The sequence below is a fragment of the Pyrgilauda ruficollis genome, unplaced genomic scaffold (genome assembly GCF_017590135.1).
Source record: "Pyrgilauda ruficollis isolate IOZ18807 unplaced genomic scaffold, ASM1759013v1 scaffold23, whole genome shotgun sequence".
Classification (NCBI taxonomy): domain Eukaryota; kingdom Metazoa; phylum Chordata; class Aves; order Passeriformes; family Passeridae; genus Pyrgilauda; species Pyrgilauda ruficollis.
In genome coordinates, this window is record NW_024522539.1 from 9988517 (window position 1) to 10131571 (window position 143055).

Below are 143055 nucleotides of genomic sequence, written 5' to 3' on the forward strand. Positions count from 1 at the left end.
TTTCATTACAATGCAATCCTTAAGTAGTCTGCATTCCACTTAAAGAAATGGAGGAAGAGAGAGCAAGAATAGAGTGAATATGAAAGATAGGAAAAATGTTGCTGTTCATTACAATTTTCCATTTTTGTTGAAACGCAGCAGGAGAGAAAAGCCACAGGCTTCTCTACTGCTCTTGCATGCCAGGAGGGATTATGCAAACACGGCAACCACCCAAATCTTATTTAAATTATTGTCATTGTTCCCCTTTTAATGGTTATACTTTTGCCTGCTTTCACTCAAATATTGCTGCATCTTTCTTTCCACCAACATAGTCCCAGTGGGAGTCATCAACTCTTAATTATAGATGAACAGATCTTTGAAAAATACCTCTGAAAAAGAAGTGGAAAAGAAAGCAAACTTTAAGTGCCATCTAGTGGCTGATCTAGAAAACATTAAATAGATTAAAAAAATTCCTACCATGTCATAGAGTAATATAACAGCTGAGGAAGCTGTGCCTAAATTCTCAACTACTAAACACCAGGTTAACACTCTGGGGGAAAGAAAGAACTAAAGATCAATGGTAGCAGTGGTGTTACTGCCAGAATTTTTGTTACAAGATTTTTGTCCAAAAGTGGAGAGTTCAAGTGGTAGGAATTGTATAGGAATCCCATGTTCCTTCAAAACCCTCATCAGCTTATGATCCTCTGCCTTTTTAAGGACATAGAGTTTACCGTAAATATTGCAGCTGAAATAAAAAAATAGAACCCTTTCAAATATCATAATATAACTCAAACCATGGAGGTGAATGTGGGGCTAAGCATCTCAACTTTCTTCCAAATTCACCTGGGGTGAAAGGCCAGATTTCCTCTATCCCTGTAACAAGTCATATCCATTTCTAAAAAAAAAAAAGGAAGTAGATTGTTAGTCAGCAATGTCCTCCTCCTTTCCTTGCAGGAAGATGTTCTTTTCTGCTGTAGATAAGAATTCCCAACAAATTTCTTTTAATTTATAATCTTCATGTTTCATTTACACAGAAGATGTTCCACAAGATTGTTCTTCAGGCTTTAGGTAACTCCTCTCACAAATGTGAGTAGTTGAATTAAAGAGTAGCTTTGCCTGGAACTGGTCAGTGATAGTGGAGAACAGCCCAATGTAATTTTTACTTGAAGTGATTATCATTTTGTTACTTTGCAAATAGCTTTACATCTCTTCAGTTTCATACCTGCAGTGAGCCCTGAGGATCACACCCCAGTGGCAGGCTCTGGAGACATGAATCTGTCTACACAGAAGTGAGCCCTGTGCACACTGCTGGGTAACTTCTGAAGGTACTGGCTGAGCTGAAGCATGTGCACTCAATGACACACTTAGGCAGTTTGTCACTGAATTACAAAACTGATTTACAACTAGGTAATGGAGGTAGGACAAGTCTCAGACAAAGTAAAGAAAGAAATTGTTTCCCAGTCCTCTCTCTCTTGCCAGATACCAAGATAATATACTTTTCTAACATAGATATTATAGGGAACATGAAAATAATTGGGGGGGTATTATTTTTCATATTAACCAAATTGTGGGACTATAAATAAAAGATGTAGATAGCTTGGTTTGAACCATAGAGTAGCAAATGCTGTTTCAAGAAGCCTCTACTCAGTCCCAGTACAAAGTTTCTACAAGTTTTAAATGCAGGCCTTGATGCACAGTAGCAATATCAACTTTAGAACTTTCAGTACAGTGGTAACTCTTGTTGCCTGGGTAGAAATATTTGTCTTTCACAGATTTGCTACTTCTATTGAAGAAAAACAAACCCCAACACCCTAACAGGAATCACCAGGATTCCTTACCCATATGCAATGGCTTGATGCACACGGGAGAGCTCAGTGTAGAGGTAAGCTTGAAAGCATTTCTCATTTCAGATAAACATTCTCAAGGTCCTTACTGGGAAGCGCCTTGCAGCAATCTCAAACTCGTGACGCACTTCTCTAGAGAAATACTGAGAAACAATGGAAAGGAACTCCCCCATACCGATTTTCAAAACAAGTGAGCCTTTTCTGGTAATGACAGATAATGGCTTTAATTTTGACAAGTTACTGCCGGCATGCATATGTAAATCTGTTTCTTCTTCATATATCTGAGATAGCTCCTGAGATTGTGCGTTTTTAAGCAAATACTTATCTCAGAATCTGTAGTATTAGCATTATTTTCAAAAATGGAAATCAGATCAGTTTCCATCAGGTACAACGAATAATGAGTATCACCTGAACTCCAACTTCTTCCTTGTAGGTTGCTGTTCCAAGTGAGGCCTTTTGTAGCATCTGTTTTAAAAAAGGACTTGCATCAGTGGAACCCCTGCTGGGTGTTTGCTTTGGGAGGTGGAAACTAAAAATTGCAGTAAAACTGTCTCTTGTCTTCCAGTCCCGGAAGAGGAAACAGCTTTTCACAAAAGGATCATAGATTTTAAGACCTTTAAATAGCCTTTAAGTTCCTTTTTGGCAGGTTACTGAATAAAAGTAGTGTCAAGCTCAGCTTTCCCAGTTCATTTAGACTGCACTGGTATGATGTGCTCCTTGCTTCCAGTGGTCTGTTGCAGGGTGTGCCTGCTCCTGATGGTCTGTCTGGGTGTACAGATCCAAGCGCAGGGCTCTGAGGAGGGGTAAGGACCAACAGCAAAATGGCTGATCAACATATAAAGCACTTGGAGGAAAAGGCTTCTACCCTAGACAAAGATGAATCTACTTCTTGTTTCAGCACTGCCAAGCCAGTATCCCATGGCTGAAGGGATCTAAATGCAGTCACACTGCTCTTTATTTTCCAGCTCCTTGCAGGAGTGGGCAGGATAAAATGTATAAAATGTGCAGTATTTTGGGCCTACTACACTAAAAATAGTCCTAGACAAGAATATGAAACTAATACTGACAGGACTATCCTGAGCTGAAACTACCCAGCAGAAGAGCAGTATGAACATCAGCCTACAAAGAGCACACCTTTCCACTGCTAAAACTTAAAGTATTTCCTACCTGTGATCTTTCCGGTAAGAAAATCTTAAAGTACAGACAGCTGCAGGAAGAAAGTGAGAGCTTCAGAGCCTTTTCTAATTCTTTTACAGAAAGTGGGAAAATAGTCACTTTTCTTTCCTTTTTTGTTTCTTCTCTTCACGTTCTTTTACCTAAAAGTTAGACAGTCATTTAAGAAATTCCACACACTTATTGGATCAGGTTTAGGACAGATTCAAAAAAAATTCTGTTAACTGGACAAAAGTGAACTTAAAAAATCAAACTCTGCACTGCTTCAATAATTACCAGAATTTTTCTTCCATACAGTAACATATTGATAAATTTGTAACAAATATCCCAAAAGTGTAATTCATAGCTCTTATTTACTACACAGAAGTTATTTCCAGATGAGTTGTGTTATTTAACTCAAACACTGTATTGCTTTTTCTTTTAATAGAGCTGAAAAATTGGCCACTTGAAGATCAGCTAAGGATCAAAGTCAGAACTTTAGCTTTGAACAGAAACACAAGTATTTGGATAGATTGTAGAGGATGCAATATTGAATATCTTTGTCTTATTCTGATTTTGCTATCAGAGTGGGAAGTCCTATCAATACTGTCACTGATGCTGCATGAAATAGGCTCTCAGTATGAAAACCTGAGCCATGTGGAAGACAGCAAAAACTGGCAAGGGAACAATTGGCTGTTGTAGTTTAGGTGAGTAAAATAAAATATATCATTAAGTTATTGTTTCATTTATTATAGTATAATTGCCACATAAACAATGTGTTCTCATTGCTGAGGACCAAACATCTTGAAAGAAAAAATAATACATCAACTAGTAAGTCAAGCCAGTCCTGCACATTTCCTCATTATGCAAACAAATTCACTGGAGGATAGATACAGAGAAGTCTCAATAAAACTTGAAATATTTTTATGTACTCCAAAAATCCTATTTCTAATTCAGATGAAAATTTAGAAATAGTATAGCAAAAAACAAAAATAGTAAGCGTATTCAAGTAATTTTCAGTTCTTTCCAGTAGAGCCAAAGCCACCTTCACCACGTTCTGTATCATCCAGAGCCTGAAAGACATCAATTATGATAACCTGGTTTAGTGCCTTAACTTGCCTTTTGCTTCTCTACAAGAAATATTGTCTATCATTTACTTGTAACAAGACTTATAATTAAGAAACAGAAAAATGTATGCAAGACACTTCAGAATATCTTTTGTACAAGCTTAAACAAATGCTTATGAGACAACCATTTCTAGTATATACTGAACTGTTCTTCAAAAACTGAAAACTTACAAAAAAGAAAAAAAAGTCTATGCAAGTATGTACAAAGAATCAAGACTTTCATTCAGGTAGTACTGCTGCTATGCAGTTTTACCACTGAAAGTAATTTTAGTAAATTTAGTAATTTTAGTAATTAAATTTATAATAAATTTCCTTTTATATACAAGTATCTTATACTAATCATCATTGAAAAAGCAGAAATATTTTCTTTTGTCAACTTACTTCAACTTCTTCTAGCTCTGGATAATAAATGCGTTCACAGATGAGCTGGGCAATTCTATCCCCTTTTTTAACTGCAGAGAAGTTAAAACATTATTAGTTCCTTCAAAAAAGTGAACAATGAATATAGACTTTAGACAATCTCCTTTCAAGAATATCAGAATATACTAAAAGTGAAAACACTTATTTGAAACTTATCTAAATAGACGTTAACAGACCCAGAAAAATACAGGTCAAGATAAACTTTTGTTTGGTGAATGTCAGCAGCTGTACCAGCTCAAGGCCTTTCCATTCATTCCTGCTGCCACACTCTGGCATCTTAAATTCATTATGTACAAGTACTGCAGAGGTGGAGGAACGGCTGTATGGATAATGCAGCTCCTTTTATGAACTAGACACAGGAATCTGGGGGGGAAAAAGGCAAACTGATAAAAGGAAAACCGAGTTTCTCACTAATAACCAACCTGGCTCAAAGAACTTCCATAAGCAGCTTGTGATGTGAAGATGCAGAAGAGGCCACAAAAGCACATCTCTTGCAATTGGGCTCTGAAACTTAAAACTGACTTTTTGCAGAAAGATAGTGTAATGACTGGATAACGCTGTCTTTGTTACTCATGTTTCCCAGGATTCTGGAGAAGGTTTTTCTCAAATAATGCTCAGCTAATTTTGTTTTTCAGAGAAAGGTAGTAACTTAATTAAATTTGCATGTCAGAGCAGCTTGTGAATCTAAAGCTTAGCTAAGTAGAGATATTTTGGTTTGCTTTTGCAGTGGTGTGGTGGTTTGGGGAGCAGTTTTTTTGCTTTCTGTTTAATTTGCTATGAGTAGAATCTTTACATGTTCCCTTGACAGGACATTAAGTATCTATGTTTTTGTTAACTGAGAGAGGAAAGATGTTCCCAGCTAGTTCTACCTCTGCATAAACTTGAAAAACCCCCTTAGTTTCTTGTTCCCAGTCAGATGGCTGAAAATAGGCTTGGCAGGCTTAACACTTACCTTCAAATGACTCCTTGCCAAAGTTGAACAGTACCACACCAACATTTCCCCTGTAATCCTCGTCAATAACACCAGCTGTCATGAGAAATTTTGAGAGATACCCAGTTAGTAAATGTCAGTGTATGAGATAACTAAGATTAGATTAAGGTTTAGATTAATAAATGATTACAGTATCTCATAATGACATCCTTTATACTTCTGATGCACAACTAACAATATATATGCAGATACTGAGATCCAAAAATGCTAATCAGTCTTGCAAAAGGAACTGTAAAACACCATCACATGTCAAGAAATGCTTTACCACTGTACTACTAATTTTACTAGCAAACCTATCTGAAATCAAGACAGCTGACTAAATTCAGGGCCCATTTGTTCTGCTAACTTCAGCTCGTTCTGTGTCAAGCAGAAATCTGTTCTTAACTCTAACATTTCATTTGAGAGCTATAGATTTGCACAGATCCAAATCCTCTACCTCTGGCAAAGTAACAGAATCAGAGCTGTAAGGAAATGACTGTCATACAGCTATATTCTAGCACCAAGACTAAAACTAGCTTACTCTTGTATTTTGTATGACTGTATTAACCACATAGTTCAGAAGATTTGCTACCAGTGCACATTAAAATAATTATGTTCTCCTTCTTTAGAGTTTTTCTCTCAGGTAGAAGAAACGTATTTCCAGTAGAAAACATGAGTTTGGGCCTCCCTGTGGTCCCAAGTATGTATTTTGAAGTCTACTTGCAGAAATAATTTAAATACTAAAATTAAATGCCATTGCAAGACAGTCCCCAGCTTATACAAAGTACTGCCATTGGAGATTACTAACACCAGGGAAACTGCAGTATGAGTGTACATTGAAGTTTTAATGTTGAACCACAAAATGCACATTTAAGAATAAAACCCCATTTTTTAAAGTAGCTCCTTCAGCTTTTGAAAAAATTGTAGTGCATATGATCCATAGTTACCATGCAATCTCTGCACTAGTTCCAGTGTGGAAAAGGTATTTACACAGCCCTCTTATGTAATGTTTTGGGTTAATCCAATGGCATTTCTGAACAGCTTCCTAATTAAGGTGCTAGTAACACTGGGAGTATTCCCTGAGTTTTGAAAATTTAGAAAAACATGTAATTCTCAAATTAACTTGCTTGTTAAAAAAATGGAGAAACCAGCATGTAAGAAGTCATCTTTAATGCCTAAGCCAAAAAGTAACTTCTATGGCAGGCACTGCCTACAGAAGTATGATACAGTTATTTTTTAAAAATAAAAAATCAGTAATCTTTTTTATAATTTAGAAATTGTTAACATAATTATGATGACCTGTCTCTCTCAGGTGTTACCCAGGTACCTCCTTTTGCCAGACTCCCCAAGAAGCCTTCATTTATTTGCACATTACAGTGTGAAACTAAGGCACTTCTGTGATCAAGAAGTCTTACCAAGTCTTAATAAAAAGAACAAAAAGCTTACCTCCAACATCTATGAAGTGCTTTGCAGCTAAACCAGAACGTGGTGCTAGAAAAGAATATTTTTTAAAGTATTACAATTTATTTCTTTAAAAAGACACTATTTATAGGTTATACAGTGTGTTTGCACAGAGTCTTGGGAATGACAATTGTTTCCACAGTCTTTTTAAAATAAACATATAACAGGAATTACTGTTAAGACTTTACAGTAAAATATATATTAACCAGAGTAACAGCTGCAACAGGCTACAATAAAATTGCAATCTTTAAGTAATGGAAATGTGTCTTTATTTGACCTGCAACTGCAGGGTAGTTTTCTCTGAGAAGGCAACTGGAGCAGACAGCCTGTCTAATCTTGGTTTATTCTTGGTGACTACCACTGGTTCAGCATCATCTCAGAAGAGTATTATGTCAATCCATTTAAGTTATGAAGGAAAACAATACCTGGCAAGGAATTTCCTAAGCAGTGTTATACACAGATAAATTATGTGTGGGGATTTGGGTTTTTACTTACCTTAGGCTACTGGGATGTGGAAATAAAAATGGTATGATCTTTAAAATTTTCTTTGGGATAAGAGAAATGCATGTGTTCTTTTACACAAAAGAACGTGACAAACTCTGATCACGTTCTTCCGCTGGAGTGGCTATTGCTTTTTTACTTTAAGAATTTATACATAATTCAGATAAAGAATGCACAAAATAAACAAAATATCTTGTACAGGTTCTCTCAACTATTCTATCACAATATGTCATCAAATTCCACTACACTGGTACTCTGGGGTTAATTTTTAAAAAACCAGGGATGCATTTTCTGTATGTCCATAACCTATTAGTCTTTGTGATTTGAATTCTGAAACTGCATACAAATAATGAACTACTGTGGGGCCTATGAAGTTGCATGTGAAGTACAGGCATGTCTGCTGATCATCCTTTGGCCACCCGACATACACCAAACCTCAAATGTATCTGACAACAGGCAACAGGAAAATACCACAAGATCAAGTAAATCACACAGCCACGTGGCATCCCTTTTTTGTGCTGACTAATTCTGAAAGCTTTAGGAAGAATCTGAATGTGAAGATGCTGTCCAACCTGCTCTAGAATGACTCTGCAGCCTTTTGACAGCTGTGTACTCACCTACTCGGCCATAGCATCCAGAAGGAAGTGCTATTTGAATGTCTGTTTTCACCACAGCCTTTTCCATGGGTGGTATCACACAGTCATAGGCACTACATTAAAGAAAGAAACACTGGTTTATATAGAATATTTTTTAAAGTTTCTTTACTGTAACTTAAGGTACAAAATTACACAGAATTAAACTGCCAGGGAATTTATACAATGAAATTTAACACAAATATTTACAGATTTGCAAATTTTAATGCAGATCCTGAACACAATATGTTGCTATTCTGATGGTGCTAGTTTAAGATTCCAGAAGTGTGATTTGAACAGCATACTCCTGCAATTGCCAGTTTCAAATGTTTTTTTTTTTAATTAATAAGAAAAAAAAATACAAGTTTAAAGTAACCATTAAGTAAATGTGGTTGTGCATTTTTTGTGCAATAGCAGAAACTTTATGAATGATACAGTCTGACTAAACTTTCTACAGCAGATGAACTAGTTGTAATCAAAATTAATAATGTATTAAGTTAACTTTTAGGCAACAATGTTTTTTTTCTGAGCAGTCCGATAGATCATGATTCACATGATTCTCCTGGAAACTCTTAACTACAGAGATTTTAAGAGCTTGCTGAAGCTACCCAACTGGAGGCCTAATGAAAAGCAGTGGTGACAATACTTGTCATGTCTTGACCTTGAGAAAGAACTGTTTTTTAAATGCTGGGAAGCAATGAAAGGTCTTCTATAAAATAGACTTTTTCCAGGTCTACAGTGCAACACTGGAACAAGAACAAAAACAAACCTGGTGAGATGAAAGGGATAAAAAGAAAAAAGGGTAAGGTGTGGTGCAGTAAATCTTCAGCAAAGAAGTCAGAGAGGTGAAGGAAGAAAAAGGCTGGTTATTCTATGTAATACTAAAAGGGGTAAGTTAGAAGTGGCATCAGCAGAGTTCACTTGTTCAAAACTAGTGACTTGATCACAGAAGCACTATGCAAACAACCACAGGTCTAGCTACAGGTATTCCTGACCATAGTGAAAGCCATTGAATAAGGGCCGTTATTAATTCAAACCAAAACCTAAGTCTGTACATGAAGCCACGTGGTTTCCAGCTAGGAGCACTATCAGACTGCTACAGGGCCCTTCGGCATGCAGCAACCCCGGAGCAAAGAGGAAGGCAGAGAAGCACAAGTGCTGGAAAGGAGGGCCCACGTGCGCTACCATTTTTTCCTTTCAAGAGGAAGGCAACCTGGCCAATGTGAGCACCAACAGCAATTCTGGATGCCCTGTCAAGCCTGACTTTCAGTCAATGACTGCATCTGTGCCTGATGAAATCAATGCTGTAACATGGCTGGACCACAAATACCCGAAAATGGTCAAGGATGGAGGAGCAAGGGAGCTACGACTAGATCAGCTCTGGCCTCCTCTCCTGCATGGCCAGCGGGACTCGGCTCGGCAAGAGGCCACGAGGGCTCTCTCAGCCGCCGGAGCCCCGTGCCCAGGGCTCGCCGAGCGGGGCGGCACGAGCGCGGGCTCCGCCGCGGCTGCCGTGCCCGCACCCTCCCTCACCTGTACAGATCGTAGCCCGCAGCGCGCGCGGAGCCCCTGGAGGGGGCGAAGGCGTTCTCGGACAGCTTGGTGAAGCGCAGCCGTGCGGAGGCTTCTCCAGGCCCCGAGCCCTTCTGCCTCTTGCTGGGGGACGGCTGCGGCACGGCCTCGGAGGCGGGCATGGCTGAGGGAGCGGGAGAGACGCCGTGAGGGATGGCCACCCGCACGCCAAAAACCCGCCAAAACGCGGCGCGGCCCATGGGGGCGGGAGCAGGGGGAGAAGCCGGCCCGTCCGCGGCCTCTCCGCGCGCGGCGCAACCCCATTCCCCCCTCGGTGAGAATGGCCTCGCCCAGCTCCTCCCGGGCACCCCGCGCCCGCACTGAGGGTCCCGCCCCGTGTGTCAGGCAGGGCTCGCCCATCACCCCAAACCGCGGCCAGCGCGGCACAGCCGGGCGGCCCCTGAGGGGCACCGAGCGGGCCGCCGGTGCGGCTGGGGAGCGTGTATACCCCAAAGCCCCCGAGGGCTGCGGGCTGGGCAGTGTATGCTGCCCCGCAACTCCCCCACCCCCTCCTTACAGCGCCCGTAGGGGTGCCGGAGCCACCGGAGGCACCGGGCCAACATAGCGCCGCCGCCGTGTGGGAAGCGCGCCATGGACCGCTCGCCAGGCGCTCCCCGCCGCGGTCTGCACGGCTCATGGGGCGCGGGCGGAGTGCCGGCGCCCTTTTCTTCCCCTGTCCGGGCTCTACCTGCCGGCGCAGCCCCTCGGGCAGCAGCCCGGCCCGGGACGCCCCTCGGGACGCGGCGGCGGCGCTGCCGCAGGCTGGCGGGCGGACCCCGCGGGCCGCGCGGCGTTGCCGGGGGACGTGATTGCGGCTGCACGGGCGGGCGGGGCCGGGGCTGGCTCGGGCGGTCGCCGCGCCCTCAGAGGAGCCCCGGGGCCGTCCTGGTTCCCGCGCTGCACAGCCGGCGTGGCCGAGCACAGGGCTGCCCCGCGGCCGGCAAACAGCCACAGGCACGGCGTGCTTGGGGCTGAGAGGGAGCTCTGGAGAGCATCCAGTCTGATCTTGCTGTTAAAGCAGATCTGAGAGCCCGTTGCACACAGTAGAGGCAGAAGGAGACTCCTTCAGAAATGGTCAGGCCGCGTCAGAAGCGTTTGCCTTACGAGAGGAGAACAGTTCTTGACAATGAGGTGGATGGGAAAACCTGTCAATGCTAGGCCTGCCCTGTTCTGTCTCACAGCAGAAGACTTACTTCATTGTCTTTAATACGCTCTGCCATCTTGCCATTCGATTTATGATGTAATTTCCCCCTTATTTTTCCTATATCTCCATCTTTCTATCTACATATCTATCTATATATGGATATATTCCACAGGACATATCTATATCCCTAGGAATAGGGAATTTCCTCAATTCCCCCATGGCTCTGCTGTGGGCTGAAAATCCACATCTATGAATCCATTGGATTCATAGTTTGAAAATTGTCCCTGGTGAGGCTAATAGAGGTATTTGGCTCTGCATAATAGCTACAGACTTTGGGATTCTTTTTGCTGGTCTAGATTTTGTCAAACAACACGTCTTTGTGATTTTTGTTTTAAATGCTTAAGTGTATGTGATGGTCTCCTTGCTGTATTTTCTAAACGCAGCCAGATGGCAGTGAAACCTTTACTACACATTGCAGTTCAGTTGTGAAAGGTATTTTTAAGGATGTCCTAATTTGGGCTTTCTTTTTTTCCTGTTCAGTATTTTCAGTCTAATAGTATGAACTGTTTGAAGGACAATATATATGTAACACAGACTCATGTGAAAAAACTACTGAAAATATTTTATGGCTTCTGATGTAAGCTATCCAAAAATTGAAGTTTATGGGAATTGAAGTTGTATCAAACTAATATCTAATTGTAAATGTTTATTTATACAAGCAGGACTTTATGGAGTTTATGACTGCATCCTGCATTATAGTATAGAAAAGGACCAGTTTTATGAGTGGCCAGACTTGGGGAAGCAGGCTGGGTTCTAAACTCCGCTTGAGGTAGCCTGGAAGTCCATGAATAAAATAGAGGAGGACTCATCCAAAAATACTATTAAAGAGAAAGGACTCAGCTGAGTGACACTTGTTTTTTTCCAGATCTTTACAAGGGGAACCCCCCAGCCTTATGCCTGAAGTCTAAAAGCAAGTTTACCTTGGTTCTGGGAATATGTTGCTTGCTCTGTAGAGTCAGGAAATCTTCCTGCATTCCTGATCGCTGATAACTGCTGCTCTCCACTGGGCATTTCCTCCTGGCTTTGAAAAACAATACTGAGATAAACTGAAATCATCTGCGTTTTTGCCTGGACTGAGAGCATGAGTGGAGGCTGCTTTGTTGTACACAGAAACAAACAGAGCCTCTATTGGGGTAGTAGCCACAAAATTCTCCGCATTGAAGTTTTGGTCTTAAAATGAGGATTTTTATTAGAAGAAAACCCTGGCTTTACAACAGTGACTTCCCACCCCATTCTTACTTAGCACAGCTTTCTCTTCCATAATGATGAAGGTTTGTAATTAAAAAAGGCTGTAATGATGTTGTCTGTTTATAATGAAACTTTATTTTTGATTGCATGTTTGCAGCACAGCATGGGAGTTGTGGAATTTTGCCATTGCTTTTTTACTCTGTTCCTGACAACCTTAGTGTGTTTGATTTTGTTTGAAACTTAATTTCCTCTGATGAAATTCCAGCCAATGGCATGATTGTGGGTTATTGCACTTGTTTGTGGAGAGCTGCAACTCGCTGTATTTGTTTGTTTCCATTTTTCCTTGCAGAGTCAAGGCCAGTGTGAGCTGTTCCCTCAGCAGTGCTGGCCACAGGGTCTCGATGGCCTGCACAGCTGCCAGGGGGCTGTGCCCTGGGTACCGGCATGAACAGATGTTTGAACAGTGGCCTGACCTCTGCTGAAGCACAACACTTGCAAAACCTTGACTTTCCTCATCTGTAACTTGAGTGATGAGTCACTCATGAAGCAAAGAGCTGCAGCACTGAAGGTTTTTGTTCTGCTGCCAAGAGCTGGAGAGGTAAGGAGGGAGGCAGAGCAGGATCTTGGAGTGATCCACACTCACTTCCTTGAAGTCCAATGACACCAAACCACCAGAGGAAGAAGTTTGAGGGAGACCCCTGAAATTCAAGCTGAAAATACTGAGGGTTACTCACACTGTGTTCCCCCAGCTTTGCTGACAGGTCAGGGACCTCTGCCTGAGGGGAGGTGACAAACAGCTAAGGGGAGTTAAATGAGTCAGTAGTAACTAAGACTGCTTGTAGCTGTTTGCCCCATATGTACAACTGCAGTGCAGATTCCTGTTACCTGTTGATGTGTCTGGTTTGTAAACTACTGATCAGGTGCTGAAACTGCTTTTGCTGAAAAGATCTTGAAATCCCACATGGAATTAGAGAAAAAGAGAGAAAAAATGAGAAATGTCTAGGTTTTCTGCGGATTAGTATTGCTCAGTCAGGAAAGCTTTTGGTAGGACTTTTCAAAGATGTAATGAAAATTGCTGAGGTTTAAGACTGATGAAATTTCCTATGCTGGTGGCTGGAGCTTTGTACTTTGTGATGATGAAGATTGAGTGGAAACTCCTTCAAGTGTGAAGTAGGATAACAACATGCTTTTTGCAGTGTAGTTACAGTTGTTAATCCTCACAATGCAGTGCCTTTTTGGTTAGGTAGCTTTTCTACTTGCTCTGTTGGGTAGCTGATTTAAAAATAAAGAAACAATCCCCTCAAAAAGAATCGCTGTTGTGATCTAGTGAAATCAGTATTGGAAGAATACTGTTCTGGACAGCATAATCTGGACTGTGCTTTAGGGGTATGTGATCAAGATGGGCAACATGCCAGTGGCTGTAAAAAGATTTAAGGAAAGTGTAGTCTCTGAACTATGATGAAATGCCTTCTGCGATACCTGTTGGAGCTCCACTAACATTAGGAGGGAAAGGTAAGAGTCACTGATGAGAGGAACAATAGTGGATCATTTTAACAGGCCCTTAGGCACAAGCTTAGCTGTGCAGGATGCCTAGGCTTTTGAACAAAATTCAAAATGTTCTTTGTCCTTGCTTCATAGCAATGGTATTTTCACACTTAAATGTCCCTGGTCACTTTACCCATGCTTGCTTTTGTCATGACTGGCCAAATCCAGCCTAAATTATATAAACTTGTGGAACCGGTAGTGCAATAAGCTAAAAATGTGCTAGACAGTGTTAGAGCTGTCTTTTCTCCTAAAGATTGCAAACATGTAATTAGTGTAGTTACTAACTTGGTGATTAAAATTCAGCAGTTGTTTTATGCATAACATAAAGAGCTGTATAGGCACACAGTTTTGGTGATTGGCAGTGGGGCTGGCCCAGCCTCATCCCCAGTGGCACAGCTGTGAGCAGCAGGTGAGCAGCACTGACAGCAATGAGCCATGGAGTGCCCAGGGGCACTGACCAACCACAAAGGGAGCAGAGGGCACACAGGGGCAGTGCATCAACATGAGCGGGTAAAAGGCTGGGCTAAAGAACAAGAAGGGCTGAGGCTTGAAGCCTTCTGCAGTGGTAAGGTGTTACTCTGTGTGTTGTGGCTGTCTCAACTGCAACAGAACTGTCTTACGGAGTTGGAAATGAGGTAGGTAGACTAACAAAATTTTGTTATCTAAGTTGCAATTTAAGATAGTTCATAATTACTATACTCTTCAAATTGGTCCACAAACATTCAGAAATCATGGTGAGGGAGAGTAGAAGCTGCTAGGAAAATACTGTGTTTCAATTACTTGGGAATTTGTGGAAATAACACCTTCAGGTAGTTTAGTGCTGTTGCATCCTGAGTTTTTTCCATTACACTGTTGTGTGGGTACAACTTCTAATTAGTCACTGTAGTGCAAGCAAGAAATTTTATAGAAATGTCTATGTTAATACTTAGTTTTTGATGACTATTTATTTAGAAAGGTATCTATTGGGATTTATTTTTGCAATGCCCATAGCAATGTGTTTGTGAGAGAGAAGTGTGAGTAGTATTGAAATTGCCATTGCTGGTTCATTTTGTGCTCCTTCTCTTGTTGGACCTGCTTGGGGTCCCCCAGAACGGTTTGGGTCAATGTTCCCTACAGGTTGAGAATTACAGTACTTGGGAATATTTAAGTAACAATCCCCAGTCATATGCATCATTAAAAGGCTTAACAGAGGTGTAGAATTCCTCCAGGTCCTTGTGTAGGTTGTGATAAGAAGCCCACAAAGCCTAAGTGGAGCCTTAAAAAGCTTGGCTTTGGCTGGGTGCCATTCAGGTTGTATCTGTGTGAGGTGGAGAGGATGATGACCATCACAATTCTACAAGGAGCTTCAAGGACCTGGCAGCATGCAGCAAGCTCCAGTATCACTGCTGTGATCTGTGAAGGATGAGAATGATCTCCTTGTTTTGCAGGTGCAGAATGTGAGCTTTGGTTTGCTCAGAGTTGTGCAGGAAGTCTGGTGTATGGAGGAAACTTCTGTGTAATGCAGTTAGATTGTAAAATGAGCCTTCAGCCTGATTGTAAATGTGTGAGAAGTCAAGGAAGAACATTATGAGAAAATATCAATATTTCATATCCTGCCTTTAATAGAGAAAATAAAGCATGGCTTACTGGGCTACATTACCATGTTCTGCCGAATTGCTGCTGTTGAACTCAGAAAAAATATGAATATTAAATATTTGTCATTTTTGGAGATGGAGTGCTAAATCCACTACAAGTTAAATTCTAATAATGCAAGCAAGATGGAAGCTGAGGCCTGCTTTAAAGTACACATTTAGTGAAATTCAGGGTTCCCTGGCTTTCTTGTTGGTTGGTCGGTCTCTTTTAGAGTTGCAGGACTTCTGAAAATAAATAAATGTTCCTTGATGGTTTAATTTAAATAGTGCTAACACATAGGATATAGCTTTATCCATTAAAAAGAGAAGCTGCTTTTCTTGACAGCTGAAATTATAAAGTACCATAACATTGCAGAGTAGAAAATAGAAAAATTGCACAACATAATGAATTGCCTTTATTTTAAGTTAGTGTATAATTAATATTATTTAGAAAGTCAAAAAAGAGAGAAATCTTTTATATAAATCAGAAGTAAGGCATTCAACTCAGCTAATGAGTTTTTGTTTTCTAATTATATAAATCACTGTACGTATTATCCCAATGTATAATGTCAGATTGTATTAACCCTAACATTCATAGCAAAAATTGTCAGAATATTTAGTGTTTTACTAATTTTTTGGTGAAATTTACTTAAAATATTTAATTATTTCAATCACATATTCCATTGCATGTCAGAGCTTGAAAATGCATTATAAAGTCTTGTAATAAAGTCCATATTTTTATATATCTAATTTTTTGTGACTGAATTAGAAGTGTTTGAATTAATTTAAATTAGCACAACATTTTAGGTAAAAGCATCTGCTGTAGGCATAGGTTCTAATTTGGCAATATTACAATCAAAAATCATTGCATGTATTCTATCAGTTCATGAGTTACACCTGATGGATGCCATGCAGGTTTTTGTCTCACATTTAATTTGAATCCTACTGTGTGCTCATTAGCAACTATGGTAGTGCAGTTTGGAAAAATTTAGAGATTTAATCCTTTCTGTTTTATCACAGTTAATTTGTGCTTTCTAGGATAAATAACAAAAACTTTTTCAATACTTTATGAAATCAGAAGAATTTCTTCTTTGTGTGCTCAAAATATTTGCTGTCTCATATGACATATAGGTAGATTTTCCTTCTTTTGCCTGTACTGGAGTGTAACACCAGCAGGGACCATTTACATTTCTTTTTTCTAATTCTTTGCTTTGGGTTTTTGAAAAAAAAAAAAATCTGTTAATTATGAAAATTTTAGATTCGTATTAAATGAGTGTGTCTTTGATGACACATTGCCATTAAAAACATAGCTGTTGGAATCAAGCAAGGCATATTCCAGGCACTGATGTTTTTCTAAGAGTAGAAAGTCAGTACATTTTTGTGGTTGCCTCTGACCATTAAGACTGGAGGAAGGTTCTTGGAGAGAATTTCTAGCCAAGCCATGTACAGGTAATCAGACACTGCTCCTTTTCTTGCCACAGGGAGGCTCCTGTTCAGGCAGAGGGAAAAACAAAATTACCATTTTGAAGGCGGGGGCAACCTAGGCTTCTCATTAAATACTAAGCAGAAAACATCACTGTTCATATACAACTGATATCGTTACTCTACAAGATTGTTTTCATATCATAAGGTGTTAATTTGCAAACCCTTGCTCACCTGATTGTACTGGACATGAACTGCTTGTGATTGTAGCCTTAAACTGGTAAAAAATATTTTTGGGGTCATAAAACTCACACATAGTATGATTTTTATAAAAAGGCAATGCATGCACAGTTTTGCGGTCCTTCGGTCTATTTTCTGATCTGCAGTTACTGTGAGATGGGAGTTTTAAAATATGGGTCAATTTGTGGTAAGCACTATATGACCACCCCTTTTTTTGAGACTGAATTAATAGAACTGGAGAGGTTTATCTGTGCATCACAAGTGCAAGCTAATTTATTGAAGCTGTGTATAAAAAATGTCTGTAAATAAAAATCGCTTCTGGAAAGGGCCTTTTTTGGTAATTTTATTGGTGGCCTCCTTTCCTTTATACAATTTCTTCATCACCAGGAAAGATTCATACTCGGTGCAGTCTCAGAGAAGCATCAGTCCAGATGCAAGTCCTCCAGAAGGTACTTAAAAGATTACTTTTGTGCTCAGTGAATTAACACAAGGGTTTCTGTAGCTCCAGCCCAGAATCCCAATACACATTATTCTTAAAATCAAAAATGTTGCAACTCACAGGACAATGAGGTTGGCTGCTCTCGAGTGCTCTTGTAAGAGTTCATTCAGACGGACTTGGCGGTAACTCTGATTAAAACACAACAGGAAAAAGAAAAATATCAGTTGGGTCAGTGATCCTCACCTCTGGTGTCTTATGGACTTCTACTCTTCCCCTTGCCTGCAAGATTTTCTGCTGTTGTGTTGCCAGCACTGGAAGCCAGGTCTGCTCTGGGGTCCAGAGTCTCAGCCACGGCAAAAGATGAGGCTAAGCCACACTTTTTGATTGGTGTAGCTATATTGGGGCCACTCTAATGGTTCACCCCTCTGTAAGGTTTCCTGGGGATAGGAATTATTTTTGTACTGAACTTACTTTATAATCGAGCTCAAGCCCTCAATATTTTTATGGCTTAATCACAAGTCACAGGGAACAAGAGACCAGGGCAGATTTATGTAAGATAGAAGTATCTTAACTGATTTTGTAAATTATTTTTCCCTGGGGAAAGTAAAAAGCAGATTTTTCTTCATTCAGATCTTAAATTTTTCCTTCTTTACAGAAGGAAAAATTTTTACAGAAATGTCACTGTTCTTGTACATACTATGTAGGTGAGACCCTCATAATGTATCCAGCTGTTACCTCATGAGAATCATCCTATAACATCACCCTTTATCTGTGCTGCTAGGTTTTTATCTGTTGAATTGTAAATGTGTTCTAATGGCCTCTAAAATTCCCAGAACTGCCCTACTTCTGAAGATAAGGGGCATGTCTTTCCATATGTGTGAACTAAACTTTTTGTTGCTGTTCTTGTTTTACAGAGTAATTTGGCGTTTTCATATTGCTGTCTGTCTTCAACTTTTGAGGAATTTTTCTGGTTCCTGAATTACTGACCTAGACAAAACCAAGCTTAATCATATGGGTTTTTTTTCCTATCGTATTCTCACTAGTTCTGCAGGCAAGTGTCTGTGGTTGTGTTCCTGTTATCTTTTATACTGAGGTGTTTTAAGGGCTCTGACTCTCACTTTTGGTTAATTCAAGGTGAGAATAATTCTGAGGTTTTCTGCCCATAGCTGACTGTATAACCTTATGCTGATTATCAGCTCCATGGCAAGGGTAGTACAGTGAGCAGCCAGTCTGCTTCCCAGCTGCTGCAGTCGATAGTGTAGTGTGTTACCTTAAATCATCATTGATTTCTGCTTATGTTAATATGTCAGGCTGTGACTTCTGGCAGTTCTGAGCTCAGAGTCACAATCCTTGCTCTGTTGAGGAAGTTACCAGCACTATAAAGTGGAGATAACTAAACTCCCACTGTACTCAGGTTAATTCCACAGGAACCATAACTAAGATTGCTCGATTAACTCTAGCCATTGAGTTACAGAACTTAAGGAGTCTCTTAAGGGTGAAAGAGTTTGCTTCCTTTTGTCACTGGCCTGATGAAGCCTGTGGTTCATTGGTAAAAAGGTATTTTTCCAAGAAATGTAAAGAGCAGACTGGGCTGTAATTCACCCAGTGGATCAGCTAGCATCAGCCTTGAAGGTCCTCTGAACTGCCAGAGAGCTTCTGCATGGTAGACTGGTTTAGTCTTCACTCTGCCATTGAGGTAAGAATTCATGCTCAGCCTTGCCTTTGGAGAAATTTCTAGCTTAATTGAAGTGTCTGGATTCAGTTCTAAGTTGCCTAAAGTGGTGAATGTTTGGAACTGCACCCTTGAAGAGATTCAAGCTCCAAAACAGAGGAGCCATTTAATAAACCTCAGCAGACCCAATTAGCTCAGGCTCAGTGCAGTAACTGTGTGGCTTCTGGTTCAGAGGTGGTTTTCATCTGGCTGGCTTTGATGTGGGCAGAGCTTCTCATCAGCCTGGAAAATACTGTGTAAACATGCCAAGGTCTGAGAGAGTTCAATAATGCGATCATAACACACCTCTGCAGTGTTTACAATATAAATCCAATCTGTAAATACCAAATACAGGTTTGTACATGTCATGTTTTTAATGCCTTATCTGGTATTTCACTTTTTCTTACTAATAGCTTCAAACATCTGGAGGGTAAGAAAAGGTACATATGTAAAAAAGTTGGTGGGGCTTTACCTTCTCCTTGAATGCTTCCAGCTCCGCATCTGTAATTTTCCATGGAGTCTCTCGCTTTAATTTCTCAGCGGTTGTCATATCTTTGCAGCTTTCATGGAGGCGATATGGTTCAATCATCTCTTCAAAGAATTTCCAGCTGAAACAGGAATTACAAAGGAGGCCTTGCTGCAGGGTATGAACTCACTAACTTATTTCACAGGCACTGTGTATGACAGGCCTCACTGATAATAATTATAGCTGAAAAACATGCAAAATCTTTAACTATTCTTTGCTACATTGTGCCCCAAGTTATATCTGTGCCACTTCTGTACATTTGGGTTATTTGAGAATAATTAAAAGGTTATTTGAGGATAATTAAATACTGCATTTAGCAGAGAATTTTCTGCATTGTCCTGGTTCTAGCAAAAATACTGAAATGAGTTTTACAGTACCTGCAAACTGCAGTATGTTGGTTACTAATATTAACAATGAATATGGGTCTCCTCACTAATGCTGAACATTTTATTATCGTTTCAGCACTAGCACTTGGACCTGTCACCTCACTGATATGGTCTTAATGCAATGGATAAACAGGTGATACAAATTGCCTGTGACAAGGGGCTGAAGGAAACACTAGGGGGTTTTTTGCTATATGTGGACTCAGAATTGTGTTCAGATTTTTTCTCTAAATTTCAAGTTGTTTCTGGAACTTTTGAATGTTTTCATCTGGAGAACCTTATTGTTCTTCAGTACTTCCTTGCTTGCCCATTGTTGAAAATTCAGAGAGACCTCAGGGAGTTTCTTTTGTATGGATGTGAGTGTATTTCTCTGAGCACTTGGTGCTGACAGCCCTTGTGAAGTGACAGACTGGGCACAGGCTGGCCTTGGCTGTATGGCCAGGAAGCCAAGAGATAGGTTAAAGGCTGTGATATGCAGCATTTAGTTTTGCTGTTGCTAAGCTGTCAGTGTTTGTCAACATCCTTACTGTCTGTTTCAGTATGTAAAATAGTGATAATCCTCTTATTATTCATTAAATAGATGGGGTGCCAGCTGGAAGAGAGATACAGTGGTCTGTCTGGCATAGAACTCACTTTTCAGTTCAGATAGTGCTGATGCACCAAATGTGTGTGGCATTTTATGTTAATGCCAGATATTAATTCTTTTTGATAGCTTTTATTTATGTAAAATCACTGCCTTGTACTGGAGGAAAAACAAGATATGTATTGCACAGTTCTTTATATGATTAAAGATTTTACTTGAGAGATCAAGAGGGCACTGAAAGGGGACTTTAGGTATCTAGTTATAAAACCTTTATATTCTTCAGCTGCATTTCTTCAGTTAAAATCTCCAATGGTCCACAGAAAATGTGGTGAATCCCATACTATTTTTGCAAAGTTTGTGTGTGTGTAGAAATGGGACCCAGAATGATGAAGAGCCTAACCTGGGACTGCACTTGAACCCAGGGGAAAGGCTTTGGCTGGAGTAAGAGATGGGATGGAAGAGAGTATGGCAAGGGGGCACATTTTCAGAGTTTTAAGACTAAGAGCAATACTGTGAATTGAATTTAGGATTCAATTATCCCCTGAACAGCTTGCTATGTACTTTTTTTCTACATAAGCAGAACAAATAGATTCTTTCTGTGGAGTTAGGTTTTAGAAAGCAAAGACTTTAAGGTGTTTTTTTTTTTTTTTTTTTTTTAAATTTAGCTAACACAGTTGGAGGTGCTGCATTTTGAGCATTGTTTTACCAACTTCCTAACCTCTGCTTAAGAGCATTAATTCTGTAGATAAGTCAATTTTTAAAACTATTAAGCCTTCATTGTATCTGAGTGATAGGGGAGCATTATTATATTGACCTAATGGGAGAGAAGTAGTATGCTTGTGTTTGACCAGAAAAATGTTATGAATTTATTGTAAAACCCAGAAGGCTGAGTTGACAGTGATGGCAAATTTACAGGAGAATTGTGACTGACTGGAGTCTATTGTAGCCTAAATAAATGAGAAGTCATCATAAAATATCCGTTAAATTTGAGGCCCATAAGTATGGTGTCTGATTAGTCTTTACAACATAAAGAAAAAGACTACACATGATTTTGACCCTTTAAGCTGTGATTGTTAAAAGGTTCTTTTCTTTTTCCTGCTCTTGGTGCTTAGTAAATGATTACAATGGAGTGACAGTGTTATTTTCTGTGTTGTGCTTTGCTGGTTTTCTTTTTTTTTTTTTTTCTTTTAATTTTCAACATAAAAGAAATAAGCTCTAGATAAAGGCTAGCTGCTAAATAGTGTATTTGGTAATGCTTCTTACCTCTCTTTGTTGGGCTTTATATTGATATCACAAATGATATTAATATCAGCAAATTTTATTCTGAATTTGCTTAGGAGCGAAGCCATCCTGAAAACAAAAGAGAGAGTGTTTTATCACTGTACTTTGGAGTGCCTTATATCAAAGGATACTTGTAAATGAGTTAGATAACTACATTTTATATCTTTAACTATATGACAAATTACTTTAAATCCTTTACTGTTTCAGTTTCTAATTGCAGAACTGGATTAAGGTGACTGCTGTAGCATAATTCATTTAACTGATGATTGATGAAAATCACAAAATAAAAATAAATTAATAGCAGACAGAGGGCAGCGGGTTACATTTTGGGAAGACAATGGTACTTTAAGTATTCCCAAAGGCTTGAGTTATAAAGGAAGAATATTCAATATACAGGAGGTCAAAATTCTCCAATACTTACAGAAGGCTTCTGTTACTCTATTACTGTAAGAATGCTGTGGATGGAGTTTTACAGTACTGGTAGTGCATGTGTTGGTCAAGATTTGGTCCAGAAGGTCCAATACTTAAAGAATCTTCTTCATCTTGTTCATTTATGAATTTATATTGATATACTCACGTGTTGTCTTTACACATGTTCATAAAAAAAAAATTGCCTTTCTGCCCCACTTGGCAGAAGGAATAGTTTATAGTTTTTTGTGTGTTTGTGCTGAGGATAGAGAGGTTTAATTAGGTCAGTTTTGACCTAGTTTGAGCCATGGTTGGGATCTTGTGGTTCTTCCCCACACCTCCTTCTCCCACCTGCTTTTTTGTTTCTATTTTTGGTATGTAAGCTTTGGCTTTTGAAAAGGTCAGAGAGTTCCTAGGAGCAAACCATGGTAGAAATACATATTTGTTTATGACTTGAGAGTTTACTCTTTCTTTTTAAAGTATTTTATATAAAAAGAACCTGCAGCTTGTATAAATCCTGATGTCCCTGGTGGCAGTCCCTGTTTTGAACACGATAAAGAGCAAAATCTCAACTTCTGTGAAAAGGTTTTAATATTTGGGCAATTACATGCTAGTAAAAGTCCAGTTAAATAGACTTCTGAATTCAAAATACATGGCTGAAATTGTACTTGGGTGATTTTGTATTAGATCTACCTAGGGAATGGAGGAATCACCCAACCCATATCTGTCTCTTTGAAGGCTTTTGCATGTGGCAGGTAGGCCAGGTTTTGAGGAATGCTGGTGTTTAGGTAGCAGTGCAGACACATGTTTTCTTGGGGACAAGCTGGGTCTTTGTCAGCTGTCCTGGTCATGCTGTTTACTCTGGCCTTTGTGGGACAAGCAGTGTGTGCAGGTGTCAGAACTGCCTCTGTGGAGGCTGTCATGTTTTGACAAATCCTGTTTGGTGTCAAAACTTCCAGCAAAATCAGGTGCCTGGGGGGTTCAGGTTCAGTAGCCTGTTTGCAGTCCTGAGCAGCCAAGGCTGGATAGGGGGCAGAGAACACTTCCCAGCAGCTCCTTGAGCAGCTCCAGGGCTTTTTTTACCCAATTACAAGGATAGTTTGTACAAACACTTGTGAATCTCTTCTGCAGAGGTACATTAACTTCAGGGTACTGTTTAAAACTGAGGGAGCCACAGAGGAGTAAAGTTTGCTCTATATGTTTCCTTTTGCTTTAAGGGAGCATCCTTTCCAAGGCACTGTGTTGTGATCCTAGTGAAGCTGGTGATACTAACTCCTGTCCTTGCACCCCTCTCACTTGTTTGCCACTGGAGTTTTGGCTGGAGATGTTTTTAACTCTCTACATGGTGCTGCTTCTCTTTGTTAAGCGGTCACTGACTTCCACCCCAGAGCTGCTTCCACTGGTGCTGAAATGGCTGTGCCTGTAACATGTAAAGTGCTTAGGAAGGAAAGGTCCTACATGCAGTGGTGATAAAAATAAATTTGTATTAGTACCTTTCATTTGCTCAAAGGCAAATGATTCTGAAATGATGATTATGAAATCTAGACTTTATTTAAAACACTGAGTAAAATCAACTTGGCCTTAAAGTTGATTAACTTGCTCTTTAACTTCTTTATATTTTACCACAGTTAATCACATTTATGTGAGTTATCTGTCATGCTATTTGCATGTGAGAGCTTCATGTGCAATTTCACTTCCTGTTACCTGGACAATCTCATGCAAATCCCATAAAAGTAATTATAATCTCATTACAGAGTGAAGACTGCTCTTCTCAGAGAAGGGAATATGAGCTATTAGTGGGAAAAAGTGCTGGATGTGAGTTTCCTTTGGTAATCACCATTTGCAGAGTCTTAAGGGCTATGCCATAAGCTTAACACCTTTCAGTCAAGTACATTTTTTTTCATGCTGCCCATAGTACAACAAACCAGTTGTGCTGAGAATTTCCCACCTTCCTGCCGTATATGCATTATATTCAGCATCAATTCTAATTCTTTAAACAAGTGAGACAAAGTTATATTTACACTAGTTTTTCTTCTTCAATCCTATTGACTTTTCCTCCAGTGAAGATCCTTAATTTACAATTCTTCCACTTCTTCCTGATAGTTAGAATGTAAGGAATTAGGATTGTTAGACCTGGAAGAACATAGAAAATTGGAGGAATATCAAATTAGTGCATTGTATGGTAAAAATTCCATCTTTCACTTCAGCAGTATTGGATAGAAGTTAATTTTTAAAACATTTAAGCCTGACAGAAAATTGGTTATGTAAGCTTAATAAAAACCAGTTTTATGCAACTTCCCAAGTCTGTTTTTATATTTGGTAACAGAGGAATTTCTCTCCCTGTGATTCTTACTCAAATTCCTTACCTCCATCATCAAACAGCCACCAAATGTCAATTGTACCTTTTCCTTGCTTCTTTTTAAATTGAGTGCTGGCTTCTAGCAGCCTCTGATTGAATTCACCCACGTGCATTGACTGTACGGTGTTAATGCTGCTCTCTGTAATGAGAAAGAAAAAAATGTGGAAGGAGATCTGATAAGTGAGGCAATAAGTAGCTTTAGGGAGCCAAATGGAGGGAAAGCTTCAGGAAAATGAACTGTTTCTGACATAATTTCTGGCCTTTAAATCTGAAAAAAAGGTACAGAGTAGATGCTTTGGACTTCTAATTTTCTCATATGCAGAAACCAAAGCTTGTGTAACACATTGTCACTAGACGATAACATTTTGAAAAAGGTTACCTGATTATTTGTTCTGTCTCTTTTTAGTTAATGTAAAATTCACTGGGGCCTTAAAAGCAATTGGGAAATATCTGATAGATTTTACAAGTAAATGTGTCATTTTGCATCATTTACAAGCTCAGCTGTCTGGTAAAATACAGAGCTCCCTGAAAGGTAGAGTCAGAGTGGATGAAATGAGCTGATGGGGTGCAGGGGTAGCATAGGTGAAGCTGGAAGTTAGGAAACAAGCACATATGGCTGTTTCCCTATGCTGACATGGTCACTGATAATGGGAAATAAATTTTGGTTCTTGCTGTTTGCTTGGCTGGCTTGAAAAGATGCAGTCTTGACTCTGTACTAACAATACCTTCTCTCATTCCACCTTTTGAGGCCTCTGGCTTTATTACTGCTTCTCTTTCAATGATTTCAAAGAGATGGTGTCAGAGCAGTATTCTAAGTGGAACAAACAGGCTTCTTTAGAGGTTTTACTCTGCTCTGCTAGGTTCTGAAAATGCTTTGCTTGGTTTTCCTGTGTTTCTGAAGTGTGAACAGGATAGTTCCAAAGCAGTTACTGGCTTTCCTTTTCCTCAGTTCTAGCATCTCTCCTGGGAGATGGAACAACTCTGAGTACGAACATCAAAACAAGACAAAGAGGTGCAGCTATTTATTAACATAATTTATCTAATACAGAGAGCCAAAATGTGTAATATGTATTTACTTTATGCATTTCTCAACTAAATCAAAAAGGGAAGTTGAAATGGGGGTATGCACTCTTGGAATTGTCATAAAAATATGTTCTACTGAAACAAAATCAAGTGAAGCCTGCCAGCTGAAGAATAATGGCATTTTATGTTCCCAGTCTGTAGATCTTCCTGGCACCTGCAGGAGTTGCATGCACAGCCAGATGTAATTGTCTCTGCAGGTGAAAACTCTCAAAATACATGTCTGTGTACAAGCATGGCTTCAGGTGGGTCATTATCATTACAGCCTAGCAGTTGTGAAATGAGACCTTAAATTGGGTCTGTATCATTTCACTATATCTGAAATGTAATATTGACTTCATCACCTACATATCAGTGGGCTAGTTATTTGACAGGATGTTGTCTGTGTACTTTCAGTACTTTTACCACCTTGTGCATTTTTATGAAATTGTGCTTAGACTATAGAGCAGTTGTGCTATTTTTACCTGTTTTTTCAGCTGTGTACTGAGTTTGTGTGTATGTTAGTAAAGTATGAATGCTTGTTCCCTCCATATTGTGCATAGTTCCTATTTTCCTTAGGAGGAAAAAGTTTTTTTTCTGTTTAAAAGCTTAAAACACCCTATTGAAAAGACAAAAACAATCCCCAAACCCCCCCAACCAACTTATTCTGAACGCTTCAAACTTTAATAACCATATTGTTTTTGTCAAGTGCCAGTGAATTTAAGCTGAGCTGAGAAGTTTATCTAGCAAACGAGGGGAGATGGTTGTGCCGCAGACAGCGTGTCCAGCGAGCAGAGCGTGTCACTGTGCTGCGTTACAGGGTTGTGGCCACCTCGGTTTGCACAAGGGAGGTTCTGTTCCAGGGGCTTCTGTGTGGCTCAGGAGTTTTTGGCTTGGAGTGAATTCCAGTTTGCATATTGGTAAAAGTGTGATGCATGGAAGGGTTGGGGACAAGTTGTCATTTTGGAACTTACCCTTCTTTGTTTCGTGTTTTGAGATATTCAGTGTGCTGGCTTTTTTGAAGAGTCCACAGATACCCCTTTTTCCTTCTTCAAAATCATTTTCTTTAATGGTGGCTTCGAGTGCTAATCTCTCCTGCTCCAGCTTCTCTAATTCCTCTGTATATTAGAAAAAGTAAAAGAACTGGTAAAACATTGCTGTCTTTTAAATTAAATCCCTTACTGAGCTAATGGCAGTGATGTAATTGGTGTTGTGGTACTTTGTAGACAATGTAAAGCTCCTGGTATGAAAATTCTTTTAAAATGCTTTTTCATTGCAAACCAGTAGGGAGAAGGAAGCTGAATTCACCTCTGGAAGCCCTAGCTTGGGGTGCCTGTGCCTACAGCACTGTGGTGTGCCACATGCTCTGTTTGTCTCTTCCAAATCAAATTCAGTATTATGACATTTTATAGTTACATGAGATATTATTTATTGAGTTATGTTTGTGGGTGTTTGGTTGATTTCTTTAGACAAGAATTTGAAAAGACATTAGGAAAGTTGTTTTCCTACACTGAGGAAGCTGAAGTATTTAGTTCTAGCCTGTGGGTCTCTTTTCTTAGTACAAAGTCTTATGGTTTGTAGTTTGAGATTCTCAGAAATACATAAGGATGCTGAATATACAATCATTCTCCATGCAGACATATTTTTCATGGGCTTTTTTAAGCAATAGTTGCAACGATGTAAGATTTAGCCAATCAATTTTGTAAGCTTAGTAATATAGAAGAAAAATTTAATCTTAGCATTATTATGCTTTTGCTGAGAAAAAGGTACCATGTGTTATTGTGGAATATATTATGGTGAGGCACTAATTAATATGATCCAGGCATTTGCCTGCAGAAAACTTTTTTCATAAGGAAATCTTCTATTTGAGTAATACATTAACTAAATATGAAGTAAGTTCATTTAAGACATTGTGTTGAAAAAGTAGAATAAACTTTCGCTAGCTAGACATTATTAGCTCTGTTAGGACCCTCAGCTGCCAGCAGAAAGATTATACTTTTTTAGGTTTTAATCAATGACAGTCTCATACTTCTGATTATTAGACATGGTGATAACTACAAACTTAATGGTTACGCAAAACTAAAATTTCAGTTTTTCTATTGAGCAGAATGCGGTAAAAAATATGAGAGAACACAATGATCATTCTTTTCCACTACAATGACTCTGTATCTGCTTCAAAATATTTTTGTATTTGAGGCTCCCCCCCTTAAATCTTTGACTCCTTGTGTCATAACACTTGGAGAGCATTTGCTCATTTGTAAGATTGCAGAGTTGTTTTTCACTGTATTTTTAAAGGTGGTTCAAAGATTGTGTATTTTGAGCACTCTGTTTCTGACTTGCGTCAAGCAGAGATATGCAGATACCTCTCAGACATCACTGGGGGTGAAGAAAAAGTTGGTTATTTTGCAATCTTTTCTGAGTCCTTGTACTTTCGCCTCGTGGGTCTCCAAAGCACATCAAGCTGCCGGTGCTGAGGGACTGTTCATCTGCCCTTGTTCCTTAAGGGAATCTCTGGCGCCTTTTCATTCTGCGGGCTGATTTCCTTCGGGGCTTCGCTCCTTCGCCTGATCCCGCAGCGGCATGCTGCGGGGGCGGCGGACGGGCAGCAGGCGGCAGCAGAGAGCCGCGGGAGCGCCGGCCCGGCCCGGCCCGGCTGCTCCGGGGCGAACCGGGCCGGTGGGAGAGCTGGCCTGCTGGAAATCTAGGGAACCGTTCCGCCTTTGCCACCCAAAGGCACCTCTCCCGAAATGGTGGTGGTATGGCAGAAGGGTTGCCCTTTCTCCCTGCGATGTGCACTATTGACCTAAGGAAGAATGAACAGAAAGGGGGGAGAGAGAACTGGTGTTTCCTGGGGATTTCAGATTTTTTTAACGGGTGGGAAGTCTGTAGGACTCAGTTCCACAGAGATGGTACCAAACATGCAGCTTCCCATTTCCTGTCTGTTCCCGAGGTATCAGGTAGGCAGATAGAGGAAGGTGTGCATGACCAGGAAGGAAACATGCAGCAGGGTCACTGGTTGCTGTGGCACAATATGGCTTTGCTGTAGTCTGTGCCTGTGCTGGAACTGCTTTGGGAGTTGAGTTCTCTGATGTGCAGAGCTCCTTCATGTGTCAGGCTTGGACTCCTTCTGTCACTGCCAGTGATCAGCAAGGATTCAGGCAGGATTTAAACTGCACAGGCAAGGATGAACTGTGGAAGTTGTGAGTGTAGGAACTATTCTAGAAAGCAGATGGTGACTCTTATGAGTGTCAGAGGCCTCCTTATGCTGTGCATCTAACCAGCAGAGATATTGAGCTGTTGAGTCACTACATACCTTGAACCTGAAGGACCTGAGATATATCAAATCCTTGGCTAATTCTGATGATAATTACACCAAGCTCAAAATCAAAGGCATCACTGGAAAGAAAAGGAAGGGTAAACATGGTTTTACATTGTGCATGTTGATGAGGAAGGCTATTTTGAAAAGATCAGTGAAAATGTTCACAGAGAGGACAGACTAGGTAAAATTGCAGAAGGAATTGTCACAGATAAATTTGTAGTACTTCTCTTCCCTCATTTGAAATAAAGGTTTGATTGGGCATGGGAACAGATCAGCTATTCCTGAAATGGGTATTTCAGACTGCACTTTTTTAGGAACTAGGTTGCTATAGGGTAATTCTTTTTCTCCCCTCTCTGAGGAAATAAAGTCGAGGTGGGTTTTGTTGCTCTGTAACTTGCTTCAGCCTTACAAGCGAATTTTGATTTTTTCTCCCCTCTCTGAGGAAATAACAAAGTTGAGGTGGGTTTTGTTGCTCTGTAACTTGCTTCAGCCTTACAAGCGAATTTTGAGCAAGTATCTATGAGAAGCCTGTTCTAAAATGACAGTTTCCTAGCTAAATCCCAACCCACAGAGCTGCTGAGCCTTAGGCACACATGAGATTTGAAGCAAAGCTCTTCCTCTGTCTCCTAGGCTTAAAAGAAGAATTCCATGATGTTCTCTTATTCCCTTACTATGTACATCAGAGTTGTTTTTCTCTGAGCTCCTGCCCACCAAAAATGGGAAAATGCAGTTCTGCAAAAGCACTGCTGACAGCAGTGCAGCTTCTTTAGCATTGTCCAGCCATATCAGCTGTGATAGTGCCAGGTGTTTGGTAAGCAGATCCTATGAGGTGTGGGAAGCCAGTGAGCCTTTTTTGATGGGCAATAACTTCAGCCACAGAGCTAGGATGTGTGAGCCCAGGTTTGTACCTATGTCCTTGCTTTGTCTCTACACATCAAAGTCTCTATGGAAATGCTACATTAATTTAGTCTAAGAGGAGTGAAAAAGGAGGTACTGAGGTGACTTACTGTATAATGCCCACATAGTTCTCAACTTGAGCGGCAGGTGCACTTCTCCAGTCCTTCTTAAATCCAATCACCAGGGTGTTTGGTTTCATTCTACCCAAGCCTGAGGCCTGCCAATATTAAAACACTGCTTGAGAGAGGGACACATGCATGCTTTTACTGTAAGTGAAAAGTAATGGCAAAAGATAACTGAAGTAATGTTCTGGAGACACAACTAGATGGCATTTCATAAATGCCCTTCATGCTCATACCCATGCAGAAAGCAGAAAGATTAGCTTTAAATCATTCCAACTATAAATTATTTTAGATGACAGAAGTGTAGTTTTTCTAAATTAGCATTCATTTGCATTTCTTCTGACATGTTCTCATTAAAATGGTTCAATAACTTGGAATCAAGAGGGAGTTCAAGAACTGTTTGTATGTTCATTCTGATATAATGTCATAAAGCTTTTATCAGCTTTGGAATACTCAGATGAAGTGGGTCTGTAGTCTCTTAAAACATCTCAGATACACAGAGAAGGCATAGGCTCCTAAGAATATTTTTTTTCCTTGAATTTGGAAACTGCTGCTGTTTCATTTGCTGTGTTCTTTTCAAAAGATGATCCAAAATCAACTGAGCATGCTTTGTACAGAAAATTATATTTTATAAACAGGAAAAAAATGGTTTGGCAAGATATTAGTTTGCCTTTAAAACTAATTCTGGATTATAAAACCTGGACAAGCAAGGGAAGTCAGATCTAGATTCAGCTAACCTAGTGTTTATAGAAATCTAAATATTCAGTGTATTGGAAACTTTTAGGTGGATACACACAAAACACCATCTTGTATAGTTGTTACACTTGCCAACTTTTTACTACTAGCAAACAGAAAATAGGTAAAAACTCTTGGAACCTTGGTGGGTTTTTTGAGTCATTGAAATTAGCAATTGTTGCTGATGTCTTTAGGTTGCAATAATGATGATATGGTTATCCTTTTGTTTGCTGGAAGAGAATTATTTGGGGTCCAGTAGTTGACTTAGTCAATAGTGCTTATATAGTAATGGAAAGGAAGAGATCCTCAGACTGTAGGAGTTCTCAACAACATCAGAAAGGTCTCCTACTGAGTCAATGTATAAGCCCAAGATGAAGTGTCTTTGTGAGGCTTTTACAGAACAAAGGGATCTTTTTTAATAGCATTTCATCTCGCTCAGTTGTACTGTCCATTCAGCAAGTGTACAAAGAGCCCTGGGACACCAGTGGGTGACTTACCCAGAGTATTTCAGTTGGCTCCCTACTGTCGCAGTTGACACTGATGTTTTTTCAGCAGTGTATTTTGTGAAAACGATGTGAATTTTCTCTATGTTTTGCCTCAGTACTTATATGTTTAAATATTCATATATGTGAGAGAGGAAGTGAGATGGGAAAAACGAAAACAGTGTCTCTGTGTCTTCATTATGGCCGTTTTAAATGGACTGTTGGAAATGATCTCCTGCGTTCTTAGAGTAATAGAAAAAATGTTGCAGACTTTTATTTAAATGGCCTTCTCACTATTTGCAGAAAATGTATATTACACATTTTCAGTTGTCATTTATTGCCAAAACATTCTCAGATATTTAATATGCTGTGTAATACCAAACAATAGAATTGATTTGAAGTGTATCAAGTGTCAGCTGCATAGACATTGATATGTTGCCCTGTAGATGCTTCTCTTTTTTCATGATAGTGTCTCGTTCATTTAGGAGAGAATCAGTATGCTTTGTCTCATAATTCCATAGCCCAGAACTAGATCTTTATGAAATAATCTGTAATATAATATACATGTACCCCCTTTCTGTCTATTATATTACCCATAGATATGTAGAGCTTCTTCACAAGTGAATAGTAATGTCTCACATAAAGGGATGCTTTGATGTACACTCTCCTGTGTGTTCTGTAAACAAAAAGCTTACTTGAAGTAGACTTTTGACTCCATCTCTGAAGCTGTCAGCTGCCACTGCTGCATAAAAGGCTTTTCTTTTGTTCTTTGTGAGCCAGGCCTGCTTTTTTTCCATGCCACTGTTCATCTCCTTAACACACAGCTTGCGTGGTCCCTGAATGATACAGTAAAATATTATTATGAAGGCTTTGTGTTGTACATCACACAGTGATTTTGAAGGAGTTACCTAGTCTGCTGTGGGAGCAAATGGAGAGAGACAGAAAAATACCTTTCCAAAAAGAGTCCACAGAGATTCAGCCCTTTGAAAATATCTGTGCTGCAAACATTAGTCACATGCTGTTTGAGAGGGCTGAGGCTGTTAATGCTACTTAAATGCAGTGATTCTGACAGAAGGAAGGAGTACTATGGATTGTAACATCTTTAAAAAAACATCTAAGGTATGATAAAGGTATTCAGAGTGAATAAAATCCTTCCCTGGCTTGACTATGTAAAAGAGTCTCAGGAGATCTAAATATACATGGTTAAGTTCCTCTCTACTGACATAAGAGAAAAGAGTTGATGCAATGCAATTAAAGATGCAAATGCCTTTATTGCCAGTTTTCTTTCAGTGGTCCTCTGGTAATTTAATGGGAAAAAAATCCATGTGCATATCCAAGTCCCAAGACATCGATATAACTTAAGACGGATTTGATCCTGGATGTATGAAGAGCTGGAAATGACAACTTGAACAATAAGCTTGAAGTTTCATTGTGAGTAAGGAGGGGAAGCAAACAAGTTTTGCCCTTCTTCCCTGTCTCTCAAAGGAAAGCACCTGAAGGTGGTTTTGTAACTGGCTTGCACAATATGTTTCTGCTGGCTGAGGGGCCAGACCCACCCCTCTCCCATGTGCCTGTCTGTGTCCTCCCCTGCTCCTCCTTTGCACCTGTGGAATGTTTGTGCAGGTGTACAAGGAGTCCAGTGAATTTGCAGACTGGGGACTAACCCTGAAAAAGTATGTGACATGAGGGCAGGGAGTAAAAGGAGAAATAGTCCCTTTTACTGGAAGCTCAGACTGTTCAAGCCAACATGCAGCCATAACGTCAGAGACAAGTAATCTTGAAATCATATTTATGCTCTATTGTGATCTTTATTTTGTCCATTTCTAAGCTATGTATCACCATATTCCTGGAAAGTTTCTTGCTGCCTTTTGGAAGAAAGGAATGGAAGATGTTCTCTCTGGCATGGTGTTTCAAAACTTTATGCATCGCTAACAGCATGTCAGCTTTTGAGGCAGAACGTGCTGGGTGTTACATCTATGGCTGAATAGTCTTGCTGCATTTGTTGTGATATTTATTGCAGGCTGCTCTTCAATGTGATTGTTAATTTTATCATCTGTTTTTTACCACAATTTTGCAATCCATAAAGTCTCATTTTGTCACACTTTTATTACCAAGGAAATTAAATTTCACTTAAGTTGCTGAAGAAATAATTAGAAGGCCCCCCTAAACAATTACAAAACCTATACTAAGAGAATAGTCTTTGGGGGTTTTTTGTATAGTCAGGAATGAAATCTTAGTTCTCCATAGAAAGTACTAGAGAAACATACCTAAGAATTCAGAAAACTTGATGAAACTTAACTTTAAGAAGCTGCATGGTCTCAGGATCTTGTTGTGATTTGGTTCTACACTTAGTGAATTCAGTGGGAAATCTAATAATAATTTTAGTAGGGAAGAATTAGGACCATTCATTCTTTATAGATTCATTTGATTTGGGAAGAATCTCATATGTATCTTCCTTACTCTGTTTCTGCAATGTGGCAGCATCAAATGAATTATTCCTTTGCTGCTGTAGAGGAATACATTATCTTGGCTGGCCTGACTCTATTATCTAGATTCTGCAGCCCCATTTAGTGCCATGAGCTGTTTTGGTTTTTTTTTTCCTCTCTCAAAATTAAAAGGGCACTGTAATATTTAAAATACATTTTCTCCCTACACTACAAACCTATCTATTTTTGTTCCATTCTGATGAGAGACTAGATTTTCATCCTCTAAGATACATAATTTGCTGTATATTTGTATCTAGAAATACACTTTGCTCCTCTCTTTAGATCTCAGAAGAGCGTGTTTATCCTCAAAATTAGCATTGTAACAGTTTTGGAGGAACCACTGCAAAGAGAGCTGAATTACTTGCCAAACCCAACTCTGCAAATTGGTGACAAAGCTGAAAATAGAACCTGCGTAATTTGACTCTCACAAATAACCCTTCAAATTTTGCGTTTTGTGTGGTTTGGGGGTTTTCTGTTTTCTAAGCCTAAAGTCTTTCATTGTAATTTTTTTTTTTTTCCCTCCAAACCATTTTTTAGTTCACCTACTGTGAACTTTGAAAAGCATCTCCGTGAGGCATTTACCAGCAGGCTTTGTATTGGCCAATAGCTTCGTGTCAAGAATTATGATGAAGTTAATTCTCAGTGCAAATCTCTTTGGTGGTGTGCGCAGCACCGGTGGGAGCACCGTGTGCTGGGTGAGAGTGGAGTGTGTGACAGAGACCTGCAGCCCCCACTGGTGCTGGGTGTGCAGGCTGGGGGCAGTTCCCTTACCGTGTACACTTCACAGCAGATACACAGCCCGTTGTTCTTCGTGAAGGCATGGGTGATGTCCAGCAGAGCAGGCCTGACCATAGGAGCTCCTGTTAATGCTAGGCACTGGGGTCTGGTGGGGGAAAAAGAGGTTGTATATAATTGGCTGATGTCCAGATTCAGGACAAGCCATTCTGCTGTTCACTAGAAATCTTACCTGAAGTTTTTAACATGGTCTTCCACTGTCGTTAACGCCAGAGCGCTGTCTAAGGCATTAACAAAGTACAGAGCCTGCGTAGAGGAGCCCCAGTTTACCTCTGCATATAATAAAGATAAATAATGCATATTAAACCACAAGCTTTTCCCTACATTGTTGCAAAAATGAGCAATGGTGTTCTCTATGAAGAGCAGAGTATATTCTCCTGTGCTTCGTAGATACAGATCTGTTGTTCTTTGTGCTTCATAATAGAAGGAATTGGTTTTGCTTTTGTGATGCAGAAAACCCCATCCAAGTAAATAGTTTCATTCTTTATTTAAATATTGGGTATGTTCTTCCCCTGCTTAAAACTATTTTCTTATTTGTTACATTAACTTTGTGTCTTCTCCCACTAGAAAATGGGCAGCCCTGAGTCATGTATGTTGTGTGGAATTTCAGGAGGTGCAAATGAAACCAGTAGGAAGGAACATTGCTGGTGCCAGTTTGCTCTGTTCTACTGTATAGGCCAGAAATTAGTCTCCAAACCCTGTTTTGGCATATACATATTTTCTCATTATTGTGCAGCTGTTTGGTCAGTGCAGGCATATAAGAAATGTCTTTCTATGCTTTGAGATCTACATGAATGCAGATCAAGTCCTATTATGCCAAGATACAAAGCCAATATTAAGTGGAGGTTTGTATTAAGTGGAGGTTTGTGTAAAGTCACCTTTTCTCAGGAATGTTAGTTTTTTCTGAGCTCTGCAGTTGTTGGTAAATTACTGCTGAACAAAAGTCACTCTCTTAGCAGTAGACAGAGGGCTTTTGTACAGCAGCTTCAGTGAATTTAACCAAGCTTTACGGTGCTATTTTGCATTAGGGACCCTGGCAATATCCAATGAAAGGGTAGAAATCCTGAAATGTTTTGGACACCTGACTGGAGATAGGTGTGCTTCCCTGCAGCTGATGATACATTTACAGGGAAGGAAGCACAGACCATCCCAGTGGGTGTGAGAGAGCACAGATAGGGAGGACAGACAACAGCAACAGAAACAATAACAGAGTCTCAGACCAGGTGTTGCTGTCCCAAGATAACTCCAATAAAAGTACATCTGTTGCTGGGAACCGTGCCTCTTTTATTTGTTGGTTTTGTTTTATGTTTTCTGCTGCAGAAGTAATTCAGGTGGTTAGCACCTAAATCTGGACCTGGGTTAGTTTTGTCCTGTATATGAATAGCCAGACTGTCTGGCTTGTACAGCACACAGGTTTTTGAGGACAGCTCATGTGATTTGCTGAGCTACTAAGTGGTTTTTTTTCCAGCAGTAAAGTGGGCCCATCTGTCTTGATTTATGCAGGAATTGTAGGGAGGTGCTGGAGGATGATCAGTTCATAAGTAATTCAGCTTGCATTTTTGTTGTATAATGGGCAGCAGGTTTCCATTTTGAGTAAGGACCCTGCATAGTCAGCTTAGGAGCACTGCAAAATTCAGGTAAGGTTTTGTGCGTGGGTGGAAAAAAATTATGAGTGCTACTCAAGTAAAAGCCCAAATGTCATAAAGATGTGGTGGGAATAAACCAGTCTGCTGGAATGTTTACAGAAAACTCTGAACCGCACTTGAGCTGCTTGTTAAACAGGCAGTCACCAGACTATCAGCTTAATCTGTATTATATAAAATGGAGTTTAACGGCATGCTTCAGACTTGCCTCTAAATAAAGATAGCACAGAAAAATAATTTCTAATTCTGTTAGCAGAATTAATTTCTTTAAAATCCAGTCTAGCAGCACAACATATACCTCAATAATAGTTGGGTTTGGCCTTACCTGGCTTCTTATATGTTACATAAATATATAGGAAGAGCTCAATGGCATAAGTGATGAGAGCTGCCCACCAGTTGATGACAAACATCACCCCGCAGCACAGCAGGGCTCCGAAAAGTGACACCCACATGTTATAATATCTAAATGCAGGTCTCCAACCTGTTTAAAGAGAATTGAGGAAATTGGAAGAGCATAAAATGTATAGATAAAATGTTGATCCATTATTTTGTGGATAAAATCCAATGTACAGTTTGTTTCAGGCTCTGTCAGAGTAGCTATTCTGTTTATATGTACTTGTGCAAAATTACAGTTTATTGGTTCAGAATATTTCAGAACGTCAGAAGATTACCTGTAACTCCAGGTAATTGATGACTGTGTACTTTTGATGCATATACACAGAACTTATTCCTGGTAGCAAAACACTTGCTGAGAGGAGTGTTTGTCCCAATACTGTAAGTGCACCTGTCTTAAACTTGGAAATTGCTTGGCCTTGTGGCAGAAAAATAAAATCATCTGCAATTGAATTTAAAAAGATATTATTCCTGCTGCTTTTCAGCTGCAGTACTGATTCCATCCCCTGCTACCAATTAAAATGATGAGGCAAACACTGAGCCTTCATGGTTTGCAGGTCTCTGCCAGGTGTTGTACAGAGCGCACTTTGGAGAGGGAAAAAACACAGAAGATACACAGAAAATGGAAGAGGTTGAGCAACCATATCTTGGATCATCTTTATAATGAGGGAATGGGAAGGACCTGCTGGGAAGAAATTTTCTGTCCTGCAGCCTTGCAATTATTATAATCTATCATTGTGAATTGGCAGAAATTAACTGGAGGAAATGAGAAAAGAAGAATGGCTGCAGTTCTGTCTGAAATGTTAAGTAGTGGCAGAGCAGAGTCAGATGTATGCAGATGAAATCTGTAGAGGTAATTGTCACTCAGTGCCAAGGCCGCATGGAGCAGATCTGCATTTGTTCAGCTGTGCAGGTAATTAGCAGAAGTGCTCATCTTTTCTGCCCTCTAAACAAGTGGCACTGTGCAGATCTATAGGAAGGAAGTTGATGCAGGCATTTATGTCATTACTGCAGTTTCTTCACACTGGAAATCAAAAATGTATTCCGTGCTCCTTGAGTTGAATAATTAATTCATAAAGCAGGAAATTGTCTTTCCTGTGTGCCAAACCAGCTGATTGACTTTATTCCTGAAGGTGTCACCCCTTCATTCATGAGATGGTGAGAATCATTCTGCTGTGGCAATGCACAAGTCTGACAGCCAGAATGTTCCTTTGCTGCAAATGCAGAGGGAGGATCTCAAGTTACCCCTGAACAGGACTTCATTGTGCTTCACAATTGTGCTTTACAACTCTGCTTCTAGGCACTGCAGAGCTGTGGTGGTGCTGTTTGATGGACCTGCTCTTGCTTTGCGTGTTCCCCTCCAGGCAGCATCACTTGTAGCACTGTTACTGTGCTTAGGAATCTCCCTGTACATTTTGCTGTAGGTTTGGAGAAGGGAGTGATGCCTCCCCACTATACTTTGCTTGCTTCATTGGCCAGAGTTGGCATAAGCTTTTACCCACTTGTTTTTTAATAGTGAGGGGAAAAAAATACCACCCTGAAGAGAATTTTTTTCTCCAGTGGGATGCACTAAAGCCTTTCTCATCCTGTACAACTGTAGGCATTGTAAGGACTTAGAGCCATTATTTTTATCTTTTGGAGATAAGTAAAATATAATATTCAATAAGACATCAGATCGCATAACTTAGATACTTTATACATGCTGCAATTTTCTCTGACATACAGTTTAAACCTTCCAGAGATCAGACTATAAAGCTCTATATTTAAACCACTGCTGAATGCAGACTCACCTGGAGATTTTGCATATGAGGCATGAAAGCAGGAGAAATTAATCAAAGCGTATGAAGCCAGGAAGAAATTGGAGATGATGGGTGCAATGGTATTCAGTTCAGCTGCAAGACACATACACAAGTCAGACAGAGGCACCAGTTTCCTGGACTGTTGGCTAGCTGTTTCCTAATGATGCATTAAATCTGAACATTGTCTGCATTTGTCATCCAGGGAGAGCTTGGGTATTTTCCTATCTTGCTAATTTAAGGCCACCTTGATCTACCTTCATTAATTCTGCTAATCCTGACTTTAATAACATTATGTACTATGCAGTGTTATACTTGATATTGGGATTCAGCATACTGTCTCTTAATGATCTGATGTGAAGTTCAGAATTTTAAATACATAATTGACAGGATGTATGCATTAAAAAAATTATTTGTAGTTACAACTTAGTGGGAATATGAATTCTGTACTAGACATTCTATTTACTTAGCATAAGACAGTTTGAATTTCAAATCTTGGAAAAACTGATAACAATCCCTGCACCCCTAAATGTGGTAGCTGGAGTTTTCTTTCACCAGTCCTGGTAAACTGGGATTGCTTTGGAGCTGACTGTGGGAAGGGCTTGGGCAGAACAGGCTTCCTAAGTATCTCGGAATTAGCTCTGAGCTATGTGCAATATAAACTGGAAAAACCATTTTCAAAGATTGTGACTTTGCCATATCTGATAGAATTCTAAGCACTGCCCTCTTCCAGCAGAGTGAACAGGAATTGCAGCTACTCTGCATCTTGGAGAATGAGGCTGTGGTGGTGGTGGTAAGTCACTGGAATCCCTGCTACTTTCTTTTGCTTTCATTAGGAATAGTGGAACTGCTACCAGGACTTGGAGTATGCTTATGTCAGAGCTTACCCGACTGGAAATGTTCCAGACTGCAGCTACTAATTGTATTATAGTATGAGTTTTTGTAATTTCAGAACATGACACTGTAGCAGCTGTGCAACATTATACAAACCAATCAAAATGAAGGCCATGGCGATCACAAAAGTGAGGACATATCCCCTGATAGGCTCGTTGTTTTTTCCATATCCTTTGGCAAAGAATTCTAGCCCTTTGTAGACGTTGTCCTTGCAAAGAGCCTGGTAAGAAAATCAGCACGTAACTCTATTAAGCAGCACTTTCTTGCACCAGAAGTCACTGTTTATGAGTGGCAGCTTTCTCGGTTTTTGCTGAACAAAAGTTAAATCTTAGTGCTTCAAGTACATCAACTGCTGTGGCATGTGAACATTTAAATAAGGTGATAAGACAATGTGCTACTATGTTATTATATCATGGGAAATAGAATCACAGGCATTTAATGCTTATTCAGTGCTTTAAAAGAAAAAGGTAATTAAATAGCTAAATAGAGTCCAAACTGGGAGAAGCTGAAGCATAAATCAGTGGCTTGATGTCATTTGTACAGCTTATCTCTCCCATGCCCTCTGCTCCCAGTCTGTCCACGTTGCTGCTGCCCAGACAGCTTCTGGACAGCCTGTTAAGAGCACACCCGACAGAACCTGAGTCTTATGGAGCTGAGGACTCCTGTTGCTCCTGTGCTTACATTGTAGATTTTTGTAAGAAGACAGAAGTGGTCCTGAAAGTACCCTTGAAGCTATTTATGACAGGCACATGAGTATCCCCTGCTCCTGCAGCAAAGCTGAGCTCTGACCAAAAGAACAGTATCGCCCTTGTATGATGATAAGACTTGTCTTTTTCTGCTGAAAAACATTCTACATATTGGTTTCCCTGCCTCTTCCTGCCACATGTGTCAGTGTTGCTTAAATATACATTACCTTTGGCACACAGAGTTCAACTTTGTGTCTGAAGTAAAACCAAGTATAAGGAAATGGATAGTTGAATTTTACCTGGAAAACTTTGGGTGCGCTGACAAGAGATGCTAGAGCTGATGACAGAGTAGCTGAGAAGATGCCAGCTGTGATGAGAGGACCAAAGCCAGACACCATGCTCATCACCTTTAGGAAAAAAAGAAGGTAGAAAGAATAGGCTTGCATTTGGATGCACTTTCTAATGACAAACCCATTCAAGTGCTCTATGTGTCTCTACTTTTCACAGTTCTAAATTTAATCTGCTACAAACTGTACTATTATTTCTGGTTTAGTTAAAAGCAATGGAGGCAAAGCCAAATTCTTATTCAAATATGCAGCTGTCTGCTGGGGCAGATGAGTACTCTGAGATTTCCTCACTGCATTTACTAACTGATTGCTGTAAGTAACAGCCTCTACTTGATGAGTAAATAGTCAGCTTGTAGCAGACAAGAAAATGGAAATAGCAGGGAAAAGCACCAATGTATGAAATGTGGTTGGAGGTACTTTATTTTGTTTGGGTTTTTTTCCTCTTGATTATTTAATATGGCTAAAAATGAGAGAAAATGTCTGCTGGTGCTGATGTAACTGCAGTGCTGCAAACAGAAATGATGGTCACTGTCAAGCCTCCCTCAGCCCTCCCAGGAGCCTGGGCTGGCCTCAGTGACTACTGCAGTGAAAGGGCTGTTGAGGAGCACCAGACAAGGGAGCTAAAAGATGGATGGATGTGATTGGTGGTGTGTGGGCAGTAATTCAGGAAAGAAACTGGTGCATCCTGAAGGTTTGTCAGATGTAGTCATACTATTTTATGGCTCTAGTCTGGCAGGGGTAAATGCAAGAAGTGAAAGTTTGTCTGGCTGTAGGGAGGTCACTGATTTTAAGGGGTGCCCTGAGTGTGGGCAGCTGAACTGAGGTGGGAGTAAGGATGGTAAATGATCAAGGAAGGAAGGGAAAGTAGTCTATGAAAGGGACAGCCTATCCCTTTCAAGGTGGTTACCCAGCCTTGTCATTTAGCAGAGCCAGCTAGGAAAAAAGCAAGTGACTTTAAAAGCTACAAATGACTTGTTGAAAAGCATGTGCAGGTGGGTGGTGAATTCCTCTTGCTGGCCATGAAGCACAGGGGCTGCACAGAGATCTGGGACCTGTGGTTGTCAGGCTGCAGAGCTGCTTTACTTTGATGCTTACCCTAAGCTTTATTTTGAAGAATAAAAATGGCAGACAGTCTCTGGCCTAGGAGAAAGACTCCATAACTTCTCACTTGATTTTTTGCTCTATTTTTGGATACTTTTTTAAAAGAAGTCAGAACTCTGGTTTTTGTACTGTGACACAACCCTTTAACTGTGGCCACAGCACCCCTGAGGTGAAATCACATCCATGTGTCAAGAGCAGTGAGGTGAATTCCTCATCTAACAGGAGCTCCTGAGGTCTCTGTTAAGTCTGGGCTTTCAGTTTGAAGATGTTACAACATATACTGCTGCATGGTGCTTGGGATTTGCTAAAAGAGGAGATTTGTTAAAAGAGGAGATGAAGGCCTTACCAGAGTGTTAAGAAGGCTAGTGAGGGACAATGTGAAGGTAAACGTGCAGTGCGGGGGATTTTTGTCTTTCACCATTCTTATAGTTTGCTTTTTTAGATAAAAGTGGTTGTCCTGTTGTAGTTGTCTGCAAATAACAGTTTTGCATGTTTGTACTTATGTACATGTTTTGCTTAGTATGCTAATATATGCTTATATGCTAATATATATTATCTCACTAAAACCTGAAAATTATTCATCAGCCCATAATCACATGGCTGACTTGCACATCTTGAAAAATCATAGCCTAGGCCACAGGCAGATGATCCATTGCAGCTCATTCCAGGTACAATTGTATCATTGACATTCCCAGTAGCATCTCTTACAACACAGGAGGCTGTGGAAAAAATGATACATTGTTATTTTGCTTCCTTTTGACTTAGAAAGAATGTTCTTGCCACACTTTGACTCCGAACTGCTCACTTCTTGTACAACTGCTGCCTTAGATTCATCCCAAAGAGCAACATTTCATGTTGGACAGGGATTTACTTTCATGTACTATGACTGAGTTTCTCATGGTGTCTGTAAGCAAATATTTGCTTCTGTTACTTTTAAAATAATCAGCCACTTAACTAATAAGAATTAGCATATTTCTAAGATTAGAGACCCAGACAGAGATCAGCAGTAAATTGACTAGCTCAGAAGTCTTTTGTCTTCCTGTTACCACTTTTAAAAGTGCTAGTATTCAGAGCAAACAGGTTCAGTGAGGCTTTTATGTCTAGGCATACTCTTTCTTCTGTGTAACAGGGGCACCAAATTACTTTAGAGACCCAGATCCTCAGCTGTTCAGATTGCCATAGCCCTACTGATACCAATATGATGAGAAAAACTTCAAACAGGAGACATTACCTATATTCTTTCTGTGTCTATTGATATTTATGTTACCTTTTTTTTGCTTATGGCCTAGGCTGACTTTATGATGCTTGTATCCCCAGTCATCTGTTCTGTTTATGCTGGATATTAAGTTCTGCACCTTCAAGACTGGCTCCAAGAGTGAAGGGGGAGAGAAGACACGTGGAGTTTGTTTTTAGAAGCTGCACTTGCTTCCCTGCATTCCTTCTCACAGACTGTGTTGTCTGTAGCTGGAGAGAGCTCTCCTTTGCTTTTAGTTAGTTTTGAGCTAGCTGAGGAAGAGAAGTTCCCCAGACTGTGGCTTTTCTTTTTATTGGAACTGTTCAAACCTCCTCTCACTGAAAACCCAGAAAAACACTGGGAGCTCACACCTGTGGCCCACTGGGGCCTGGGACACAGCATTTGCAGTGCAGGAGGGACTGATAACAGGCTGAGTGAGCTGAGCTACACCACATGAAATTTTATTGTTTAATATTATTCATTTTTTATGCTTGTGAATACTTTGCTTGTTAAATAAACAGGCTTTTTTTTCCCCACTTTTCTCCAAAGAAATCTCCCAAACCAGTTGGAAGAGGGGCCACTTAAATCTGCTTTCTGGAGGAACCCCTTTGGAAGTTCCCTTCCAAATTTGCCCTAAACCAGGACACCACCAGAAGTGAGAAGAAACATATGGAGTGTTGCTCTCAATATCTTTAGTGGCCAAAATGTAAGTTTGTATTGTCTTTTCAAATTTGTCCAAAACACTGAGTCCCAAAACACCCATTGGCTGTTTAGGAAACTAACATGCAAACATGGAAAAAAGTAATAAAAAAGGAAGTATTACACTGAAAAATGCACAGCTCTGAAGCTGAAATACACCTACTGCTTGTGAGAGCACAGCAATGTTCTCAAATAAACAGCGACAACTTATAATGTAAAGTGAATTTATATAAGAAAGACTACTGAAGAATGAAGAATGACTGACTACTTCAGTTTTAATTGCAGGGGGAAATTTGATTCAAATAATGCAATGACCTGAGCTGAGGCTTGGGTCAAGTATTCTGCCTTATGCATGAAGTCCAAGAACCACAGAAGTTAAGAAGCCTTGAGAGTAATCTCTCAGAAAAGGGAGTTCTCTGCAGGGCTTTCTTGTGGTATTGAGGTATTTGTTCATAAGAAAGAGTGTTGCTTACAACTCTCTTTCTTACAATACTATTAAATACAAACGGAGTTGTTGTTTTTTGGGTTTTTTTTTTGACGATTTATTGTATGCTTGTAATGAGATTTTAACTGCATAATCCTCCAACACAGTTCATGGCTTTCAGTACAGGCCTGCTTTTCACTCTTGCCCATTTTGTTACTTCACAGCCCACTACTGTAGAACATGTAGTTGTGTTGTTCCTTTGAGACAGGTAACTGATTTCTGTCTTTGACATGTAACATACAAAATGTGTGTGTTACCCTGTTGTTGTGATTCTCATGAGTGTTCAGTAAGAAGACAAGCAGAAGCCATGTGAAATTTCAGTGTGAACCAGGAACAAAAGATCAGCAGATTGATCAGAGGTTCCTTTGATCTTTATTATGCTCATGGATACTATATGCTGGAGGCCTTTGTCACTGAATCTTATGCAGAAATAACCATACAAGTTACCTGAAGGTCCAGCTGCCAAATGGGGACTTCTGTTTCCACTTATTGCTGCTTTTTTTAAACCACTGTTTTGATGCACAGTAAAATCAAAACTACTGTCTCTCTACATAATAAATCCATGGCATGAAAAAGCAGTGAGGCTAATCATTCATTTGCATGCCAAGCTTTCAAACTTAACTGTACAAGTCAAGCAGAGGTTCTGTACTTACCTGCACATATTGCAACAGCAATGTAAGCAATTGTGGTGATCACAATGGCCAGCATTGTTCCCCGGGGTATGGCACTTTGTGGGTCCTTAAACAAAGCAGTGACACGAGAAACACTGTGAGCTGTGTGCTGCAGCCTGATTGCATTTGCATGCTGGGAGCTCTTCCACACTGTGGTGTGAAGATACCCCAGAGAGCAGATTTTTATCGCTCTGACCTGAATCAACATTTCTGATCCCAGCACAGCAGAGCTCCTGTGGTGCAACTCTCCTACCCTGCACATGAGAAGGATATTCTGCTGGAGCAGAGCTCACATTTATAGCAACAGAAGTGTCCTGAGGTCTGCATTTCTTGAACTCCAAACTCTCTTTACATTGCAATTGGCTTTATTTTAATGTTTAATGACATAGTGGGTAAATAGTTACTGAACCATCAGACCTTTGTGGATGACACGATGGGACCATTTTTGGTTAATTGGTAAGATAGATGTAGTCACCCTGTACAGAATACAGTACTTCTGTGCTTTGCGACCAGTAATTGTTAGTTGGGTCTTCAAGACAGCTACTTTCTTTCACTGTATTGACTTAATTTAGATTATTTAATGAGGCTGGATTATAATGCTTATACACTGGCTCAAAACAGCATCAGCTTTGATAATGCAACTGTAAGTAAGAGTCCAAAGATCTGCACTGTACATTTTAAAGGGATTTTAAATGCTAGATAACCTTACAATTTAGGGTGTGTTTGTTTATGCTAGGAAGAATTTTTTATGAATTTTCTCCTTAAGTTGGTTTAGCATGGTGTTTTTAAATCAAACATTTGTTGAATGCATTTGAAGTCACAGACTCTTTAACTATGCTTGTTGCAGGATAAAAAACCAAAATACAAATTTGGAGTGTGTTGTGAAGCATACATGAATTGCATAACTGGATTAGTAATTAATATAATTTTTTAAAGGTGGTGAGGATTTATTGAGCTGGGAAATAATTGTGGAGTCACTTCTGCTGCATAAGAGCCTTTGCACTCAGACCACAGTAGCTGTATGCAGTTCTGATGTGCATGTTTTAGGTAATTGTTTGTGGAATCTTGTGGTTATCTTAAACTGTGTAACATTACATCTTAAGGTTAAAGCTTCTTACAACTTAACAACTTCTATGTTTTGTGTTTTTAAAATTTAAATCCATATTTACTATGCTGTTAGCACTTCAGGGGCTAAACCCCACTGAAGTGAGTAGGAAGTCACTAGGAAGCTGTCCCTATGAGTAGGCTCTGGAGTAGGGCACAACTTGACTGTGTGTATGTAGTGGCTGCAGGAGCATGGACAAAGGTGTTCGCAACAAATTATAAAGAAAGTTTGATTGATAAATTTTGCACTTTTTAAACATTCCTTAGCTTGTGTTTTAGATTCTGGAGAGGCTGGTTAATTTAATTAGACTTGTCTAATGCATCTAAACGTGCTCAGTGGGGAATCTGTTGCCAGGAGGACTTGGTTACAGAAGTCTACTTATTGTGAGGCTGAAACGACTGCAGAGATCCAACAGGAGAACTGCTTCCCTAGGTCTGCTCAGCTGATGAAAGAAGTGCTGCTGCTTTGGGAGTCTGCCATGCAGACAGAGCACCATATATGGCAACAGAATTATTTTTGTTTGATAAAAGGATGGAGATTGTGTGAGGCTGGTGCAGTCTCACTGGGCAGAAGTACAATGGTTTTTGTTTTTTTAATTAAAAATGGGATCTCATTGACGCTATCAGTGGCTCAGTTTCTACGTATGTTCTCTGTGCTTGGCTTGAAAAGCAGTCCTCTGAAAATAAAGGAGCTGAGACATGCAGCTCAGGGTGAGGAAGGGAAAGAGAACTGGCTCTCAGGGGTGGTAGGATCTGGTGAACTTGTGACTGCTGTGCCAGTACAGAAATAGAAGACCTTTGGTTGAATCCTTTAAGGTCTGCAAGGCAATGGGTTAGGCAAGGCAATAGAATAAGGCCAAATAACTTCATTTGACATGCTGGGGTTATCAAGCTGTGAGCCATGTCTTGGTGACTTTTTTTTCTTTATTTAATTTGGTTGTTTTTTGAGTGTTTTTCATGAAAACTAAAGAGCACTCAAAATTCCTGTCTCTAATTTATCTGTATGTTTAGATACTAGAAATTCCATATCCTCTAAGTGGTAAACTGCAAGAGGAGAATGGGGAACTGACAGATTGGCCACAGCAAGACAACTGGGCACCCTTGGACCTCCTTTACCTTTCTCTTCAGACTCCTTTTTTGGTCACAGTTGCAAGCTTGCAGCTTTTCCTTTGAGCAGCAATACTGACTTGGGATTGGGACATACTTGCTTTATTTAAATGCTCTGTTTGCTCTGCCCTTGCTATGACCCTGAATATGAAAAGCTGATCTTCACTGATTCTTGTGAGTACAAACATGAGCTTTCCAGGTATGATTTTTGGGATGATGTTTGGACTGATGTTTACAAAAGATGAGCTCCAAGAGATACACATGTAATTTCTTGTATAGCATGTGCTGCTAATGGACCAGTAATGATATATTATTACAGGTTATTGAAACATGTTTTTAAATTATATAGCAACCCAAATCCAGCTACTGTAATTTCTGTAAATATCCATAATGCATTACGAGAGAATTTGTGAATTGATGTTTTTAAATAATAAAGCAGGTACTTAAAAGAGAGAGCTTTGCTTCCCAAATTAAGACATGATTAAAAACTGAATAGAGTGTTGATTCATGATTAGTTTTCTTGTTATTTTTCCAACCTATGACTAATATTATGAAGTTCATGAAATACATACTTTCAGATCTCCTGAGATATTGGCTCCTGCAAGAATGCCAGTGGCAGCTGGAAAAAATATGGCAAACACCGAAAAAAATCCTTCTCCGCTTCTGAAATCTGGTCCAAAGTTTTCTGCAAATATTGATGCTGCAAATATAGTGAGAATGAAATATAGCAACAGGATTTGATTCCAAAGTTACCTAATGAAGGAGCTGAGTAAGCCAGTCTTTCACATCTGGACAACTGTGTCTGAATCTGTCTCACATCACAAGCAAAGTGAATTTGATTTCCTTAGTCCGCTCCCCAGAAGGATGTGCTTGTCTGCATCTCAGAGCTACAGATCCATGCTGAAGTGACAGAAGTGTCACTGCAGCACTTGCTCTTAGCTCTATGTTAACATTTGCCTGTGCTCTACTGATGTATAAATGACTCAAGCTGCATTTTACTGTGCTGTCAGCTGCAGCAGCAAAGACAGACTCAAGATTAGAGATTGAATCCATTCTCTTTGTGTGCAAGCTCACTTAAACTTGGGCAGAAGGTTCTGATCTTGTGACATTTTTCAGTGGAATCCTTAGCCTACTATTAAGTCAAAAGAATGCAGATATAATTTTATGATAGACAGCAAGATTGCTTACCTTGGTAATTAAAAAAGCCTCTTGCCTTCTTTTCAGTGTTGGTAGGAATGACTGTCCCAATAAAGAAATTTGCAATGGCAACAAGAAGAACTATTAGAAGAATAACTTGAGCCTGTTAATAGAAAAAAAGAGATTCTCATATTGTTTTTAACTTTGTTGCTGCGTAGATGGTTATATAGTAAGTTATCTGTGTCTGTTCCCTATAACAGGTTATTCATTTCTATAGTTTTTGAAAATACCAGGAGTCAAGATAGCTGAATCAGCTAATGACAACAGCAGATGCTTTTTACTAAGGGGGTAATGAAATAAGAGTTATAATTTAATTTTAGGTTAGCTTCCTTACAAGAAAAAGTAAAATAGAACAGCTAATGCAATAGTATAAAGTATAAGGCATTTTTATATTGTTATAAATTTTTTTTAGTTGCAGGGGGTTGTCACTTCAAAGCTTATAATATCAAATTGTTTTCTGATCTCTTTTACAAGTAGTTCTAGTCTCCATCACAGCAAAAACAAGGTACTGTTGAACCTAATTTCTGGACCTGATTTCAATAGCTGTATTCCACTGTCTAAAGTATTTCCATTTGAATTTGCATTCTGACCTTTTTCACAGGTGAAGGAAGAGCAAAAATCATTAGAGATTAAAGAATGGGTAACAAATAGAGCTCTTCTGCTGAGTAGGGCTTGAGAGAGTACAGTGATAAAACCACATATTGTTTTTGCTACTGTTTATTCTACCAAGCTGCATCAAAACTAAGGACGAAAGGGGCATGTAGCCAAGGCTCTAAATGATGCCATGAATTATAAAAATGAATATAACCAAGTTGTCTGCAAAACCCAAACTTCCTCTTTGCTTTTAAATATGTGTTCAAGGAAGAGTTTAGAGTAATTGTGCTTTCATTGAATGTAATGATTAAACTGCTATTGCTTTTAGAAAGATTAAGCATAAACTGAAACAGAGTGCTTTTGAAAATTCCATCTGTTGAACAGCATTCCTCACACACTAATGCTGTACAGCAGGTTAATATACTGCTTGCTTTTATATTCTTTTAAAAGTTTACCTTTGCTTCCCATTCCATGCCAGCAACAGAGATGCCGAGAAGACACACCACAGTGATGGTCCCTATGATTCTGATGTCATTGGACTCATCTACCATCAGTGTATCACTCTCCTGAAAGTGGTTAGAAATGTTATGAGAATCAATCTTTCTCTGCCCAGCTGGTGAGATCAAGTAACAAGGTGAAATAGAAAGCAGTGAGCTGCCAAAGTTTCAGAGCTTTGTGAGACCAAGTGTTGGTATGTCAGATTCCAGCTGGCTTTTTGCAGTTGGGGTTATTTGGCTAATGGGATGCCTGTTCCTATTCTGATTTTGAGATTCTTGTCCAGAAATGTATGAAATATATTCAAAAGGTAGAAATAATGAAGAAGCACTCTGTGGCATATATAGACAGACCAGCTTCTTCCCTGCTCAAGATGCCCCTCAGGCCTTAACTAAAACATATCACTACTTATGCAAATACATTATGTAAAACAAACACCACCATCACCACCCCCCCCCCAAAAAAAAAAAAAAAAAAAAAAAAGCCACACAAAACAAAACTGGGCCAATTCCATCATATAAAGGAAACATCTATATTTACCTTAAGAAGTTCTACAACTGTTTCAGCAAATCCAACTACATACATGGCAACTGCCACTGCATTTGCAAATGCAAAGATAAGTCCTATAGATCCACCAAACTCTGGGCCCAGACTTCTTGAGATAAGATAGTATGCTCCACCTGCAGACAGAAATTGTTATTTCAGCACAACTAAACACTCAGCTTTTGCTTCCCCCCCCCCCCCCCCCCCCTTTTTTCCCCCCCCCCCCCCCCCCCCCACGTAACTGTGATTGGAGAAATCTGTGCTTTTAATCTCACAAATATAACCAATCTTTGCCCTGTGTTAACAGGGAACACTGCAGAAAAGCAATGTGCTTTATACTGGTTCTGCCTTCAGACTTTTCAGTATGCCTTTCTATTCCAGAAATCTTCTTAGTGCATATTAGCATGCAAAACTGGACCTTGTTATAATTTTTCACGATGCATGATATAGTAACATAAAGGAGAGAGAGCTTCACTTCCGAAAAGCGAAGTTAAGTAACTTTTAAGTAAGTTGTAACTTACGTGGGTCTATCCCAATGTTAACATGAAAGGTCACATTCTGTGGTACATTGTTTAAGTTCCTGCATCATAGTGATGCAGTGAATCTTTAATGTTTTTTGCATTAAGTCTATACACATTTCCATTTGCTGTTGATCCACTGGGAGAAATCACTGCAAATACACATATTTTTTTCTTTGCTTATAACACAGTTATCTCAGTTCCATTTATTTTTCTAATTCAAATCTGCAGAGAAGATCATCTTCATGAGATCATATTCACTTACCTCCTCTTACTACTCCATTAGTGCAAATGGCAGACATGGAGATACCTGTCAATGTTGTTACTACTACACTCAGAGCAATAACTATGATTCCAAGACCTGAAAGATCCGAAAAAGAAAGTATATGCAAGTGTATTCCAGTACCTGTTTTGCTTTAGGGACGTAGTAAGAACTTTCCATTTTCCAGAGGGCTTAGACCAGACCAGTTAAAACTTTAAGGCTCTGAAATGCACCAAAACTTTGTTTCACAAATACCTGACATGGACTTTTACAGCTGAATTATTTACCCGTCTTCCAAGGAGGGGCTGAAATGTAAGGAGTGTTATAAAGAAGGCATTGAACTGAAGATATCCACTGATCTGCATCAGTCTTCAAAATGACAGGAAGAGATGTCTCATGCTCAGTTTGTTGAAGAATGTCCAACCTGGAATGCTCTGAATAGGAAAGACCGGCTGAAAGGTGAAAGAATTCCAGGAAAAGCCAGAACCATCCCTTGCTCAGCAGTTGGCAGGGACACCTGAAATGTACTTCTCAGACTGAACTGAAAGCCGTGCTTTATTAGAAGTGACAGCTCAAACATGCCTGAAATTGTGATGAGAGGTGGCTAGAATTGTTACCTTCCAGTTCCACTAGCTGTGCCCTTTGGTTTATGGTCCCTCTGGTTTGTCTCATACGAAAATAATACATAAATACCTTCTGGGGCTTGAAAGCATTAGTAACCCTAAGATTTTTACCTCCACGGACAAACCCATTAGTTGCTATTGCAGAAGTTGACAACCCAGTAATTGAGGTTACCATCGTGGCGAGAAGAATTATGATTACTCCAAGACCTGTCAGTGATAAGAAGATAAAATATTTTACTCGTGTTCCATGTTTCCTACAAATCATTCTTTCTTTAAATTGAATTTTCAGGCCAGAATCAGAGCAATAAACTGAAAAGATGGTTTGTTGACCACTTGCAGCTTGCAGAATGTTTTCATGAAGTCCGTGTCACGATAGTAAATTATTCCCATCAGTCTTCAAGCAGTGATCCTTTCTGATAGGAGTACCCGGTCCAGGAATTCTTATGATTTCCAAAGGATGGAGGAAGCAAACAAACAGGCATCCCTTGACATGGATGCTTATGTCTACCTTTAACACACAATCCTGGCTGTTTAAATTAAGAGAGAGGCACATGAACCATCTCTCTTGTAACAATGCTGTTGTGTTTCATCAGTTAATGAAATGTTGAATCAGAGGAAGACTGACTATATAGATTCACAGTGGATGAGGACAAGGAGTCTGTCAGGCAGAGGACAAGGCAAGAGTGGGAATCTTCTACATCCTCACTTGCTAAGCTGTGAAATGCTGGGCTTTCCTACTCTGCTCTCTGCCTCTTTCCCTGCAAAAGGCAGTTTTACTCTAACACAAAACAAACACTTGAAAATGGAAGTACTGCATTTTAGATGCCATTTACTTTAACAGGTGACCTGTAAAGTATAATCATAGAGAACTTAGATTATTTTTTTTAGCTGATAACACAATGATAATCATGTATCGAAATATTAGTTATAAGTGGGTTTCAATGTAAGGTTGAAACCTGAGAATGTTTCCAGTCTTTGGCTATATGGCTGGGTTTCTGTTAACTTTGTGAAACTGCTAGAAACTATATGAGTAGGATGTGCTTTGTGTGATTTAGAATCATAGAAGCTTTGGTTTGAAGTGATTTCAGGAGGTCTGTAGCTCAACCTTCCAGTTACAGCAGAACTACTGCCAACACAGGATTAAATCAGTGATGACCTTGGCTAGCTGGCTCTTGAAAACCTCCGTGGATAAAGATCCCACAGAAGATCCTCTTTGGATTACATGTTCTAGGGCTAGACTGCCTGCCCAATAAAACATGTACAAACTGCACCTCCCAAGGTACAATTGCAGCCATTGCTGTTACATTTCTGGCACTACCTAGAGGAGTTTGTCTCTGTAGTTCCAGATCTCCTTTTTGTTTCAAGTCAGCTGAAGAAATAATATTTTTTTTTCTCTCAACTGTATTGCTTTTATTCTTATTTCTATGATAAGGGACAGAGAAAACAAGGAGAAAAAAATCAGTTTGGTGCCAAGCATGGAAGCAGTTCTTAGTTTTATCTGAATTTGCTAAGGTTTATGCAGTATCTTTTTTCCCATAGAGCACACAGGCATTCAGTGTGGAACTGGAGAATATACATTGCTTGTAGCTGTATTTATTGGCCAGGGCTCATCCAAATTGAAACTTAGATCCTACAATTGACATTGAGCTAGAAGTACTACAAGCTTATTGATTTACCTGCTGTGTTTCTACCATCTGACTTACAGATCAGATTCCTGAGTTCAGTTCATACTGGATGGTTATAGACATCCAGTCCCTGAATTAATGTTCTTTGCTGCTTAAATTATAGCCATGTTATCACAATCCTTTAAGATAAAGCAGTGTAATGTGTGAGCCATAAATGATATATAACATAGTGTAGGATATTTAAAAATTATTTGAGCCTCTAATAAATCATGTTTATCTTACTGATTTCTGAACTCTTACTATAACTAGTCATGCAAGTGTTTTATGTGCAGGTCTGTATGAAAAAATTCCAAATGGTCATTCCTTTTGGTCAGCTACCATCGAGCAGGATGTGCTTTGAAGGGTATTGTTCAACCATGCACATTTTGTGTCCGAGAAGTGGACTGACTTTTAGAGCTGTTAACTCTTAAATTGAGTAAGTTAGACACATAATTTTCAAAGCAGTTTTAAAATTATTTGCTATGTGCATCCTAAGGATATTTTTCAAGGATGTTCTATTGCAATTCACAATTCATATTTTTAACATATATGTGATATATAGGGTCAGATATTTTGCTAATCTGATAGTAACATCTTCATGGGAAGGATTTAATGATAATTTTTTAAAAAAATATTTTAGCATTTTAAGAAGAAAAGTGCATAAAATGAAATGACTCAACCAAAACATCATTGTAATATAATGTAATGTAACCTAATTTTAATATTTGGGGCCAGATTTGCAGGTAGCATAAACTTGGGTTTTCCCTGCCTTTGTCTAACCATTCCATGTACAGGTTCAAATACAGATTTCAGAGAGTTCCCAGATATCAGGTGGAAATAGCAGATTAGTTTTGGACCTGGAATCTTGTCAGAAGTATTCTGTGCCTTTTTTTTTCCTAGCTTATGATAGCCAGAGGACCTTGCAGAATCCTATTTTTTCCCCTGTAAGAGCTTTTACCCAAGACAGCCTATCAGGGTATAGAAATAATTGGGTTGTCTCTCTTTGGCCCTCTAATGATGGGGATGTAAATGGTGCCCAGATGGTGGTTTAACTGTCTCATTTAATTTCCATGTTAGTAGCAGTACCCAGTGAAATCCCTGAGCCTTGGTGATGATGAGCTTCCATCACTGTTCTCCTTAAGCAGCTTGGCTGGGGACTTAAAGCTTATTGCTTATAAGGCATTCCAAAAATGCATTGAGAAATTATTCAAATGGAATTTGACGTCTCATTTTCAAAAATAAAAGTAACCCCCTTGCATAACACATGCAATTTAAAAAAGCAACAGCAGAGCAATAAACTGTAAGAAGAGCCTGCTTATCAATGAGTTAAAATGGTAAAATTAAAAATGAAAGTAGGAAAGTTGTAACTGATGTTGTGCAAATTAATGTTAAAATCTGATTAAAGTTTAGATTGAAAACCAGGCATATGGCTCCTAAGTAAGTTGTTCCAAAATGAATTACTCTTGCCTATGGCTATTCTCACACCTCAAAACAAAGTAATACTTCTTGATGATCTCAATAAGTTACTAAACTGCCCTTAAAAACTAATTTTGCATGAAACCCTAGAGCAAAGTCTTGGCAATATTAAGATGCAGAATTTTCATGGCAAGGCATATAGTTATGAGTGCCCTGGGCTGTATGTGCTCATTTGGTATGCATCATAAAATCAGAAAGCACCCTTTTGTCAGGCACAGTGCTGGAGCCATGCATGGAGCACAGCAGAAGTAGTAAAGTTCTTCCGCTTAGTTCTGGATCTTTTATTGTTGGGTTGTTTTTTCTTTTCCTATTTGTGTCTCTGTAAGTTTGTGATTTTTTTCTTAATAAGTGTTTCATTGTTATTTTTTTATCAAAAGCTCAGTCTTGCTCAAGTGAAACTTCTATGAAGTTACTGCTTTTTATTGGAAATTAGACTTCAACCATGCAAAATTTTGGAGATGTTTAATTTCACTTCCATTGACAAGGACATAAATTATAGTTATGATAGTCAATCTGATTTTGAGCACTGACTTTTATCCAAGTCCAGCAGAGCTGAGACCCCTTAATATAACTGAATATTTCCGTTCTGTGATCATCCAAACTGGACTACTTGCGATCATCTCGCCTTTGCTGTGTTTTATAACATCTGGGTGCCAGTCAAAGATCAGGGTCCCGTTGCTCTAATTGTATGATCAGGGATCACAGAGGGACACTGCCATGGCAGCTGAGGTTTCTGTGCTTCCCCACAGCAGTAGCTCTAAAAAGGGAGCTGTAGCACCCAGCTGTGGGACATTGCACCTCGCTGAGCTGCTCTGTCAGTGCTGGAAGCACTTCCCTCTCTTGCTGGTTTCAGTGAACACTCTGCAGTATACTGGATGGAGGCCTTGGGGCCCAGTCTCCCAGGGATCTGGAATTTGGATTAATTAAATTGCACAATGAAAAAGCAAAGATACAGCACACAATGAAATGTACCTGTTTCAGTTATATGAAAGCTGAAGCAGAGTTTTTAAAACTTAGTCTTTCATAGTACACTAGTATCAAGTGCCATTCTGTAGTTAAAAATAACAAAATCCTGTTGAAATGAGACCTCCTTCCAGTTCTGTTTTCATCTTGGCAGAGAAGAAGTGAAGAAGTGTTGTTTATAATATGTAGATGACAAGGTTTGGGTTTCACAGATAAGCAAAGTGTGAACTCTTAAAGGTTAACTCTGTACGCACATATTAGAAATTGGCCCGAGTCATAAAGTTTACATCTGTTACAGGATCTAAATACAAATTTCACTAAAGCTCAGAAATATTCAAATGTGATGATCATATGCATAGTTAACAGATCTATGCCTCTAAGCAGTAATTTGGCTGTGAGTCTGGAAAATTCCAATAGTTTGGAGGATTAATGTCTTCTACCCTGGCAAGCATTTGAAAACATTATTTAGTTCAACATGCAAATGCACATCTTGGATTATATATTAATCATGATCATGTATAGTTTATCCTCTTTATCCCTTTCACTATTGAAAATGATATTAAATAAGATACATACCAATTCCTGCTTGACCTACAATCCAGGAAAGTCGAATAAAGAGCATCACACCCCAAATATTAAGCATGCATCTTACCTAGGTTTTAAAGAAAAATTACTGCATTAGTTCAAGGTTGAAAGTAATGTTTGAAACCAGAAGGGTGATAAAGTGCATTTCATTCCAAACATCCCTGAAGTCTGCCTCCCTCTCTTAATTCTTCAAAGACTTAAGTGTAACAGAACTGATTTTATTTCCTTTTAATTGTTTTTTTTAGAAATGCAGGTAAGTTTCTCACCAGCACACCCTTCACCCATCCGAACTTGACAAATCCTGTTTTGTTTTCTTCTTCCTTGCTGACTGCTGTCTCATCTCCAGCCGTGCTTTCTCCATTCGCCACTCTCTCAACGGAGCCGGTGCTCACGGCAATGTTCTGGAGGACCACAAAGAAAACAAATACATTTTTTGGGCCAGGCAGAGGACACCTGGCTGCATAAGGGAGACACAGTAGAAAAGAATTCCAAAGATCACGTTTTACAGTCACTGGAGTAGAGAGTAATATTCTGCTCACACCAGGCATCAGCTTGCTAACAAGGGGAGGAGATGAAAGAATCACTTAAGCAGAGTAAATACATTATTACCTGATCTGATACTAACCTGTTTTTATTGTAAGCTATTCCACATATATGTTGTGTTGACATGTTAGTAAGGTGTCTAACATAATGAGGGTCTTGTGGTTGGCCTCTGCATGCTCTTGCAATTATTTATGAATAAGCTAAGTGTAGAAACGAGGATAATTGCAAACAGTGAGAAGAGACCTAACTGAATGCAGCCTGGTTAAGTTCTGTGATGAAATCTAGTGTTTCCTGTTGAATGAAGTACAAACATAACTGCAGCAGCAGATGGGTAACGTGTTCCTGAAAACAATTAGAGAAATGCCAGGGAAATGTAGAAATTGAATAATCTTTTCTGTGGCTTAGACACAACTGGTGTTACCATAGTAGATAGGATTAGGAACTAATATATTTATGGTGCAACCAGAGTGAGTAGCCCAGAATTTTAGATTGTTCACATCAGTTACAGATATCAATGTGTATTTTATCTCTTCAGGTCTCTTGCCCCAGAATCATTGATATATGTTGTATAACATGTCAATGTATATGTTATACATATATAATATGTTGTATATGTAATCATTGATATGTTATATGTTCCTGTGGCTTGAATAGGAATTAATCATGGTGCTGAGATTTGTACTCATTGTAATTGTCTTTTAATTTGATTCTTTTTATTCAGAGCTCCCACTGTTTCTATGAGGAATTGGCATTAGGTTAGCAATTGCCTGATTTTTCTGGGTCCTCCTCAAAGGCCTTCAGGAAGAACCCTGCATGTTGCCATAGTCTGGCAGGGAATCAGGAGTGGGTACCACACCTGGAGAGGAATCAAGATGCTTTTAGCCTTTGGAGGGTGATAAGAGGTTTCCAGATTAACTTAGCAGGTCAAGGAGGAAAGACATCTGTGATTCTGTGAAATGTGAGATTTTTAAATCTTGGTTAACTTTAAGGTTATTTCTATATTTTGTCCATTATTAAAAATTAAAAAATAGTCAACACACAAACCCAAAACATCTATAAAGACCAACTGTATATGCCTCTTATACTAATGTTTGGAGTTGCCCCTCAGGGACGGGGGCTCTAGCCAAAATGATGTAAGGTTTTAGAATGCCTTTGACACAGTAAATCCTGTACTGTACTGACAAATGAAAAATAAGTGACTGGATAATATGTTTTGATGTGGGCTGAGCTTGGTGCCTATTGCCCTACTGGCCCAAAGAAAAGTGGGAATACAAGATCTGTTGAAAGCCTGTGACTTTGAGCTCCTTTGAGATACTTAGATAATTTTGATAATTCTTACCCTGAAATAATAGTGTCTGTGTTTGCTCAAAATGCAGTAAATGATTGAAGTCAATGGAGGAAGATTAGCAGAATAATATGACAGGCTTTTGCTACAGTGGTTAGAATTTCAAAGACAAAAAAATTAAAAGGGCTTGGTCTTTGTACTTGAAACAAGTTGTTTCCTCTGTAGTTTGAATTAATTTGTGCTCTCTGTGTCATTATCATAAATTATGGCCTTAAACCTTCCATAAATGCATTTTAAATTGGTGTGCTTTAGTGAATGATTGGTTATTTACCAAGCAGCTGTACCTGTGCTACTCATGCATTAAAGATGTGGAGTAAAAGTGACAGAACATTTTGAAAAGCTACTAAAATAAAAAGTTTATTGCTTTAAAAAAACCCCAAAAAACTAACTCAAACATTTTCCTTTCCTTGTTTCAGAATGGCTTAGTCTTCATCTCTCCGGGGGCTAAAGACGATGAGCTCATCAAATCTCCATAACAAGTGTGGAGAATAGCCAAGAGGAAGAAAGGTTAGATTATTTTTTATGTAGGGTAAATATTAAGCCCAAGTAATTATCACCAGCCATCAGCTGTGAAATAGTACTTAGACTATTTTTTAGGGATTTAATTGGCTTAATGTATGCAAAAACTGACACATCTTGCTAAAAGATGACACACATTTGACTCCAGCAGTGTGGAAACTAGATATTTGAAGTTCCTTTCAGCCTGTCTTACATTCTGACATTTGAAAAATTACATATTAAAAAATGTATTAAATATTAATAGTTATCTTCTGATGTTAAGCCCAGCATCAAAGCACAATGGGAATGCTTATGTGATGTTTAGCAATCTGAAGTCAAACATATGCCACTTCTTATCAGAATCTTGCAATGGGCTCTGACAGAACAGTTGTCTTCAAAAACTTGAGTTTCAAATCAGGGGCAAGGGGGTGGAATTGCCTTGGGGTATGGTGTGGTAAACCCAGATTTTAGTGGTTAAGTAAAAAAGGAATGAAGCATCTGCTTCAGAAGTGCACCTTGGGCTATCACTGTAACTCCTGTCCACGCTCAGTGTGGCACCTCCTCCCTCCTTGCCGGGGACAGGAGCCCCATCCAGCCACGCACAGCCTGAGAGGAGCTCTGCCTTCTCAGACATCTCATTTCCCTTTCCTACTAAGCTCCTGTTTGGTGACCTCGTGCTTGTTTATTCTTCAGCAAAAGCTCTGCAGACAGCAGTGATTTGTCCAAGGTCACCAAGTGAGATCATGGGACAGGCAGGAATGGGCTCCAGCCATGCTAATGGGGCATCGTTTGTTCCAGAGCTGTGCTTGTGCTCCCAGACCAGGGCCACAGCCCACAAAAGGGCACAGCAGGTTGCCAGTGTAACAAAAACCCCATTACCTATGACATTCACCTTCCTATTTTGAAAGGCATAAGGTTATCTTTCTGTAAGATTGATACTGGAAAAAGTCTGGAAATCTCTAAGTTAGATTATGCTTTTTTTCTCTTTTTTCTAACAGTCCCAACATGTGAAGCAATTTTCATTTTATTCTGTGGTATAATCTGCCTTCTTTTTAATTGTCTTTAAGTGAAAGCCTTAAAAAAAACCCTAAAAAATTACATTTTGTTTAAAATATACAAACCATTGAGAGATACAACAGTAAAAACCCCAGAATTTTCTGGTTACCATCAAAACTGAAAATCCTTCAATGTGCTGATGTTCAGTATATGTTCAAAGCCAAGATACAGTTTTACTCTTTTCTGGCCACTACTGAAGTAAATTATTTCTATAAGAGGATATTTCTTCTGAGCATGGAAATGTGTTTAGTCCTTTGAGTAGCAGTTTGTACAAATGAGTAGGGATACTAAATTAGTGTGTTTACATACTATGTATGTTACAGCAACAAACAGGTAGTGCTCTGGATATCTGATTAACTGAAATTGCATTTGTTTCACTTTTTTTTTTTTATAATGCTTATATTGGTTAATGAGTAAAAATGGAGAAATCTGTCAAAATTAGTATGCATTGATGTAAAATTCAAGTTTAGAATAAGTGTGAATTGTGTAGCTTGGTTAAAGTATGAATTGACGTTCACCATCTGCCATCCTAACTCTTATGTGAAACAGAAGAGATTTGGTAGATCCATACTTTTAGACAAGATTAAGCTATGTTTTTCTGCTTATCAAGTACATTACAATTACCTTTTAATAACAGTCTTTTCTTTGAGCAGGGTACAGAGCAGAGAACAAACTGCAGCTACCAAAGGAAATACGGTAAGTAGTTACTTGTACTTGTTCTCTTGGGCAAGGCCCATGAATTTAAGGACTTTCTCTTATTAATAAACAGAATTAACAGTCTGGAAATAGAATAGAGAAAAATTATTTCTTTCCTTTTCACTTACCTTTGCCAGTTGTTCATGAATTTCTAATAAACTTGGTCTGTTGAGCTTATTCCCACTGACGCTGCCAGTGTTTCTATAATAATCAATTTTGGGAACTGGGTCCATTGTGTTATGGCCAAAAGTTTGTAGATAATACATTTTACTGTGAGTATCATAGGGATGTAAGCTAGCTTCTGTTTTCTCCCCATTTTGACGGAAATTGTCATATAATTCTCTTTTTCCTGGTCTGTAACTGATTCTTAGTCTGTTATGTGTTTCATCAGTAAAAGATGTTTCTTCATAATGTGGTGGGTCAGAGCCCTCATCCTCTTGGGTTGTTTCATTGTTGTCATGGTCTTCATTAATTATGTTGACTTGAAACCGGTTTGCATTTGGATCCAAGAATACATTTGGTGCATTGTTCATTGACATCTTCAGGGATGCTACACACTTGGGTCACTGATCCGTGCACTCTCCTGTGGCTGCAGCCACACAGTTGCAGATACAGCAAAGGGTTTAGTGCTGTTGCATATCAGACCTTTGCTTCTCAAATAATGAAGGGCTGAGAATTTTCTCTTGAATCTCTAAGCAGTCTTCCTGATATTGGCTGCAGGTTTACTGCTATAAAAGATACAAATAAACTATTTCTATTATCTTGCATGGTTAGATAAGTTTTCCACCACAAGCTCTCCCCTCTCCCCTGCCTCACCATGTATCCATGAGACTGTCATCCTATGACTTGTTGAGTAAAAACATAGTTGAAGCAAAGACAGAGCTTGTGGAGATGTTCCATCTGTGATGGATGCACTTGACCCTCTAACCAAAGCAGCAGGATTTTGGTACAAGCTCCAGAGGAGGTAAAGGCCTGAGCTGTAAATGGGCCAAGAACACCTCTAGTTTCAATCTGTTATATGAAAACCCACAAAAGAGCAGGGTGACATGGGGAACATCCATGTACACAAGCTTGGAACATGATCATGCAATTAACACATGGATAGCATGGGGTTCACTCCATGCTATTCATGTGTTAATTGCATGATCATGTACAATGTTACATGTGTTAATTGCATGATCATGTATGATGTTACATTGTATCCATGTAGCCTGCTCCCCCTATCCCTTCCAGGAGAGCTGCTCCCTGTAAGGTGCAGATGTTAAATCTGTTTGAGGTACAGGATTTGCATTTGTCCTTGTTGAATGTCATGAGATTCCTGCTGGCCCATTCCTCTGGCCTGTCTAGGTTGCCCTGAGTGACAGCCCATGGAGAGGTGAACACACAGCTGTATAATCTGCTTCTCACCTCCTCCTTCACACACAGATCTCCTCAAAAAAAACCACACAAGCAAACAAAAACTCCAAGAGAAGAAGGGGTACATATATTTAAGGCCTTTAGTGGGTTAAGTACCTTTGCAGCAATTTAAAGTATGGCTTCGAAAGCCCTGAAATGAGCTATTGAAATGATGGCATTCATTTATCTTGAAACATATTTCTAAGGAGACTAGGGAGTGTGGTTGTATAGACTTGTAAAATTCAGGAGGAGCACAGCTTGTTCAAAGGCACTAAACCAAAGCATGCTTAGACATTGAAACTCTGCAAGCATTTGTAAAAGCAGAAAGTTTTAGAAACAAAATACATCTTATAAACAAATATGTGACCCAAAAATCTGGAAAAATAAGCCCATTACATTTTTTTAAAAGTTCCATATTTTTGCAGGAGGTTGGACTAGATGAACCCCCAAGAGTTTTTCAATTTAGATTTCTCAATGATTTGGCCCTTTGGCATGGAGGGATAAAGTACGACATCAATATTTGTAGCTCAGCAATGTAAATTGTCTCTAAAATCACATATCCAAATTATAATTTGAAGAGCTGATAATCAGATACCTTCCATGTTCAATATAAGTTACAGCTACAGCATATTTTCTTATTTCTTCCATCAGCTATAGGTAATATTCTGCTCTCACCTCTCTGCTAAGACACCACTTTGTCAGTCCTCATATTTGTGTTAGTTTTCCTGCTTAATGTTGTATAAGCCTCACAGCAACATATTACATTTATTTAGTTTATTTTACTTCTACTGGCTTTGTATTATTATTATTATTGTTATTATTCTTATTACACATTTATGATCATACTATTCTGCTTCCTTCAGCCTTTTAAAGTTGCAAGGAAGTATTTCATCTTCAGGCATGAAGGAGCAAAGATAAATCTTCTGTCACTGAGGTCAGAACTATGTTTGTTTCCATCTCCATGACTGAATGAAATCCAGATTCTTTGATGACAATGAAACTTTTGCTACCAAGTAAAATGATTCTGTCATTTCACTGTCTTATTTCCATATTTGTATTTTGCTAGGAAAAGTAAAATCTCTTACCTTTCTGCTGTTCTTGAAAATAATACTTAGGTTTTCACAATGTATTTCCAGATCATCTCTGAACTGTTATTTGCCATTAACTTTGTGTTTAGTTTTCCAGCATTATGCATATATAATCAAGTCTACCTTATTCAGGGTAATTGAACTTACCATTCAGTCCTGTGTTTTTAGGGAAGGACAATCTGCCTCTTTTATTCATGCATATAGTGTGACCCTCTCTTTGAGGCACTACAGACTCTGTCTTATTGGCCAGATTTTTCTCCTGTTTAATATACTGAGTAGACCATCCAATCCCTCTCTTTCAAAACCTTTCTAGATGGTGATTTAGAAAGGCATTCTAGCTTGTTAACTTTTAACCAGCAAATGTACCTACCATTACAATTACTGGGTTTATGGCATTGTGAAATTTCGAAGGGGGCCTGAAAATACTTTTGTTATCTCCATTTCCCTCCCTGCTATGCCTGATTCTGCACAGATCATACTCTCTCTATCTTTCAGTTCTGCATATATAATCATGCAGATAACAAGAGTTCAGGACAGGACCTGCTCAGTGCATTTTATGCAGAAGATTCAGTGAAGTCAGTGGGATCATTCTTTGAGGGGTCCTCTTGTCCTACAAGCAATTTTAAACCATTTACTCCTGACCCTATTTAAAGTTTTACTCTGTATGTTTAATAAGCCTTTGAAAAATTATGTTCTCTGTTACGTTTCTGGGAAGGCTGACTTCCTAGTCTTTTTGTGATGAAGAAAAGAGCAGGCAGGAAATGAAGAGGCTTGGTGATTAGAAGGGAATTAGATAATTTGCTGCCACCAATAGATTGGGTCAAGAACAAAATAAGACAATATTGGGGTTCTTTGGATATTTTTGCAGTGTTTGCTGTGTACTTTAGAGATAACTGAGCTATATTTAACCCAGATAACTTAAGTACCTTCAGCACTCTAACCTGACAGCCCAGAGCTCAGCTGTGCTGATTAGATGTACATAAAAAGAATGGCAGTGTCAGGTCTCTGCAGTGGATGATCCTATCCAGCAATAACAGATCACATGGATCATTGTACTGATATCTACCTTGGATTTTATGGCTAAATTAACTAGGATAAATGCAATATACTGAATCTCTGAGGGTCTGGAATTTTTTCTTACGTATAATATGAAGCAGTTGAAAGCCCTTACATTCAAAAAATTGTTTATGTTTTATAATTTAAATGGACTAGTGTAGATTAATATTGGCTGTTCATCTCTTGTATTTTTCAGACAGGAGATTAATGTCCTTCTCTGTACAATCGAGTATTTTATGTTCCAAATGGCACTTGAGGTCTGCTGTTCCACTGTCTGCCTCTGCCTAGTATATAGGGCAAAAGGAATAACATGTATTTTTCAGAATACAAGAGAAAGAAAACTGCTGTAACTGATCTCCTTGTCTTAGCTCCTCATTGCAAACAGATCTGTTTAGCAAAAGTGACAGTGCCTAAAATTCTAATGCCAGCCTTCTTAAAAACGGAATTGAATTTCTGTCAAGTACTGTCACACTTGCTAAACAGCTGTGTGTATGAGGGTGACCTTGAATATCCAGATTTGAATCTCTGCTTTAGCTCTTCCACTTCTGCTTTGATAGGCTCTCCCATGACCAGTTCATCAGTGACAGTCCAGATCATACACTGTGCACAACTGCTGGAGCACAAGCAGAAGAACCAGCTGTGGAGAGTGCTGGAGTGTACAGAGCTCTGGACCCCAGCCCTCCTTGAGGGCTGGGTGAAAATGGGTAAGTAGCATGATTGTGTCTGCTTTGGCCTTGCCAGGCTGGTGTAATTACTGCTGGGAGCTGTTAACCAGACAGTTTAAGTTTCACTTTAAAGTGAATCGTCTTCTGTAACCAAGTGAAATAAAAACATGGACACACACCTCCTGCAGGCACCTCCTCTAAGCCACAATCATTTGTTGTTCTCCACTTTTGTATCCTCAGTGTACAAGTACAGACAATGAGTTTCAGAGAATTGCATTGGATGAAGAGAGAAGGGGGCTACCACTTAAACATTCACCATTCATGAGCCTGTCTTTTTCTTCAGCCTATCATGAGACACAGTAGACATGAGATCCTCCTCTGAAGAGCCAGATATCATCTGATCCTTAAAATACTGGCCATGGTAACTTCTAGTGATTTTTTGTGTATTTGTTTGCTGTTAGCCATTTATTATCTACCATTCCACTGTTCATCAAATAAAAGCAACATGAAGTACCTTTTGAGTTTGCAACAAATATTTATTTAACAAAATGGATGCCACCAACATATCTTCAAAATGCAGGTATGTATAACAAATGTAACAACAGTTGGTTTCCAAAATGAAATCAACATTGAATTTAAGGCAGGATATTCTGTGAGTTTTCATGCAAGAGCATATTCAAATGTTCCTTTATCCAACCCCTCAACTTCATCTTCCCATGTGGAAGAAGGCATACTGCTGTAGGGGTCTAGCAAGATTTTGAAGCATCTGATAATTAGAAGTCCCAAGAAAACACACAAAATCCCCACAAAGGCAAAGCCAGTTTTTTGTTCTAAAGTCAGAGGGAAGGCAGACATTTCGTTGACACTCATACTGGCTGAAGTGTTGCTGCAGTAATTACTGCTCATCATTGGGCATCACATCCTGGTGGCTCTGTGGGAGTTTCACCTCTATTGCTTCTTTGCCTGCATAGAAACGTCAAATCAGTGTGGTTAGCTCTAAATGGGGTGCATATGTCTGAGCTGTAACAGATGAACATTTGAAAATGAAAACCAGCGTGGATTTCAGAAGTGTCCTGTTTTTTCACGTTTAAATTAATGTGATAAAATTGCAACTATTAGCCTCTACACACCATTCACTTACTGGCCTCTGTTTTGAGACAGCAGACTCACAATTTTCTGACTTTGTCTCCTCAAAACAGAAATTTCAGTTGTTGCGAACAGCATTTTGTCAGACTGGGCACAAGTCTACAGATTGTGATTTGGCAATAATCTCTAAGGTTTTCACATGCAGAAACCTGGTATGTTTCCTGAAATGGCTTTACTGTGCTTAAACTAGTTAAACTTGCATTGACCTCAAAGGCAATTTCAGCTAAATAATGTGGATTTTACTTATTTGATTTAGCTCAGAGTCTACGTAAATAGATCCAACTTGTAAAATAAAAGACTGTGTGTGCAATTTTACTGAAGTCTTGGGCTCCAGTTTCAGAAAAAAAATGCTGGGTATATTTTGAACTTGTAAGAAAGTGAGCAGATTGCTAAAATCCCTTCACCTTTCTCTATACACGTCCACTCTTGTGTATGAGCAAAGATCGGTAGAAGAAGAGATAACAGAATTAAATTCCCTTCCCCTAAATCTTGCTCTCATTTGTTTCTTCTCCTTGGTCTTCCCCATACATACCCTGCCATTTTCACAGGCAGGAGATCTGCCCCTGATGTGTGTCCTAGGGAAGCAGGATGCTCAAGCAACTCCACCCCACTGCTGTCACCAGGAGAGCTCTGCGTGTTTCCAGAGAGGAGAAACTTCTTGTATTTGTCTTTTTAAGGAGATCTTACAGATAGATTTTAGTTGGGGGTGGGGATCATTTGCTTTATTTTAGGTTTTCCATCAGATATTGCAATCACATCTTTCTTTTGTATCTATAGACAGTGGGAGAATTGGAAGGCTGGGACATCAAAAGTGCCAAAGGACAAAGACATTTTTATTCTAAGGTTAGAACTTGAGGTTTTCTGGCTCTTGCTAACACCTATTTAACGAATGTGCCTCAGGGGAAACTCTTTTTATTAACAATTCAACCTCTTTTTTCCCCAGGGAATTGCCAGTATCCATTTATTTCTTGGCAGAGTAATTAGGCCACTCAGAGCTCTGTGCTGCCATGGCTACACTGCTTCAGGTACCTGCACTGCTCAGCCAGGTTAAAGGGAGTTCCAGTATCTCTGCTCTGTACTGCAGCCATGACTGAGAGGAGCCATACTCTGAGTCAGCCTACAAATAAAAACAACAGAAAAAGTAAAAGTAGCTTTTGGTATTCCTGAGCAGACAGAAATGGACAGAACTTTTATCTTGTTTGGTGTCTCCTCTCTCACTTTAAAATTTGTGGGGTTTTTGACTGTTATCCTAAAGAACAAAAATTTTAGAACAAAGAGCAGAAGGGCAAAACACTAGTATGTCTCCTTTTTTGCAATAAAGCTCAGTATAGTAGCTATTAAATGTTTCCTGACAGTCTTAACACATTTACCAGAGCATAACAACCAATGTTCTGTTTATTCTATAGACCTGTGTGTGAGATCTTTCCTTCTTTTGAATTATATTCTGCTCTTTGGGTCATGCTGTTTTAATTCCAGTTAAGATGGAAGAAAAATCCAGATACAGCCTATAGGAATTAGAAATAATGTCAACAACAACAATATTTATTTTCTGAAAATACCTGCTATATGGATTTTCATTGGGCATGCTTCCAATTTTTCTATTAAGTTTGACCTTCTGCAGGAGAAAAAAAATTACAGAAAGTTCAATATCAGAAATTTATGTTAGAAGTTAGTTGATTTGAGAAAAAGCCAGTCAAGGAAAAAAAATACTTTCCAAAATTTCTAGGGTAGTGGGTTATAAAAATTAAAAACAAGGCTTACTCAGAAAAATTATACATAGTCACTTGCTGGAAAAGCCAGACCCAAAAATCCCAACTGCTCTCTTGAAAGATATTGACAAGAACATTAGGGGTAGGCTGGACATGGAGAACTCTGAATTTGAGCTCGGTCCAGACAAACAGGTTTGTGTTTGACATAACATTTCTTCAAAGCAGAGTAATTTTCCAAGAATATGACTTCCAGTCTTAGTAATTTTGCAGCTTACACACTGGAATTAGATGAGATTTGTTTGTACATTATGTGCTTGTCAGGAGACATTATGGGACAAATCTCTGTTCAAAGCTTGATTGATGCTGAAAGGTGGAGAAATTGATATCTTAGTCTTATTTAACAAAAGCTTGCCTGAAAAAGCTGCAGGAGAAAACTCTGTGTATTTTGCCGGGGGGGGCGGGGGGAATTGGTTCTGGGAAACTCTAATGTACAGCTTCGTGTGCTTCTGTTCCTTGTCCTGAATTTCAGAAACTGTAATTGAAGCCTTAAAGTTGACAGGAAATTTTGTTCTAATTATGTATCCCCAAACCCGTGGTACCTTGAGTACCTTTTATTGCTTTCACATTTTAGTGCTGCACACAGGTTAGATGTCCTCTCCCAGTTAGTCAGGTACCTTTGCATTTGCTGCAGTGTATCTGTCAAAGTCCTGAGTCAGAAGACTCTGAATGCTAACTAACCTGGCCTGGATCCCAAAATCCTCAAAGATAGCCTTTAGGACAGCATCATGGGGACAGGCATTGTATAATTTATAATCTGCAGAGCCATTTTGTTGGAGCTAGCTCTAGACAGAGCTCAATCTTTTTTTTTACAGGTCAGGATTCTTCTCCTCCTTTTATTCATTACCCATATAAACACGGGGAAAAAGAAAGGCTCCTTAACATCCTGCTGTGAAATAAAAGGCCACTAGAAGTCCTACTGAGGCCAGAAGAAACAGTCTTCAAGAAAATGGGAATGAGGAAAACAGCTTAATACTGAGCTGAAAAACAGAGGTATGAGCTGGGGTGATGGCTGCACCTGTGGGGTGATGAAGGGGAACACCATGGGCACCAGGTATTGTGAGGCAGCTGGAAGGAAGATGTCAAAACTCTTATTCTTTAGCAGAATCACCAGCCCAACTCTGCCAGTGTTTGGTGTGAAGATCCCAGCCTCAGCTCTTTGGTGGTTTGGGGTGACAGGGTGTCATTTTTTTCAGACCTAGCCTTTACTCTCAGGTTTACAGAGAGACTTAAGAAGATCAAGAAAATAACCAGAATAATCTTCCTGGGCTTCTGGGTTTCAGTCCTTCTCTCACAGAACCCCCTACAGGATTTTTTTCTGGTGGCTCAGTACTCAGGAAACTAGTGTCTTTACACGATCTCAAGCTGGGAGCATTCATCCTCTTGGCATGACTAAGCCTCAGGTGCCTAAAAACTCACTTCCTGAATGACAGTTTGTAACAAAATTGACCACATTAGTGGCCATCTGTTCTCTTCTTGGATGTCTACAGCCCAACTGCTGGTTCATGGATGTGATTATTCTGAAAGTACTTTGAATAGCTTCAGTCCTGAGCTTGTGCTTGAGTAACAGCAAACCTAACTTGGAAAGGGACATATAAACAGGTATTCTCTGGGAGCTTTGGAAGCACCTCATTTGCCCTTAACTATCTGTTCAGGGAAACAAAACTGTATTCCAGAAATGCTATTACAGAAATTGGTCATAGGAGGTGGTAAAATGAGAAGATTAACAATGGTGAAGTCCTATAAAATAGACTAGAAATAGAAATCAGCATAAATATAGAGTTCTCTGAAGAGTCTGAGCTACCTGAGTTAATAACACGTGGCCAGAAATGCTGCAAAAGGAGCACTGTGACCACACAGCCGACTTGTCATACTCATGTGCTGCTCACTGCATACCTGTATTCTCTAAATTGCTGGGGAGAACACTGTATCTTCAGGGTATGGGTTCTAAGACATTCAGGGAGGTGAAGGTAGGAAGGCCAGGACATGGATGCTCAGCAAATGAAGACATGGCTTACAGCTCTGCAAAAAGAGCCCCACACAGTGTTTTTGCAGCATGGTAACTCTGGGTGCAAGCAACACTTTTCCACATAAACAGCATTCCCCTGCAAAGAAGCAGCAGCTGAGCTGTGATACTTCCAGCCTTCCAACAAGGAATGAATTGCAAATTAAGATTTTATCTGTAGTAAATATATGAACCTGGAGTCTTCATTGGATGAGAGCTTATGTGCTGTGAATTCATATACGTGGTCTAGATTTGGATAATATAGAAATGCAGGAAAATAAAAGGTTTACTAGCATCATCCTTAACTTGGGAATGTGGAAAAGTGTTGCCTGCTTCCCAGGGGATGGAGGCTGAGAGAGACCGAGCACCTGCAAAGCAATTGTTGCTGTAGGATGGCGCGCCCAGCCTTCGCTTTCAGCGGCTGCGCTACCCCGGGGAAGGCAGATTTAGGCGCTTCCCCTGCCCTGCTCCCCCCGCCGCCCCGGGTGCCTCCCTCTCCCTCCGTCCCTCCGTGCCCCCGCCGGAGTGCGGCCGGGCCGGGCGGCGCCGCAAGGTCAGCCCCCCGCCCCGCCCGCCGGCCCCGCCGCGCCGCCCGCGCTACGAACCCTTGTCCTCCGCGCCCGCGCTGCCCATGGTGGCGGAGCGCGGAGCTCTCCGCGCGTCCGGCCCGCCGCGCCAGCTGTCCAAAGTCCAGGTTGGAGTCCCGACGGCTCGGGGCACGGGATGGTCCCGGGCGGCGGGGGCAGCTCGCCCGGGCTCCCCTCGCCGCCCGGCGATGCGACCCCGCCGGGAGATGCTCAAACCGCCCTAATTAAAAAATTAAACACGGCCGCTGCTGCTACCGCCTCCTCCTCCACCTCTTCGCCCGCCCCTTTCCATCGCTATTCAGTCGCGCTCCTCTCCAGCCCCGCTTTTCACGGATTAAACCCAGGAGCGTGGAAACTTCCTGCAAAACACTACGTGCGGTGCATCGGTAAGGGCCGGGCCGGGGCCGCTGCGGAGCGGGGCGGGAGCAGCCCTCCCTCCTCCGCTCCGCTACCGCCGCCCAGGCCGGGTACCGGGGCCTCGGAGGCCGGGTGGTCTCTGCAGTGATGGAGAACGGGGCTGCGGTACCCGCAGGAGGGGCTGCATCCCTCCCGGGCCCCGGCACCGCCGACAGGCGCAGCCCCGCCGCCGGCGCAGAGCAGGACCTGTGGAGCCGCGCTGGGTGCGGCGGGGCCGCTGCTCGCCGTGGCGGGGTTCCACACGCTCGTCTGAGTGGGGCGTGCTGAGCCGAAAGCCTCTTAGGCTCTGCCCGCAGTGTGGCCTCGGGTCCTCCCAGCAGCTCTAATAGGAATAACGATTAAAGCATAGACCTCGCTTTATATCCTTTCATTAGCCGCGTTTAGCTGATGCTGGTTGTATATTAGAGAGGTTTCTATTTACCACAACAGCAGGTGTCTAAGTTGGATTAGGAAAGAAGATTCGTTTTCCCAAAGCTGAATCTGTATATATTTCATTAATAAATCACAAATCTGTTTCAAATGATAGTGATTCCATATTTATAAATCATCAGGGTGAATACACCCCTGCAGGGATGCACATGGGTCAGTGGAGCAGGACTGTATCACAGTCATGCATCATGAGACTTATGAGACTGCTGTAGACCTACTAAGAGATTTTGTTCTATGGAAAATAATTTTAAAACTCCTCATGTTTCTTGCTGAAATAACACTATGATAGGTTAAACCTTCTTCTTGAAATGATCTGGAGAAAAACAGGGTTTTGCCTTGCCTGCCATTTTAATGCTGATTCCTCTGCTGTGACTGCAGTGAACTTCCAAGCACTGAGTCAAAATACAGCTTTCTCCTGCTGTTAAAACTAATGGTTAAACTGATGGTTAACTATGTACTTGCTAATGGTTATTGGTTTGATTTTCTAATGCTACATGATTAGTCATGTGATAAACAATGTCTGTAAATCAAGCTAATTTTTGAAGTGCCTCTCATATTTAAAGATCCATTAAGACTTTATAAATAGATAGTTTTAAATAGTATAAGATTGTGCTTTCAGAATATGTATATAGAGCCCCTACTGTTCCTAAGGAGCTCAAGTTTTCTTTTTTAGCCCTGTCCCTGATTTGCCTGGGGGCCCCATGAAGGTCTCTCACTAGACTGAAAGCTGTATTTGAAATTTTGGGACAAGATCTCAGAATTTCAGTGTGCCTCCTCAACCTAGCATAATTGTTAAGAGAGAGTGACAGAAATCCAGGGATTCCTAGTAATTGCTGAGCTTTGCTATACTTGGAGAACCTTATTGGAAATATGACTTGGGGAGTAGCCAGGACCACTCTGACTGCTGTGGCTGGGAATGAGGGACAGCACTGACAACAGAAACACATTCTGAGGGGGTGCTTCTTGCCTCTTCTGCCAGAATTTAGGCATGGATGCTGGGCCTTTCACTACCATTTTCCTGGAAAAGGTTTACTTGTGGGATATTACTCCTTATAGATACTTTATCCTTTTGTCATGTTATTCTTAGAGGATTGAGCTTAAAGGATTTTTTTTTTTTCTAACACTAAAATAATTGTCCCTTTTGTACTCTGGCATGGCAGAAGTTGCTGAAATCATGTGTTTATTTCTAGGAATCTGACACCCATGTTCTGTTCTGAAGACTTCTGAATTTATATATTTAAGATCCACTTTTCTGGAATTGAAAACTGGCAGCCAGCAATAGGGAATGAGTCTCCTTCTTCATCTACCAGTTATCAGCAGACAAGTAGCACTGTTTTTCTGTTCAAGATGGTGTATTTTAAAGTGGAAAAGTGATGGAATAACAATCTTTTTCTACATTTAATTTATTTTTCACTTGAAATTCACAAGTTTTTCTTTTGCATGAGAGAAGTGATTTTTTGGTAAGGCAAATGGGTAGCAGTGTATGTGAATCATTCTGGATATATGAACAAAGGGAGCATTCACTACTCTTTGCTTTCAACTTCTTAATCAGGATCCATCTTTTGTGTTCAACTGACAGCTACTATCACTTTCATCTGACTTCAATCATATTTGCTGTTGATTTGATCCTTATTTAGGGAGTGCTGTGTTTCCTCAAAGGAGAACCCTTGATCACAAATAGAGATTTTATAATGATCTAGTAATTTGTTATGTTGAGTTGGCAAATTCAACTGGCCTAATTTAAGGTTGGGCAAAACACTTAAAGCCAAGTAGGTGCCAGTCAGTGAAAGGCAATTTGGAAGTCTTAGAGCTCTTAGCTGGTCAATACTTTTGAAGTTTAAGGATCACTTGAGTGGTGTAGGTGTCAAGAAAATGTAACTGTTTTGAGGGATAACTAACTCCCTTGTAACTTGCTTTTAACTTTAAACAGCTCTTTGCATGTTCCTTTGCAAACAAACTCTCCCTTCAATTGCTAGAAATTTTAAATGGGCTGAAGTGGGCAGAATCAGGGAAGAATATTGTACACAAAAGAAACAGATCAAGTTGATACTCCCCTCCCAAGCAAATATAAGCAAGTTTTTTGAGAATATGCATAATCAGAAAGCAATAGTATAATAGGGGAGATAAAAGCAGTAATAGAGGCACACAGCAAAAGCATAATATATGTGGATTATATATTTATGTATTGATCACAGTTGCAACTTGGAATTATTTAATGTAATTTAATTCAAGGTATTTAGCATTTTTAAAAGAATAAACATCTCTATTCTACCATGGTTTTTTTAACATAGTCTTAAAATATCTGAATCTCTATTTGTGCTTGTTCAAAGGCTGTGCTTTTACTAGACTCTGACTTTACCAGCAACATAGAGTCTACAGCCCTGTGGGTCTGTAGGGCACTGCTTTGGTGACTGCTGGGAATGGGGCTGGAAAACAAGTCCTACAAATCAGTCTCCCCATGTTAAATGTCTGAGTAGGTCCACTGTTCAATTAGGAAAAGCGTAGGGATTTGGAAGAAGGTTGAAAATCACCCCCTTTAAGTCCAATCAGTGTTAGTGCTGGGGAAGGTGGAAGAGTGCATGAATACAGTGAAAACCAACAGTGCCACCTTGTGTGGGTGGGACGGGAGAGTTGGTCCATGAGGAGGCAGATGGCCCCCGGTGCATCTCCAGCTCTTCCACCCCGGCACTGGGGCGAGCCTCAGGCCAGCTGGGGACAGGGCAAAGGGAAGGATGAGTTCCCTTTAGAGCTGCAGGAGGGAGGTGTTTGCTGCCTCACTTGAAAGGCAGAGGTGGTGGGCATGTTAGGGGCACTCAGCCTGACAGTGGAAGGACCAACAAAAAAGCAGGTTGCTCTGTTTTTTCCTTTGTAATTCAGCAGCTAGAGTAATGTCTGGGGGAAGAGGGGTAATGTGAATTGTTTCCGTGTAGGAACAGTAAAAGTGCTACCAAAAGCCTCGTGTTATGCAGCCTTTTAGGGATAAAATATAGGTTATTAAGACTGAGACTCAAGCAGTGGTCAAGGGTTGCACACCACTGAAAAAAAATTTTACGACACTTAGGGAGATGTAAGCCTGCCATGGGGGAGAAAGAAGTTAGGTACCTGCAGATCAAGTAGTGCAGGTCTGTGTGACTGATACCATGTTGTTTCTCAGCCCAGAAAGATAATGCTTAAGTGCAAAGAGAGCCTTTGGGGAAAACAGTATTTGCTTTACTATAGGTCCACTATAAGTAGGCAAAAGAGGGTGCCAGTTGCAGAGTAGGGTTAGTTTTATTTTTTTTAGCACAAAGTAAAGCAGTGTAGGTTGGGTGCAGCCTGAGGCAGTGCAGACTGGTCTGGAAATACTTGTGTCTGTGCAAAAAGGAATCTGTAAATAAGGTATGAAAGTAAAAAAATATTTACAAAGCAAATATATTGCTAAAGGAACCCTTCCCCAGCTGTTCTTGGGGCTTCCTGGATAAGGGACAGGGTCTGAAAAATGTTAAGCATATTTAGGTACCATGGCAAACAAAAGAAGAAGGTATATCTACCATGTAGGCATCATTTGGTGAGAACTGACAACAGTCATCTATGAAAAAAAGTCAAATGGGTTTAAAAGCTATGAGGCTCACAACTCCCATTTTATGAAGTTTTGTACAAACTGACTTTCAGCAACATAGATTTTTTTTCACAAGTTCCACCTGATAAAAGTATTGATGAACTGCTTTTAATCATGACTTAACCAGAAACAAAATTAAAAAAAAATATATATTGAGATAAACCAAAGACTAATTAAAGTGGTCCTTTCTAAAAGGATGATGATACATATTTGTTCATTAGCATATTGGATGCTATGCCTTTTTTGTCACTGAGGACATGAGACTTGAATTTACTGGAGAGTTATTGTTTGGAAAAGAATGCTGATACTTAAAATACACATAATTATTTTACCTCAGTAATGACTTGTACAAGTCACTTTCAATAGTAGTTCCTTTGCAGTTGCTTATATTTACATATATATGCAAGAACATTAATAATATTCCATGATCCTCAACTCTGTGTGTAAATTAGTGCTGTCAACTCTGTGCTTGCCAAGACTGTACAGCCATTATGCCATACACTCTACCTATAACTGTGAAGCACTATTTACATTAGGGAATGACAAGAGGAATTTGTTAGGACAGGAGATCAAGAACACTTGTAACAGTGTTGTACTAAATGAAGGATCCCCTTTTAATAAGAACATTCCTCAGAAATCTTGTCTGTCCCCTGTAACATGAACAGAGGCAGAAGAGATGTTGGAAGCCCATATATCAAAAGATAATTTAAAAATATTCTCAGGAGGGACCAGTAGTGTGTAACAAAGGAGACTTTCTCAGCACAGGAAATGGCATGGAAAGATAATGGTTTCCTTTTTTTCACTTAACTGTGGTAGGTAGATTTAAAAAAAAATAATTATTTCAATCATTTTATACTCAAGAGTCTTCCTAGGGAAAAACTTAAATATTTTTCAACACAGTTTTGTAGATCAAAAAAATTCTACTTTTAAATTTCAGTTCACCCCTGTCAGGTCCCTAACAGCTCTTTGTGGCATTACTCTCCCATTTTTATTATTGTTCTTTGAAGACAGAAATACTGAGTGATTGTGTGTGAGACTTGTAGAATAGGAGGCAAGACTCCCATAAAAATCCTGACATAGGCAACTGAGCTGAACAGAATGCTCTAAATTGGAGTTGTGGTGTGAGGGAGACAGGGCAAAGCTACCATAACTCCTCCAGGCTTTTAGCCCCAGTGCAGCCTTAATACAAAACACCTCTTCATCTTTGGATGTGTATGGATTGTGCAGTTCTGAGTATTTACTGCAAAACCCATTGTGTGACAGCAGAGTTTACTGGTACAAAACCGTGTACACTGGGCTGTGGTGGGTTGATCCTGACTGGCCAACAGGTGCCTACCAAGTTGCTCTGGCACTCTTCAGAAGGATGGGGTGGGAGAAAACAAGATGGAAAAAACTCATGGATCAACATAAAGGCAGTTGAATAAAGCAAACACTGTGTATAGAAGCCAAGGAAAACAGATTTACTGTTTCCCATCAGCAGGCAATGCCCAGCCACTTCCTGGGAAGCAGTACATATAGCAGTTGCTCTGCAAGACAAATGTCATAACAAATGCCCTCTCTCCCTGCCCTTGCCTCTCCTTTTTCTTGGCTTTTGTTGCTGTGCAGACGTCATATCCAAAGGGTGTGGAATATCCCTTTGGATAGTTTGGGTCAGCTGTCCTGGCTATGTCCTGTCCCAAGATCTTGCCCACGCTCAGCCCACTGGTGAGTGGGGAATGCTGGAGACACAGCTGTGATGCTGTCCCAGCAAACACCAACTTGTTACCAACTCCTTTCCAGCTACCAATTCAGAGCACAGCACTGAGGGCTGCTCTGGGGAAAACTGACTTCACCTCAGCCAGACCCACGGGCCCAAAAGGCACACAAACATGGGGAGGCAGCAATTGAAACAGCCAGTGGATTATTCAGTACAAGGGGGCATACTGTGTGTAAGAAAGTCAGCAACTCCTGTTACATCCACAGGCCCATCAGCACAGGAATTCAGTGTCAGCTGCTTGGTGCCATAATACTGCTTGAGGGAGTGGAGGATTCCATCACTTGAGATGCTCTGTGCAAAGCACAATTAGAGGGTCTGGTAACTTGAATGTGGGAATTACTCCCCTTCATCCTGAAGAAGTGAGCGCTGTAAAATGTAATGACAGCAATATCAAGTTAACTATTAACTATTCCAGCAGTGATTATTATCGCAAATACCAAGATATTTATCTAATTATGGTTAATATGTGAACAGAATTACAGCTCTTATCAGACCTCTGGACATGCCTTTCTACCTTCATCTGGAATGGAGGTTACTGGGGTGTTTTGCAGTAGCTTTGAGTGCTTTCTCCAAAATTTCACGTTACCAACACCTGCTATGACAATCATGAGGACAGACAAAACAGAGTCCCAGCAGCTCATAAAGAGTTCACTTCCAAAAGCCACATTGATACAGGTCTGTGGGTTAGCAACCAGAAGCCACCAATCTAAATTCATTGCAGAGGAGTCAATAGCTTTCCTTATATAATAGATATTTATATAATATTTGGCTACCCCTTTAGAAATGCTTTTGTACTTGTGGTTAGTAAAATGATTAAACTTTGTCTAAATGATAGATGCTTTTTTCTTCTTTTAAAAATATTGCTTATTAGAGAGTGTCCAAAGGAGGCAACAAAGATGGTGGAGTGTTTGGGGCCTTATGAGGAGTGACTGAGGTCACTTGGTCAGCCTGGAGGAGTCAGAGGGGAGACGTCATTGGGATCTTCGACACTGTCACAAGGGGAAGTGAAAGGGCAGGTACCAATCTCTTCTCCCTGGTGACCTGTGACAGGACTCGAGGAAACAGCACGGAGCTGAGTCAGGAGAGGTTTAGGTCAGATCAGGAGAAGGTTTTTCACCCAGAGGGTGGCTGAGCACTGGAACAGCCTCCCCGGGAAGTGGTCACAGCACCAAGCCTGAGAGAGTTCCAGAAGTGTTTGGGCAATGCTCTTGGGCACACGGTGTGACTCTTGGGGAGTTTTGTGCAGGGCCAGGAGTTGGACTGGATGATCCTGATGAGTCCCTTTCCACTCAGCATATTCTATGATTCTACATTTGGTCTGAGCTGTCTCATCACAGGTTAAGGGTTGATTTTGTGTCCAAATCCTTCATCATTTGGGAGCCTTCAGTTCACGATGACTGTGGGAATCTTATTAATGTAGAAAGGTACTGAAATGTTTGGAACAAGACCATACAAGATTTTATAATGAGAAATGGTGTGGCCAGCAGGACTATAGCAGCGATCATTCCCCTCTACTCTCACTGGTGAGGTTGCACAATGAATCCTGTGTTCAGTTTTGGGCCCTTCACAGCAAGAAGGACATTGAAGTGTAGAAGTGTGTCCAGAGAAGGGCAGCTGATCAAGGGTCTGGAGCAGAAGTCTTGTAAGGAACATCTGAGGGAGTGTTCAGCCTGGAGAAAAGGAGGTTCAGGAGGGACATTATCGCTTCCGACCGCCTGAAAGGAGGATGTAGCCGGGTGGGAGTTGGTCTCTTCTTCCGTGAAACACGTGATAGGGTGAGAGGAAATGGCCTGAACTTGCACCAGAGGAGGTTTGGGTTGGCTATTAGGAAAAATTTCTCCACGGAACGGGTTGTCCATCACAGGCACAGGCTGCACGGGGAAGTGGCGGAGTCACCATTGCAGGAGGGATTTGAAAGACGTTAAGATGTGCCACCTGGGGACTCGGCTTAGTGTTGTACTTAGCAGTGCTGTATTAAAGGGTGGACTTGAAGATCTCAGGGTCTTTCCCACCCGAATTGTTTCTGCGATTGGGTGATTCAGTGTCTCAGCGGAGGCGGCTGTTGTGAGGCGCAGCGCCGGCCATGCCCGACCCCGCGTCGCCATGGCAACGCACAAAGCCTCGGCGCGCGTGCCCTCCCCCGGCCGCGAGCGGCGCTCTCGCGAGACTTGGCGCGGCGCGGCGCGGCGAGGCCGAGGCGGTCGGGGCCCGTTTCAAACCGGCGGTCGCTGGGCCGCGGCCCGGCACGAGATGGCGGAGAGCGACAGGGCGGAGGCGGCCGCGCCGCGCCGAGCCGAGGAGGCGGCCGGCCAGGCGCCACAGCCGCCGCCGCAGCAGCAGCAGCAGCCGGCACCGCAACAACAGCCGCCGCAACAGCCGCCGCAGGATGAGGAGGCGGCGGCTGCCGCGGCACCCGGTAGCGGCGCGGGCAGCGCAAATGGCGTCAAAATGTGTGTGAGGGCAGGGCCGGGAGGGCAGCGGGGGCAGCGCGGCTGGGGGGGCGGCGGGAGGAGGTGGCCGGACCCCCCCGCCCCCATGGCTCCTCCTCCGCGGGGCCGGGGCCGGGGGGCCCCTCCCGCCCCGGGAGCTCGGGGAGGCCGCGGCCTGGGCCCGGGGCAGGTGGCGGCTCTTGGTCAGCGGCCGCTGAGGGCTGGGCGGTGCCAGGCCCCCTCGCAGGGCAGGGCAGGGCTCCGAGCCCCGGGCTCTGGTACCTGCGGACCGGTTCCCACGGGATACCCCTCCAGGAGCGTTCCGCATCGCTTCTGGTGCCGTTTACCTTTCCACTTCTTGCTATTTGTAAAGCCGTTGAACTAGTCTTTGTTTACGTGAGAATAGTAATAGTAATTTACTTTCTAAAAACAAACCCTGCACATGCATACATGAAGTTTTCTTGGAAACTGTAACATTTTCGTACACGGAGTAAGTAAAATTGTGGCTTTTATAGTAGGTCTAAAAGGAATTTAGTATGAGGGAGCTGGAAATACCAGCTCTCTGGAACAATACCATGAATAACTTTGTGTGCGTGGTTCTTGATGTCAGCCTTTGAGGGTTGTCACTCTTTAGATTTTGGCCTCAGATAGTTGGAATTTCAATATCTCTTCCAATCTCATTCAGATCTTGGAGGCAGAATACATTTACAGTAGACTTACAGTACATCAAAGCTGTTGGAGTCGGTGAAGTTTTGACATGTTCTAAGCAGCCCTGCTCTGATATTATTGTGTTTAAAAAATGCATATGGGATCATCTTCAGTATAAAGCTGGAGGAATAAATATGTACTTCATGCCTTTACTTGACTCCCTTTAAATTTTATTTTAGTTTACAAGCTAAAAATTCCACTTTACTGTAAAATGGAATTTGTGGATTTGTTTTCTTTTTCCCTAGTCTGGCCCTCGGCTTCCAGACTGCGCAGATTAGAATTGAATTTTCACAGGATGGTTGTCACCCTTTTTGCCCCTTTTCGGCTTATAACTTTTATTGCCTGTTGAGGTTGCTACTGTTGAAATGAAGTATTTTTTCTGTATCCCTCTTGTCAACAGTATCTTCTTTTCCCTCCAAAACCTCACAAGCGAATGAAAAATCACAGTCATTCTACCTGGTAGAAGTTGAAGTTTGAAAGTAATGGGGGGATCTTGGTAATAGAGATTCAAATCTTATTCTTTCACATACAGTTTCTAATCTTCCCCCAAACGGGTGTACAAAGGATTAAGCTGTCAGTCTGTGGGTGAAGTGTATTACTTAAAAGAAAAAGGATATTATTAACCTGGTTTGCTTAGCATTGATTAAAAACCGGAGAGGAATCCTGACTCAGTTTGCGCACTTCCCTAAGTTTTTTGTGTTGGGAGGTGGAACTGTTCAGCACAACAAAGCTAAAATGATCCATGTGCTTTGAAATCACATGTTGTGAACTTCTTCCATTTCTGTCTGCTTATCTTATTATGGACACTTGTGAGGAGGAGTAGAAGTTTCTTTTAAAAATTCAAGTTTTAAGGCTTTCATGTTGATGTATCTTGTGCTTATTATTTATAGGCTTCTAGTTTTGCTTGTCTTTTGTCTTCACAACTTCATGGAAAGTCCAAAAGCGTTTTTTTTTCCTCCAAAAGGTATAATTGGTCTTTCAAATCAATGAGCATATGCACTTTTTTTTAAGAACTAATTGTAGACATCTTTTTTTCCAGTCCTAGGAACAGTGATGGTCTGTGATTTCACAGGCAAATATTAATTTAATGTATGAAATGTATAGCTCATACAAAAGGTAAAGATTAGAAATTATTATTGTTTTTCCCCATGAAAATGTCAGTTTATAATTTCTGAGTCTGTCTTTACTGTGGTCTGTGGGTGAGTAATGTGGCATTGCTCTGAATGTATTTATGATTGAAATGATTGTTAATGTGCGAGGAGAAGGGTAAGAGTTGTAAAAGGATTTCTGCCTCCGGCCTGGTCACTGGCCTGTGTTATTTTGGCAGATGAGTTTTGCGAGAAGGATTGTTTCTTTAATTAATCCTCTATTTTCAGCAGCCTGGCTGTGATTCCCAGACCAAGTGCAGTGTGGCTTTGTTTCCCAGATTTAGGAGTTTATGCCAGGCTTGTATCTTCTGTGCTCTCTACTGATTTGTACAGCCGGGTCTTGCAGAGCCTCTGGATTCCATATTTGGAGAGCTGTCTCATCCTGTGCACTGCATTGAGCACCAAGGGGCTGTTTCATAATCCTTTAAGCAGGAAAGAGCTTAAAAGGCTGAAGAGAATCCATTGCTCTAATCCTAAAACTTAAGGAAGAACTCAGATTTTTACTAGGAGTCTTGTTGGGCAGGAGTTTTGCATTTGCAAGTGGGATTGGATTGGAAGGAACTGATCTGGCTGGAAGACCTGATACTCTGCTCTTTACCTCCTCCCTTGGATCCCTCCAGTTCCTGCATTGTTCCCTTCATTTCACTTGACTGCACAGCCACACAAGAATTGTGTTGTCACACAGATAGGATGGTGTGGAGGAGGGATGATGCAGAGGGACTTGGAGAAAGCTTGAACCAGATAACATGTTGTTGACTTGAGATGTTTTAAATTTTACAAATACTTGCCCCAGGGGAGTATCTATGCATTTCCCAGTTGCTAATCCAATCTTAATCCACATATAAACACAAGGACTGTGAAGTTAATACCATGTGAGTGTTTCAAAACTGGGGGAAAAGTCAGGGGAGAAGTATGGATGTATTTAAATGTACTCCCTAAAAAAATGTCCAGCCTTGAGTAGATCATACATTTAGCTTCTTGAAAAGCTCCTTGAATGTGCTTTTGAGTGCAGCACTGCCGCTTACTCACTGTTTTGTTAACTATGCAGAGAGCTGAAAACTTGTCAGTTAATCAAAGTCACTGGTTTTGCCATATGTTGTGGTTGTAAAACTGAAATGTCTGAAACCTTCCGAAGTGTCTCAATGAGATAAAAACTAAGCCTTTTAAAATGTAGGAACTATAGTAAAGATAGTGATGTAATTTAAGAAGGAGGGTTCACAATCATTCACTTCTGTCAGTCCTGTAGGACATCACCTTCTAATTGTTCTAAATTAAGATGCTGATTCTGGCTTTTTGAAATACATGTTTCTGTAAAAGTGCTTTTAAAGTTTCTCTTTAAGTAGACAGTGATGTGTAGTTAAAGATGCTAAGTAGCATCTGTTTAGTGGATTTGTGTGACTTTATTCGGTGGATTCTTTCAGTTCAGCAGTTCTGCATTTTAAAAGTAACAATTCAGGCTCCTTGAGCCTCTGTTGGCATCCTAAATGACCTTGTGATAATAACAATATCAGGAATGCTGAAGAGTGACAGATACTTCTTCTAATTCTGTTGAAAGTGTATGATCTTACTGAAGTTGGGATTTGGACTGCTGTGGAAGAAAAGCAGCCAATTTTCTTGCATTTTCATCTTAAAAAAAATTTAAAAGGAGAATTTTGGTGTATTGGTGAAGTTTTGAAAGACTGAGGGCGAGGTGTCTGCTTTGTTGTTTTTAGTGGATAATACCTAGTTACTTAATTAGTCTTAGATTTATAGCATGGCTTAATACAGCTGTTTCCTATGCATTTAACAAGTTTTCAAATTCTAGTAGTGTTAAGCGGTGAAATTGAAAAAATATTTGTTGCTCTTAGTTGGATTTTAATTTCTAACAGTAATCTGGCACAAATTGCGAATAAAAACCCATAATTTGATATGAAACCTATTGGAGTTGATTTTGGTATATTATTATTCCATTGAATTAAGCATCACGAGCTGTTTCAGCTCTCGAGCTTAGACTGTTTCTACTCCCACTTCTCCGGTGAATATCCTGTAACTTGTCCAAGTGAGGTGTGAAAATTACCAAAGCACCAAGGCATGGGTATTAGAGGTCATTTTCCACTCTTTCTGTTTTGTCTTTGTAGTAGTTTCATACTTCCATCTTTCTGAGTCTTGACAGAGAGTATGTGCTGTCACAGAGTGCCCAGAGTTGTGGATGCCCCATCCCTGGAAGTGTTAAAAGTTGGATGGAGCCCTGAGTAAGGGGATCTAGTGAAAGGTGTCCCTGCCCATTGGAATTAAATGCTCTTTAAGGTCCCTTCCCACCCATACCATTCTAGGATTCTGTGATTCTGTGAAATGGAATGTTAGTGAATTAGTAAGATGTACTTTCTTTATTTAGTATTGGAACATTTTTTTGTTTTTGCTAAAGCAGTGTATTTTGGAATTACTCTGATAGCATGAATTTATTTTTCCTAATTTGAAAAGCAGCATTTGACATCCTGGGAGTTCCCATAGCATAGAAAATACTCAGTTATATAGGTGGGAAGTGGGGTAGTCTAATGATCCAACACAAGACTAACAGTGTTTTTGTTTGGATTTTTGTTTTTTAATGTAGGGATAATGATGAGACAGCAAAAGAAGGGAAAGCACCTGTGAAAGAAAAGTTTGTTGCAAAAGCAAAGGCAATCCCTTCTCTTGGAAACAAGAATAAATTCCACCCCTATTCAAAGGAGAAGAATGCAGGCTCTGGAGACAAGAAGGCTGTTAATCGCAATAGAGTTTTTATTAGCAACATCCCGTATGACATGAAATGGCAAGCTATTAAAGACCTGATGAGAGAGAAAGGTAACTTACTCCTTGTAATACACTTCACACAGAAACCAGTGGGGCTTAAATGCAACCGATGTGTCCTTTGAGCCACACAGATTTGGTTTGACTTTTTTTGTTTTGGCCTGTACTTGGTACATCTATCTCCCTTCCCCCTCTTTCATCCGAGACAATTGCATTGCAGGGTAGGCTGGGTAAATGAAGTGCTCACAATCTTCTGCCATTCTGGTGTGATAGTAGAGAGTATATGCATGACCTCATGAGTTCTTAAAGAGATTGTGTTTTGTCTAGTTGTAGTTCCTGTAGATTTTTTTTTCTCTAAGGGCTTTTGTATTTAAGCAACACATGAAGTGTGTTAACCTGAATAATAAGGGATGTCTTTCAAAAGTTGTTTTGTATTTCTTTGGTGGAATCTGGCTGTGGCATTAACTTTGTCTGCATTGTCACTACTGCCATGACTGTTTGTCTGGAGCTTTGTATTAAAAGCTTGTTCCTATTGTTGCAGTTCTGATAGAGAAACCTGACTACCCCAAAAATTTATTTCAAATTTGGGGTAAAATAACATAATATATGGATTTTGTAAAAAGTTAGTTCTGTGTTTTCCTTGAAAAATTGATTCTTCAAAAGTAATGCAAAGCACACTTGGCTTTTAGGCTGTGAAAAATGCCAGACCCCCCTTCTGTAACTGCTGGCTTATCTGTTGTAAGGTGACGTGACTATTTGATTGGTTTATTTACTTAAACTTCCTACTTTAGAAAGTGAGTCGCTTGCTGTGAAATATTTGATGTGTAAATTTGGTTATTATTGAAGGCAAACTTTTGATTGAAGATATTCAGGTAGAAAGTCACCTTAAAACAGGTGTTGTGAGTAGGATGATAAATGTAACACTTTCAGTGAACATTGAAGTTTCATTTGTTAGGTTAAGGGACTGTGTATATCTGAATTTGTTCACCAACTATATCATACTGGCCAAAATATGATCTGTAGTATGAATTAGGTTAAATATAGTTGTTTGTTTTTAGCTTTTGAGAATGTGGCTGCTGCATATTTCTGAAAACTAGCTAAATTATATAGCCATTGACAGGAGGTATGGTTGGTCTGGTTTTGATTGTTGGTGAATAATAGGTGATTCTCTGTAGACTTGTGCACAGGGGCACAGTAAAGAAAGATACTGGTGTTTAAATGCATTGTCTCTTGGTATTTTCCCTTTGTATGTCTTATGTAGTTGGTGAGGTTACATACGTGGAGCTGTTTAAGGATGCTGAAGGAAAATCAAGGGTAAGTGCCGTGGGCAACAATCTGCTAGAGGTTTAAAAGTTCCTCAGCAGTTTTATTTTTGTATAATACCTGTACCAGTTATTGGAAAGTAAGTTTCATTTTTACACTGATTTTCATTAAGGTAGCCTTGAGGATTCTCTATTAGAAGTAGTCTGACACCTTCATGCAACTCACACTAGTTGGTTGTAAGGGGCAAAGTACTTCTGTAAATGTTAACAAATGGCTTTTACTTAATTCTTCTTTTTAGCCAACAGCTTTGTCTTGGTACAAATCTGTTTCATATAAAGGATGTTCAATAAACCAATCATTTTATTTAAATTTTGTTAGTGTAGTATGCTCTTCTTGGGGCCAATAAGTATAAAATATTAGCTAAGAATATACTGAGTGAAGTGCCTGATTTCACAGCTTTGCAGGATTGGTACTTTTAAACACTGGCTTAATGTATTTACTTTCTTAAAACGAAATGGATGGAGATGGTTGGTAGCCAACAGAGTGCCTGCAATGAGGCACAAATAGTGAAGATTGTTAAAGCTCCTCTGTCTTCTTAATAATAGTCAAAAGTTTGGCCAATAGCAGCTCCAAACCTGCAGTGAGAACGTGAGAAATGCAGGTTTGAGTCTTAACTGAGGTTGTATCAATTGTTGTAAATTATTTTCTTTAATACTTGTTAAAACTAAAACATGCTGTCAGCTTTGCTATGCTTTAAGAAATCCTCAACTCTTGCTTGATTAGAAGGATGCTGGTGCAGTCAATAAGGTTATTTTCTTATAAGGTAATTTCTCAATTATGTTGTAGTACTGAAGAGGTACGCAGATTGCTTTTTCCTTGTAGTGGTGTATTTGATGTAGGTAGATTTTAATTTTGTAGTTAGTGGACAACTTTTAATGACATGATGAGTGTCTTGATTGGTTTTTGGTTATGTTTTGGGGTTATTTTCTTTCCACCCTTTCCCTCCCACCTCCTCTTCCCAGTTGTCCTTACATGGATCTGTGTGGCATTTTTCCAATTCTGGTTTGACTCAAAGAGCATAAGAGACAATGTATTCTCTTGTATTTGAACGGTATGTATGCTGAGAACGTAGGAGAAATTCAGATTGGCTACCACTAAAGAGCATATATTTTGGATTTTGAAGGTGAAAATAACTTGTGTAGTTACTTAACAGTGAGCTGGGATCTTTAACTGGAATCTTCATTGGTCTGTCATATGTGCTGACTGACTTCTTTTTTTTCTTGCTTGTTTTCTCTTTACATGTGATGACAAATCTCGTGGATATAGGGTTGTGGGTAAGTTTCTTTTTTTATGTGTGTAGAAGCACACTGCTATCCAAGCATTCTATTACTTTTGACATGTTAAACTTTATTTTAATATTCTAAATGTTTTGATCTCTTTCTAAGTGTGGTTGAATTCAAAGATGAAGAATTTGTCAAGAAGGCATTAGACACTATGAACAAATATGATCTTAGCGGAAGACCCCTGAATATTAAAGAGGTATGTTTATTGCTGCTGTTTTGAATTCGAAATAGTGAAGATACTAAAGCTACTGAGATGACCATACAGGGTTTTGAGATCTTAGATGTGCAATTTCCAGATTCATGTTTTGTAAAATTTTCTTCATGGGCTGAACTGCCTGTTGGCTTGCAGAAGGTTGGATACCATACCGAGTAAATTGACAAAAAGCATGTCCTAAAATCAAAATAATCTAAAGCCGTTTAAAGCTATTAAAACAACTTTACTTCATATTCTTACCTTAGGGTTTTTCCAATGTAGGTAATTTATGTTTACATTGCTTATCTGCTTCAAAATATGACACAGAATGAGCTAATTATTAGAACACTACATATGTGCAAAGATGGGGCTGGAAATAGAGAAGTTGTGCTATCCAGAAAGTGAAATAATGTCAACATTTCTATTGTAGTGCTGTAGTATATGATGGTATCTGATGCAGTTCTTCCTGTCCTGTTACAATTTTAATAATGGCATTAATAAATAATACAAAACCACCACCTAATTAAATTAATTCAGTTCTTGGAAGAAAGTGCTAGACTGACAGTCCTTTAGCTTGAAATCTTTTCTACTTGTCCGTAGGCTAGGTACAGCATGTGAAGTGGCAGTGCACGCTTCCTCAACAAGTGCTTTGCCAATATGCCTCAACCCTCATCTGAAAGGACCCACCTTTAGAGGTGAGGGAATTAGGTCTCCATGCTAATTCAGTTCATGATCCCTCTGACATGGACAAGTGTATTTATTAGTTGATAATTTTGATGGGTTTATGCAGAATTTCAAATAGTACCATTTTGTTTGTTGCCAGTCCAGTTGTTGATGGTTAAGTGGCTTTGTTTGTGCCCACATTTCAGGATCCTGAAGGGGAACATGCTCGTAGGGCACTGCAGCGGGGAGGAGGGCAGTTTCCAGGAGGACATGGACCTGATGCAGCACCTGGAATGATGAATTTACCACCTTCTATTCTCAATAATCCAAACATTCCTCCTGAGGTTATCAGTAATTTGCAAGCAGGCAGGCTCGGATCCACGATTTTTGTTGCCAATGTAAGCTTAAAACTGTATTTTATAACTTTAGTGCTTGATCTTGATCTTTGTGACACGTCTTATACCTGTGTAGTTCAGGTTTAATATAAAGAGGAGGTTGAAATAGTTCACAGTTAGTATATTTAATTGAAAATGTTGGGTACGTGTTCAGATTTTGGACATAGAAGGATACATTAAACTCTTGAGACTGACATGCACTTCTAATTATTGCAGTCATCTGTTGATTCAAAAATATTTAACGCATTTTTCACTATTTACAATTGCATTTCTTTTTTATTAAATATATACGTCAGTTTACTTCAGTTTATCATGCTAGTTACTTTAGACTAACACAATAAAGTCCCAACAAATACAGTGGTTTGAGTTCTTTATTAGCACAAAAGACTACTGTATTTATATGAGGTCTTGTGGAATTACAGCTGCTCTTCTCAAGAACCAGCCCAATGGTAGTATGTTAATTAGAGTAAAATACGTGTACATATTGTGCATACATGTACATACGTGTCATACATGTACAATTGGTATTTTTGGACTTTGACACAGTGTGCGTATATTACAAAATCTCATCTATTTACAATTATCAAGCATTTTGTCAATGAAGAGTTAACAGCAATGCAGAAAATCTCTTCCAAATGTAATAGCAGAATAGAGATGTGCAATGAAATCACTGATGTATTTCTGTGTTTAAGCTTGACTTCAAAGTTGGCTGGAAGAAACTGAAGGAGGTATTCAGCATTGCTGGAACTGTGAAGCGTGCGGACATCAAAGAAGATAAAGATGGCAAGAGTCGAGGAATGGGGACAGTTACCTTTGAACAAGCAATTGAAGCTGTTCAAGCAATATGTATCCTTGGTTTTCAAAAAGAATTGATCATATATTGATTAATCTTTAATGGTTCTGGCAGTGTAGTTTTGCAAATGGTGCTTATTTGCCTTTGTAGCTACAATATAGGGACTAGAGTGTAATACTGTGCAGATTACATTTGTAATGCCTGAATTTACTACTAAATTCTAAAAATTCCTCATGATGTTGAACAAAATTAAAATACCTGGCAGTGTGATGATTGTGAAACTAACTTCAGTGTACCTAACAGCTTGTATTGCATCTTCTGGCCCTTGAATTGGGTTTCTAAAGCTGAGGTAGGAAAAGATAAGACTCATGGTAATTGTACAAAAATTTAATTTTTTTTAAAAGTTATTACATTGATTCTTCAGAAACAGTTAAATTGCCTTTTTAAGACTCCTTGACTTGCATTTCTTCAGCTATGTTCAATGGACAATTCCTATTTGATAGACCCATGCATGTTAAAATGGTAAGTTGCTTTCATTTCTTTCTACTTGCATGTCTCTACCAAAACATTGAAGGGATCATAGCATAACATCCTTGTTTTTTGTCAGGATGACAAATCAGTTCCTCATGAAGACTTCCGTGTTGTGGACAGCAAAAGTTCACAATTACCTCGTGAGTGCCTGCTCTGTTTTCTACTCCTTGCGCTTAGTATATGGTGATCTGTGTTTTTGCACAGTTTAGCAGTACTTTTGCTGACTGTGGTCTCTGTGATACAGAGGAAGATCTCTCTTCTGATCATACTTACTTTTCTTTGTTTTTGAGGTGGTCTTGGTGGCATTGGTATGGGACTTGGACCAGGTGGACAGCCCATCAGTGCAACACAGCTGAGCATGGGTGGTGGAATGGGGAGCATGGGTCCAGGAGGTAAATCCATATTCTTAATTTTTAAGTTATACAAAGCTCATTTAAAAATTTTAAAGTTTAAAATTGCAATTTCTGTGTTTGCAAAAATGACAGACTTTTGACAAAGCAAGCCTTGTCTAGTGTGCTTTTGAGGTTTTAACTCTGACTTTTTAAAAATCCATTAGGGTGTACTAAGTGTTGTTTATCTTTTTGGTTTAAAGGTATGGGAATAGACGGCCCAGGATTTGGTGGAATGAGTAGAATGGGAGGCGGTACGTGCAATGAAGTTTTTTGCATTAAATTTTTCTTTAATACTGTATAGAAAACACTTTTCCTTATTTTGAAGGGCTTCCTGGATTTCGTGGAATGGAAGGAATGCCTAACATGGGAGGATTTGGAGTCAACCGAATGGGAGGTAGTTGAACACCGTTCCTGTACACCTATGAGTTTGCTGATATTTATTTATTGAAAGCTCTCCATTTAGGGGTGGGCAATATAAATGAGTTCAAAGGAAGTAGTTGCATGAGTGGAGGCCTAGGAACTTGTAGGATAGTTGAGTGTGTAATAGGTGCCTCTGACTTGTGCATTAGACTCACTTCTGTTTAAACAAGTGGTTGTGAAACAAGTGTTGTAGGAGCATCAGCTTAGATGTAAATAACAGAACATTCCTGGTTTTTTGCTTCGTTCTTTACAGAAATGTTCCGTGGTGGAATGGGAGCAAACATGGAAAGAGAATTTGGTCGTGGTGACATGGCATTGAACCGTGGTTTTGGAGAGTCTTTTGGAAGGATGGGTATGGTAACTTGTTAAATTTTCTGTGACATAGTATTGGAAGAATTTTGCTAGAAGGAGACCTGGTTTCATTTAGTCATCTTCTGTCTCTTCTCCCCCAGTCATTGCTGTAAGGATATAATCTGAATGTTCATTACAGTCACCACTTAAGACAGGGCTTCAGGTGTGGAGGGATTTTTTTTCCCTCTGTAAAATATGTATGGAATAGCTGTTCAAGGAAAGCATTTACCTTCATACTGTATATTTTGTGGCATATTAAATCTTTGGGGTGTTGAAGTATATGCTTCTGATAATCCTGACCAAGGTGTCCGTGTACAGCCTTTGTAACTTCCATGAGCCTGTTCTGCAAATGCATGGTGTAAGACTGTTTCTACTGCAGATCAGGTCACATTGGACAGGAGTGTTGAATTCTGGTGCTTTCAGTTTTTCTCCTACCTTCTGAGCTCCTGTAGCTCAGAATGGTATGTATTGGCCTCTTCTGTAACTGAGCCAGGATTATTTTGTTAATAGATGATGTCTTGTTGGCAGTGGGGTTCCCTCGAATGAGTTACTCTTCCATCTTCAAAGGCGTGGAAGAGCTCAACAAAAGAGCCTTCTTGCCCTTTGTTTCTATGCTGTTACCTGGATGAATCACAGAATCCCTCAGGTTGGAAAAGATCACCGAGTCCAGCCTTTAACCCAACACTGACAAGTCTGCCACTAAACCAGGTTACCAAGAGCCACGTGTACATGTCTTTTAAATCCCTTCAGGGATGGTGATGCCACCACTTCGTTGATCAGTCTGTTCGTATGATTGACAACTCTTCCTGTGAAGCATTTTTTCTGATATCCAATCTGAACCTCCCTGGTTTAACTTGAGGCCATTTCCTCTTGTTGTTTTGCTTTTTACTTGGTGGAAGAGACTGACCCTATGTCTCTGCAACCTTCTTTAAGATAGTTACAGTGAGCAGAAAGGTCCTCCCTGAGTCTCTTCCTCTCCTGGCTGAGCGCCCCAGCTCCCTCAGCCATTCTTCACAAGGCTTGTGCTCCAGAGCCTTGATCAGCTGTGTTGCCCTTTTCTGGACACGCTCCAGTACCTCTATGTCTTTCTTGTTTTAAGGGGCCTGAAACTGAGCACAAAATGTATTATAGAAGACAGCTTTCTTCCTATTCCCTGTTTCTTGTACTTTTCCATTCCCTTAATTCACTTCCTTGGAAGAGAAGAACTCCTAATAGCATAAGGTTCATCTGGTCTAAAAGTTGATTTTTAAAAAAAAATATATATTAGATGAGGCAAGTCATAGCAAAGGGTAACTGTTGTGTGCTTCTCTTCAGTACTGATAATTGTGTAGAAGTGGTAAGAACATAATAAGCTTGTCCTTTGAGCTGGCCTTAATGCCTTGGAATGAATGTCTTAGAAATCAAGTGTATGCCTTCACTCTGGCTACTTGCATAAACATCTGTTTCCTGAGTGAAAATGCAAGGCCACTTAAGTTATAAATGTTTCTGCAAGCAGTAGGCTTCTGAGTCTTCTGGTAACATGTTGGTTGAAAAATTCATGAACGTGGCCACTGTGAGAAACTGATGTGGGTGTCTTTCGTTCAGTGGATCCAGCAAGCTTCAATTTACAAACTGTCAGTGATCTGTCCATTTGAATAGTGTCCTGAGAACCAAGATTAGAGATTCCCAGCTTCACCTTAAATAATGGAAGGAAATTGTAGGGACTTTTAACAGATACTGTGTTTGATCAGGGAAGGCCCTGATGTACTCCTGTTACAGTATTTAGGTTAATGGTATCTTAAAAATAAATACTGTGAAGGCATTTGGTTTTAGTAACCGTGAAATCAAGGAAGGTGTCTTTGATAGGGCTATAGTATCAGAGTAGAATTGAGGATGTTTGATTTGCAGCAGAATTGTGGACTTTTTATTACTATCAAGTTCATATAAGATGAAGCATGGAATTTTGAGGTTGTTTTTCCCAATGTGGGAAATGGCCCATTTAGTTTTACCATGTTTGTGCTGCTGGCAGGCTGTCAGAGGGGAGAAAAGCTAGAAAGAAATCAGAGTAGCTTAAATCCTGTAGTAGAAAAGGAGAGACTAACTTTACTGGCAAGGTGTTCCTATTTAGTTTGTATAGTAAAGGCACATGCTAAAGTGCCCTTATAGAAAAAACATTGCCAGGGAACATTGAGAACAGTGCACTTCATTAGCGTGTGCTTTGTTTTTTTTCACTAACTGGTGGTTTCAGTGTATGTCACTTCATTATTTTTCTCTGTTTAGGTGGTGCAATGATTGGTGTTTTTGCAGGAGGAATGGGAGCACCTAGCATGGGCCCAATAAGATCTGGAATGAGTAGGTTAACTTGTTTCAATAGAACATAAATGCGTAGGCAATGTAACAATACCATGTACACCTACTTGTATCAGAGGAACTTGCTGTAGTGTAGTGTCTTGCTGTTGAGGGAAGTAGAACTCAGTTGCATGTGACAAGTCTAACAGTTTTCAAAGCTGTTTTGTTGAGGTAAAAGTTCAGAGGAAAACTAGCTAATACAGTCTTTCCCTAAATCTTAGATTTGGAATCGTTTCAACTTCTAGTTTGGAGGGAGAAGTGACTAAAGTAAACCTGTGTTTCAGAAAGAAAGACAGGCAGTTATTTGAGTAAATTTCATGAAGCTGAACCTCAGTAATCTGTCATCATTGAAATAAAAAATCATTGAATTTCAGATTATCCTCCAGTTTAATTTTGTGCAAAGCTCCAATACTGAGTTTTTACTGCACCAGCTCTCTGATTTCCTCATGCTAGAGCAGATGAGAAACTAAAATCTTGCTAGTGCCAATCTTAGAAAGCATAAGGCTTGAAGAGAGGGTCCCTCATGAATGATCTTGATCATTTTACTGTACATTAATTTTTAATTATGAATCCAGAAATATTATAGTATTTGAATGCTGTTACTCTTAGTTACTTGTATAAATAAATTAATACATTTTATTCTATGTATGTACTTTTTGTTGGGGTTTGAACCATGACACATAGGAAAGTTCATGCTCTTTACAGTACTTGCGGTAGCTTCTGTTCTTGGCAAAAAAAAAAAAAAAAGCCTTCTCTAGAAGATTTTGTCATTATTTGTGGGTATGGCTGCTTTAAGTTAAGCTGAATATAAATGAAGGAAGCCAAATAAACAATAGTATATCTGGTCAAATTATCTTTATCTAAGTATCACCACAGTTATTTATTTGATCTTTTTGGTAAAGGGTGTCATATTTTTTAAATTAAACAAGACAGACTTTGAATTCTTGTGTTCAACATTTTGCTACATTGGATGGTATGACTAATAGCTTGATGCAGTTTGGTTTTACTATTTTAGAACTGACACTCTATGTCTTGTATAGTACTTTGTCTTAAAATACTAGCCATGCTCCTTGATAAATCACTGTGCATGTATAAAAGTTATGGTTTATATTACAGCAGTTTTAATAAAGTTATTCTTCTCCTGAAAAAAGAACTTTATTTTATACCAAATACCTGTGTGTTTATTACTAAAAGAAGATTCTATTTTATCCTCCATTTCTTTCTCTGTGTAGGTGGTGGCATGGGTGGTATGAACAATATGGCTGGAGGAATGGGAATGGATCGGATGGGTTCCGGTTTTGATCGAATGGGACCTGCCATGGGTGGAGGCCTGGACAGGAACATGGACATCGATCGAGGATTTGGGCCTGGCCCCATGGGAGGTGGCATGAGAGAGAGATTAGGCTCTAAAGGCAACCAGATATTTGTGAGAAATGTAAGCAATTAAATATATAGGAACCACAAGCTTATTTTGTGTGTATGTTTGATTACCTGCTCTTATTCTCGTTGTAATATTTTGTTATCAATAATACTTTTTTATTTTAGCTTCCTTTTGACTTGACCTGGCAGAAGCTAAAGGAGAAATTCAGTCAATGTGGTATGTATATGAGCCTTACCCCTGTTCGTCTCCATGGACTTCATGTGTTACGTGGTGTTTATTAGATAACCACAGGAAGACTGTTGTCTGACTCTGAAGAAGAGTCTGCTAGATTTATTTTTCTTGTTTCACCCAGCTTTCTTGAGTTATATAAATATTTTTTAGGCATGAAAGAACACAAGACCAAGGTACATTATGGGCTATGTTGGCTCTGAGTGCTCACTTGCTATAAACTTGAACCTATTCCTTTAATAAAATTACTCTTTGATTTTTTTTTTTCTTTTTTGACATATTCCCTGGCCAGGAAAAGTATATAATGTAGTGTTTCCTATGAGTTAAATATGTGCAGGAGCTTGTATCTGTCCAGGTCCTGCATTACTTTAGAAATGGTGCTGCATCAAATCAGTTAGTAGTTTTGCCAGTGTAGTATTACAGGTTTTATACATCTCGGTGATCCTGATTAGCGTATTTGCAGGCTGTGTTGTTCCCCTTTATCTTAAGAAATAAATTTTTGTACCAAACATTAAATAATTGGTTTCATCTAATTCAGAAAAGTTGGTCTTTTCAGAGACATAAGCGAAAAATAAAGCTTGAGTGTCAAAATACATTACATGTTTTGAAAACACATTTTCAGAACAGAGAGCTTTAACTGAATTACAGGATGACTTCTTATTTTGGGTAGACGGAAGAGATAATTTAAAACACACTACTGATGCCTAAGACACTCATCATACAGATTTGATATAAATCAAATGCAGTTCAATTATGAAAAATTACAAGTTGTTGATATTTTCTTTGTAGATGGAGGATATAGCACAACAGGTTCTTTCTTTTTTTTTAAGTCTTAACCTCTTGGGCAACTTCCAGATAGCTCAGAATTTTTTTTCATTATCTCTGTCAGCTAATAGATGTAGTAGTTATGTTCAATTGCTTTTAAGAATTATAAGCAACAGATTGTGTTCATGTCAGTATCATAAAGAAATACAAAGACTGTTTCCCAGTGTTCAGTTTCTTTCAGTGAAAGGACAGTTTTACATGATATTTAAAAATAAAAGGCTTTGTATTTCAGGGAAAATTTTTTTGTTCCTAGTGACATTCAGGGGCTTAGGAGGGGTGTGGTACAATATACCATAAGCAAAAACTCATTAGCTCCAGGGAACTGAACATTCTCAGAAGTACATCTTTATAAAAATATTTGCTTGTGAGTTGAGTGTCCATCCTCAAGGAAGCTCAGCAGGAACTGGATAGTGTATGCTACTTTTGAACCACTCCCAGCCTGGTAACTTTATTATAGTTTTAAAGGCTTTAATTTTGCTCTGCAGCTTCTTACCAAAATTGCCTGTTTGTGACTATTGCTTGGTAGGTTTTTGTGATGAACAGGGTGGACTGAATTAAGCTACAGTTCGGTTAATGCCTATCAATACTCACACTTCTATCAGTATGAAACACAAACCTTTCCCTGAGTCTTACAGGGCACTTTGTTTCAAACTTGAGGTCAAATACAGGCGTACTTCAGGAAAGATTTGAGATAGTGGATCTGGATTTGGATTCTTTCCTGCTGTCCCGTGTCACCTTGCCTGAATGAGTGAATGTACCATCAGTCTAAAAGTGCCAATTTCAAATGATCCCCTAGATTATACTTAAAAATGTGTTTTTATTACTTCTAAGTTCTTTAAGTTGTTAGTACACTGAGGACTTGAAATAACTGCTGTTTAACTTATTTATTCAGGTCATGTAATGTTTGCAGAAATAAAAATGGAGAATGGAAAATCAAAGGGCTGTGGAACAGTCAGATTTGACTCACCAGAATCTGCTGAAAAGGCCTGTAGGATAATGAACGGCATAAAAATCAGTGGCAGAGAAATTGATGTCCGCTTGGATCGCAATGCATAATTTAAAACTGTGTGTTCAGGAACATTCCTCTGTCTGTTTAGCTTCTCTGTCTTAGTAAGTCATTTTTAGTAACATTGTATGCTTACAAAAGCTGTAAAAAGGAACTTTTAAATCCCACCAGCCTTTAACAGTATAGTGTTTAATATACTGTGATACTTGTTAACTGAATCTTACTATGTTTGGTTTTTAAAGACAATTCGCCTGATTTTTGTTGTTTTTTTAAAGGCACTGAGCACCTGCAGGTCCCTATAGACCGGGGATGCTTTGGATGCTCAGTGCCTTTGGAAAATTAGGCCAAGTGTCTCTAGTCATTCAGTTTAAATGAATGGTTATACTGTTTTTAATAAAATAAGCCATTTTCTCTGTTAATCTCCAGATTGCATAGTGGGATTTATTTAGTGTTTTCTGATCTTTTTTTTTTCCCCGCGCCAAATGTGTGTATCAACATTGTAATGTAAGAAGTAGATGTCTTTTTCAGAATTTTGGTTTTATATGTGCGTTGTAGTCATACTGTAATTCTTGACTCTAAAAGAAAGGGCTCCAATTAGGCTGTGATGTTTTTGTTCTACTTAATATTACTTTAATGACATAACTTAGTTCTGTATATAAGATTTAGAGCCCAATGGGAGTTCGGAGTTGGTTTTTTAAATTTTATTTTGACTAAATGAAGAAACTGATCTTTTTCTCCTGCTTTTATTTTTTTCATCAGCATAATCACTGATTAAAACTAGTTACCACAGACCCTTGTAGGATTGTTTCCTATGATGCCAAGTTCATATAAAATTGATAATACAGTAAATACTAAGTACAGGACAAGACAAATTGTTCCCATTTTTTTATCTATTTTCCAGCCATTCAGGTGAACTGCCAGAAAAATAAAACCAACAGAACAGATAAGAGAAATGGCTGTGTATGTCAGACCACTGCTGTTCACTTCTATGGGTCCTGATGTATTTATGAAGGCAGTTTTTATAAACCAGGGTATTCCCAAACAGAGCATATCAAATACATTGGATCCTACAATGTTAGACATAGCCATATCTCCATTTCCTGTAAAAGAAGAAATATAAATAAGTTGGCTTAATTGTATTGCAAGAAATTGCCAAACTGTTTTGGAGGAACAGACTGCCAGCCCTCAGTTTCTCACAGAGCATCCTTCTCAGATTTTGCATTGGAAGAGTTATAGTCACGATTCTACAGAACATGGGTACCACAACCATAAAAAGTCTCCCTAAATCACCAGCATCTGCACAGTTGCACTTAAAATTAAGCTAGACAGGCTATTATAAAGTCCAGTTGTGTTTAAAATACTGAGATCTACAGTTGTGTTCTGCAGTAAAATTGTAATACATAATCAACAACAAATAAACCAATCTAGAATACTTCTCTGAGATACTCTGAGAAGTTTTTAAATGTCTGAGCCACAGCTTTTTCAGGTAAGCTATTTATTCATTTTTAGTAAACTTAAGCTCTAGAATGTGGAGCACGGATTTTGTGGTTAGTCCTTGAATTTATCAAAATATTGACTAGAATTTTTTCTTTTTGTAGTACCTTTTAAACACATCCATTGGCATGAGCCTAAATACTAAATCTTTACCTTTCCGAGCTACCAGCACACTTGCAACTGTATCTGGTACACTGGTTCCTGCTGCAAGTAATGTGAGACCCATGACTGACTCTGGGATTCCCAGCGTTTCACCTGCAGTTGAGAAATAAAGGTAGAAAATGCAAGTGTGGTTTTACTTAGGGCTCATCCACTGAAAGTGCTTTGGACTTTGTTTGCTGGAGAAAGAATCAATAATCATACAGTAATTTCATGTGGAATGTATCAGCTAACTTAACTACATGTGAGGTGACTGAACCACAAAGCAGTTAAAACAAAGAGTAACAACAAATATCCTTTCCTTGTTCTTCAAGTCTGCAGTGGTCAAGACAGTAGCAATTACAATTTTTTTCTTGCAGATAAAGTAGAAGTTTAAATATCTAACAAATTACTAATCTTTTTTTGGTCCCCTCAACTTCTAGAAAATACTATAGTCTCTTAGAGTTTTGGGCATCTCCTTGTTAGTGTTCAAAAGTCTCATGAAGCAATAACTCTTATAATCCTTCTTTTTAATCCCCTCAGTGGGAGGGGAAAAAGCACATGAATTTTCTTGGGAAGAACAGTCATTAAGACATTATGAGAATACTGTCTCAACTACATGCCTTTACCATTAGAAAGTGATTTGGAAGAATCAAAGTGCAGAATTTTTATATGACTTGTAAGTACAAGTAACCCCTTAGAAGTGTGAATTCCTTTAGGCAAATACTCATTTAAATGAAAAGTTTTAAACTGTTATTAGAAGGGCGGCTTATTTTTCCCTAATCTCTATTTTTCTTAGCCCCAAATGTCCTGTAGCCATATTAATTTCTAACTTAAATTCTTAGATTCTTCAAAACTGTTTCAGCAGTTGTACCATTCAGACGCATCAATATGCTGAAGTATTTGATACCTCTAGTCAAGCTACAAAGTAATTACTTAAACATTTTTGGTCACTAAAAAGTATCTTAATATTTTTATTGTTGAAATCTGAGTTCTTACGTGAAATATTTTGACATATTTAATAAGAGCAATTTTATTTAAGTAAGAGGCAGTACGCTAAGCTAGGTCAGCAATGCTTGTCTATTACTTACCAGCTTAGTCTAGAGCAGCCCAGTAAATTTATGTTTGAAACTGTTTGTTGATTTCAGAGGTACTAACATCATCTTGTTGCAGAATTTGTACTCTCTTTATCCTTCCATCAGTTCTAATAGATTTGTAGTATGAGGGACCAACAAATCAGCTTTTAATAAACCATCCAGGCTGGAAAATAATGGTTCAAACCAAGGTGAAATATGAATGAACCAGCCTTATGTACCCAACATTAGTTTCTAACCCTCTGAAGGTTTTAAGACAAAATATAAACTCAGGAGAAGCTAATTTTTCATTTTATTAGATAGATTTATCTTCTATTTAATATGTAGTGGTTTATTTTCTAGCAACTGACCATTAAGACAGAAAAGTCTTATTTTTCTAGGCTTTTGTTAATTTTGTGTATCAGTAGCAATGTGTTGCTATAAGTAGTCAAATTTTCTTTGCCAGCAACAGAAAGATGTACTAAATTAGGTTTGTTCTTGACCATCCCAGTTTAGTGCCCAGCTGTGATACTTTTGTGACATTCTAGTAGACTGATTATGCAATGATAGAACCTTTGAGTTCTCAACCTTCATGAGAGCCTGGACTTGAATATATTGTGTGTTTAACTTGTAGTGTTTTAACATGTAAATAGAATATAATTTACCTAGAAGTAGTGGGCCAAAGACCCCAGTACTAGCTGTGATGACTCTTGGAAGTGAACTAATACACTCTCTGAATCTCCACCATACCTAGTTTCATATGAATTAATGCTTTGTCTTGTAGAACAGCAATAATGTTGACTTGAATCCTGTTTCAAAGGTTTCTAGCATCCAGACAGTGAACCCTTGCTCTTTGGGTACAAGTGGAAAATTATTTAACCAAGGGGTTAACATGGTGGGTATAACATCCAGTGATCTACTAGTGATTTCTCAAAGGTTTACTGAATGTGTAGGTCTGTTCCTGCACTGAACAAGGAGTTATTCATATCTGAACTAGTAGAATGCTTAGGTAGGATTAGTGAGCTATAATGTGAAAATGGCAAGCTTTGAAAAATTTCTGTAGAGTTTGTTTCATTTTCTGCTTGTTCTTAAATATAAAAACTGGATGTCTTTCAAGCTGACTGGAGAAACAATGAAATGAGGAGACCTTTAATACCTCAAAGTACTTTTAGGAGACGGTTTTTACATATAAGTTCATACCCCTTCTCTCACTTAAATGCAATCCTTTTACTGCCCCACTTTATGATGCAGATTTGTAAGAGGTCCACATATACAAACTCCGAGAATATTTAATAAACGCATTTGAGAAGGTTTTTGGCAGTGAATTTAATGCCAAATCTCTTACTGTAACATTTGTAAAAACACAGGTATAGAAATTATGGATTTTTTCCAAAAGCTTTGACCTCTAATTCCAGTCTTAGGGGATTTCATGTTTGTCGGTCTTCAGCATGACAATTTATTGTTGTGTGTCCAATTATTTTGCTTAATGAAGCAGTTTAGTGAAACTCTGTTTTTAAAAATAGACCGGGTATTTTGTAGTGACATTGAGATCTCATTCAGGTGATGGTAAGCAGTGTGAAGCAGCTAAACTTTATAAAGTGTTCCTCAATTGGATAGAAGAGGGTGGCAAACTAAGCAGTCAAACATAAGTTTCTGTTGTTTTCCTTTGTTGTGTTTTTTACAGCACTCTCTGAGTTGCTAAACTGACTTTTAAAGGGAAACCTCACAAGGACCTCACAGAGAAACCACACAACTCTTTCAGTGATTCTTGACTGGTGTAGCAACACCACTTTAGGTACCTACCTGCTATTGTTACCATCCATACAAGAACATAAGTTATTGCAGAAATCCATGCTGCTGAAATTAAAAATGTCACCATGAACCAGTTCCTCCAAAACTGTCTTCTGCAATCTGGTATAGTTAAATAGAGTAATGTGATAATAGGAAGGGATAACACCCACAAAATTCTCTTCATATCTGCTTCAGGCATAGTAAAGACGTTTGGATGATCTGTAGAAGAAAAAGTAACTTTTAAATTGTAGCATCAAGTTTGAATCCATAGCATACAGTATATTACTGTCCTCTACTTGTGAGAATACTGAAAAAAGGTGAAAAGTACTTCTTTCTCAAGTTTCAGCTGTAGTATTACCCAGTACCTACATGTCTCTGGACAAAATTCTGAAATCAAGTTACTTCTGGGGAGATTCTGCTTGTACACAAGAGGAACATTTTTTCACAATGAAAATAATCACCAGTAAAACAATCTCCCCAGGAAGTGATGATTCCCCAGTGTTGGACAATTCTAAGATTCAGCTGAACAGCTGCTGACCCATCTGGGACCATGCTTTTGCCAGGAAAGGTTGGACCAGATCATCCTTGAGATCTCTTTCCAACCTAGTATTCTATGATTAAAATGTTTTTTTATTACATCACCAGGGGAGAACTAAGGTGGATGAAAAATGAATTTCTTTATAAGGGTTTGGCCATAGCATTTACCAAGAGTAAGTACCAACTGCTCTTTTTTTGCCTAAGAGGAAACATGACCTGTGGCCACATCTCAGCTATCCCTTTACTTTTGATATTATGCATATTTTGGGCTATGAACCTGCCCCTGTCATAAGGAAACAGTGTATATATTACTTTACCTGTGTGGCTTTCAGCTGATGATAGTGCATTTTACAAGCAGTGTTGCTGAGAGGTTTCAAATAGACACAACAAAGACAGAAGTTCTACTACAACACAAATGAGCAACTATCCTTGCATTCCTCTAGCAACGAACTTCATATGAAAACCATCACTCTGATTTTGCTCAGTGTTATATTCCAAGTTAGAATAATGATCTACTTAAATACTAGGCTGGAGGTTTTGTGAGCAAAATCTTAATACTATCTGAGAATCTGCTCTTGATCAGAATTGATGCAGACAGGCATGTTGAGTGCTAGATACAGCTTAACAACACCTGTACCTTCAGAGATTTCATCGAGCCCATGTAAGCTTGTTGAAAGTTGAGAGTAGTCCAGCTCATCTTGAAAAATTCCGCTGTCTGTTCTTGACTGTTGACGGATCAGAGGTCCGCTCTCGTCCCTCCATCCAACCAGTGGCTGCTGCTCCGCGTTCTCTTCCATAGCTTTGGTAAAACACGTACAGCAGGGACTAAACTTTTTCATGAGGTATTGGTTGATTTTAATGTCAAAACATAGTATCAGAATATAACACCCATATATCAATAATAGGGATGCACTTTCATACCTAGAATGAAAAACAAGTTTTATATAACATGTAGTATAAAAGAACCCAATTGCTGGCATAAGGAGAGAGAGAGAAAATTTGCATGAATAGCAAAAGGAGAACACACAAAAGCATCTGTTTGCAATTGTATGGCTAATGTCATGGAAGTTTGTGAGTGTCCCCATGTCTTTCAGCAGTTTGATTAACTCCCCTCCTCTGCAGAATCTTGTTTGTGTATTGTATAGCTGCATGTTTTTACAGGGGATCTTACTGATTGAACATTTTCCTGATGTTTGCAAAATTGAGTCTTCATGTAATGCTTAAATTATAAACTTCAAGAGACTTAGTGCTGGACCTGACTGTCTTGTTGAGGTAACAGGAGTTTCAGTGTTGATGGAGGAATTAAAACATCAGAAACTCATGATCTCCTTCTGGCAGACAAATGTTTTTCTGAACAATGCTGCTATGAAAAGAAAGGCTTAAAAGAAGTAAATGCTGAACACTAATTGCTACGTCAGAACAGCTGTGACAGAAATTGTGAAGTCTACAGGCAAACCTATGCAGGTCAAACTTCATAAATATGCAGAGTTTGAATGTTTAGGTAATAATCTTTACAAGCATTGTGACTTTTTAAGTTTTTTAAAGCCAACAGGATGTTTATTTCTGTTAGTGAACGGCAGTTCAGGCTACTTGAAGTTTGGGGCTTGGGGATTTTCATTTGTTTTTGAAAACACTGTCTCACAAATCTCCAGTCAACAGGAATTCAACACTACTTGTGCTCTTACCAGTAAATTCTGTTGTCAGATATCATGGCAAGGACCGCTGCTGCACTGATGGTATATGCCAGACAGTCTCTGAACAGCGGCCAACAGGATAGCCTCGAAACCTGCAGATCAGTCATGTACTTTTCTTAAACCTCTCTGTAATACTTTCACTAAGTGCTGTAAATGCTGCATCAATATGTTGTTTCTATATTATGTAAAAATTAAAGATTCTTAGGAATGACTTAAGTATGATATTTAACAAGTTAGTGTTTTTAAAAACTTTCATAGCAGGTTATCTTAAAACTGATTACATGCTGGTTTTGCTACTAAATAATAAACTTGGCAGTTGTCATAGTAAGTCTCTCTTGGCTTTTGTTGGAAAATGAGAAAGGATAACTATTTGGCTCTTAGGAGCAGAACTATCAAAGTTGATACGTACCACACTGGAAAACAGCCCACAAGCTGCAGAAATACCAAGAAGATTATATATTGCTGATCCAAGGATGGTGCTGACACCGATATCTCCCTTTGTCACAAAAGCTCCTGTAAGGACAATGACTCTCTGGTATGTTTCAGTTTGGCATGCAAGGAAAAGAATTCTAAGTTATAAGGACTCAAAACACATTTCTTACCTAGAAAAGCAGTGACAAGCTCTGGAGCAGAGCTTCCAGCAGCCATAAAAGTTGCTCCAGCTACATCCTGTGAGAGGCCAAGGCCTGAGGATACAACAAAAAGAATTGCTTAAAAACCTTTGATACTTCAGTAGTCTGTACTCTTTACTCTCACTAGTACATAATGTTAGCTACTGACTGTATGGAAATAAACTTTAATCTACTAGTTTAGTAGATTAAAGTTTACTTCCATACAGTCAGTGCTTTATATGAGATTCATAAAGTAATATATTGAAAATTAGCCTGATCTATTGGGCTAGTTTATTTCTAACTTCATTACAGAAATTAGTTTATATCTTTCGTAAAATCAGTATTTGTATGCAGGATTTAACTGTTTCCTATTGGTAATAATTGTGGGAAGTTCCATGGACTGTAGTGTGATATTGCTGTATGATCCAAATCAATTATATCTATCCTCCAGGGAAATCTGTACTACTGTGTCTTCACATACCAGAAACATTAGTTAAATTCAAACCAGTGCTGTGATCTTAAAATCAAATTTTCATTTTGTATGAACAGTATGAGCCTATGTGTTGCTTAAGAGAAATGAGATTTTTGTTCTGGCAAATTGACTTTCTGGAATGTAACTCGCTCTGTGGATCAAGTCCTGCACACAAAGTACAGGGATGTATGGCTGACCATGGCAAAAGTCTGACAAATGCTCATTTATCATCAATAAACAAAACATCAGCTCTTATGGCAGTATATAAGCTTACATTTGCTGTAAGTGTTCTGATTTGGAGGGGGTTTTCCAGTTCAGGGATGAGTTTCCCTAGGGAATTCTGTTAATTCTTGGCAGTGAAAATCTGAACTCCCTGCCAAGACCATCTCTTTACTTCAGTGGCCTGCTGAAGCCACGGGAATTGTTGCAGGTTGATTAGATTTCTTAGAACCATGGTAACCATAGAATTCCTGTCCCTCCTGTGTCATACTTTTAATATGTTAGCAGTAGCTCATCACTACTTTTAAATAAAAACAAACCCTAGAAAGAATTTTGGTTTCACAAATCACCATCCCTCCTAGTTTTATTTTACTAGTAGCTACCTGGACATAGTGCTGTGCAACACAAAGTTAAATTGTCAGTTTAGGTAATACTGAGGAATCTTTAGATTTTCCTCCAGGCAGAAAGAAAGCAAATATTAAATGAATACATGTGCAGTGTAATCACTAGGTTTTTTCAATAAAATATTGATCCTGTGTACCAAATTAAACATTCTATGGACACATCTGTGCATGGAAAGTGAAACTTGCTCAGTTTTCTTTCAGAGTACTCTAACTTTGAAGCTTTTTGAAAGAGAAAGTTTTATGCCAAGCTTCTCAGTTTTTCAGGAAAGCAGTGAGGATGTCACTTACATTCACTGATGATCTCTAGGGAAGGTAGGAAGTAGTCATCGCATACAATGGACACGGCCAAAAACATGTACAGTATAATTATGAAGTAGATAACGATTCCTCCATCCTTCCTCTCCTGCGGTGTGAAAAATCCTTCGGGAAACTCCGATGAAGACGAGAGAATGCAACGCGTCCCGTTTTCTGAAAATTGAGTGCAAAATTGTTACACATCCTGACACCTTCCCATTCCTCAGACCCCGAGCCGTCTGCGGATTGGAGCTCCGGTGGATTTCTCTCTTTAGCACAGCAAGCATCGCTGCAGCGATGCCACCAGAGCGCCGGACACCTGCGGCGGGGCAGAGGCGCCCGCGGGACGGGCTGTGCAGCACTCGAGGGGACCCCGGTGCCCTCCCGGTGTCCCCGGTCTCGTCACGGTCCCCTCACGGTCCCCCCGTACCCGCGGGGTCCCCGGGCCGCTGGGCCCGCGCTCCCCAGGCCGCGAGCGCCGCCAGCAGCACCAGCGCCGCGCGCCGCCGCCATCCCGCAGCGGTCCCACCGCCCCCCAAATTCCACCGCCCACCCCCGAATTCCACCGGCCCTCAGGGGCTCGCCCCATCCCGCAGGGGCCCCACCGCCCCCTTCAGCGCTCCGCTCTCGCCGCCGGCAGCGAGGGACCCGGGGGTGTGCGGACAGCGCCTCCGAGCCCGAGCTCCATCCTGCCTTGTGTTTGGGGGAGAGCGAAAGTCTTGGCCGCGGCGTGTTCGGCCTCGATACCCAGGTGCTGTGTGATGTCACGGGACGCAGAAGGTGAATTTAAGCTTACTCCTCAATACCTTTTTTCTGCTGTGACAATTTCTGCTTATTCCCACCGACTCCCAGGGTGTTTGTGCCGGGCTGTGTGAGCACGGGGCTCGCCCCTCACCGGGGCAGATGGCCATGCCAGTTATGTGAATCGTTTGCAAGAGCGAAGCTGAGACCCACACATAGTTCCTCCCTTCAGACCCAGTTCACTGAACTCCTTTGTCTGGTGACCTTCCTACAATGAAGTCATGTGTACAACCGGAGATTAAAGAGTAAAATGCAGTCTTTAAGCTTTGTAAAGTCATCACCCCTGCCCTTTCCGCTGTCAGTGCTTTCTCAGGGAGAGTTGTTTCCCTTGTATCACTTGCAGACATGTCTCCAGAAACATTTGGAACCCCGTGATACCAAATGGAGTTTTGGGGTGTCTGTTCTATTACTTGTTTGTGAGGTGCAGGGCTGATGCTCGCATTTGTAAGCAAGAAGTGCAAACAAGAACAGATTGTTTTGCTTCATTGCATCTAATCACTCTAAACTCCTCAGGTTCCTTGCATGGTGTTTGGCTAATATGTGATCAATCCTGCTCTACAATACATGAAATAAGGTGACAAAGTGGTATTTTCCTTTTATATTGAATCAAACAACATACATACAGCCACTATTACAGTATGAACAATGAAGCAAATGAAAAAAATTTGCCTGGAACAACAAATTCTTCAGCAATTGCTGTTGCCCATTTCTGATCCCTCTGTGGCCCAGAATGCTTTTTACTAGAGCAAGAATGATTTTAATAGTCAAGATTTTTAGGGGTGTCAACTAACTTTCACAGGTGAGTTCTGCATGTTCTCTGAAAATCAGACTGCTGCAGAGAAGATGCTGCTTCTCTTGCTTTACAGGAAAAAATAGATCATTTTGTTCTTGTAAGATTTAAGGATTTTCTTTTGAATCCCACTTTCCACCAGAGAAAACAGACCAAAGTTCCCTGTCTAAATTACTGGTGGATCTTTCCTTATACAAGCCAACAGAAAGGGTTTTGTTATCAAGGTAAGTGGCTTCCTTGCCACTGCTTCTCTTCCTTGAAACATATAATTGTCTTACTCTTAAAACTCCAGCACAATTTTTCAATATCAGCTGCTGCATTTCAAAGTAGTTATTTTTTGCTGGTGTGCTTTTTTAAAAACTGCTTTAAAGTACTTATAAGCTTGCCATTCTGATGGGAACGAGCTCTCTGGTACAGCAACGTGTTCACTGTGTGGTCAGGAAAGCTCAGTCATGTGATTTCAGGATTTGAAGTTTTTGCTCTGCTCTGCTTTTACTCTGTGTCCAAGCTCTAATTCCTTTCTATAGGCACCCCCTCTCCATGCATAGCTGAAGCAAAGCCAGAGCTTTGATTTTACTGAAGGCTTAAGTCCACTTAGTTTGCTGAGAAGTTATTGAGTGAGGGTGCTGCGCTCGCACCCTACTTGCCAAGAGCACCCCTGGAGAGAGCAACAAACCAAAAAAAACTCCCGGTGTCCCAGCATGAGGAACCACGTGCTGCCTGACTGCATGCTTGACCCAGCACAGAAACGGAGGCAGCCAGAGCAGGCTTTGGCCTCAGCACTGCCGGCTGCCAGGTCTGGGCTATTGCAGTGTGAGAGAGCGTTCTGTGAAGCTGAGGTCGGTCAAATATTAGCCCAGATTCAATGTGTGCTTCTGCATTTTTTGGCTGTGTTAAGGTAAATTTCTACTCTCTGGTAGTAAAAATAATAAATAAATAAATTTTTCAGAGCTTCTGAAGGAGAGAGTGGGTGACTTTGCTAGTCAGATTGTTAACACTAATGGTCCACCAGGGACGTGCTGAAAGGCTGCTATGGCTACCTGAGCACAGGTCTCAGAAAGAGTAAGGGAGCACCAAACTACAGCAGCTGCAGCTCCTTTCCTAGTGATCATAATCTGATGTGAACTGGCTACAATGGATCTGAGTGTCCCACAGAGCTCAGGACAGGGAGCTGGTTTGCTGCCCAACAAAGCAAAAGGAGGTTGGGCTGTCTAGAGGTGTGACTCCAGCTGAGTCACAAATGTTACTCTTATGGTGCGGTTTAGGGCAGCACAGGTGGGAGAGAAAATGTTAATTGGGATCAGCTATTGTATTTCCACAGAACTCATTTTCTTGTGAGGAGAGTGGGACTTCAGTACAAGACCAAGGAGTTTTTCTATAAGAAGGGAGTTTGCTTAGGATTGTTTGAAATTTTTTTTCTTTTACTTTTTTCACAATTTGAGCGGACAGACCGTGGATAGTGAGGGAAAAAAGCAGGTGAGTTTATGAGAACTTAAGCAAAGCATTAGTCCTTGTTGGTAGGATCAGTCCTTAGATAAAAGAGACATGGGGATGGCATGATGAATTCATAATTAGCTTAAAATAACAACAAAAAAGCATCATTGTGTGGTGTGGGGTCCAGTCTTTTTGGGAGAAGGGTGGTATAGATCCCTGTAAGGAATCTGTGGTTTACTTAGGTATGGGTGATCATACCTGTGTATAAATCCTGAGTTTTTCTGGCTTCCTTAATTATAAACACACTTCCAATCTTTCTTATAACTCAAGCTGCAACCTACTGTTTTACAGTGATTAAAACAGATCAGTGTCTGCATCATACTTGCCTCATGGTTTGGTTTTTGGGATTTGTTTGGGACTTTGTTTTTGGTAGAGGTCTGTATAAAAATATTCTGGTCTGAGTTTGGATGAGGGTGCTCAGACAGCCCCAGGGCTGAGTGAGGGCAGCTTGGTGTTAGCTGTCCCTCAGTGTTCTGGTTCCTACCCCAGGACGTAGAGCCCGTGCCCTGCTGTGCTTTTCTTGTGTGACAGCCTGTGCATGTGCACACCACTTAGGCTCCCAGTCACAAGGTCTAATGTGCTGCGGAACAAAATAAGTGAAGATGTTTTCATCCTCAAACATACCCCAAACCTCAATATTGTTGTGAGAATCTGATGGTATCCCTGTTGGGCAGAAAAGAAGTTGAGGATGAGCAGGGCACTGACTACCTGGCCTACTGCTGTGATGGGAGGCTGCACTAGGGTTGTTCAGAAGGTCAGTTTCCACAATCCTTTCTCCTGTTTGTGTAGCTCCTGTGGCATCTCTGGTGTGTAAAACGGTAGCCTTTAAAAGAGCTGACAGAATAAATTCTCTTACCCTGAGGTGCTCAGATACCACCCTTAGGTGATGAGATAAATACTGTTGCAAAGTCAAAATGAGTCTCTCCAGTGTAACTCCATTATTCTTCATTTAAAAGATAAATATACTGTCATTGTCAGATCAGATATTCCCCTTTGTCAGCATTTCATGGCTCACTTCCTGGGTCTAGATAGATTGATGATAGCTGTTTAATATTCTTTCCTTCATAACCACCAATTTGAGAGTTGCCAACTCTCATGATGGCTGCTGTTCTTCTTAAAGCATCAGCTTGATGTACATTAGCCACACAAGAATCAGAGCTTGCTTTCTCTTTTTTTCAAATAAGTAATTGTAAAGAAAGCTTGAAAAGGGGAATCTGAACATCTAATGCTGGAGGCAAATAAGCACATGACAGCACTATTTTCAAGCTAATCTCATGACTTAAGAAAGGGGTGATAGGTTCATTCATTGTTTTTGAACAACGTCAAAGAGAAGGATTTGATTTCTGACCCTTAGCTCCAGGATCCAAATGTTCTTCCTGGGAATATCTCTGAAGTCCATTGGAAGATCCAACTCAACTGCAATCCCTGGTGACAACCAGGGAAGGTGCTGAGCTGAGGAGTGTTTTGTGGTAGCTGGTGCAGGCTGATGTGAGTCAAATTTATTCTAGGTCTCCTTGCCTTTGTGTTCAGACCTTACACATGTGACAAATACTTTTTGTTGACTCTAAGCTGTGGAGCTGTGAACACTGTCTGTTTTTAGGTGGTCCATAATTAGACTACTGTGTTAATTATATGTGAGCTAAATGTAGGGAGCTTCCAGATTTTCAGTAATGCTGTCTGCCTGCTCTCAGAAGAATGTGAGCAACATGGATATTTTTGGCATGTGGCCCATGGAAGCATTCAGATGACATGATCAAGGGGAGATGGGTGAGGGTGGGGAGCTGTTGAGACTGCTCTTCTGTGGGGATTACAGTTGTGGAATATTTTTCATGTATGCTGTGGAGTACAGGCATCACATGTGATGGTGTGGCTCACAGCTAGATAAAGGTGTACCCACAATCTTATGGGTACCCACAATGTCAAAAAAGCTAAAAACTCCTTAGCAGAATGTTTTTGCTCTGTGCTTCTCAAGTGAATTCAAGTTCAAGGGAATGTCTGCTTAAAGGAGGGTGTACTATTTTTAGTTGAAGAAAATTGAATCTGTTCATTTTGGTGCCTGGGGATTTCTATTTTCCCAGCAATTCAAGTGTACAAAATTGCACCTTCCATCTTGAGGCCCAAAGACCTCCATCACTTCATCTGCTGCCTATGTGGTAAAGTTCTACAGCAGTTCTCATGGTCTTAGTTTGCTCACCGGGTGGTTTGTTCATCCATTTAGGACATGGAAGGAATCTCTCAAACTGGAAATGAAACATATCTCAGATTAAATATTTTTGAGATTTAAGTTAGAACTTCTCCAGTATTATTTGAGTGCTCCTCCATGTTAACTGCTTTTCTTTGGTTACAAGTTCTCGTTAAGACAATTGAAATCTATTGTGAACATCAGTGTTTGTGGTATCATGAAACTGGTGATGGTTGACTAGCTTGATCACAACAGAAAATCTTGCCACAAAGACTTCCTACACTTTAGAGCATCTTAAGGCTGTGAAGCTCAAAAGGTTGCAGACAGTCTAAAAAGATTTCAAATAGAGCCAGCCTGCTTCAAGCACCTAAGTCAGGTGTTTGAATGCAGGATGGCCAAAGAATGGAGCAAAATGATGAGGCTTGTGAGGGGCATCCTATGGATAATAGTAATATTGCACCATGATCACTTCAGGTTGCTCTGTTCTATCCCTCCAGGGGTTTATGAATAGCCCAAATACACATTCACTTCTATTTCTACACTGTCATGCCAGGGGTCAGGTAAATACACCACAACACGTAAATGGGAGTAGATACTGGCAATGAGTGAGTCGTGGATTTCTTTGCTAACACCTTGGGTGGGTTTTTCCTTGATTGGTGTTTTGCTTTCCTCCCCTCCCTCAACTATTCAAAGCTTTGTTTCTGTGGACTAAAGAGAAACAGAGCAGAAAACTCCTTCCTTGCCTGCAATTTCTAAGCTTCTGTTTTCTGCCAGTTTTGTGCACCAAGGACTTCTGGTGTCTCAGTGACTTTTGCTCCCACTTGCTTTACTCTTCCTGTTGACACAAACACTTCAACCAGTTGTTGTGCTTGTACATACACTAGAGTATAAGCTTGTTTCTTCCACTCTTTGAAGCCTGTTTGCTCTGAAATTTTTTACTTCAGTTCTTGCTCTGGCTTGGCTTCATCTGCTACCTGCTGTCCTTTCAGTGTACATCTCTTGAAACATTTTGGAGAACAAGATGTGTGTTGAAGGCTGTATCTCACAGCCTCTGTGGTCTCAGTGCATCTGCTGGGTTTGTTGAAGTTTTGCTGGTTTTCATTTTCATTGCATTTCTAATGAAACAATCTAGCTGCTCTGGCAACTTTCAGCTGACCTTGAATTTACAAGTACTTAGAAATTTATATTCTACATATATAAAATGGAAATTATTCTTCTTATGATTAAAATATTATTCTTATGGTTATTGCCTGCAAGTCCTGTAATCTCAGTGATATCTCAGGAGATAAAATAAACTCTCAGTACATAAGTGTCTGTATAAACAACATCAAATCATGTTTTCTGCAACACAATTGCTTCTTTTCATGTATTCCTATAACTGAACAAGCATTAGAAAAATAATTATTATTGACATACTAGGAAAGGGACACATTCAATTCTATCTTATAGGCTACCAAGTTGTTTCACCAGGTAACATCACCATGTACTAACATTATTTACAATGTAATAGATGTTGTTGATTTGAGGATATTTGTTTCAGAAATGGATTGTTACAAGGCAGTGTGTCGCAAAATTCTGCTTGTGTGTGTTGGGTTATGTTACTGTGCATCAGTCTAGAGGAGATTTCTTTGATTTTAAAGTACCTTCAGTTTTTGGTGCAGATGTTTATGTAAATTTTTTCTTCCTCCCTTCACTCCTGTGTAGCCTTAGGGGTGAGGCTGACAGGGAAAAAATCAGCTTGGTTGCTTTTTGGATGTGCTTTTGCTGAGGAGGAGAAAATAAGAGTGGACAGTTTTCTCAGGGCAGAGGCCTTTGTTGCAACCTGGCTGGACAGCAGAGCATAAGCCTGTTATGCAATGAAGGGGTTGTCTGGGGCATCAAACGGAAGAGAGCAACCTTCTGGTAAAACATAAAAGAACAGCTGTATGCCAAAAAGGTGGTCCAGATAGATAGAACCTGTGAACATGGAGTTTATGAAAACAGGCTGAAATTCAGCTGGAACTTCTTGGTAAATCAGTTCTCTCAATATAAGAGAGAACAGATGCAGAATACAAGTTCTGCATATGTGTAGATGCCTGCTTTTTTCCCTGGAAATACTGTAATCTTAACGTGAGGACAAAGGAACAAAATCAATTCTGTGCTTCTGCAGAGGAGATGACAGAGCTATTACTGCTCAAACTGAGCAGTGCAGACAACTAAAAGATAGAATTATTGCAATCTTTGAGAGTGTGTCGCTTTAGAGAGCTTTGGTGCAACCCCCCTCTGCTTCCTCATGAGATATTACCAGAAACGCAGTTTGTGTTTTGTCAAAGGACTGAGTATCTCTAAAGCTGACATAAACTTCTGTGGAGTTACTACTGATTCCTTCACAATGCTAGCTTTAAAAAGCTCCGCTGTGAGATGGAGAATATTTAAAACCTCACACATTTAATAGTTATTCTGTCATTGCTGTATATGCTGGAACATAATGTTTTCAATATTGTAAGGCAACTTTTAAGTTTCTATCAGACCTTAAAAAATGAACATATTGATGCCTTAATTGCTAGCACAGAATATATAGATAATACTGTATCTTTCACAAGAATCATGTTCTGCTGACAGAAGAACTGATGTGCTAGAGCTGAAACTTTTTCCCTCAGGATACAACAATTATTATATCCTTCTGTTGCTAAAATGGAAATCTCATATTCTCACATATCATGAAATCTAAAAGCTTCTAGCTTATGCATCTGTTCCCTGGCCACTAGAAACATCATTTCATTGTAGTAATTTGTCACTGATAAACATAATCAACGGCCATGCAAACAATGTGCCCAGTACATGCAAGTTTATATAACTTCTTTCATGGACCATTTTTCTTGCAAGCAGGGGATGGAAATGACAGCCAGGTCTCCTGCTGGTGTCCTCTTTCTCCTATCCAAGAAAGCTGTTTCACTGCTGACTAGTTTACTCATAGTAAGTTTTTACAAACAACTATGACTTACTTTTTCCTGGATGATTTTTGGATATTCCCATCCATTGCCAAAGATTTCTCAGCTAGAGTTTGCCTGAATGAACAGCTGATTCAGAGTAACAGGCTGAAAGCCACCAGCTGGGATTAAAAAATAGTGGGATATAAGCAAATCAGCTAGAAATTGAATACTCTGTTGTTACTCTGTTAGTAACAACTGCAGAATGGTGAATCCAATGGACCTACTTTCAGATGCTTTTGGTCTTATCCATTATGCCCACATTTGACCCTCTTCACTCTCAATTTGGATGAGAACAGCTGGCTCAGAGGTTTTTGTAAATGTCGAGCTAATACTTTGCTTTCTTAAGTCTGTTGCTGGTGGATTTCATCTGCATGCTGAGAAATATGTAGTTAAATGGACTGGTTTTTCTCCACCACTTTTTCCCATTTTTTTCCATTACTCTGAAGAGGAGCAGTCATGAGAACTTCAGCTTTGTGAATTGTCTCCATACTTTCATCTGGAAATACACCTTGATTTTTTCAGTGTTTGACAAACGGGCTGGGTTAAGACTGTGTGAAGCCTCTCATTGTACTTTTCTGGTGTTTATGCCCACTGAAGCCAAGTCAAAATGACTTGGAACAATGAATGGCTTTAGATGGGTTCTTGGATTTTCATGTGAACTGGTCTTTGAACCAGAACTAGTTAAAGGAACCTTGGTTTTTTTTTTTTTTTTTTTTTTTTTTTTTTTTTTTTTTTTTTTTTTTTTTTTTTTTTTTTTTTTTTTTTTTTTTTTTTTTTTTGTCAGATGCTTATTTTGATTCTGTGGCAGAGGGGTGTATTTATGTCCTGTCTAATGAGTTGATGTTGGTGCTCTTGGTAAGATACCTATCACAATCTGTAAACTTTAAGACAGGACAAACAATTGGCAATAGAGGACTTAAGGCTTTTAAAATATCTTATTGAAAACAATTTTTTCCAAGCACTTTCTAATTTAAATATTCTTTCAATATTGAAGCAATAAAGAAAATAGTGCAAATATAAACAGACTTTAAAAATATTCAATTTATTAATCTCTGACATAATGAATACTGAATCTGCTTAATGGGATTTTCTGCTGTCCAAGAATTTAAAAATGTTATAAACGCCAGTCTGGTTCCCTAATTGTGAGTATTTGACCTTTGGATGCTCAAGAGTATCCTCAGCTTCCCCCCTGCTGCTCTGAAATAGGTCCTGCTATGGCTGCTAGCCTCACAGAGTGTTTTGGTTACTCTAAGGTTCCAATTCTGATGAATATAACTAATGTTTCAGCAACTGAATTGAGCATTTAAGTTATTCTCATTATTTGAGGTGCTTTGATTTTTTTTTATTAATCTGTTTCTACTCTCAACCCTGTTTGGAGCAAAACAACAGTATGGATAGGACCTTGATTGCAGCAGAAAATTGTTCTTGTGAGCTGTTAGCATCTGTTAGAGCCATGAGGCCATTTCTGTGCAAATCAGCTTACTGATGTGAAGTTGTGCCAATTCTGACCAAACCGCAAAGGGATTATTAAATATTCTAAAAGGTTTCAGTGAATTCCTACATCCCTTTTTACCATGCTCCCAGCTTCCCAGGTTCTAAATGTTAAAAGCCAGCCACAGGTCAGATCCAGTAGCTCGAAAATACTTTGGCAGTCCTCTTGGAGCAGATGTAGAGTTTAGGGAAGAGAGAGTACAGTTGCAAACTTGCACAAAAATGTTCTTGCGTTTGACTTCCAGCATAACTTAGAACTCTTCCCCCTCTCTCCCTGCTCCCACGTCCCCCACTTTGTTAAAGCTCTGCATTTGGGAGTATTACAGATTTTTCTGTCTGAACTAAAAAAAATAAAAATCTGCCTGTGCCTGCACCCAGATCTGGGACCAAGCAGACTGTCACTCTTGGCTGATGGAAATACAAATCCCAGTGTCTGGAAAATCCAGATTTAAATACAGTCCTAAAGACCTATCAGTGCAGGATCCAGAGCATTGGAGGGTTGTGAGGGGAGGGAGAAAAAATGTTATTCCATAGCTGTTAAAAACGAATGGAAAATGCTGTAGAAGAAATTTAAAAAACCTCAGACAGTACTTTTAGTAAGGTATTTCCTGAACCCAGCCTGAAACAAAATAGTGTAAAGCTTAGTCTGTCAGCCTTCTTGTGCTGGCAGGACTGTGAAGAGAGCAAAGTAAATCCATATGCTTAGATTCTGTAAGGAGCAAGCATAGGTACAAAAAAAAAACCATGTTGTGTCCACTTTCACTCATCCACTCACTGACTTGGTATCTTTCTGGTGTTTGACTTTTGACTTAGTAAGAGAATGGTGCCTCTTACTGTCTCAGGTACACAGCAAGAGGATCCATTGGTGTGTTTGGATTTGCATAGCCCATTGTGGCAAGCCAGCCCTCTCTGCATACAGGCTTATCTCTGGTTAATGCTGGTCTTACACCCTGTAAATGCCTCTCTTGGGCTGCAGTTCCGTGGTTATGGCGTGTTTTGCTTGGACAGTATATTTAGTAAATTGTGTAGTCAAATGATTATGTTAGACTGAGTGGTTGACATCTAGTACACAAATAATTATGACACTAAACTTACTATGTATGAGCTGGAGCCATAGCTGATTCCAGTGACAGATGGAAAACTCCACTGAACCTTTTATTGGCCATATGCCATTTCTGAGTGTTGGCCAACAACAAGATTTGTTGCTAATATATAATGATTTAAACAGTAAAAAGAGCAGCTGCACTTTGATTTTTGGTGCCTTTACTACAGGTTTTCCTGGAGCTTTTGAATATCTACTGCTGCTATCTAATGCAAAGCTGTCACTTCTAGTCTGTGAGAAGAGACTTTATCTTCCCAGCATTATCTGTGGTAGAATTTTATATTTTGATACTTGTAACTAAAGCTCTCCTCTGCCTTTTATTGCATTATTAAGTTGACAGCATAAAAATCTCCTGCAACGTGGGACTGAAAATGGCTTGTAGGAAACTGGCTCTGTTGTGTAGTACTGCAACTCAGCTTCTTCCAGGCTGTTAGTAAGTCTTTAGTTTTATGGCCTGTTTGAGGACTGGGAGAGCATTCCTCCAGCTGTTCAGAGAAGACAACTTTTCAAAGCATGGTTCTCTGAGAGGAACTGCACGTCCTGTTCATTGTATTGCTGGGACAGTGCTTGCAAATGTGTGTGTGGATATAAACCACAACTGTTACCTATGCAGAACATGTTATAGCCTTCCTAATATTGCTGGTGGAGCAGGAAACCTGCTGCCATGCCATATTTTGACCTCGTTTTTTTCTTAAAGAGGATTTAACTGCATTGTCCTTTGTCAGTCTGCTCATTCCAGTATTCACCCAGAGAAAAACCAAGACTGGAATCTGGAAAACAGAAAAACAGAACTGTTCTGGCATTCAGCCCAGCAGCAAAAAATCATGCTAAGTGAGGCACATGGCAAGGAAATGTATTCCAATAGGACTTTTTTTTTTTTTTTTTTGTGAAAAGAGAACATTTTATTTTACAACATTTGTATTATGAAAGCTTGAATGCTTGAATACAAATAAAATTGGCTAAATATTTGACCATCCTGAGCATCATCAACCTGCACTGCGCTGAGAAGAGCTCCAGCAGTTTCTAGGATGTGTTTGGCTGATCCGGTGGGTAAGGTAGAAATCATCATGGTGCTTCTGTGTCAAGGGAGGCATGAAGTGGTTATTACATTACATTAAATGATTTTCATTGTTTAAGGCAAGCAGGTAGGGAAGAGAGTAGTTTACACCTGTATGCTTCTTTCATCTCCTTGGGAATCAGTGAGAAATGAGATTAATGTTTCTGATGAGCCATACGGAGACAGTTACGCAGCTGTGTGCCTCTGACCCTGGTTTGTTTCCTGACCAGCCCAAGAGATGTATTATGGCTTGGGCTGGCATGAGGACAACATTTCACATGGGCTGGCTGTACCTGAGCTCTGCTCTGCATGGCTGGGCTGCCTCTGGCTCTCAAGCCTGGTTGCTGATGTTCTGTTATGATGCTGCCTGTAGTGCTGATATGCTCTTGCATGTGTCAGACTCTCTCTCTCATCTCCCTAGGTGCTTTGCCTTTTGTGGTTGGAGCAGTTTTGCCCAGTAGGATTTATCTATGCAAAGCCTAGAATGTTAATGTATTTCTTCACCCAGTAGTAAAAAAGAAGGGCCTTCCTGCATTTACTGCTGCTTTGACCGTTCTTTGTGGTGTTTCTTGCCAGCTGACTTCAGGTCTCACAGGTTGGATTGGTTGCTGACAGTTGCATCCTCTGAAAGAGTCGATGTATTAGCCCTGCTCCTCCCTTTCTTCAATGGACCAATGTGTTTGTTTACTTATTTATCTTGTGTCTCTTCCCTTAGCCCTGGGAAAAGCAAGTAACTGCTGGCTGCAGGCAGATTGTCTCTTCACAGCTAATAGCTTCTCTCTTGTAGTTTGAATGTTTGTTGGGTTGCTCCTTCTCTAGCTCATAGTTTTTCTTTCCTGTCAGATTCCTCCTACACCCCTCTTTGGCTTTGCCTACAAAAACCTGTCTTGAGCAGTCAAACTGAGCTATGCAAAATGTTCATAAAGTGATACAGCCATTTCCCACTTTGTCATGTCTTTTGGAGCGTTGAACCCATGTGAAACCCACATCAGCCATAGAGATAGAAAACAGTGTAATTTTTATTTGTATTGGAATTGAGATACAACAGAGAGATCTAATTGAAAGAGGTTTATAGTGGCTGTGTTATCAATCTGAAATGGTACCTACTGGGGAATAATTTTTGAGTGATGTGGTTGCCCTTGTGTATCATCTCTGAGCTGTTAGAATCAGTGTCCCATACATGTTTTTACCCTGCATAGCTAGTGCCTGACACCCCGAGGATCTGTGCAACAGAAGCCGAATCCTCTTTCATTTCTGTGTTTTTACACATTTTTTGATGCTACCTTATTTGCTTCTTTTGGATTGGGATTTTTTTGTGTTTGTTTGTTGTTGGGTTTTTTATTTTCCAGAGTTAAGAGAATCTCTTATCCAGGTGTTTATCGTTGGGTGCAAACTGTTGAAAATAAAGCACTTTTGCATTCCTTATGTTGTGCAATTCTCTAACACCCATTAATGTCACCAGCTACATCACCTGCTCTCTTCATAATATTTGTTGGCTTCAATATGTGTTAGTTTAAAAACAAGTTAAATGAGGTAGTATCATTTGCTATAAGGAAATATATACCAGCTTACACCTTGGGAGTTTAAAGGCTACAGCTATTTTTCAGATAACTTATGTCCACATATACTATCCAAAGCTGAGGGAGAAAAGGGTAATTCTAAAAGCTGTTGGGAAGATTGGTGAATGTTGTTTCTCCCCTCCCCAAGTTGTCATTATGTACTTCCCATAGATGTTTATAGGCAGTTGTGTGTGCAGTCAGTCAAGAAAGAATCAGATAACAGAAAATGATTATGGTAGCAATAAAGCTCTACAGTTTACTTTTTCCCCCTCAATAAATTGGTTCTTACTTCATATAAAAAATGAAATTATTTTTCTGTCTGACAGGTGTACTGTGGGTAGTGTTTAGCCATGGTTAGCAACATTTCCTTGTGATGCTATTTCATAGCAAGACCAGTGATTTACAAGTTCAAAATAAGAGTCCTTGGCACCATCACTGCAGTGTTTGAAGCAATTAAAAATGTGATGATTCTTGAGGTGACACATACAAAAGTGAAAACTCTTCACTAGAAAGCAGGACTTGCTGGTGTCAGCTGGTTATTAGTATTTGTTGTCTTAAAAGCCCGAGGTTATTGCAATCTTGTCTGGTTTAAAGTAGCAAGCTCTGTGTGATGGGCACGACATGCTTGGCTGAGTGCTGTGGCTGCAATTTCTGTTCAGCTGGTACTCACGCAGAATGAGCCTGTTAAGATCTTCAGCCAGATCTAGTTGAGCAGTCATGCCAAGCATGTCTTTAAAATCCAGGGGTGGGAGTAGAGACTTCCAACAGCTAAAGCAACAGTGTATGGTGACTTTTTCTGTAACTGTTATTAGTGTACTTGGATTTTTGTAAGATGGGAATAGTTTTCTGTATTGAAGATCTGTGATAATTTGGAGGGGGATGAAAACTAATTCTTACTTCTCTTTGTGACTGTTCTACATCCAGTGTTATTTCTAGGGTTTGTGCTATTAGTGGCTTTCACTTGGCAGTTGAATGGTGGGAAGTGGGTCTCTGAAGCAGTGCTGTGTGGTAGCCACTTGGGGTTTGCTCCAGGCACATGTGGATTATTGTGTTTACTCCTGAGCAGTTTGGTTTCTCCCTTGCCTTTCAGTAACTCACCACTGTTTCCTTCTGTGTTTTGTTCCACAAGTGCTGCACGGATCCGTGCTGTGTGTCTGTCTGTCTGCAGGTGGATACTTCACAACTGTCTGGAAACAGTGACCCTGCAAAGCACAGAGGGCAGTCTGAGAAACAAATGCACATTGCTGCCTCTGCTAGTGCTGGCAGGATGAGTTTAGCAAGTTCCTGTCATATCTATGGCCTTTAAAATAAGGACAGTGTCAATGTTCTGTGTAGGAGTAAAACAATCATAACGTTCTAAAGATTAGTGTTACTTGAGAAGTCATTTTCTTGATTATGCTGTACATAGCAAACAAAACAGGACCAAATGATCAAGTGTTTGCTAATGGCTGAGACAGGAGATGGCATCTGTTGCTGTCCATGTGGATTTATTAATGGAGTGACCCTATCTCCCTAGAGCTTGCTTCTGTCACATGCTGCCTCATTCGTTCTCTATTGGAGTACATGCAAATATGGTGTGCAAATGATACTTAATTCTTTTAGGGAAAAACTTATGTTCTTAGTTCCATACCAATGCTGATGATAGCTGTATCCATACAGATACAGGCAAAAAAAAAAAAAAAATCAGGTCATTCATGCACTTGAATATCTTACTTTGATTTTCTCTTGTTGCACTGAATATGAAATATAATTAAAATGTTGAATGAGAGAAAATTTTACAAACCAAATCCTGGTGATCTTCTAGTTCCTAATCTCAAAACTGTCAAGAAAAATCCAGATGCTTTGGAGTAATATCCAAACACAGATGAACCTCAGGTGCAAGAGGAGTGGCTATTATTCAGCAGCAGTGCTTATCAACATTTCTAATTATTCTGCCTCTGACTGAAGTGATAGGTCCTGTGTGTTTGCAGCTGATTTTGTATCAAGTACCAAAGGAACATAATCTACTTTAGTAATAAAATACTTAAGTTGCTAGGTCATTGTGGATGTAGCAATTTACCTGTGTGTGTAAATAATACTTACTACCATAATACCTTGTTTGAAATAGAAACAGTCATGGCTAGATACTCTAAATATTTTGTTCTCAGGGAATTAGCTTGGTTGAGTAGACTGTAAGGTTGTCATGTTTTTCTGAGGTTTCTGTCTGCTTCAGGTATATCTCTACCATTATATACCCAAATATGCAGTGAGGACATTTGGTGAATTTAAGAGCTCTCAGAAAGCAATTGGTCCATCACAGCTAATGTTCTCCTCCTGCTGGTTACAATACCTCAGGATATCAAAATGAATGGCAAAAATGAAAGCAAAACAGCATTTATTTGACCACTAGTGTGAAGCATCAATGTGAAATAAATTAGAACTTGTGCCTGCTTAAGACTTTTCTTTATATTTTTGATTTGTATAATTTTATGATCTCTTTCCTCTGTTGACCTTGAAAGCACTGGTTATTTATTAGCATAATATGATTATAACCCCTCCTTTCTGCAGGGTTTAAGATGAAAATTGAAACCTCACAATAATTTGACTAAAAGCTGCTAGAGCATTCAGCCAGCTGTCGAAATTTTAAGAGAAACTGCATTAAGCAAAACCAAGCTGTAGCTGTCTAACTGATATCTAAACACAGTCAGCATAGCTACCTGGGCAGGAGGCACTTTGGCTGGCTTAATTTGCTGGCTACAGATATGAAATATTAGCAAAATGCAATTTGGCGACAGCTTACACACTGTGGGCCGTGGACTCTTCTCAGTCCACATGTGCAGCTTGTATTATAGCCAAATTAGATGCATTTATAATTGATTCTCTCCCTCCCTCTCTCTCACACATTCTGTTCTGTACAATCTGTATTTGTGACTTAGATGGACCAGGGCTTTGTTAATTATTTGTCCAGGAAAGCATTGCTTGCTATCATCTTATTGATTCTTCAGTGATATAAGTGGCCAAGAACTGATTAAAAACTCATGGCAGAAACAGCAGCAGCAGTAATCTTACCGAAAATGTGACCATAGTTTGTTTAAATGGTGGGTTATATCTTCGGAAAAAAAATTCCACTTTGAATGTGGATGACTAAGTGTTGCTAATTCCCATTTGACCAGTGCAGTGGATACGTGCCAGAACTTGCTTAATACCCTTTCTTGGTCCTAAAGGTAATTAATTTGTTAATGCAGAAGCAGTCATTAGTACTGGTAAGTAACTGTTTTGCTTTATTTTGCTTTATTTGTTTTTTCTTGCAATAGAAGTTGTAATGTCTGTTGATATCTTTAAATCTATCAAAACCATAATATTCTCAGAATCTGGCTTTGAAAGTATGTGCAGCCTTGGTGATTTGCATATTACAGAATTATCTTGTTTGGTTTCTGTTGCCTGCGGAGTGTGAATTAATATTTACAGTACAATAAGGACAAGTTTCTTCTTTTTTAAAGCTGGACAAAAGGCCAAAGTGGTACCAGCGCACTTGGTTACCTACATGGTAGTTGTGGATGCCTGAGGAAACAGCCTCTGTTACAAGGTTTCACCTGAGTCTGAAAACCTTGAATTGCTCTGTGGTCAGAGAGACTTGGATATCCAAGCAAGAGAAAACAGCTTTAAAGCTTTTGTGTCGTGTGTGGTGGGGTTTGTTTGTTTTAAATGGAAGCTATTTGATATTGAGCTTAGTAACTGTAAATGCCAGTCTGTTTTCTCTTTGATGTTTCAAATATTCCCTCTGAAATTCTACATACTGAGTACTATAGACAAATGATAATTCACTTAGAAACACTTACTGTATTTTGTTTCAAAACACCAGCTGACTCTGCAACACTTCATAAACATATGTCAAATAATCTCTAATACTGTATCAAATATTTTAATATTTGAAGAGTAATTCTGAACTGGACAGAAACTCTTGTATTAATAGAGAAAAAATGCCATTTTTTTACTGTATGTACAACATTTATTTTTAAGTTTGTGATATGCTGCTATTTTACAGTGGTGTGGGAGAAAACAGCACTGAGGTCTGTTAAATCATTTAATGTGCATTCTCTGAAGTCCAGATTTAAGAGAATGAGGGGGAGAAAGGACAGTAAACAAGAGATTAACTATCAGTGGCTAAACAGTTCAGAGATCTAGTTGTTCTCCTGCTGGTATCCATTTCTGAAACCAGCTCAGATGGCTCAGGGGTGATAGATATCATAATTTTGCTTCATTCCACCATTATTTTGTAGTGATATGTAACTAAGCCTGCATTTTTTTTTGCCTAAAAAAGTAATTGTGTTATTCAAACATTAATTCGGTTTTCATCTTGGTTTTGGTTGAGATTATGCTACAGGATGTTTTGTTAAGAGAATTTTAAAATGGGCCTCAATACTGCAATATGATTCAGAAGAGTTGGTGGTTGAGCTCATTCAGAGTTTTTGAGGAATTCTGAAGCTGTGTGTTGTACAGCCAGGTCCACATTTTGTGTATTTCTTAGTCATGTTAAGGTGTATTTTCTATTAGAATTTGTTGCATATGCCTACCTTATTTCTAAGTTATCCTACATAAAAGAGAGAGATTTGCCTAAATATAGGTGCAATATATAGAATTGTAAAGAAATTTGATGGTGACTGGTGAATATAAATGTTTACTATGTTCTTAAAAACGTGTTTAAAAACAACAAGTCATGTAATCCCATAACTCTAGCTTACTTTAAACTTGTACTTAGTTGAGTATTTAATGTGTTTCTTCATCTTATCTCATATTTTCACTGCTTCTGGATCTTTCACACAAGATCAGTGGACTCCTTGTGTGGTGGGTTGGTGCCAAGCACTGCAGTCATTGTTGAAGCTGTGTAGTATTGATAATGGTCATGCCTGACTGTTGTCAGGGTTGAAGTTGGGCTTCATCATGCTTAGCTTGGCCTCTCTTGTGGTGATTGGCTTGTAGTTTGGCCTGGTGACTTTTGGCTGGTTGAGTTTTGTTTTATTCCCATTATTCCAGAGAGGATATGTGGTTTTGAGTCTTTTGCTAAACTTTTGTCAACATTGACTCAAGTTTTGAGATAGAAGGCTATTTTAACTCAAACCTTGACAGTTGACAGTCACTGTGATGGCTGTTTATTGATGACTGTCCTTGATGACTTGAGACTTTCATTGCCCCATCAGGAAGACAGTAGGGGATTTTACTGCATTTGCAATTTTATTAAACAGGACTTCCTGGGATGATGTTTCTGGCATGGGAAAATTTTTGTCCTTAGAAGAAAACTTCTTTTTTCCTAGGAAGTTTGTGTTACTCCATGGAGCCACCTTTCATTGTAGGTAGCCAAAAGACGAGTACTGCCTTTCTTGTATATCATGTCCATTTTTCCGCCCACCTTTAAGCCTCCTTTCTGGCAGAGAATTTTGCTCAGCCTTTAATAAGATAGTCTTAATTAAGTTGCCTGCAATTTCACTAGCAGTGAGAAAAGTATAATTTTATTCTTTTAAAGCATTGATTTAAAGTTTTATTCATTGGGTTGCTGCAAACAATGTCTTACTGGGATAACTATTTTGTAAATTTATATGGCTAGTTTACAATCAATTGCTGAGGTGCTATGTAATTAGCAAGGACTAAACTAGATACATCAAGCTTATGCCAAGCTGTCAAGTACTTTGTGAAAATGAATTCAGATAGACAAAGAAAAACTTTCCCAAAAGGTGCAGAAAATAACCATGGGAAGTGGTCTGTATGTCCCCACCAGCAATCCTCTTCCATGTTTAGGAAAACAACCTTGGAAGCTGTTTAGTGCTTTTACCAATGGTAGACTTGCAGATTACTGCCTTCAAGTAAATCTCCTCCTCTCATCCAAGCTGCTTTCAAACCCTAAATTTCTCTGATTTTGTTTAATACTTCTCTTTCTTGGGGTGGTTGGATTCAATCTTCCTCTGTGGTCTAAAGTGTCCACTACTAAGCCTCATCAAACCCACTGCTGTTTGCTGAAACAAGGCTAACTACCTTGGCTCCTGTGTGCCCAAACAAAGAGCTGCAGCATTTTGGATGTCATTGCCCTGCAGTAATTTGTTACTGTCCCTCTGCTAGAGGTTGCCCTCCTGCAACTGAATTGGCATAGGGGAACACAGCCACTCCATTTCACAGCTCACACTAATCCACGCCCATGTGTTTCACACAGTGGTGTATGTGGTGTTTTGTGAACTCTAGTGTTAGAACAAAGGGTTGGAACAGTGAGGTCCACCTTAAAGCATCTCTAGTTCCTACCCATGTGCTGTGCAGTTGTAGAGAAACAGTCACTGTCATGGTAAGTCCCTTGGGAGGTGCTCTGCTGCTCCAGATATTTGCAAGGTTATTTAGCACTTTGGGTACCCAAAGAAAGCACAGCTTTTGTGTCGTAGAGAAATTATAGTCCTTTCTGCTGAATACTCAAAGAATACTTCTAGAAATGAACACTGAACTATGTCACTGACAAAATTCTGCCTACCCAGAAGCTTGTTGATTTAACAGTAACCTCAGTCACCATCCAGTGTGCATTGTGTGGTCCCTTGGATTCTCCTACCTGGCAGGATTTAAGATTCACAAGAATTCCTCCATCTTTGGACCTTGTGAAAGCAGAATTCTGGCTGATTTCTATACTTCAGTCATTCATAAAAAGTGGACCTGGCAGGGAAATTGGAAGGATGGTGACAAATGCATGTATTTGTCTGTGATTAAAACACTATCCATATTCTGAAAGTCCTCTATCTAGAAGGCTAGGATTGGGTGAGTTTTGTAACTGCCCTCCTACAGTTGAGCATTTGCCCTCCAACAGCAGTCTGCTAAGGGTGCAATAGGCTGCATCCTAAACTAGTGCAACTGAAAGCATAGCAGCTGAATGAAGGTAAGCTTGTGCAGCATTATTTTTCAAGTCTGGCACCTTTGACAAGAGAGAGAGTTTCATAATTCAACTCGGTTTTTCAAGGCAAAGGCTTCTTACCCATGAGCTGTGTGTGGTCTACCAGGGTAATTAAAATGGCCAGTTTCCTGGGATAACTTGGAAGAGGCTTGTAGGCAAAATAAGTGGCTCTTTAAGCTGGGGTAGCCGGCTCCTTACTACCCCTGTTCTGCTGTCCTTCCCCCTTGTCATAGTATTGTGTGTGAGCAGGGTATGTTTGTGATGGGGCCCTGCATGTCATGAGTGCCATGCTATAGCCATGCAAAACTGCATGGATTAGTTGGGAGCCTTCTGATCTTCTGACCACCTGCAAGTAACGGGGCTTAAACAGGATGTGCATCAGTTTTCCAAAGTTGCAAGAAAATAGTGAAAATATAACTGGGGTAAATGTATTTTGTCTACCAAAGAGGAGCAAGAAATTTATTCAGATGAGTGCAATTACCTGTAAGGGATTTGTGTTTTCTCTAACAGCAACACATCGGCTCAGACATGCAGAAACGCCTTCCAGGTATAGGCAGAATCTAAGCCTAACCCAGTGCTGTCTTCCCACGGCAACTCTGTTGGCATTTCCCTAGGTGTGCCAGTTCTCAAATAATAATTTTACTTTATTTATCCCCTTCATTTTCTAGACTTTGTAGATAATCAAGGCTGTTCCCTGGGAAGGGTGTTAAGTTACTCTGCTTTCAAAAGCTAGAACAGAGAACTGGGGTAGAAGCAATAAACTATGGTAAACTATGTATTCTTGTTGCAGCAGTGGGAGTTGAATGAAAGTGTCTTCTCTCTTTTTCTCTATACTCCTTGTTATAATCAAGTATTCTGTACAGTTTCTTCATGTGTTCAGATGAGGTTCTTTGATAATGCTGAGACTTCATGCTTCCCCAGGTAGAGGTGTTCTGCCTTCTGCAGACAGTAATGCAGTAATGACAATAAACCCTTAAGTTGGATAAAACAAGCTCAGGCAAAGGAATTGTGTCTACTCTCTCAATAGTGAGGGAATTGTGTAGCTAAGGAAAAGGTCACAATTAATCAGAGATGCGGTCTTAAATGACTCGTTCCTAACTGTCATGAAGTTCTGCAAACTCCCTCTCTCTTTCTAAATTGCCTGAAGTGGAGGCTAAAAGCTATGTACCTTGAAGACTGGGTCACAAATCTGTAATGTTGGTTGGTTTAACCCATGCAGTTCCACCCTGCTCCTGCACCCCATACCTGGATGAAATGATTCCTGCTCTCTCTTTCAGCCCCTACCAGAGTCTTAGGGAGAGTTTGCAGTGAGAATCTGCTCTGTTCTCTCTAGGGGCTGTGACCCTAAAGCTGACAGGTTCCTCTAAGCAGATTCTGCATGGTGCAGACCCCTTGTATGTGGATACATACTGCAGATGTGGATCCATCCTGAATGCCCCCATGTGTCACAAAATCTCCCCCAGTTCCTCTGGATACTCTTATCACCAGCTTGTCAGCTGCTTGTTATGGACTGTTAACCTCATGCAAGTCTAGTTCATTACTTACGCAGAGTTATAATTTATATAAAGTGGTTATAATTTGATCAAGTTCCCTTCATGAGTATGTTAATACTTTATTTTTGATTGAGACTGTTTGCAGAGTGGCTCTGTTTAATGATTTGATTTTGAAAGGTAATTCAGGTTAATATTCTTCAGCGTGTGTTGTTCCTTCCTTCCAGTCCTGTATTCCTCACTAAGGATTTTAAATCTTGCAGTATGGGAAAAACCTGAAACCATGAACCACAGCTTGGAATAGCAAAAGCAAAAAAGGCTTAAGAAAGTAGTGAGAAAATGGTTTTGCTAACCCCATATTCACCTCCCAATGTTGGATGAATTGCACGTCTGTAGACCCATCTGGCACTGCAGGGAAGTAATATCCTTTATGACAAAGACATTTTACTTAAGCTTTTCTTCCAGCTCTGGTCCAGAAGGGGGAAATTGATTTAGCCTGTGATGTTGGAAACCAAAATCAAGAAGTGTTGAGACAGAGGGCAAGCTGCACTGTGACACCTTCTGTGCATTCAGACTAGAAACTGGATCCTTTCCCTACTGCAGTGATCTCTCCTCATCTGTTGCTCCCTTCTTATCCAGACACATGCAAAGTCACATGTACTGTGCTGACAGCACTGCAACTGTTCTCCCAGAATCAAGGGACTCCTCATATGAGCTCATCTGCTCTTGCTGTAAATGCCAGCCTGCAGAGGACAAAGCCTTGGACTTTTTTCATCCCAAAAGGCAGCCTTTAGAAGAAAAAGATTTTTGCAGGGAGTGTTTGGGACCAATATCCCAAGGGAAAATGTTTTGTTCTTCTGTTGATGCCAGTCTGACTTACTTTTGCAGCTGGAAGCAGTCTATGAAGCTGGTATTTCTGACTGAAAGGGCAAGGATTTTTGCGAAGTTTATTTTAGTCCCTGTGGCTCACATGGGGAAGTGGGACAGTAAATAGATTGTGCATATGTCTGATGTGTAAAGTGATAACAACTGTTTTGTAAAGTACCAGAGGCTCTAGTCTGTTCCTAAGTAGAAGATTAGCATTTAAGATGCTAGGTTTTTGAGGTTCTATTCAATGGTTATTTCTTTGAGAGAAAACCTTGTGTTACTGCATTTGTGAACATTGTGTAGCGCCCCATCCAACAACTTCTCTTTTCCTCTGGTGCAGTGGTTGGAAGCTCCCTGGGTGGCAGGGGGGCTGCACAATCAACACTCATGTCTGGACCAAACTTTTAGATGAAGGGTCTTGTTTCAATTTCGTTTTGATCACTTGGGTTTATGTAGCTCAAGTAATCTCTTCAGTAACCAACAGCCGCAGTGTTCATGAGTGTGGTGCATCAGCCCTTCTTTCTGGGGAGCAGCAAGCCTACCAGTGCTAGTCCCAGCTCAGAGCATGGTTTTTGGGAGCAAGTACTTTGTATGAACCAGAATATCTTGCCAAATTAGGTTGATTAGGGATGTTGGTTTTGAAAAAAATTGAGAACTTCTGGTGAGGTCACTCCCATTTTACTGTTTGGGAATAGGAAGAAAGTAACTTAAAATTATTTTTTCCCCCTCCATTTTACATTTTTTTTTCTTCTAAATTGAAAGCCGCTTTTCATTTTAAAGCTCTTTTTGTCATGTACAGCATATAACCAGAGTGAAGCACAGACATTTAGATTGAGTTGTAATAATTTTATGGGAAGTTGTCTCATAAATTTTCATTCAGACTTGGCAGAAAGCTGAAGAGTTGAAAGCTCAGAAGCTTTCATGAAACCAAACCTCTGTACTTCACATACCTTTCATGCCTATCCCTGTGGTGGTTTCCACCTAGATGACTGCAGTGAGAGTACATGTGCAGAGCAGCAAAGGCTTCATCATGGTATGGTGTGTCTGGTCCTCTCCATATGAGCACCTGTATTTTCATTGCTGTGATGCTGAAATTTGGCAGTGATGATTAGCTGACAATATGATTCTGTTGCTTGTTGATGACTGTCAGATTTTGTGGCTGTCACGCTCAGAATGTGAAGTATTCAGTGATTATTTTAAACAATTGTATGAAATGAAGTTTGAGAAATCCCTAACTGTTATGATATAGGCTCATTCAAATCATCTGTCAGAGCAGTGCTTCAAATGTTCCACAGGAGACCTCACCTAAAAGAGGAGCTGAACTTGATGTTTCATACTATTAAAGTCTGAAATTTTCTCTCTTAAAGCTTGGACTTAGCTTGTGAAAGGTGTTTCACATTGTATGCAGGTGGAACTCATTCCATGACTATTAGGGGAACCGTGTTGGTGGGTAACTCAATACTTGTCTTTATCTTTTTTTTTAATCTGAAAAAGAAATCTCATGGGTTTTTCTTTGTTGTTGTAGCTTCTACCAAAATTGTGGGGGAACAAAATACACACAAAAGCAAATGTAATCCTTCATGCCTGCTGTCACAAATAACCCCTTGAAAAATCATAATGGGAAGGATGAAGATTGCTGCATTTGTTAGGAGAATCAGTTTGCTAGCAGGACAACATGATGTGGAACCTTCTTGTTAAGGCTGGTAGTTCACCTGCAATAGCACATTTATACTCTCTGAGGGATTAAGAGGAAGGCTCCTGAAAGGCCAAGACGCTCATTATGAAGCTATCAGGTTGGAAAGCTCCTGTTAGATTAATATGAGCCTGGTCAATTTTTCAAAACATACATTATAAAAAGAACAATGCTTAGTGTTTAATGTTTTCAACTATCCATTAAGCCATCCTTTGAGATGAGCAGAATTTCTAAATAATTTAATTCAGGATTTTTTCAGTAATTGTAGAAATGATTAAGACTGGTTCTCAAATATTTTTCTCCTTGCCCTGACTTATTTGGGTCTTGTAAACACAGTGGGAGGTGCCCAATCAATACACTGTTGCAGAACTCCTAGGACATGGTGGCGGGACAGAGATTGCTGCGGTCAATAGGACTAGCTGGGAGAAAAGATGCCCTGCAGCAGAATGTTGTTACACACTCCTGATTCCCTGTTTCTAGGGGGTCTTGTCTGAGCCTCTCAATCACTTCCTTCATTTTCCAGTTTTTCTTCAACCGGGGACTAAAGAGCAGGGCCAGGTGGTGGGGCAGGCAGCCATTCCATCACACGAGATCAGTAGGAACTGGAGTGCCACCAAGCCAGGAGGTGCAAGGGTGGACAAAGCAGTAAAGGGGCTTGGCATGGTGCCTTCCCCTCTCGATGCTCCCTGTATTTCCGGCTGCTGTTTGCATTTCCTCTCTCAGCTTGGCTCTGCTGCCTCCTTCCAGACACAGCCCGGGCCTGCTGCTTCTGTAGCTCCAGAGCAGTGATTTGTGCGGAGCGCGGCAGCCGCTCCTGAACTGCACTGTTCCCAGCAGGGAGCAGGGCTGGAGACGTGGGCTGGCCTCCCACTGCACCTTCCACTACAGAGCACAGGGAAATGGAAAATAACCCAACAGTGTCAAATGATGTCTTGTGCAAAACAGGCTTTGCTTTAATGATTGCCCTTATTTTGCCATTATTTGATTTGGAAAAGAACTGTCACAGTACTGGAATAGCATGTTAAAGACCTGAAAAACGGAAAATGATGCTTCAGGTGTCTCTGACAAAGACCATTCAGAGCCTTAACACAACTTTTAGACTGGATGGTGAGTTGCTTCATTCTTTGTATTCTTTTCGGCTTGTAAAAGTGCTACAGAGATCACACTGTATCACACTTTTTTCTCACACTGTTCACCATTTAATATAAACATTGTACAGATGAAGCAGGAGCGTTACTTTGCCTAAGAAAGTTGGCAACATGTGAAGTTTTAATGAAATTTTCCTTACATGTTTAGAATAGCAATAAGCAGCGGAATTTCATCCTGTTTTAATGATTTGAATATGACTGCCTGGAAATTTAAACCCCTGGGAAGATCTTGCACTGCTAAATGTGTTTTCATTTGGTGTCAGACCCCTCTTCTCTCCAATCTTCTCCCCCATCTATAAGATTTTCACTGAATGGAAAATAATTTTTGAGATGTTCAGTATTTTCATTTTATGAATGTAAAATCATAAATATAATCTTAACAGTTTGGTACAACTGAAAATCGTATCACAGGGAAAAAAAACATAAAAATTTATTGCTTCAGTACTCATCAAGGAGTTAAGTCATTGAACTACTCTTGCAAAATATTTAGACTTCTGATAAAACTACATTTCCCACAGAGAATGTAGTTCTGGCTTACTTTGGCTTTCTAAGATTAGTGCTAGCCAGCAGCAATCCTATTAACTTTGCTTAAGATCTGGGGTTGAGTTTAAAGCAAAAGCTTCAGTGTGTTTACATGTTGTGCATTTCTGAGAATGCTATTTTATGCAACTTCAGGGACCTTATCAGCAAGAAAGAACAGACAAACTGAAGCAAACTTGGGCTGCTGACTGCAGGGATATATACAACTGTGGCAAGAACAAAATTACACACTGATGGTATTGGCAGGTGGATTTTTAATTGTTGTACTACCCAAAATTCTTGGTTTTATGCATCATGATAATTGAAACCAGCTATTAATTTGGCACTCAGAGTGATAAAGAGAAAGAAAATTGATCTGTAGTAGCAAAAACCCCAGTCTTGGATGTCACCTGGTGGTAGTATTTTTTTATCCCTGGTGTAGGTCACAGATTCTGTTCCAATAATTCCATAAGCTTAATTTTTTACCTCTAGCATATTTTTATGCCTTCATTTTCTTTTAATTTGAAAACTTAGAACAATATTTTACTGTCTATAAATGAGTGTTTGTTTCAAATATGCCTTGATGTAAAAAGCTGAGAGGGTTAGCTTTGGCTTTTTTCTCTACCTACTGTATACTTTTTCTGACATGTTAGATTAACTTTCAGCCGCAGGCCAATCTGTCAAAGAAACAGGGAATGTCTCCTGCTATGACAGATTTGCCAGAGGCTGAGGTTTGAAACAAGCTGGGTATTGCTTCTTACACAAAAGTAATTTCTCCCTTCTGAAGAGAGCTATCACTGAATCAGCTGAACAGAGCCTCTGACTTGCATTACTAGGTTCTGATCAGAAAATCTGCAACAGGCATTTTTTCTAATAAACTTATATGCCACAAAGGAGCTCTGTCAGTATGACTGCGGGAGAACTTTCAGCAATATAGGGTCAAAATAATTTCCTCAAGGATATCAGGAATCCAATATATATTTTAAAAAGTTTCCCTGGTTGACTTCAGTATTGTTATCATGTTGGGTGAATATACTGCTGCAGAGATAGACCCACAGGCCAGGCTTTAGCATAGAGACAGGACCTGCACTATCATCCTGGCATCTGCTCCAAAAATAACCGTCTCACTCCTTAAACCTCACTCAATTTTCTGTATGAGCTGAACAAAACTGAGCTCAAGTGAGCACCCCGCTTGTCCTGCCTTGGTGCTGCTGAGGCGCTCAAAGCTGCTGTACATCCTGAATGCCCCCTTGCAGCACAGCTTCTTCCAAGGTGGTGTTGATAGCCAGCTCTCAAAGCAAGTCCAGGTGTGTAGCAAAGCCTGGGATCTTTCACAAGTGGCTAAACTGGAGTGATGGTCACAGGCAGCCCCTGAGAAGGGATCTGGGCAATTGCAGCCAGGCAGCTCATGGGCTGCAAGGAACTCATGCTTCATTCTGTCCAGGCTCCTTTTGGGACAGACTGCCTTCTTTTTTCAGGACTGACTGGCAGAAGCTGTGTGAATAACACGTGGAGTGTGATGACAGAAAAGAGATGATTAGGCTGGGATTCCTTGCTGCTTCTTTTGCTTTCTGTGATATGAGCATTCAATGCTGTGAGCAATGCACTCTGCAAACTGGGGAAGTGGCATAAGTCCTTTGTTTTACCAGACTGCAGTACCCCTTACATACAAGTCAGACTCCAGGATAAGATTCAGGCTTAATGAAGGAATTAATACATATCCTCCTCAGGCAGGTGTCATAAAAAAGAACTGACTTAACCCATATAATGGACCCCTTATGGCACTGGAATAGCTGAAGCTATGCCCATTTCCATAGACTAATTTAGGTAATTACAGCTGTATTACCTTATGCCAGCCAAGGATCTGACCCAATTAAATTGGAATAACAAACCATGTTAATTTCAAGACTTTCTCCAGGAATGCATGTTTGCCTTATTTCTTGTTACTGATCGCAAAGTTCATAAGCTGCTGGTTATAATTGAATTTCCCCCTTATGAAGTGGAATCCCTGTTTGGATTTACTTAAATATGTATTTATATATTTTAAATGTTGTGGACAGTAAATAGATGTGATATCAATTTATATTATCATAGTTTCCAGAGGCTGCAGTTTCTCCTTACAGCTGCATGAAAACACAATGTAGTTCAGAGGGCTGTGGCAAGGTGGGAAGTCTAGCACAATACTGTTCCTTTACTGAAGTCCAGTGTCTTGAGTGCATTTTAAGAAGAAAACACTGTTCATCTGTTGAAATGTTGTGGCCTTCTGAGGAATAAGAAAGCCTAGAAGCTTGCAGGTATAAGGGTTCAAGAAATTAAAAAAAAAAAAAATACAGTTTTCATGTGTCCTTGAAATTGCAGAAAACGAACTGTCATGAACTGGGGATTTCCTGCTGGATCTGAGGTAGGTCCTCTTTGGTTTGAGGTAGTATGGTTGTGCCTTAAGGCAGCTAAAACTTTAGCCCACTGTGGGTACATAGATGCCTGCAGTCAGAGCTGAGCAGTACAAGCCCTTTTGCTGACATGCACATCAACCTGGAAATTGTACCCTATGTCAGAGCTTCTTACTATAAAAAAATCAGCAGACAACTGGCAGGAAAAAAAAAGAACAAAAATACCTGAATTAAATGTACAGATTAAATCCTTGAAGCAACATCCATAGTGTGAAAACGTCTCTAGCCTTGCAAAACTTTAAACTTGACAGCTCTCACTTGTGTCATTGCCCCAGCTGTCTGCAGTTTTAATGACTGCGTGCAGAAGTGTTTCTAGTTACCTTTATGTTTATGCTGCCATCAGATCAGGAGAGGTGCAGCTAAACCATTAATACTGTGACTCTACCCTGTCTGTTCTGCTACAGACTGTCTGCAACCAGCCTTTTTTTTATAGTCACCATCAGAATTAAGCAACAGATATGTTATACTGACATAGTTTAGTCTAAACTCTTTGTGGTTACTTCTGCTTTATAAATAATTAATTGTGTGCGACAAATACTGATTGCTGTTGGTTGAACAGGGCACTTGATACCTTCTTGTGGACTGGAAAGCACCTTCATCATCCTAGACATTCAGTGTAGCTGCAACACGTGCAGATTCCAGCACACAGTAGTGGTGCCACAGTAATTTTTGTTCTTCTGAATTGTGTCTAGGAGCAAAGTCTTAGCTCTTTGAGCTATCCTGAGAGGACAGGATTGAAACACCCAATAAACAGACATGATGGTGGGGGCTTTTATGCTTTTTCTGGCCACTAGTCTCAGTGGTTTGCTGTGGAATGTGAGGAGACTAAATTGCACTTTGGAAAAACAAATGAACAAAGTAAATGATGTGCTGTGATACCCTTGACTGGGCTTTTTAATAGGGTTTGTTTGCTTACTTGCTAATTTGCAAGATCTGGTAATTTGCAATTGGCCTCCCAGTCCTTAGCACTTGGAATTAGTGCAGTTCTATTGTATCAGAGGAACAAGAAAATCAAAAAGAGAAGCATCCCGTGTTAAGGAAGCTACAGGAAAATGCCTTGAATTTCTGGCAATTTTTAGTGTGGTACTTAAAACTATTTCATTTTTGTTTAGTTCTTAGTTTTGTTTAGTTTGCATTCCCTTGCATGTAAATAAGTGTCTAAAAATGAAAACTCTCTCCTAGTCTTTAGTGAAGGTGATCTCTTGTTATTGTTACTTTGAATGTCTCCATTGTGGGCCTTTTATCATTTTTATGATAGTGTAAGTAATGAGTCATCTATGTAGCATCTGTACAAGGTTTGCTGGAAATTAAGCTGGTTTAGAGGATTATATTTCAAGCATTTCTGTCATAGCAATTTCAGTGGTGATGTTCTTTTATTTTAAGCAAATTATTCTGAAGTTCTTATGTGTTCAGTTGATTTCTTTTTTTTTTTTTTTTTGAGAGAGAAGAGATGGGGAATACATTCAGTTTGAAACTCAGTAAAATCATTGTCATATGAAACTTATCTGGATTTTAAAAAAGCATGAATGGATAACACATCAAATGTCCTGTCATCAAGCCATTCCTACCTGATGCTTTGCATGAAAGGATGATCTTTTCTTATAAACAGTGATAAGAGCTCAGAAATTTCCAGCACTTCCAAGTTTTCCATGGACCTTCTGAAAAGTTGTCATAACCTTAAAAGTTATGAAAGCGTTGTTTTAAAGCAAGACATTAAGTAAACATTCTTAATGATATTTTACTGCTTTATAAAATAAAGACCTCTGAAGTTTCAGTCCATAGATGCATACTAAATAAACTGGACACACCCATGTATGTAAGAAATCAGTCCTCTATTGGCTTGAAGTCAAGAGAGTATTTGCTGTTTTTTTTCTGAAGAGCAGGAGTAATTTATGAAGTGATTCTCTGGACTGTGTTTAATCACTAAGAAAAATAATAGAATAATGCTTCCAAGAAAGAAAATCAGCAAAATCAGATGTTGTCCTTGTATTGAAATTATTGCTACCAATAATATTCTTTTTCATAGTGCAGTAATTTTTTTTTGCTGTCCAGAACCCTCTAATTATGGCAGGTTTTGCTTCTGGGTCTGGTGACAGGCAAGGTTATTCAGTGTCTGGAGCAGATTCCCCTTTCCATCTGTTACATGGTCCTTTGTTCCTATAGATGCCAGAGGAATATTTGTTCCTTATTTTCTGGTTCCTTTTATTCTGTAATATGTCAATGCATAGTTTAATATTTAAAATTCCTACTATGATATAAACCAGCTTGGATATAGAAAGCATTTCATTCAGGAATACTTTGTTTTCTTTTATTGTTCAGCTAAGAAAGGAGCAAGTAAGGTGAATTCGTCCTTCACATATTAAGATTAGCTGGAGAAAGTGGCAGATTCTTTCCTTCTGCTCTAGGGTTGGTAATAGGCTGATTTACTCAAGTTTTTCTAGTCTGATTCTTGGTTTTATAGTTTAAGATTCCCCTTTATTCGTGCTCCATGGGCAGAAGTAGAGTAAGTTATACTGATACAGGTCATTTTGTACGAGTTTAAAACTGTGAACACCTGGGAATGGAAGGAGATGAGCTGTACTCATAGTACTGCAAAATGTATTGGTTTTAGTGAGAGCTATCTGATATTCTTAACTGAGAGCTTTTTCTGTTTGTGAATGAGGTAGGCAATTTCATTACTGCTATATGTCTTAGCCTCCTCTTATCTTAGCTTTTTTATACAACCCCCATTATCACAGAACCTAAACAATCCATACTTACTAATGGACTGTTTTCACCTTTTGTGTGGAAGGCCACTATAAAGATGGAAAACAGGATCACTTGACTGATTAAAGGCCAAGTTTACACCACCTAATAGCTGTGCCTAGTTTATGTATACTGAATTTAAATGCAGGAAATCAGTTGGTGATTAGAACTTTGTGCTGAGGCTCTTCTCATGTTGCCCCAGAACTGCAGGTTGATCTACTGAGATGACAAAGATGTTTCAAATTTATTAACTTGTTGTAGGGAAAAAAAAAAAATTAAAAAAAAAAAAGAATGTGCGCTATACTAGTCAGAGGAGATGCTTCACGGGAGCCTGCCAGAAATGATCAGACTTTCATGAAGCTTAAGGGGAAACTGGTCTGGATTACAGTGGGTGCTGCAAAGCTTTAGTTTCCTCACTGCAGAGGTAATCAAGGCAGCCCAGGGCATCAAGGAACAGAGATGTTCAGTTAAATGCAGATATGTTTTACATATCACAGAATCACAGAATAATTCTCGTTGAAAGGGACCTCTGTGGTGGATCTGGTCCAACCTCCCTGATCAAGCGGGGTTGTTCTAAAGCACATGGCACAGGATTGTATCCAGACACTTCTAGAATATCTCCTCTGAGGGAGACTCCACAATCTTTCTGAGCAATCTGTTCCAGTATATGGTCACTGCACAGTAAAGAAGTTCATATTCAGGTGGAACTTACTGTCTACCAGATTCTGCCCATTGCCTCTTGTCCTATTGCTTGGCAGCACCAAGGAGGAGTCTGATTCCATCTCTTGACACCCTCCCTTCAGGCACTTGTATGGGTTGATGAGGTCCCGTCTCAGCCATCTCTTCTCAAGGTTGAACAGACCTGACTCTTTCAAGCTGTCCCAGTGAGAGATACTTTAATCCCTTAATTATCTTTGTTGCCCTCTGCTGGACCTGCTTCAGGAGCTCCATGTCTCTCCTATACTGATGAGCCAAGAACTGGAGACAGCACTCCAGACCTGGCCTCACTACAGCTGAGTAGTTAGAGATCACAGCATATTCTAAGTTGAAAGGGACTTACAAGGATAATCAAGTCTAGCTCTTAAGTGAATGGCCTTTGGGGATTGAATCCACAACCTTGGTGTAATTAGCACCCTGCTCTAATCAACTGAGCTAATCTAGAGGGGTAGAATCATGTTGGTTGACCTGCTGGCAATGCACATTAGAATACCACTGGCCTCCATGGTCACAAGGACATACTGCTGGCTCAGGAACACTTGTCCACCAGGACTCCCAGTCCTTCTCTGCTGAGCTGTTTTCCAGCAGGCTGGTTCCCAGCCTGTACTGGTGCATGGGGTTATTCCTTCCCCTTTGAGACAGGGGAATCCTGTTTGTTGCCATCAGGTTTGTTGTTGTATAACCAGAACCACCATCAAATCCCCCAGAATTGTGCTGGTAGCTGCAGTCTCTAAGCCAGGTGTTCAGCTGCACGATTTTCTTGTTTCTTGCCCCATCGTTCCCTTCGACTGGCAGCACAGTAGAGAACACAACTTGTGCTCCTGAAGTCCCCTTTGATTATCTATAGACTTCTTGCTGGGACTGCATTGCTGCCTGAAAAACCCATAGTCAATGGGCCATACCTGGCTGGGCCATTTCTTTGTGATGTCCCTTTCCTGGGCACCAGGGAGGCAAAATACTCCTTTCTATGGATCGGGTCTGACTGGCATATCAGGCCTTCCATTCCTATCAAAAGGGAGTTTCTAGTGACTACTACCCTTTTTTTTTCCTAATTGAACAGGTTGTGATATTCTTTTCATATGCCTTTGGGAAGAAAATGGGTGAAAATTCACCTTTTCAAGTGTAGTCTGATGTAGCTCAAGGCATGTGGAATTGCTGGCCTGCTTTTTTTGTTTGCAGTATGGCTCTGGGGATTTATTTTTTCATGCACTTCTTTTTGTGAGGGGGGAGAGTGGAGGAAGAGATGAGAAACATTGTCAAATTCAATCAGCCCTTAACCTAACTAAACTGAGCAAGTATATATGTGTGTGCATCTGTATATATCAAATGTATGCATGCATAAAATTATTGTTCCACTTCCATTTGTAGAGATTATTGCATTTCCACCATGTCAATATAACTACTGTGTTACCCAAGTATATATATTACTGGGTTTATTCTTCTCCTTGTCTGACTTCTCTGTAAGCCTTGTTTCCTGCATGTCTGTTTCTTTGTTCCACCAGTCTACATCCACCCTGGCACCTTCTTTGTCTTTTAAAAGATATACTGGAGACTGTATCATTAAACTGTAATCCTTTCCAGTCTGTAAGTGTTCTTTCTGTTCTTCTAATGTCCTGGTATCTCACGGGTTGGTCTGAACAGACTTTGTAGACAGCACATGTGCTGCTGTTCAGAGCACGGTGCTCCTTCGACTGCAGGACAGCCAGGTTTGGAATAATTTTCTCTTTTCAAACAAAATATATTAACATTTGAAATGATATTATGCTGTACGGCTCACTTAAAAAGATGAGAGAAAAAACCATAATTAGCTAAATAGTGTGAAACTTGTGTGCAACATCTGTGCCAGTTTTTGGGTTCTTAGTTTAACCCTGGTTTGCCAGCCACTGTAGGTATATTGTTTGGCTAATGCCTGATGGTGTGGAGGCGGCTAGGGAAATATATGCCTCCCTGCTCTGTGTCTCAAGAGCATTGTCTCTCCTGTGGATTCTTAAAGAAACATTTATGCTGGCAAAGATACTTTGGGGTTTTGTGGGTTTTGTTTTGGTTTTTTTCCATTACTTTGTTGTTAATTTGAAGGTGAACTCCACTGATGGCCTCGGCAGGGAAATGGTTACTCTTGTTTTTCCAGATATATACCTACGCCTCTTTTCAAACTCTACATTACTCCAGGTAGTTTTGTTGAGTGATATTGAAACTATTTAAAAGCTGTTTTTACTGTTCAAGAATTGTGATACTGACTCGTGATATTTTATGCCAGTCATGTCATCTGTAGTCACTAAATTTAATGCACTTCCCAAGATTGTCTGGTGGTGACCTTGTTCCTGAGGTTGTTGGAAGTTCTAGCTAAAATTTGCAGAGTATTTCCAGATTCTGAATTTAATGGTGGCAATGAACCGTATCAGAGAGATTTGAGAAGAATCTGCATTTCTACAGAGCTTGTGAATCCACAAATGTATCAAACAATACAGACTGAGAAAGATGTGAAGGAACTAAACAAACCTTTGTTTCCCAGCCAAGGGCAGTTTAACATTTGTATTAGCATTTTTAGACAATGGATAGTTTGATGTCTGAGGTCATGAATTTTTTAAAGTAGCCATATTATGTCACATTTCTTTTTGATCTGCACTTAAATTTTAATTTACTTCTATATGTTGCTGGCTGAGGGCCACTAGTTTTCTATCATGAGAAATGGGTGCTGAATTAGATTTGCTTTTTCTACCCAGCTCTGAAAAGATGTGCATTATCAAAGCAGTTGTTTGGCTCAGAAAAAGAAAAGAGAGAATTCTGTAGGGAATATGCTCAGCAAAGCAATGCCATAAATAGGTCTAGTGTCAGTGTTTGCTGTAATGTCTTGATATGTGTCATCATGAATTATATATTATTTCAGATTTATCACTTTTTCCACTGATAAGGGACATTGCTTTTTTGAGTGAGTTTTCTTCATGGCTTAAAAGATTTACCGATACATTGAAATTCCCTGTATTGGAGATTCAGATGAACTTTGGAAACTTGAGATAAGAACTATAAATCTGCTATGAACTAGGATACCATTTCTCAAAGCGCATATTTATTGACAGAGCTTGTACTAGCTTATTCTTCTGCTTCTCATTTGGGTGCATCAGAAGAGATTTCAACAGTATGAACCAAAAATAAAAAATTAAATGCGGGTCATATAGCGTATGTGTGTGTATATATATATATTCTGGGGTAGAGAGTTTCATTTAATTTAAGCTCTTTATGCAAAGTTGTCTTCACTTGAACACATTTGAAGATAAGATCACTTGATGGATGGCATAAGGGCAGCAGGAAGGGAAGCCACTATAAAATTTTCATCAAAAAAACCCAACTCTACTTTTTACATGAAAAGAGACCTGGTATCCTTGATCTAGAAAATCACACCTGCTGAAAACTAACCTGCACAATTTAGCTTGCATGGGAGAATAAATGGGACATTATTAGTCCATGTGATCTGCCACTGGATCCCCAACAAGGCATTGTACCCAAGGGGATGCCCATATATATGAGACCCTTGAACAGATTTGTGCATGATTCTGAAAACTGTGTGAAACTATTTTTCTTTCCCAGAATTAGTGGGAATGTAATCAGTATAAAGTTACTGATAATGAGATACCTGAACTTGATTTTTGAAACCCTAAACTTATGAAAAAGTCTTTAATAAAGATAGGGCTTTAGAAAGGAGTGAGTGAAGAGTACCTTATTTCAGTAGCTGTTTTTCTCTGATCTCAATTGATTTACAATTCTTTTGCCTCTTTCTAGCTCCTTTTATTTTGTAAAATATTGACACAGAAATTGCTATTGAAATTCGTAGTAGAATTTCATAACAATCAGCTTAGTTACAGAATCTGTCTTCTGTTCAGGTCTGCTTTCATCCCATTTTATGGTTCAGCCGAGTTAAAGATAAGACTCATATAATTTCCCCTTGGGACCTATTATATCTAGCAGGAGATTTCTTGGTATCACTTCCCTGCCTTTTACCCAAGGGCAGACTGGGGGCTTTTTACCCCATTTTACTGCCATGAAGTGAATAACAGTTCCACTTGCCACCACTGCAGAGTGCTTTGTATTGCTGTGATTTCATCTACTCTGTTAGTTCTGGCCATGAAAAATGTGGCAAAATCAGTTTTTTACTTTGTTCATATTGCCAGATATAAGACAATCTAAGCCTTAAGACATGATCCCAGTATTAAAGCAGTAAGTCTCAGTCTTTTTGCCACTCCCTCTTCCCCAGGCACTGAATCATTTATCAGCTGAAATGGGCATTATGGACAAATCTATTGAAACTTGGAGTCATGTTTCAAAATGCATATATAGAGCAGAGAGATTTTCAATTACAATTGTGGGATAATTCAGATAAGTCATCTTTGATCCATTATACAGTGCGGAGGGATGAGCAGAAACCTGTTGCATGTGAGTGACAAGGAATTCTCAAATTCAGCAGCTGGTAGTATGGTATGGAGAAAAAGAATGTAGGAATGCTTCACCCACCCCAGCTTCATCCACAGCTTAAAATCCTAAGTGTTCAGTTTCTGGCTATTTATCTATGAGACTTATAAGGACAATCAGTACTCATTAAATATTGAAGCAATCTAAATCAGGATAGCATTTCTTCCTTTGCGTTCTAGTTACTCAAGAGCTGATTCTTCAGCAGCAGTAGCAGATCCATTGGCATTTGTGCAAACTGTCCAAGGAAAGAATCAGTAGCTCGAAGCTGCTGTTTAGCTTGAGTGCAGGTCTCTGAATGCATCTTGGTAAATGTCAGAGGAGCTAACTCCTGCTCATCCAGTTTGGCATGTGAGCACCTGGGCTTCTCTCCAGAGATGTGAGGTTAGTGCTGTGCCTTGGTTCATGTTCTGGGCTGCTGCAGTACTTGTGAAGTCCAGGGCTGTCTCTTTGTGCAGATCTTCCACAATCTGAGAGGCCTCTGATGCCACAAAGCTTAGTGTCAGATGGGTTTTGCTCCTCAACATGACTTTGCTATTTGCTGAGCCTTTCTAACTGCCAAGACTTGGATGAACGGAGGTGTTCTGATTTTATACTCCAGAAGATGCCAATCTGTAAGGAAGAGACTGAATCTTGGACAGTCATGATCAAACACCCTGTTTGCTGCTTAGCTGGGGACGAGTGGTAAGCTTAGAATGATGGGTCGTGCTGATGCCATCTTTTAGTACAATAACAGTGCTTGGATGGTCTCATGCTATTAAATGGTAATAACAGATAGACACAATAAGGAAGTTTTGGTGTTTTAGTCTCTCACTGATCTGACAAAGAAGGGATGGCTAAGCTTGTGTGAGCTTTAGATGACACACTGACTGGCTGCTGGTTCAAGAGGAATTGATTCCTGGCTACAACGGGTACCATGGTAGGCAAGAAAAGATGTTTTCTTTCTACAAGTTGTCATAAAGGATGAAAGCACTCAGTGATGTACAGCAATTAATTAGAACAGTGATGAACTTCTGTCTGTCTGAATATGTGATGTGTGTTGAAATGGGAGGAAAAGAAAATATCTTTCTTTTCAACTCCCACCCCTCTTTCTTTGAGGGAGTGGGGAGGGGCTGTGCTTTTTTTTGTGGAGGGGGTTGTTTAGTTCTGCTGCAGATCTAAACCTAGGTGAATATACAGGGATATCTTTTGAGATGAACTTGTTCCAGCCATCCCAGCTCAGACTGAGAATAAATCAAAGCTGGTTTTACTCTTTTTGACAGACTTTTTGACTGTGATTTTTGGTAGGACACTCATGCAGTGGTCTGTCTGCATAGAGTTGCAAACAATATCAGGACCTGTATTTTTAAATTTTTTCTTCCAGTAATTGGAAATAAATCCTCCCGGTTGAATATGGAATGTATTGCTTGTTGCATATGGGGGAAAGTAATAGTAATTATGTAACAAGGTAATAGTGTTGTATTTTTATATTTGTTGAGATGAATTGATTCACTTTCTTGCATCACATTTGCAGAGCCACTTTCCAGCCCTGCTCAGTTGGACAAGATCAAGAGAATGGCATCCAAGTAGGAGTGTTCTTCCCTAAATCTGTAAGTTATTTTCAGTATTCCTGTTGTGCAGGCTGCTATTATGTTCCAACACAGTACAGGTGAATTTAAATTAAGAAAGCTATCAATGAAATTTAAAAGGCAGAATTTGTTACCCTAAATTTTAGTGTTTTACATTTCTGTGCATCAAGGCTGATTTTACCCTACTACAGTGCATACATTCATGCTTCTAATGTACTAATAGCACTGATGCATTTGTCTGAATCTGGATATATATAAAGAGATACAGGTGTTGTTTATGGGTGTAAAAAACACCACAACTGTTCTAGGCTTAATCATGTTGCCCAGCAAGGTGGAATTTGCATATGTAGCTCAGTGGCATGAGTATGTTTTAGGTAGTTTTCTGTGTCTGATACAGAAGGTGTGAATTATTTTAGCCACTAGGAACCAGCATTAGTGCTTTATTCAAGTTGGTGCATGACACGCTTTTAGCTATGGAAATCCCTAGTGTGCTGCGTGTGGGAGGCAGCTGTCTATTAGTGTCAGATATTTTCATAAGCAGAGTACAAAAAATGTATTTTATTGAATGTTACTTCAGCTTTTGCAGTTGTGAACTGAAACATGTGAACACAAAGGGAGCGTGTTGCAATCTAATACACAACTGATGTCCTGGCATTTGTGCAGATTGTCCAGGGTGTGCATCTGAAGGATACTGTAAGGGTCTGCAGGATTTGAGGCAGAGCTGGCTGCCACTCGCCCAGCTCAGCACTCAGGCAAACAAGCTGCTCCACATGTCCATCTCTCTGCAGGAGTGCTGTTAATGCTGTTAGTTTCTGGAGTGCTTGTAAAGGTCAGTGTGCCTTTGCAGGTAGGTCTCATACAACTTCAGGAGTCTCTCTATCTCTGTAAAATTTAGGACTAGGGCTAAGCTCATTCTTAAAATGAAGACTTGGAATGCCAGATTTGGCTGTTGAAGCAGATGAGGTTCCAGTGGCTGTCCTAGCTCCATAGCTATTTACACAGGAGGGAATAATTTGCTGTGTTAGTTTCCCACAGGCAGTGGGGGAAGAAGGTGCCCCCTACATTTGTAGATTACTTGTTTTATTTTCTTTCACTGTGGTGATGGTTGCTAGTGTTATGTAAAATATCAGTTAATCAGTCACAACCCACAGGAGCCAGGGCAGTTCAAAGCACAGCTACTTTCAAGAGACTCCCTAATGCCTTAAGGGAGTAAACTTTGGCAGACTTTGTAGGTTTACTGTGTCCCTAGTCAAAAAGTTGTGCTGTTTGGCATGCTGATGGGAGTATTATTGAATAAACATAATACAGTATTTACACCCTAATTAAAAAAAAAAAAAAGCCAAATACTACACTGTTCAGAGAAAAAGGCTCTGATAAAAGGAAGTGGTTTTTTTTTTTGTTTTTGTTTTTTTTTTTCTAAGACTTCTTGCATGGTAATAGGAATATAAACTTGTAAACTCTTGGACTAAAAGGTGAGACTTTCCATGTTTCATTGACCACTCTGTAAAATAGAGGCCTTCTAAATATTTTTCTGAATATGGAAGTTATATGCCAAACCCCAAATTCTGTGTGAACCATCATTAT

The 143055-nt window shown here is 39.7% G+C and overlaps 5 protein-coding genes across 14 annotated transcripts; 1 reads left to right on the forward strand and 4 right to left on the reverse strand.

Annotated features, from left to right (window-relative positions):
* Window positions 1-3701: 3701 nt before the first annotated feature.
* Window positions 3702-10464, reverse strand: DUT (deoxyuridine triphosphatase). Of its 2 annotated transcripts, none has more exons than XM_041469138.1 (7): window positions 10347-10464; window positions 9620-9782; window positions 8072-8163; window positions 6939-6983; window positions 5475-5549; window positions 4484-4554; window positions 3702-4048 (listed from the first exon to the last, which is right to left on the reverse strand). In XM_041469138.1, the coding sequence occupies exons 2-7, from the start codon at window positions 9778-9780 to the stop codon at window positions 3992-3994; spliced, it is 501 nt and encodes a 166-aa protein (XP_041325072.1). In that variant the 5' UTR covers window positions 9781-9782; window positions 10347-10464; the 3' UTR covers window positions 3702-3991. The 2 variants fall into 2 exon arrangements, with proteins under 2 accessions (XP_041325072.1, XP_041325071.1); XM_041469137.1 differs by having other exon boundaries at window positions 10176-10438.
* A 5668-nt stretch (window positions 10465-16132) lies between these two features.
* SLC12A1 (solute carrier family 12 member 1) lies at window positions 16133-62310 on the reverse strand. Its single transcript, XM_041469017.1, has 27 exons — window positions 62150-62310; window positions 59798-60397; window positions 55798-55932; window positions 55523-55598; window positions 50224-50319; window positions 49438-49577; window positions 48858-48968; window positions 47800-47911; window positions 47184-47311; window positions 44383-44467; window positions 41880-42031; window positions 40164-40271; window positions 39275-39398; window positions 38279-38380; window positions 36421-36576; window positions 34625-34724; window positions 34429-34540; window positions 31867-32007; window positions 29943-30049; window positions 28930-29012; window positions 26591-26734; window positions 24565-24696; window positions 24220-24331; window positions 21773-21859; window positions 19490-19625; window positions 17427-17494; window positions 16133-16694 (listed from the first exon to the last, which is right to left on the reverse strand). Exons 2-27 carry the CDS (start codon window positions 60206-60208, stop codon window positions 16559-16561), a joined length of 3294 nt encoding a protein of 1097 aa, XP_041324951.1. The 5' UTR covers window positions 60209-60397; window positions 62150-62310; the 3' UTR covers window positions 16133-16558.
* Window positions 62311-64388: 2078 nt separating this feature from the next.
* CTXN2 (cortexin 2) lies at window positions 64389-69445 on the reverse strand. Of its 2 annotated transcripts, XM_041469140.1 has the most exons (4): window positions 69396-69445; window positions 68682-68807; window positions 66049-66136; window positions 64389-64836 (listed from the first exon to the last, which is right to left on the reverse strand). In XM_041469140.1, the coding sequence occupies exon 4, from the start codon at window positions 64780-64782 to the stop codon at window positions 64534-64536; it is 249 nt and encodes an 82-aa protein (XP_041325074.1). In that variant the 5' UTR covers window positions 64783-64836; window positions 66049-66136; window positions 68682-68807; window positions 69396-69445; the 3' UTR covers window positions 64389-64533. The 2 variants fall into 2 exon arrangements, with proteins under 2 accessions (XP_041325074.1, XP_041325075.1); XM_041469141.1 differs by lacking the exons at window positions 66049-66136; window positions 68682-68807; window positions 69396-69445 and adding an exon at window positions 66579-66637.
* An 8311-nt stretch (window positions 69446-77756) lies between these two features.
* On the forward strand, window positions 77757-94958 carry MYEF2 (myelin expression factor 2). Of its 8 annotated transcripts, none has more exons than XM_041468798.1 (17): window positions 77757-78027; window positions 82453-82682; window positions 83890-83942; window positions 85218-85225; window positions 85337-85430; window positions 86297-86488; window positions 87178-87331; window positions 87751-87800; window positions 87886-87949; window positions 88100-88201; window positions 88402-88452; window positions 88527-88595; window positions 88875-88973; window positions 91232-91303; window positions 92533-92735; window positions 92846-92897; window positions 94627-94958. In XM_041468798.1, the coding sequence occupies exons 1-17, from the start codon at window positions 77828-77830 to the stop codon at window positions 94788-94790; spliced, it is 1857 nt and encodes a 618-aa protein (XP_041324732.1). In that variant the 5' UTR covers window positions 77757-77827; the 3' UTR covers window positions 94791-94958. The 8 variants fall into 8 exon arrangements, with proteins under 8 accessions (XP_041324732.1, XP_041324731.1, XP_041324733.1 ...); XM_041468797.1 differs by having other exon boundaries at window positions 77758-78027; window positions 88527-88598; XM_041468799.1 differs by having other exon boundaries at window positions 77758-78027; window positions 88554-88598.
* Window positions 94959-95517: 559 nt separating this feature from the next.
* Window positions 95518-103543, reverse strand: SLC24A5 (solute carrier family 24 member 5). Its single transcript, XM_041468806.1, has 8 exons — window positions 103462-103543; window positions 102070-102153; window positions 101877-101980; window positions 101459-101559; window positions 100411-100694; window positions 99249-99455; window positions 96388-96489; window positions 95518-95840 (listed from the first exon to the last, which is right to left on the reverse strand). Exons 1-8 carry the CDS (start codon window positions 103526-103528, stop codon window positions 95518-95520), a joined length of 1272 nt encoding a protein of 423 aa, XP_041324740.1. The 5' UTR covers window positions 103529-103543.
* Window positions 103544-143055: the final 39512 nt, after the last annotated feature.

Coding starts and splice junctions, on each gene's coding strand:
- SLC12A1 (XM_041469017.1), bottom strand. CDS start 60,208: ATGTCAATGAACAATGCACCAAATGTATTCTTGGATCCAAATGCAAAC. Junction 47,912..48,857: donor GCATGGAATGGGAAGCAAAG/GTAAACTTTTAA, acceptor TTCTATTAACAG/GCTCAAGTTATTCTTCTAAT. Junction 36,577..38,278: donor CTCATATGCAAAATCTCCAG/GTGAGTCTGCAT, acceptor CTCTTTAAACAG/GTTGGAGACCTGCATTTAGA.
- DUT (XM_041469137.1), bottom strand. CDS start 10,251: ATGGCGCGCTTCCCACACGGCGGCGGCGCTATGTTGGCCCGGTGCCTC. Junction 9,783..10,175: donor CCGGCACCCCTACGGGCGCT/GTAAGGAGGGGG, acceptor CCGCTCCCTCAG/CCATGCCCGCCTCCGAGGCC. Junction 8,164..9,619: donor GCGGGCTACGATCTGTACAG/GTGAGGGAGGGT, acceptor TCTTTAATGTAG/TGCCTATGACTGTGTGATAC.
- CTXN2 (XM_041469140.1), bottom strand. CDS start 64,782: ATGATGAGCAGTAATTACTGCAGCAACACTTCAGCCAGTATGAGTGTC.
- MYEF2 (XM_041468797.1), top strand. CDS start 77,828: ATGGCGGAGAGCGACAGGGCGGAGGCGGCCGCGCCGCGCCGAGCCGAG. Junction 88,453..88,526: donor AATGAGTAGAATGGGAGGCG/GTACGTGCAATG, acceptor CTTATTTTGAAG/GGCTTCCTGGATTTCGTGGA. Junction 92,898..94,626: donor GGAGAAATTCAGTCAATGTG/GTATGTATATGA, acceptor TTATTTATTCAG/GTCATGTAATGTTTGCAGAA.
- SLC24A5 (XM_041468806.1), bottom strand. CDS start 103,528: ATGTTTTTGGCCGTGTCCATTGTATGCGATGACTACTTCCTACCTTCC. Junction 102,154..103,461: donor CCTAGAGATCATCAGTGAAT/GTAAGTGACATC, acceptor TTGTATCCTCAG/GCCTTGGCCTCTCACAGGAT. Junction 101,560..101,876: donor GTGGGCTGTTTTCCAGTGTG/GTACGTATCAAC, acceptor ACTGATCTGCAG/GTTTCGAGGCTATCCTGTTG.